This window comes from Pleurodeles waltl, chromosome 7, assembly GCF_031143425.1.
Source record: "Pleurodeles waltl isolate 20211129_DDA chromosome 7, aPleWal1.hap1.20221129, whole genome shotgun sequence".
Taxonomy (NCBI): Eukaryota; Metazoa; Chordata; class Amphibia; order Caudata; family Salamandridae; genus Pleurodeles; species Pleurodeles waltl.
The window spans coordinates 712,059,012-712,203,190 of record NC_090446.1 but is presented as its reverse complement, the minus strand read 5'-3'; positions in this window follow the sequence as shown (position 1 = coordinate 712,203,190).

Genomic DNA, 144,179 nt, shown 5'->3' with positions numbered 1-144,179 from the left:
GAGGGCCAAGGCGGTACCAAAACCTCCCCAAGGAGGGACAAACATAAACCATTTACCAATGTCACCAAAGGATTTTTGAAGGGCAAGCCCACAAACAAGTGGTAGTAATGGGCGTGAGGTGGGTGTTGTTAAAAGCCCAGATGCATACCAACACGTCAGAAAAGCAGCACTTGTGCGCTGATATGCTCAACCTAAAAACAAGCATAACAAGCATCATAGCATAATGGATACCCAATAGCGACTTGACAGATCTATGCTGTATGTTACATAAAGAGGGAGAGCACTGTAAGATCGTCTAGTCCTCTGATCCAACGTCTCTCGTTTGGAAGCCATATCCATATTTGCTAATAACATCACATTTCACCAACCAAAGAACCATGAGAAAGGATTCCTATGACGGTCCCATTTCGAAGATCGCATAAGTCTGTAAATACCCCAAATACAATATCCACAAAGCAAAAGCCAATAACTGGACTCCATCAATTCACAAAACAGTTCTAGCAAACCACGGTCAATATGGTTGTCAAAAATGTTTCGGGTAGGTACCCCAATACCGTTTATTATCAAAAATTCATTATCAGTATTGAAACCCATTTGATCCGACCTTAGTCGACATATCCATTTGCATTCTAATTGTCTCAGGTTCAGTGCTCGATCTCCACCCCATCACGTTTCGGTGAATAGCCAATTCCCTATTTAGCAGTGCCGGGGCATGTTCTTGAATGCATGTTTTAAGGCTGTGCACTGTATTACTAATATAAAACAAGCATTTGCAATGAAATAAGTCTCGCATTTCTTAGAGTTAGAGCTATTGGCGTTGCAAATGCATAACTGGACTTTTCTTGCCACATAAATTGGTCAACCCTGCCGCATATTTTCGTCCCATAGCACAAGTACTGTGCATCTAAGGTTACTACTGCCTGGTGGGTTTTCGGGCTAGCAGTTGTGTCGCATGAGTGATAGCCCCTAGCCACACAATACTAATAGCATACTACACTTTACGCCTCAAAATCGATACACATGAAGAAGGGGAAAATACAACTCAGGAAAACATATTCTTTAGTTCATGGGCACTATTAAACGAAGCCATGCATTTATCACTACAGCACAAAGCTGAAAGAGTGCTATTGAGCCATATTACAGCGAAAGTTGAGAATCTCCTGCTGCAATGTGCCACAGACTGCACGTCTCAATGTTTTTGCAACAAAATATTAGCATATTTAATGAGATGAATATCACTGTACATACTTTCACTGTTCTGTGGGTCTGATTAAAAATCTATTTTCACATCAATACAGAATCACTGCATAAACCACACATGCAAAGTAGAGTGACATTCAGTGGGCACAAACATTCACCCCTTGGGCCATCTTGACTCTAGAGACAATAAAACAAACTGAAATAAACATCAATTAGGGTAGGATTAACAAAGTGACTATATAACATATTAAGTAAATGTAAAGACATTCAGAAGGTGCTAATCCCCATGCAAGTACACGAGGAGTAATATGGTCCTCATTACCAAGTCAAGGAGTACTCCACACAATGGCAATTGCACATTATACTCAGAACATCTGTAATGACCCACCACTGTTCAATGCTTGACTATAAATACCTAAACCATGGCATGACTTCGGTCAGTGCGGTTATTAGATTTTTATAATAGTCAACACAACCGTTCTGCATCTATCACTCATACATGAAATCATTCAACAGACATCTCTAGCCCACCGATACAAAACTTGAAACAAGGGGTTGTTGCTTGGAAACAAAGCTAGAAGGGGGTCTGGCCAGTATAGACCAAGAAGAAAATGCTCATGGACAACGAAGAAAATGCAGGAAGTGAAAAGAGCCATGGATTCCTGGACAAAACATGCAGTGGAGTGCGTATTATTCCCCGATTCACCTTCACCTATTAAGCATCCGTGCAAATGACCCATTATCAAATAAAACTCCTAAAAGAAATGCGTTTTCATCTTTATTTGATAAATGCTAGAGTAACAGTTTCATAACTTCAGCCAAACCCTATGTAAGGGAGCTTCTCAAACCTAAAGATCTGTGAACAAGAGCACGAGTAAGCATGGCAAGAGCACTCTGTAAGGATGGCAGGGACTGGTCTGTGATATTATTTCCATCTCGAACACAAATGAAAATCTTCAGATGCGGCCCTTGACTGAAAGATAGAGGCCTTGCAGGCTAGTGCAATGGACTTTTCTCCATCAAAGTGTACCTACAATGTCTGCACCCTTTGCCCTGCAGTGAGGTTTGATAGACAACAATAGTTTGAAGAAAAAAGGACACTACAGAATCTTTTAGCAACCATTTATTTTAAATATATTCTAATCTGGAGGCCAGTGCTTTGTCTGCAGGTTAACCTGCCATGGGGAAAAACAATACGTGAAACTGCTAAACTTTAGGGCTGTGTGAAAAATGTGTCTAAAACATCTGAACCAGCGGCTATTTAATCTGGAATGGAGTAGTTTGAGCAAGCAAAAGAGGCAACTACTCTATTTTTCTTCTGCACCGTTTGCTGGGAACGAAGGTACCATGAGTAATAAATAGTGCATTCAACTAGTCATGACCTATGCCTAGCATATTGAGACTGTACTGGTGGTTAACGCACTTGTTGCAGAGACTAAGGTGTCCCATGTTTGACACCCAAAAGGAGTGGACGGCTAAGCATCTTTTTTGTTCTAAAGAATTATATTGTTTTTTTGTAGAATCAGATCATTCTTCCAATCAAGAATAAGTATATTTCTCTTGGTGAATCTGCTACTGCCCACCCAGAGATTTCAGCATGAAATGGAAACAAAGTTAAATTATGTAAATGTATGCTCTCCGCAAGCATTTAGAACTCAATATCCCAAGTAAACACTACAGAAAAAAGTTCTATAAAAGGAATTCAGTCGAAAAAGTGAAGTAGTAAGTTCACAAGATGAACGAGGAACGCATAATAACGCACGCGGAGAAAAGTGTATTACTTCGCATCGGCCATAGTTTCACGCCCATTCCTTAACCAGCGGTCAAGTCTCCGCTGTCTGGTAGATACACAACTCTTTAAAACATTTTAACAGCATGACTGCATAGAAGTTAGGCGAGGCACATTCCGCTTTCACTTCATTTCAGGCGAGTTCTCCTTAAATAAAGAATTCAAGAAACATCTGTCGATCGATTTTCTGGGCTGGATGATTAGTGCATCACCTCGTTACATACAGTGTCAAAAGGCAGCTGTTTTCATTCACTCGCTATTTTCACGGCGAATCTGAGTGACATTTACGGGTTTGTGCCAAAGAGCACATATAAGCCGGCCTGGAGGCATACAGTTGGGGCGTGCCATGGGGGTGTTTAATGTGCGACTTTCCAGGGACATAGAGGAGTCTCCCCTAAACACTGCAACTGATTGTTTAGAAGTGTTTAGAGAAGAGGATGTAGCATAATGGTCAGAGTTGCCGACCTTGGAGCTGGGGAACCAAGTTTGAGTCTCGCTTTGGCTCAACATGATGTGATTCTGGGCAAATCACTTAGGCACTCATTACAACAGAGGTGGTAAATGCCGCCTACCACCGTGCTGACGGCCGCCAACATACCGTGCCCATGGCGGTATTCCGCCACGATTATTATGACCCACACTGAGAATTCTACCACCATACTGACACCCACACAAGTCCACCAGCCCAAAGGCCAGTGATAAACTGGCGATAGCAAAACCCACACTGTTACGCCAACAGGAATACGCCCACAGTATCACAACCCACGACTCACCACGGCGGTCTTACAACCGCGGTAAACCATTGGCGGTACACACCGCCACACTCAAAATACACACACATTTACAAAACACCACCAGATTGGACAATTCAAACTACACACACCTGACACACATGCACACACCACACCCACACACTCACACCACTTTAAAACATACACCCACATTACCCACAACCCTTTCAACGAAAAAAAGATTGCCAACACAGAGAGACACAAGCCAGGAGCACCCACTCAATCAGAGGCACAGAACACCATCACCCATACACCAACCACGCACATCACAGCATACATCCCAACACATCACCCCACACATCACCCCACACATATCACTCGCACCATATCCATGGCACCCCAAAGACACCCCAGGTTTTCAGAGGAGGAGCTAAGGGTCATGGTGGAGGAAATAATCCGGGTAGAGCCACAGCTATTCGGATCACAGGTGCAGCAGACGTCCATTGCAAGGAAGATCGAGCAATGGTGGAGAATCATAGACCGGGTCAACGGCGTGAGAATCATGGACAGGGTCAACGCCGTGGGACAGCACCCAAGAACAAGGGATGACATCAGGAAGAGGTGGAACGACCTACGGGGGAAGGTGCGTTCCATGTTTGCAAGACACCAGGTAGCAGTAGAGAGGACTGCTAGTGGACCCCCACCTCCTCCGCTACAACTAACAACATGGGAGGAGCAAGTCTTGGCGATCATGCATCCTGAGGGCCTCGCAGGAGTAGCAGGAGGACTGGACTCTGGTAAGTCATAGCTTTACTACTTTAAGCCTCACACCCTACCTGCATGCCATCACAAACACGTACCCCTACCCTCACCCCATCACTCCACCACCTCACATATACCCCATTATCACAACACACCCATCCCAATACCAAGCCCTGCATGCAACACCAAAGAACGGACCCCCAGCACAGACCTGCATGGACACCCATCACCACAGTATGCCCAGTAGAGAGACTCACCCAGCCCACAAAATCACTACTCACAGGATGCCAAGCTGACAGGGAAATCACAATCATAGTAGGGAAGCACACCCATGCACAAGATGGCACACGCAGATACATTAACAGTGCATTTGCATCTCCACAGGACCCATACTCAACGTCACTGGAGAGGAGGTGCCAGCTACATCCAGTCCCCCACAGAAGAGGCCCACAGTGACAACAGCAGCTCTGCACACCTGGATCAGGATGACCAACCTGGCCCATCCGGGACCTCTGGATAGTTGGTTCCTCTGCCACAGTCCCAACTCACCACAGAGCCTCCCCCCTCAGGAAACACCAGCACAGCACCCACCCAGCGGGCAAATGCCACTGTACCCAGGAGACGTCAATCAGCAGTGTGTCCACCACTACAGGGACCCTAGGCAACCCCACAAACCCAAGACAATCAGGGACCTGGGGTCAGTGGCAGTGGGCACATGGTTCAGGGGACAGAGGCACAGGACAACAGGGAAGCTGGGAGGACTACTGTGTGACGGGGGGAGGACAGGCCCAGGGAACCCACTATCCACGAGGCATTCTCCAACATCCTGGGAGCATACCACCATTCCCAGGAGACAATGGGCCAGATACTGGCAAAGTTGCAGGAGACCCAGCGGCTGCAGGAGGGATAGTACCTGGGGATCAGGGATGACCTAACAAAAATCTACACCATCCTGGTCACCATTGCAGGGGTGCTGGCTGACATGGGCAAGACCATGAGGGAGGCAGTGCCACAACAATGGGTGCCTGACACTAGCCAAACCGATGAACAGCCTTCCACCTCCACCGGTGCTAGTGGACAGGAGGCCCCACCACAGGAACAACAGGAACCAGCACCCCACCCCCTGCAGAAGGAGAACCACCCCGCAAATGGTCCCTGCGATCCAGGCAGAAGCCAGAGAACATTGCCAAGACCTCACCAAGAAATAAGACTCTCCTGATTGTCACCCTTGTGTCCCACACTGTCACCCTGTCCACCTTGAACTGCCATTACTCCCCTTCCTATGCCCCATTGGACAATGCACCTGTGATACCAAGAGATTGCACACCCCCCTCTGCTTATGAGCACCTAAATAAACACCCTTGGAAAAAATATCAACCTGGAGTCTGTCAAATGATTCACAAATGTACAACATTATCAAAGCATTGCAACTCAAATGTACCGTGAAATATACTTTGGGATGACCTTTGTTGGGCAGCAGTACACATAGAAGGAGCCAGAGTGGGGCACAGAGATCTGAAAATAGAGATGCTAAAGGGTACAGTCAGTGTCCATAGACATAGGGAAAGAGGCTGCCTTGTACAATGTCCAACAGATAACTGAAATGTAAAGTGAAGTTACAGTGTCTTACCTGTGTGTCACTGGAAGTACTGCTGAATTATATTGCTTCTGTTGTCAACATCTTCTTCCTCTGCCTCCTCTTCCTCACTGTTCACAGGCTCCACCGCTGCCACAAGACCATCTCCAGGCACATCCTCCTGCAGAAAAGGCACCTGCCGTCTTAAGGCTAGGTTGTGTAACATGCAACATGCAACAATGATCTGGCACACCTTCTTGGGTGAGTAGTACAGGGATCCACCAGTCAGATGGAGGCACTGGAACCTGGCCTTCAGGTGGCCGAAGGTCCTTTCAATAATCCTCCTTGTGCCTCATTGTAACGATCCTCTGCCCTTGTCCTGACATTCCTCACTGGGGTCAGTAGCCATGAGAGGTTGGGGTAACCAGAGTCACCTGCAAATATCGAGGGACAACTGTTAGACACACACTAACCCTTAGGGACAACCCCATACCCAGACACCTACTCATAGTGTGTGGGGACCTTTGGCTCACCTATTAGCCACACCGGTGCCTCTGGAGTTGGCCCATCACATATGGGATGCTGCTATTCCTCAAGATAAAGGCGTCATGCACCGAGCCAGGATATTTGGCATTCACATGGGAGATGTACTGGTCCGCCAAGCACACCATGTGCACATTCATAGAGTGATAGCTTTTTCTATTTCTGTAAACTTGTTCATTTCTCCGTGGGGGGACAAATGCCACATGTGTTCCATCAATGGCACCAATGATGTTGGGGATATGTCCCAGGGCATAAAAGTCAGCTTTCACTGTGGCCAAATCCTCCACCTGAGGGAATACGATGTAGCTGCACATGTGTTTCAGCATGGTCAAGTCTGTAGGTAATGATAATGTGTCTGTCCTCCATTGTCGCAAGGTCCACCAGGGGTCTATACACCGGAGGATGCTGCCATCTCATACTCAGCCTCAGCGGTTGAAGCCTATGGAAGAGAATGGTGAGCAGAGGGTCATAGTCACACATCTATTGCACTAATGATGATTTGTTTACTTTACAGAAATAAAATGTGAATCAGACAATCAGTTGCCATGCCAATGTCTGCTGTGACGCAGTTAGGTGCCATGCCCTGTGCCCCCCTGAAATGGCGGATGCCTGACCTGTGAGGAGGGACAAGTGGAAATGAGGTAATTGCGCTGGCGTTGTGCGCCTTCGCGGTAGGCAGTCGATGAACGCCGCGCAAAATTGCATTGGTGATCATTGGGCCCTATGGGTTCCAGGAGCCAATGGCAATGTACGCTGGCGGTGATGGTACGTCACCGCCATTTTCTATCTATCCACTCAGTTGCTACCTGACCTTCAACAGGAAAGGACCTACACTTCAAGTGCTGCTGTAACCTGTGTCTGGAACCGACCATGGCTCATGTGTCCGGGGAAAGGGCCCCTGCCTTCACTGCGGAGGAGTTGGAGAAACTGGTGGATGGGGTCCTGTCCCAGTACATGTTACTCTGTGGTCTTCCAGACAAACAGGTGAGTTCACTGTGAGCATGATGCGTGGGCCATGAAGGTATGGAGTGCTGTGTATGTAAGCCACATGTGGAGGTGGGGGAGGTGCAGAGGCATCCTGGCCAGAGTGCAGCATGTAAGGTGGTCAATGTATGTGCGCCAGGGAATGGTAGGGAACTGGTGGGCAATGAGTCTGACGGTCTGGACGGTTGACTAATTCCCTTTTCTGCTGTCTTTTCTCTGCAGGTCAGCGCCCACCAGAAAAAGGGTATTTGGTGTGCCATCGCCAAGGTTGCCCACTGTTCAATCCTGGGGAGTGCAAAGCCACAGTCTCTCAAGTCTCTACATTGGGTGGGTTGACCACTGTTCCATCCTGGGGAGTGCAAAGCCACAGTCTCTCAAGTGGATAACAGTCTCCACTGGTTCTGGAGGGGGCCTTGTGCCCAGAGTGCTTCATCCTGCTAAGGACAGAGGTAGGGGATGTATCTCTCCACTGGTTCTGGAGGGGACATTGTGCCCAGAGTGCTTCATCCTGCTAAGGACAGAGGTAGTGGATGTATCTCTCCACTGGTTCTGGAGGGAGCCTTGTGCCCAGAGTGCTTCATTCTGTCCGTGACGGACTCAGTAGCGTCAGTGCTCTTGGCGCTCATGGGCCAGCGGAGCTTTGGGCGGCGGTGCCCTGTTCAGCGGTGCTTGAGACGGCGGTGCCCTGTTCAGCGGTGCTTGAGGCGGCGGTGCCCTGTTCAGCGGTGCCTGAGGCGGCGGTGCCCTGTTCAGCGGTGCCTGAGGCGGCGGTGCCCTGTTCAGCGGTGCTTGAGGCGGCGGTGCCCTGTTCAGCGGTGCTTGAGACGGCGATCTCCATTGCAGGGACTCAGCTGCTGGCGGTCCTTCATGGCCCAGCTGGGCTTGTGCTGGCGGTCCTTTATGGCCCAGCGTGGCTTTTGCTGGCGGTCCTTCATGGCCCAGCGGGGCTTTTGCTGGCGGTCATTCATGACCCAGCGGGGCTTGTGCTGGCGGTTCTTCATGGCCCAGCGAGGCTTGTGCTGGCGGTGGCCTCCTGGGTAGCTGGGCTGGTGCTGGCGGTGGCCTCCTGGGCAGCTGGGCTGGCGGTGGCCTCCTGGGCAGCTGGGCTGGTGCTGGCGGTGGGTACAGGGGACGTGTGAATGGTAGTGGAGGTGGTGACTGCACGTGAGCGGGGTGTGGTGGTGGGTGTGCTGGAGAGGGATGTAGTGGCTGTAGAGGTAGTGCATGCAGGTGTGAGTGTAGATGAGACAGGGAGGGAGGAGGGAGACGAGGAGGAGGGGGACACAGTGGAGGCAGTGGATGTTGGTGTGGCTGCATGTGTGTGATGCTTACGTGAGTGCCTGTGGGATGTGTGGTGCTTATGTTTGCCTGAGCTTCCCTTGTGTGTTGAGGTGTGTGCATGCTGGTCTGTAGGTGTGCTTGGGATAGGCTGAGGTACAGGGGATTGGGTCAGGGTGGAGGAAGTTGGAGGGGGGAGGCTAGACACAGGGACAATGGCTGCCATCAGTGCTGAGGCCAGAGTCTGAAAAGCTTGCTGAAGGACCACTTGACCAGAATGAATGTCCTCCAGGAATGCATTTGTTTGTTGCAACTGCCTTTCTACACCCTGGATGGTATTTAAAATGGTAGACTGCCCAACAGTGAGGGACATGAGGAGGTCAATGGCCTCCTCACTGAGGGCAGCAGGGGTGACTGGGGCAGGACCTGAGGTGCCTAGGGCGAAGGTGATGCCCACCCTCCCGGGTGAGCAGGCACGGGGTGAAGGCTGAGGGGCTGCTGGGAGGGAGGTGCTGGAAGGGGGGGTGGCGGCTGTACCTGTAGATGGGGGGGGCACAGATGTTGCCACCACTACAAGGGAGCTCCCATCAGAGGACGAGTCTGTGTCACTGGTCTCAGCTCCTGTCCCCGCGATGGAGCTCCCCTCGCCCTCCGTCCCACTGGTGAACTCTGAGTCCGTAGTGTGGCCCTCCATGGCCATGTGGGATGCAGCTCCCTTGTGCTTCGGTGCCACTGCTCCTCTGCCTGGTGATGCTAATGCACACAAGAACAGGGAGACCACAAAAAGGGGGGGACGACAGAAGAAAGACATGTTTAGTGCATGCATTACCGCTACCGTTGGCGGACATGACAGACACCGAAGCCCCCTGCACTACGCCATGCTCTTGGGCTCCACTGTTCAATTCGTGGCAAATGGCCTACAAGGCTATTGACGACATCTGCACACATAGATGACACAGGGGCATGACTAGGTGTACTTGGCACTCTACAGAGGTGGGCTGGGGTGCCACATGACCTGCCTTACGGAGAGACCTTGCCTATGGAACTCGCCCTGGCCTAGGGAAACCCACAGCCCACATCCCCCACCCAGACCCCTCCACTGCGCGCAAAGTCAGCAGAATGCGTGTGTACTCACCCCCTTGTGGCTGCTGTGATGCCCTCAAGCGCCCATCCAGCTCCGGGTACGCCACCGCCAGGATCCTGAACATCAGGGGGGTCATGGTGCGACGGGCACCCCTCCCACGTTGGGAGGCCATCCCCAGCTGAGCCTCCACCGTCTTCTTGCTCCAGCGGCGAATGTCCTCCCATCTTTTCCGGCAGTGGGTGCTTCGCCTGTGGTAGACCCCCAGGGTCCGGACGTCCTTGGCGATGGCACACCAAATATGTTTTTTGTGGTGGACACTGACCCACATGATTTGTACAGGGGGAAGAGAAAGTCATTACCAACTGCACCGTCAAAGTGATTGGCCCCCATGCCTGGCCTTGCCATGTGGCACATGCACTCACCATCATTTCATGCATGCCGCACTCTCCTCCCTTCCTTCTTACATCCACCCCTCTCCACACAGGCCCATACAGCATGCTCCCAGTGTACTTACCTGTTTGTCTGGGGGACCGTAGAGTAGCATGTACTGGGGGAGGACCCCATCCACGAGTTTCTCCAGCTCCTCCGATGTGAAGGCAGGGGCCCTTTCCCCAGACACTCGAGCCATTGTCCCTTCCAGACCGAGGTCACAGCAGCACTTGTAGTGTAGGTCCTCTCCTGTCGAAGATCAGGTATCGAGTGATTGAACAGATAGAAAATGGTGGTCACGTCTGTGGCGGTGCGTACCGTCACTGCCGGCGTACATTGTCATTGGCTCCTGGGACCCATAGGGTCCAATGTTAACCAATGCAGCATTGCGCCACGGTCTTCGACCACCTACCGCGACGGTGTACAACGCCAGCGTAGTTACCTCACATCCCATTGTCCCACTTTAGAGGTCAGGCAGCCGCCATTTCAGGGGCCCACATGGCTTCATTTTCAACTGTGTCACACATACCTAGGCCTAGACTCAACACACATACAGGCCACTTTTTGTGTATGAATGGTGTTCTGCGTAAGCTGTGTGTACGTACCTCTGAGTTGTTTGACTCTGTGCTCGCTGTTGTCCTTCATAGGCACCGTCTGCTGGGACATGTGAGGAGATGGCGGCATCCTCCGGTGTACCGACCATTGGTGGACCTGTCGACAATGGAGGAAAGACACGTGATAATCACATACAGGCTTGACCGTGCCACAATCCAGGAACTGTGTACCGAGCTGGAGCCAGACCTGATGTCAGCTATCCGCCATCCCACAGGAATCCCCCCTCAAGTGCAGGTGCTGTCAGTGCTCCATTTCCTTGCAAGTGGGTCATTTCAAACAACAGTGGCCATAGCATCAGGGATGTCCCAGCCTATGTTTTCCAACGTGTTGTCCAGAGTGTTGTCTGCCCTGCTGAAACACATGCGGAGCTACATCGTTTTCACTCAGGTTGAGGATTTGCCTACAGAGAAAGGTGATTTCTATGCCCTGGGACATATCCCCAACATCATAGGTGTCATTGATAGGACACATGTGGCATTAGTACCCCCACGCAGGAGTGAACAGGTGTACAGAAACCAGAAGAGTTATAATTCGATGAATGTACAGAAGGTATGTTTGGCAGACCAGTACATCTCCCATGTGAATGCCATGTTTCCTGGCTCAGTGCATGACTCTTACATCCTGCGGAATAGCAGCATCCCTTATGTGATGGGTCAACTCCAGAGGCACCGTGTGTGGCTATTAGGTGAGCACCTGGAAGCTAGTCAGTGGGAATGGTTGTCTGGGTCTGGGGACATCCCTCCAGGTTAGTGTGTGTCTAACAGTTGTCCCTCGCCATTTGCAGGTGACTCTGGTTACCCCAACCTGTCATGGCTACTGACCCCAGTGAGGAATCCCAGGACAAGGGCAGAGGAACGCTACAATGAGGCACATGGGCGAACTAGGAGGGTGATCGAACGCACCTTCGGCCTCCTGAAGGCGAGGTTCAGGTGCCTCCATATGACAGGTGGATCCCTATTCTACTCACCAAAGAAGGTGTGCCAGATCATCGTGGCCTGCGGTATGCTTCACAACTTGGCTTTGCGACGACAGGTACCCTTTCTGCAGGAGGATGGTCCAGATGGCGGTGTTGTTGCAGCTGTGGAGCCTGTGGACAGTGAAGACGAGGAAGCAGAGGAAGAAGACATGGACAACAGGGACTTAGTGATCCAGCAATATTTCCATTGAGACACAGGTAAGAATACAAACCTGCCTGCTACATGTACTTATACACTACTACCTCTCTACTGTCTATCTTTTTCAACCAGTGTATGGTCACTGAGTTGTCACTTTCCCTTACGATTTCACAGATCTGGGTCCCACAGTGTGACATCTGCTTTGATTCCTCATGGACTAGAGCTGTGTGATATAGGTATGTTGACATTACAAATGAAAGAGCTTTTTGCCACAGTTATTGCTAATACAGTATTCTGAAATCACAGACATACTCCAGATTGTTTTTTGCTTTAAGGGTGTTTATTTTAGTGCTCAAAATTGGAGGGGGTAGCAAAATGGTGAGGGGTGATGGCGGAGGAATGTCCATGGCAGAGTCCAGTCTATTAGTCTCACAGGTGCATTTCCCAAATGGGCATAGGAAGTGAAGCTGGGGCAGTTTAAGGATGGACAGGGTGACAAAGTGGGACGGTAGGATGACCATCAGGGTGGTCTCATTTCTTGGCGGGGATCTTGGCATCGTTCTCTGCCTTGTTCCTGTATCTCAGGGACCGTTTGCGAGGTGGTCATCCCTCTGCAGGGGGTGGGGTGCTGGTGTGGTGGTCCTGTGGTGGTGCCTCCTGTCCACTAGCGCCGGTGGAGGTGGTGGGCAGTTCATCGTCCAGGCTAGTGTCAGGGGCCCCTTGTAGTGCCACAGTGTCCCTCCTGGTGTTGAGTACTTCCTTCAGCACCCCTACGATGGTGCCCAGGGTGGAACTGATGGTTCTGAGTTCCTCCCTAAAGCCCATATACTGTTCCTCCTGCAGGCGTTGGGTCTCCTGAAACTTGGCCAGTACCGTTGCCATCGTCTCCTGGGAGTGGTGGTAGGCTCCCATGATGGGGGAGAGGGCCTAGTGGAGAGTGGGTTCCCTGGGCCTGTCCGCCCCCTGTCGCACAGCAGCCCTCCCAGTTCCCCTGTGTTCCTGGGCCTCCGTCCCCTGAACCATGTGCCCACTACCACAGCCCAGGTCCCTGTTGTTGTTGGGGTGGTGGGTTAGCCTGGGTTCCCTGTAGTGGTGGACACACTGCTGATTGACGTGTCCTGGGGACAGAGGTATGGGCCCGCTGGGTGGGTGCTGTGCTGATGTTTCCAGAGGGGGGAAGCTCTGTAGTGGCCTGTGACTGGGTGTGGGGAACCGACTGCCCCGAGGTCCCCGATGGGCCAGGCTGGTCATCTAGATCCAGTTGGACAGAGGTGCTGTCATCACTGTGGGCCTCTTCTGTTGGTGGTGTGGACATGTGTGGACACTCCTGTCCGGTGACGTTGGGTAGGGGTCCTGCAGGGGTATAAAGGCATGATTATTGCATTATGTGTGTCAAGGTGTGCAATGGGTGGGTGACCGTGTACCCCAGTGCTAGCATTCCTGTGTGGGACCTTGTGTGATGATGGTTTAGGGGGGTGTATAGGTATGTGCAGTGGGCCTGCTTTAGTGATGGGTGTCCATGCTTTGGTGTTGCATGCAGGGCCTGGTGTTGGGATGTGTGGTTTGTGATAGTGGGACATTTGTGAGGAGTAGAAGTGATGGGGGTGAGGGCGAGAGTGGGGGTAGGTGATAGAATGCAGGTGGGTGGGGGATGAAGTAGTTAAAGGTTTGACTTACCAGAGTCCATTCCTCCACCTACTCCTGCGAGGCCCTCAGGATGCAGAATCGCCAAGACCTGCTCCTCCCATGTTGTTAGTTGTGGGGGAGGAGGTGGGGGCCTGCCGCCAGTCCGCTGAACCGGCAGGTGGTGTCTGGAGACCACAGAACACACCTTCCCCCGTAGGTCGTTCCACCTCTTCCTGATGTCCTCCCGATTTCTTGGGTGCTGTCCCACTGCGTTGACCCTGTCCACTATTCTTCGCCATAGCTCCATCTTCCTTGCAATGGAGGTGTGCTGCACCTGTGATCCGAATAGCTGTGGTTCTACCCAGACGATTTCCTCCACCATGACCCTGAGCTCCTCCTCCGAGAACCTGGGGTGTCTTTGCCGTGCCATGGGGTGGTGTAGGTGATGTGTGGGGTGGTGTGTGGGGTGGTGTGTGGGGTAATAAGTGTGCTGATATGTAGTGTGTAGTGTGAGGTGCGTGGAAGTTATGTGGGTGATGGTGTTGTGTGCCTGTGGATGCTAGTGTTGTTGATGGTGGTGTCTCTCTCTGACTTTCGTTCGTGATTTGTTGTCGTAAGGGTTTGTGGGTGATGTGGGTGTGTGTTTTATAGTGTATTGGGTGTGTGGGAGTGGTGTGTGTATGTGTATCAGGTGTGTGTATTTGGAATTGTCCAATGTAGCTGTGTTTTGTGAGAGTGTGTGTATTTTGAGCGCAGCGGTGTGTACCGCCAATGGAATACCGCGGTTGAAAGACCACTGCGTGGATTCGTGTGTCGTGATAGTGTGGGCGTATTTCTGTTGGCGTGACGGTGGAGGTTTTGTTTTCGCCAGTTTATCACTGACCTTTGGTGCGGCGGACTTGTGTGGGTGTCTGAATTTTGGCGGATTCCGAACTGTGGGTCATAATAGCTGTGGCGGAATTCCGCGGCCGGGGCGGTGTGGTAGCGGTCTTATGCACGGCGGTAAGCGGCTTTTACCGCCAATGTCATAATGAGGGCCAATATCCTGGTATCATGATGTTGTACCTACACCCCTTCTGGAATCTTTACCACCACTACTTAGGAAAGTGACAGTCTTAGTGTCTAAAACTGATGTCACACCAACCTTATCTGAAATAACCAGTCTGTGGCATTCTGCCCTAATTTTGGAATCTCTGAGTCTATCAATCCAAACTCTGTTTCTCGATTTTACATACTAGTTCACAAAAAGTGCTGGACACCACCAGTTGAAATACCGATGCTGTACCAACCCCAGGTCAAACAAGGGGTTAACTTCCGCATCCAAAACCACTGTTTTCATTTTATCCAGCACTTGAGCTTTTCAGGGGAGGTGGCAGCACCTCAATATCAACATAGTATGTATAATTGTAATACAAATAAGCATGTATCATTATCATACAAATAATCTGTAAAATGATCATGCGCCTCCTTGCTAATCTTCCTCCTTGACTTGCCAATCACAGAGGGTTGCCTTGTCCTCCTGCATTGCCTCCGCTGAACAAACTCCTTCCATATAATATGACAACCACACCATTGGCGCTTTATCTCCATAAGGTCTCTTTTCATCTCCTTAAGTAAAGCTAGTCTTTTTCACAAAACTCATTTTCTCCCAGATGTAACACCAAGACATCAGGACATCTATGATGCTTGAGCAAGCCACTCAAACATCCTTACAGCTCACTCTATCACATCTCCCCTCTACCGTGCCCATCTTGACTCCATAAACTCTCTCAACTTCATGCCTCTCCTCCCATTTGAGAAAGGAATAGCCTACAATCCATATGGATAAACTGCAAACATCCTGCACCTGAAAAAAAGGTGATAGGAACAGGCGTAACAAACCCCTTTTCGATTAACAGTTCCCTTTCCCCAAGCGTCCGTACCCATGAGCACCCCCCCAGAATTATGATCCTTTCACTACTCCAGCCCTTGCGTGCTGCTTTGGTGGCCCCCCCAACCCTGAATGAGTGCTTGCTGAAGGCTCCTGGGTCCTCCCCCACTGTGACTAGGGCCTTGCGTAGCACAGATAGAAGCTGAAAAGCTGTCACTGGAGCACCTCTACTATGACAGAAAACTACCCCACAACAAGTCCCATGGAGCCCCTTCAGACAACTGCCCCAAGAGATGGGACATAGCCCACTGACTGGGAACTTTTGCAACATCACCATCTTGCCCGGGGACCTCTGATCTGTCTTCGACCTTTGAAAACACAGTTCCACACACTCTTTTGTGACAGAAAACTCTTCCCACTGGATCCCCTTGGCATCCTTGAACCCAAGTAATTCGAAACCTTAAAGGCCCCAAAAACATCAATGACATAAGTGTGGAAAACAAGATCATCTCCCCAACCCAAAGCAAAAAGCGGGCAATGCCTCATTTACTGTCCACAGCAAGTCCCTCGTCAGTGGCCGCCTCTTCCCATTACCCCTGCCCCGCTCCCTCATCTGACCCTTCAGCATCCTTCGGCCCAGTTTCCCTTCGGACGATGCATAACCCCAGAACATTTTTCCCATGAATGCAATCCCTGCCAGTTTCCCTGTAATCATCACTCTAGAAAGACCACATGCACAAATCCTCTAGAGTTTCCCGCGGAAAGCTCATCTGACCGTGAGGTAGAGACAAACCCACCATAGACAGGCGAGTTGTCGCAGTAAGTTCTACCCTCCCTGATAACTCTGTAGGGAAATTTCAGGTGTTCAAGCAAAACCTGTATTTCTTTCAGCGTTACCTTCGCCTTAGTCAACATCACATCCATCAATAGTTGCATATGTATCTTCTTGTCCATGGGTAACAGTGCTTCTATAGCCATGAAATCCAGTTCAATACCCAGAAATTATATGTTCATATTGGGGCCAACCGCATTTTCTGGAGCGAGCCCCCCATGAGCTCCTGGAACTGTCCCAGTTGCTGTTGGCAATCCGATGAACTGGATGGTCCCACAAAGGAGAAATTGTCAGGATAGTGTGCAACTGTGGTCTGACCAGTGTGCATTGGGAAGACCCATTGTAGAAATGAGCTGAAATGCTCAAAAAAAGGGCATGAAATTAAACATTCCATGGGTATATCGACATGCCCTCAAACTGTATGCCTAGGAGCTTGAAATCTGCAGGGTGAACAAGCAGTAAGCCAATAGCAGATTTGATGCAGCATTTTGCCATGTACACTACCTTACCCACCTGTTTTACCAGTGCCATTGCAACATCCACCAAAGAATAGGACACAGTGGCCACCTTGTCTGTGATAAAATCATTTACTGATTGGCATTCTGGCCATGAGAGGTGCTGTATGACCTTTCTCCTTCTTTGGAACCACCCCTATTGGAAACACTATCAGATCATGTAGCGGCCAGTCATCAAAAGGCCCCACCATCCATTCCTCACACGTTTCCCTTTGCAGTTTGTCTGCCACCACCTGTTCATGTGATTTGACAAACCGCAAACTCTCTGCCCAATGAGGTAAATGAGGACCTTCATAACCCACCCTGAATCCCCCTCAAAACTCCTCACTGAACAATTATGCAACCTTCGTGTCTGGATAGCAGGCCAGTCAGGAGTCTAATTGGTCTAGATCAATTTGTGTATGAGCCCTTCCCCATAGCAATTTGTGTACCTCTACTTCCCCGAAATCTCCCTTGAGCATTGTATTGTGTGCCTGACTGACCTAGAGTCGCATGCTATGTCCCTTTGTCCCTTGGTTTGTATTCCAGTGACTCCCTTGCTGACTTTGTGAGCTTCGTTCTTAAACTTGCAATACTCTTTTGTGCAAATGCCTTTGTTGAAATACCCAAGCCCCAATCGCTCCTCCTTTGGTCTTGCTCACTGTACCCACCCCTCCTCAAGTAGGACAGCCCTGAAAAGGGCGATACACAATCGGCAGGCAACTGGCCATAAAAATAGTTTTCCCAAACTTCGCCGGTCCCATCATCTGCTGCCACAGATCATTATCGATCTTCCCCCATTTGGCTTCTAGGTCCCAAGCTATACATGCCCGAAACTCGTTATCATATTGAGCCCATGAGTATCCCCCATATGTGATCTGAGCCTTCCAGATCAGATCCATATATTTAAACAATGCCACTTACCTCTCAGGGTATCTTTCACAGCAAACACTAGTGAAAATTTTCGATAGTCACTTTGGGCAGTTTTGAAAGCTCATATTCCTCTTCCTTCAACCCTTCCTCAGCTCTGAGCTCCCTATGAAAAAGCTTGAGCATTTCAATATATTCTCCTTTCCAAATTTTCTCCTTTGTGGACACCATCAAATGCACCCAGGGGGTTTAGTCACCCCCATATATAGTAGTTTGTTTAAGTTGGAGCACTTAATCTCCCATATGCTTCCCTCCTGCTCTTTTGCCCCTGATCCTGCCCCCTCCTTGTCCTTCCCACTGTTGTCTGTTTGAACTCTGATGGCCCTGGGCTTGGCATCCAGTGACTTGCCCTGTTCTGCCACCCCTGCCATGTTGACAGGGTCTCCCGGTATGACCCTCACCTGTCCCCACTCTTCAGTACCCACCCCAGGATCTCTGACATATAAACCTCTGTTCAGCTGCAATTCATTGGTTCCCTCGTCCTTCTTGGAGTCCACCCCAGTGGATATCCTTGTCATGCTGCCCCTGGAGCTCCTGCAAACCTCACCTGCCGTTAAGGTCGGCCTCTTCTCCAGATCCAACCACCTAACCAGTTGCGACGGTCCACCAGCATCAGCCTCCCAAACTCGCTTCTTCTGATTGGCGGTGTGTTCTGCAAAACTCTAGCAACAACCACATTATCCACCCCGCACTGCAGCCACATGCCCCATGGTTTCACATTCTTTCTACCACAAGTGGGGTATCATCATCCACCACCTTACCTTCCTCTAAGCTCTTCTCATCATAATCCAACTGCGTGTCCTCACTTAGTGGGAAGAAACCCAGAGCACCATCACCCATACTGACTCCTTTCACAGCAGAATCATACAAGGTCACCTGCTTCACCACACTATGCCATCTTGGGCTGTGATGTGCTCTCCCCTGCTCAAAATCCAGCCTTGCTTTGTGCCTGTGTGCATCAGTAACTGTACGGTACCATCTGCTTTGTTGCACTGCTGAGGTTGTTCAAGATCTTCGTGCAGCAGCGTTGTGTAAGTCCCATGCTGCAGGCCGACTGCCCATGCCATGTCCTGCCATCTCTTCTCCTCGGGACAAAACACTGTACTGAGCTCTCCTGAGTCTGCCCCTATTCACCCAGATGTTGGTCCTGTAAGTATCAGGGGGACTGGTGTGCTAGGGTTAGTCACCCACTCCTCTATGGGTGCGCCTGCCTAACGTACCCACAACCACTGGTCACTGCTGCTCCTCCACTCCCCTGTCCCATCCTGCTGCTCCCCTTAACCAGCTGGATCCCGCACCCCGGTCCCCAATATGTAAGCCCCGTCCTCATCCGTGGAGCCAAACGTAGAATGACCCCCCTCACCTGAGCAAGCCCCGCGCCTCTACCCAGCGTGGGCCCGGGTAGACCCGTACCAGAGTCCTCTGTTGCTCACTCACTTCCTCTACCCAGGGCGGGCCCGGGTAGACCCATACCAGAGTCCTCTGTTGTCGACTCACTTCCAACCCAGGAGCTCGCATGGCACCCCCTTCTCCCCTACATTCATCAACCTTATCCATACCTGTGCTCTGTTTGGGGCCCTATTTAGGCCTCTCTGCATAGCCTTTGACTTACTCCCAACATCTGCCTGAGGGTAGAAGCATTCAGTGAGCCAGAGGCACCGCTGCCCCCAGGCCAGATCCTCTGACCAAAATTCCATGGATGCCCTTGTCACGCAGGATCTCATTATTCTAATGAGACTATTGGATTTTGAGTGGTAAAATCGCCTGTGGTGTGGTAGAGTGAGTCTGACCCACTACAGGTGACACCTGTCACTCCAATCCGGGTTCCGCTCCGGCTAACTAGCAGTGCCTCATCTCTACCAAAGGGCAGGGATGACTGGGCACCCGAGCGCATGACATAACTGTTTTTTCAGGGAAGCCATGGTCACTCAGGTCTCATCAGTTTCTCTCAGTTACATTAGTCTCACATACACAATGACAAACAGAGGCAGTCTATATTTCAATGATGCTTTAATAAAGCGGCTGCATCTTAGCAAAGTGTGAACTGCAATAAACTGGACGATACAGCATGATAAGATTAAAACTGACAGGGAGAGTAAAACATAAAAATAATGCTACCATATTGTCACTAGAGTCAATAGACTAATTCCTACCTAGGCTATAATAGAGCACAGTGTGTTAAGCTCTAATTCTGCCCTTCAGGTTCCCCTGGGAAGACATCATCCCCTATACCTGAGCAAAGGCCTGAAGTCTGCAAAGGCAGCTGTAACAAAGCATTCGGTAATCAGCATACAGCTGATGTTCTGAGAAAATGTCCCTATGTAAGGATGTGTGTTTTCTATGAATGTCAGAGACTAAACTCATACCACGTTCACCGGCAACCTATCTTACTGCAGCCTTTGAAGAAACACAGAGTGAGCAAGAATGTCTTGTTTGAGAACAGAGTGCTGGCCTATGCAAAATCAGTTAGATAGAAAGAAATAAAGCAAGACCGTAAAAGTGGCTATTGTAACAATAATAAAGCAAAGCCGAATAAAATATATCTAGGTTAAAGTCCACAGCGGCAGGCCTAGTATGTCTAATAATGCAAATGGAGCTATAGCTAAAATGGCTACACAACACCCTCCCCTTGTCGGTTGAAGGTGGTTCAAAGCCTAAATAAATATATAAAAGCTGCTAAAACTAAACCCATATATATACTAAAAGTGTCAATAATGACAAGTTAAAAGGACATATGAGCATATAAAAGGTCAATATAAAACATTAACATGTGGCTTAAAAAGGACCAAATTTTAAGAGTCAGAATAAGTTTTAGTATTTCCAATTGAGCAATGGAGGAAAGATAATCTTCCACTTCGGCAGGTGTTTAAGTTGGAAAGGCATCGCTGAGAAGGACCAAGGATCAGTCATGTTCCATAGCCTGAGTCTCAGCCAAGGCGGCATTCCTGGTGTGCCCAATGATGAGTTAAGAGACACATCCTTCAGGAAGGGCAACTCGTAAGTAGCTTCCTGTAGCAAATGCACCCTCAACGTGCATATCTGGTAATTAGCCCTCAGCGAGAATATCAACAGATCAGCATCCAATGAAAGCAAGCACTGCGGAGAAAGACAAACTTCCAGTGCATGTTCGAAAGAGCACCAGAGGCACGGAAACACGGGCTGCACACAATGCAAAACCGGTAGGAATGACAGGGACCAGTCACACTCCAATTGCCTCAGGAGTGTTGCTCCAAAATACTGCATCATACGTTCACGACACAGCTGCGCTGATTGAAGCGCTTATGTTCCTCCTTGTTGCGGCGGGACAGCCATTGCGCATAAAAAAGAGCAACAGCAAAACGCCAACTATTATAGCCAAAGCTATTGGAAATCCCCCGAAAATACTGGAGAATATTGAGCAGATGGCTGATGGTTTAAAACCGAATATGGAGGAGAAGGTGTGAAAGAAAACCAGAACCAATAGCCTTAAAGAAATTTGCGATTCCAGTAGTACTGGATGCATTAAATATCCATCCCACGAGTTCACGAAAGTGTCTCGGAAAGTTAGTACTTAAAAGGGACTGTATCTCTGCTGCTGACCTTGCCACCTGAAGTGCGTAGGTCTCACTTGTAGATGTGAGAGCCACATGTTTTTGAAACAATAAAGCCTTGAGTCTGCTCAACTTGTCAAAATTCACATTAGAAGTAGCAATATGAGGCCAAATGTCCGCTACCTCTTTTATGTTAGTGGGAGGAAAGAGTACGTTCCAGCAGCATGTAAAAATCTTAGAGACTGAAACAACATAAACTATTCCGGCTTGCATCCCACAACAGCCTTCACCATTGAGGAGGACATAGCTGCTGTTTGAAAGCACCTCAAACGTAGGTCTAATCAAGGGGACTGGAACTCCCTTCAGAGAACAAGCCAAGTTTGCTGCAAACACGTTACACACCTCATGCAAGGACAGCTGTTTACAAACCATCAAATAGCTGACAGAAGTCTCGCATTCACTGCTGCTAAGAAAGACCTCTTTCATGCCACTAAGACTTTTGTTTGCGAAGGGTAGCTCCCACACCTCATGGATGCAACTATCTCCCAGCCTTTCATATCTGCCTACCGGAATGTGTTTTAAACAGGAGATTAATTGAAGTGTGGAAATAGGCAGATTAATGACCCCATGTATTAACCACTCAGCAGATGGTATTTCAGCCACAGTAAAATCAATTTTTTTAACTTTTCAATGTTTAGCATAACATAAGTTGCTTCTTTGTTAGCCATTAGTTGTTGTTGTTGCGTTAAATTAAAGGAAGAAAATATCTCCCTTGCGCTAACATGTTGCCAGGGAAGGCGACCCGCCTTCAATGTTTGAAGTGTCCAACCCAACTGCATAATGGATCTCAGCTGACTCTGTCCATGATGTAAAGAAGACATATCTGTTTGTATAATGTCTATAGCAGAAGAGACGATGTTATTTAAGGTGTATATCTGGTCAGACAGGGTATTAATCCCATTATCTACAACAGCTAATGCCTTTTTAAAATTTTCCTGGTCTATTTGCCTTAACCGGGCAGCAGCTTCTTGTTGTGAAAGCTTCCAGATTTCATAATATACTTCATATAGGAAGTGTTTTCTGAGTTGTTTTCTGAGGCCTAACAGGAAGTCCTGTAAGTCAGTGGTGTTAGAAAGGAGACTGAGGTGTTCTCTAACCGCGCCTAGTGAGGAAGTCTTTAACCATTGCTGGCATAGTTTCCCTACACTGTATGTTGTTACTATACCTGCATGATCAGACCATATGTAGCAAGGGTCTGGCATTCTAGTTCTAAAACCCCAGAGGAGTTGATAAAACGTTTGTGATACCCATTGGTATCTATTGGCCACAAGGACGTGTCAGTGAAACATTACATGTGCCATTCTGAACCCATTCATCGAGCTGATCTTCAGTTGCATTTATATATTTTTGCCATTTATCAAATTTTGTAGGGGCAGGTATACTGGGAGTCTTTAATGCCTTAATCTTTGCTAAGCCTAAACAACTTGTTTGTTGTATAGTTTCATTTAAAAATATCAGTTGAACAGATATCAGGCATGCTCCAAATAAAGCTTCCTTACCCCATATTTGCCAGTGTCTAGTTCCCCACACACTTTTTAAGTCAATCGACTTCAGCCAATGTTCATAGCCTTCTATAGTCAGCCGGGAAACAAAGGAATCCAAATATATAAGTTTTGTATTTGTCAATAGTATGAGTATGTTTTCTGTAGGTGACAATCTAAAATAATATGACTCAGCATTTTTAACATTGTGCCCAGAGAAATATGTAAACTTTTCAGAGTATGTTTTGGAACTCCCTTGTGGTGGAGTCGGGCAATGTTCCCATTGTGTATAATTAAAAACAGTCTTTAGACTGCTTGCTCTGTGGATGAAATGGTGCCCATAATAATTATGGCAAAACATGTCACCATTATTCTCTTTAGATTGATAAATATCTTCATTGTCAAATACAGTATAATACTGCAATTCACTCATATAGAATCAACTGTTTTCACATCCCAATCATTAGAAACAACTCCAGGTATTATTATATCGTTCATTGAAAGTTTAAACACATATGGTATTTGAACGACCTCCGTAGGGCCGTATATATCGAATGTTACTTTATCCCATACAATCCCATCAGGAATTGGTATAGCGGAAATGTTCACAAAAGACAAGTCTCTGCGGACCTTTTGAGAAGAAAAATTTGGTTTTAGGACCTCATCCACCAGTTTAACTGTTGATTTTTCAGGAAGAAAATGAACATGTATTAACAAAAAGAAAGTGATGACAAACCCAATCCAAAGCAGGAAAGCAAGTACTGTCAAGGAAAGCCACAGATGGAAGAATGAAATAAGTTACTTTAAGCCAATTTATCAGCTTACGTGTTTTTGACAGTTCAGGTGTCGAAGAGGCGAATGAGTCTGAGACGTCATCGTTGATGTCAGCAAAATATCCAGAAGCAGTTTGTGCAGAAACTAGAGCTGTGTTAGTTGGTGGAGATGGTGTTTCCCGCGGTGGCACCAAATAAATAGCACCATCCGTCTGTGCCGAAGTTGTGTCAAATCGATCAGTTGTTTCATTAATATTTGTTGTTAGTGGAACCAATGCAAGATCATTTTCCACCCTCCCCAAGCTCAGAGAGGTGTCAGTGTTGCTGCTTACAACTTGTAGAGGAACTTCATGAGCAGTAGTGAGAGGGATTCGGGAACTACTGGCTGTTCCTTTTGGTCAGCTGTGTAGGTTCGGCCACATGGTGGGGTTTGACATTGTCGATGGAGGCAAAACGATTTTCTTTGGCACCTGCCAAAGGAGGTAGAATGACAGTTCTGGTACCGTGTATTCCCAAGAGTGGGACTGGTGCACAATAAGAAGGACCACATTTCTTTTTCACAGCAACCTTTTCACGTACTAGATCCACCATTTTAGGGATCCAGCCTGTAGGCATTACAGGTACATCCTTCATTCCTATGGAGACAGCACTGGCAAAACAGTTGTCATCACGGAACTGCTGTAATTCCTGTAAGACATTGACACGTTCATTTATGTCAAAAGGTGTTTCTGCCGCCTCCACGCCAGGACCATCAAGATCTAGAACATACATTTGTGTTCCAAACAGGCACGCATATGAAGTTCGACCCCCCAAGGACCTTCTAGGCAGATTGTCAAGTGCTCTCTGGACTCCATACAGGAGATTGAGCCAACTACAACCCGTACCTATGACTCTGGCTGTTAAGGAATTGCTTTAAATCACAGTTTAATTGCTTCATGACACTATTTCCCTTGGGATGAAATGGAGACGAGTACTGGAGTTGGACCCCCAACGAAGCCCTGGCGTCCCTGAATGCCCTTGAGGTGAAAGCAGGGCCCTGGTCCGAGTGGAAAGCCGCAACTGCATATGTATCGATAAAGACTCGCTAATCTTTAATAACAGTCCGAGCGTCAGGTGAGCGTTGTGGCCACACCCATAAAAATCTGGAGCAAGAGTCAACAGCGACTAATACATATTTGTATGCACTGTCCAGTGTTAGGGGACCGCAATGGTCCAAGTACACACATTGTAAAGTTTTATTAGAAATTAGGAGGGGGTGTCTGCGGTGGGCGCTTAGCAGTGGAAACTTTGATTTGTTGGCAGACGTCATAACAAAGGACATACTGCTTGGCCTCTTTGTATAGGCCTGGTCACCAAAAACTGGCTTGTAGTAATGATATTGTTGCCGCCACACCAGCATGGGCAGATGCTGCCCCCTCATGCGCTGCTTTAATCAACTCTGGTCTTACATCTTTATTGGGAATTTCTCGAACCCCTACGCCTGGTATCTTAACTTTAGCGTTTAGGCAGCCTCCCATTCGGTAGTAATATTTAGCAGGAAATGCTTTCGCATATGGCGTACCATCAGCCGTAGCTTTCACGGCAGCCCATATGTCTGTGTTCGGTTTTGCTCCTGAGCGGGTTACTGCAGCAACAGTGGCCGTAACAACTGCTAACTTTGCAGCTTCATCAGCCAGTGTATTCCCAGCCACGTGTATTCCAACACGCTGGTGTCCAAGTGTATGCACAACATGACATTTGGTAGCATTTCCTTCAGATCCGCTACTTTCCCCCACAGAAGTCTGTGTTTAATGGTGTTGCCTTTAGAATCTCTGAACCTATTCTGGCAGCAGTAATGCAGGTATTTATTGAAGGACTGGACACAATAGTACGAATCACAATCAGCGTGTGCTGTGCAGGATCCATTTGTTCCAGTGCCATCACCAGAGCTTTCAGCTCTGCTAGTTGTGCAATCCCCTAGGGTTTGCGTGAATGTATGTTGGGGACAAAACGTATTATCCTCAATGTAGCCACTTACGACTGTGTAAACGGCGGGTATTTAGGCTTTGTGCCAATTGCAGGTTGTGCAGAGCCATCAGTGTACATGACTCTATGATATTGTTCAATAGGCAATGTATTTGCTGGAACTGGGTGCTCTAGTGCGTATTGCAAAAATTCTTTAGTTTGTAATTTTGGGTCACAAATGTAGTCTACATCAGTGGCTGTCAAAGACGTGGCCCATTGTATCCAACGTGGATGTAATGCTTTAGCGTTAGGAACGCTGGCTTTTGTGACAGCCTCAAGGGCTGGAATGGGAGAAACGACAATAATGCATTTACCCTGGGCTAGAGGTCTTTCTTTAATGATAGCCATCTGAATAGCAATGAGAATCTTCTCAGTGGGAGCAAAGTGTTGTTCTGCTCATGAGTATAAATGTGATTTGTATGAAATCGGGGCGGTCTCACCCTCACTAAAGGTTACATAGGTGAAACCAATGGCACCAGCAATTACTCTGATGACCAAGTGTGTTTTGTTGTCCCTTGTGTGTAAATGTTGTGCTGCAAGCATGTCTGTCTTCAGGTCTCTGAGAATACGTGTGTGTTCGACTGTCCAAAATTTACTTGAAAAGTCAGGATGTATTAAGTCATGTAAGGGTTTTATGCGTGACGCATAAAATCTGGAATGTAAGTTCTGCCAAAATTTAGAAAACCCAATAGAGATTTGAGTTTTTAATCGTATTTGAAGGTTGTAATTGTGCGCATTTTTCTAAGAATTGTGGCGCTAGGCTCTTTCCTTCACTCGATAGCTCATATCCCAGAAACAGGACGCTGAGGAAGGCTATTTTTGTTTTTCTTAAGTTGAATTTGTAGCCAAATTCTGCAAATCCCACAACAATGCGGGCTACCCGTCTTAAATGTTGTAGCAATTCATCATCCGCAAGATAGATATCATCTACATAGGACAATGCTTCAGGGTCATTGTCGTGCAAAATTGCAGTCACACGAGCTGCGAACAGTCCTGGGCTGTTCTTGTACCCCTGGGGTAAACAACAGAATTGTTTCTGGGAGCCTAGTGCGCTGAAACTTGTGAAGTCTCTACTCTCAGGCGCTATATTCTGGCAGAAGAAACCATTGGAAAAATCCAGTGTTGTTTTGTATTTTTTGCGTACTACATTGTTCATCAGTGCTGTCCTATGTGAGTTTTGTATAGCATACAGTATGTGCGTGTATGACTGTTTAGGTGTCTGTAGTCTAAGACTATTCTGTATGAATGGTCTGGTTTAGCTACTGGGAATAACAGATTATTCACTAGGGAGACACAGGGTTCAATTACGCCCTGGTACTCTAGTTGTGTGAGGATTTCTCTCACGGGTGCTTTTGCATCATGTTTCATTTTATTGATACTGAGTTTGTGGTTTGTTTTTAATAGGAATTACATTGTAGGGGGATTCTTTATCCCATCCTACATGGTTGCGATATAACATGGGTGCCTGCGCCAATGCCCAATCGATGGTGTAGGATTCAGCGAGTTCCTCTGGAACAAGGGGCGAGAATGAACGATTAATAACCCCTCCCCAAATGTGCAGGTACGGACAAATTCAGGTGGCCAATCTTGTTCGGCCAACAAGATATCATATAGATTTACCACGCGATCCCAAAAGATTGCATCTATTGTGCGTTGAATGTCTCCTTCTAACTGTAGCGTTACTTTATACACCCTATCAGGCATGGAGACACGCATGTCTGCAGTTTCTACTTGTCGAAATTCATCATTTGCTTTCACCTCCAGATCCTCTAGAAGACTCCGGCGAACTATTGTGATCTCTGCCGCGCTGTCTAGCAGCGCTAATGCCCACTTCCTGTTCTTTAAGAGGACCCTCATCTTGAGCAGCATGTCAGATTGCAACTGCTACCACTTTTTTCTTTTTAAATTTAGGTTTTTGTTGGGGAGGTTTCTCTTTCTTTTGAACAGAAACCTGTGATGAGCGTTGTGATTCCTGTCTCGGTTTCTCATACTCTGTTCTGCCCACCTCTCTCACTGCGTTTTTCCGATGAGTCCTGAAAGGAACGAGATTGGCGTGTATCAGTATATTGATATCTATCAGGCATTTTTCTCTATTTTCTCTATTTCGGAGATTATATCTATTCTGTGGGGTCTCCATACGCAGAGATTCTCCCCTTTCTTTTTTAGGAGTTTGTTGTTTTTTATCCAAGCATTTCTTGTTACCCTCAGGAGCTTGCTTGGAAAAACCTTTATTAGATTTGCCCTGGAATTGTGCTTTAGTTGGTCTGCCCCCTAAACTACCTCGACCAATACTAGAATAGATCTCTGCGATAATCTCTGGCAGCTCGCGTTCCTGATCCTGTTGAGGAACATCACGGAGCTGCATGCGCAATGCTAGTGCCACTGCTTCCCCTTTAAGGTTACTCAAAATAATTGAGGATACTGTGGCAAAATTGCCCATTAGTTGCATTAGTTGCTTCCCCAAATCCAGAGCCGGGGCAGCCCCGCATTCATCTTACAATTGCTTCAACACTTCCGGTAAATTGGCAAGTGCCGGTGTAACATGTGCGGTAATATGGAGCGCTGCAAATACCGTGCCCCAGGTATTACAGTTATCTACTGTGGAGACCATCCCAAATGGCAAGCACATCGTTAGAATTCTATGTTTATCCTGAGGTCCCGTATGGGGAAATACCGCTTCCAGTGCATTCATTTTTTGAGCTAACCAAAATGGAGTTTCCTCTTGTTTGGTGGGTACTTTACCCATGATCGAATGTACAGTTGCAGAGTTAATACCAGGCGTCACTGCATGTGGTTGTGCTTGAGCAGCACGTGCTGGGTTTGCATTACAAACTGTACTAATCGTCTGTATATCGCTGTCAATTCAATATATAAGCGACAAACCTCAGCTACTGCTACATTTGCTATTGCAGGGTGAGGCGTATAAGTGGCCAATAAAGGCCAGGTAGGACCATCATTACTAAGAGGACCTAACCTAACTGGTAAGATCGTGTGGGGCAGGGCGCCATCAAGAAAATTATTATGTTCTTGATAAGATAAGGGTATTTCAAAATATGCATATGCTCTGTATTGTCCAGGTACGTTTGCAAGTGTATAGTGATGAAATGTGTTTGTGTTCCCATCAACTGCTGGAAATGTGACCCAAGAATACAAAAGTTCTGTTCTATAAGCCGGATGGGCGTCCACCACAAATGTGACTGGATCCCCCTAGGCCGTTAGGCCATTTGCCAGTAAATGTGCAGTCAGGGGTTGTCTCATATTGACTGCAATTGCTACCTGTTGCGGATTCACCATAATAGATGGTAAATTTTTTCAGAGGAGGCACGCCAAATAGGGATTTTCCTTTTAGAGTTCAAGCTTGAACAACCTCCAGCGTCAGATAGGGTTTCCTACTTTAGCTGAGGAAATCCTCAGTACCATGGACGGCTCCGTATATAGAGTACTGAGGTGTCTTTGTATATAATGAGACAGAGATACTCAGGAGGACCCGAAAATTAGAGCCTGAACAAACGTTGGTGGTGCCATGTCACGTAGTCTCTCATTATTCTAATGAGACTACTCGATTTTGAGTGGCAGAATCGCCTGCGGTGTTGGAGACTGAGTCGGACCCACTACAGTTGACACCTATCACTCCAATCCGGGTTCCGCTCCGGCTAGCTAGCAGTGCCTCATCTCTACCCAAGGGCAGGGATGATTGGGCAACCGAGCGCATGACCTGCTGCTGCTGTCCACTCTCCTCGCCTTCTCTCCGCCGCCGCTGCCCCGGTCACTCTCCTTCCTGGTTTCCCGCCGCTGACCCCGCAGTCCCGCCTCTCCCCCCTGCCCATTGGCCACCCAGCCTCCCGCCTCCCAGCTGACCCTCCCTCCCGGCTCCTTACTTATGACGCCCACCCAGCGACCGCGCAGCGGACGCGCGTAGCGGGAGCACCGATTGAGCGCCGAAGGTGCGCCAAAGGTAAGCCCGTCTGCGCCCGTCCGCGCCTGGACCGCGCCCAGCGCCAGAACCCCTGGCCCCCGCGTCCGCCAACCCCCCCGCAGGACCTACGATGCCGCCACACTCATCGCACTCAACACCGCCTGAGCCCCCAGGTGCTACCGAGCATCCCCGCGACGCACCCATGGACCCTTCTCCTGCCTCCGAACCGGCACCGCACCCATCAAGACGGGCAACAGCAACCACCTCAAGTGCATCCTGATCAACACCCGCTCCGTCCACAGACACGCCGTGGAACTCTGGAACTTCCTCGACACCACATCTCCAGACGTCGCCTTCCTCACGGAAACCTGGATGAACGCCTCCTCAGCCCCCGACATCGCCATAGCCATCCCGGACGGCTACAAGATCATCAGGAAAGTTTGCGTCAACCAGACCGGAGGGGGCATCGCCATCGTTCACAAAAGCACCATTCGCATCTCGACTGACTCCATCGACGCTTTCAACGCCGCCGAATACCTGCACTTCCAGATCCACACCGACCCCAAGACCACCCTCAGAGGCACCCTCATCTACAGACCCCCGGGACCACGGGCACAGTTCTGCGAAGACATCACGGACTTCATCAGCCCCCACGCCCTCCCCTCCGCCGACTATATCCTCCTCGGGGACCTCAACTTCCACCTGGAGAACAACAACGACCGCAACACCACCGCCCTGCTGGACAACCTCGCCAACCTCGGACTAAAGCAACTGGTCAACACCCCCACCCACTACGCCGGCCACACGCTCGACCCCCTCTTCTCATCCAGCAAGCACGTCACCTTCAGCCACTCCACCGGACTTCACTGGACTGACCACAGCTGCGTCCACTTCAGCTTCAAAAAGAACACGGTCCACCACCACCCGAAGCAGGTTCCCCACAGAAACTGGAGCAAGATCACCGTCGACCAGCTCGCCACCTCCCTCAGCCAGAACCCACCTGTCAGGACAACGGACCCTAACACAGCAGCCCTCGACCTCACGCAGTGGCTGACCTCCTGTGCCGACGACCTCGCCCCATTGAAGAACCCACTCACCAGGCCCAGAAGCAATAAGGCCCCCTGGTTCACCGACGAACTCAAAAACTCCAAGAAGGCCTGCCGCACCCTCGAGAAGGCCTGGCTCCTTGACAAGACCGCCGACAACATGACCGCCCTCAAACTCGCCACCCGCAGACATCATCAGCTCATCCGCACAACCAAGAAGAAATCTCTGAAGGAACGACTGGACAAGAACGCCCATGACAGCAAGGAGCTCTTCAACATCGTCAAGGAGTTCTCCAACCCCAGCACCGGCAACAACGACATCACTCCCTCACAGGACCTCTGCGACTCCCTCGCCTCGTACTTCCACTGCAAGATCGCCAACATCCACAACAGCTTCGGCGTTCCACCCCCGCACCCATCGGTCGAACCCACGCACCTCGCCGCCATCCTCCAGACATGGACCGAGGTGACCCCCGAAGACACAACACGCATGATGAACACCATCCACTCCGGATCGCCGACAGACCCGTGCCCCCACCATGTCTTCAACAAGGCCACCTCTACCATCGCACCCCACCTCCGAGACATCATCAACACCTCCTTCGACACAGCCACCTTCCCGAAGAGCTGGAAGCACGCCGAGCTCAGCGCACTGCTGAAGAAACCAACAGCGGACCCGACCGACCTCAAGAACTTCCGCCCCATCTCGCTCCTTCCCTTCCCTGCCAAAGTCATCGAGAAGGTCGTCAACAAGCAACTGGCCGCCTTCCTCGAGACGAACAGATCCCTCGACCCATCGCAGTCCGGATTCAGAGCCAACCACAGCACCGAGACCGCCCTCATCGCAGCCACCGACGACATCCGAGCCCTGCTCGACAACGGTGAAACAGCGGCACTCATCCTCCTAGACCTCTCCGCAGCATTTGACACTGTCTGCCACCGCACTCTAGTCCAACGCCTAAACGACACCGGCATCCAAGGGAAGGCCCTGGAATGGATCATCTCATACCTCTCCGGCAGAACACAGAGAGTACGCCTCCCTCCATTCCTCTCGGAGGCCACCGAAGTCATCTGCGGCGTCCCGCAAGGATCATCGCTCAGCCCCACTCTCTTCAACATCTACATGAAACCCCTCGCTGCAATCGCACGCCAACACAACCTCAACATCATCTCCTATGCCGACGACACCCTGCTGATCCTCTCCCTCACCAGAGACCCCGACACCGCCAAAACCAGCCTACACGAAGGGATGAAAGACGTCGCCAAATGGATGGACATCAGCCGCCTGAAATTGAACATGGACAAGACAGAAGTTCTCATCCTGGGACCGTCGCCCTCCGCATGGGACGACTCTTGGTGGCCACCGGCCCTAGGCACCGCTCCCAAGCCAACGGACCACGCACGCAACTTGGGCGTCATCCTGGACTCCTCCCTCTCGATGACCAGACAAGTCAACGCCGTCTCCTCAGCTTGCTTCCACAACCTCCGCATGCTCCGTAAGATCTTCCGATGGATCCCGACCGAGACCAGGAAGACGGTCACCCAGGCCCTCGTCACCAGCAGACTAGACTACGGAAACACCCTCTACGCCGGTACAACAGCCAAGCTTCAGAAAAGACTTCAGCGTATCCAGAACGCCTCCGCCCGACTCGTCCTGGACGTCCCCCGACGCAGCCACATCTCAAGCCACCTGAGAGACCTGCACTGGCTCCCTGTCAACAAGAGGATCACGTTCAGACTCCTCACCCACGCACACAAATCCCTCCACGACCTGGGCCCAAGGTACCTCAACGACCGCCTGACCTTCTACTCTCCCACCCGCCAGCTACGTTCCGCGAACCTCGCCCTCGCCGTCGTCCCTCGCATCAAAAGAGCCACCGCCGGAGGAAGATCCTTCTCCTACCTGGCGGCTAAGACATGGAACTCCCTGCCCGCCCACCTACGGCTGACCCAGGACCACCTCGCCTTCAGGAAACAGCTCAAGACCTGGCTGTTCGAGCAGTAGCAGACCCCCTCCCCCAAGCGCCTTGAGACCCTTCCGGGTGAGCAGTGCGCGATATAAATTCCTTGATTGATTGATTGATTGACATAACTGGATTCTCAGGGAAGCCGTGGTCACTCAGGTCTCATCCGTTTCTCTTAGTTACATTAGTCTCACATTCACAATGACAAACAGTGGCAGTATATATTTCAATGATGCTTTAATAAAGCAACTGCATCTTAGATAGCAAAGCGTGAACTGCAATAACCAGGACGATACAGCATGATAGGATTAAAATTGTGACAAGGAGAGTAAAACATAAAAATAATGCTACCATATTGTCACTATAGTCAATAGACTAATTCCTACCTAGGCTATAATAGAGCACAGCATGTTAAGCTCTAATTCTGCCCTTCAGGTTCCCCTGTGAAGACATCATCCCCCATACCTGAGCAAAGGCCTGAAGTCTGCAAAGGCAGCTGTAGCGAAGCATTCAGCAACCAGCATACAGTCATGGTTCCCAGGCTGGAATCTCCCTCTAACGTGTAAGGGACAGGGAAGTTCACCAGCAACCTATCTTAATGCAGCCTTGGAAGAAGCACAGAGTGAGCAAGAATATCTTGTTTGAGAACAGAGTGCTGGCCTAGATGAAAACAGTTAGATAGAAAGAAAGAAAGAAAACAAGACTGTAAAAGTGGCTATTGTAACAATAATAAAGCAAAGCTGAATAAAATATATCTAGGTTAAAGTGCACAGCAGCAGGCCTAGTATGTCTAATAACATGCATGGAGCTATAACTAAAATGGCTACACAACACCATGTCTAGCCACCCTGCCTTGTCTAAAGATACAGGACTGAGGGGCAAAGGGTAGCACCCCCACTCTGTATCCCCCTATCCCCTCCTCATCTTGCTCATATACCCTTCCAGAGGCAGTAATGTGTCCAACCTCCCGCCGTCTACCCATCCCGTTTCCTCCTATATAAACCACTTGCAAGCCACAAACCTTCAGAGGGGGCCTGTGGCCCTCGTCTGCCCTCCGCTGCATCCAGGGGTGTCTTAAAGACTGCAGCATCTCCCCTTCTGACCCCCATGCCCTCCCTCTTCCAGACTCAAGTGCTACTTCTTTCAACTGCGCTGAATGTCAAGGTGCCAGGGCCAGCTTCCCCAAGGCCTTGCCAGGAGTCCCCACATCAGCAGCCTGCCCCTCCCCCTGGACCTCCAAGATATGGGACCTCACCCCTGCATTGGGAGAAATGTGCCCCACCTCCTCCTCCCTCCCTGCCACAGTTGTTATATTTGAGGCACGTATGGCCATGTGGTGGGTGGCAAGATCTCTCATTGTCTCAGGAGTGAGGCCTGCTCTTTTTTTATAGCCCTGCCCCCTTTCCCTGGCACGCAGGATGACGGGTCCTGTGTGAGCTGCGCCCTAATAAGGAGGCCACTCCTCAAGCATGGGCTCAGCCACTGAACCTTACCTGCTTAACTTGTGATGTCCGCAGGCTGCACAGTGGCGAAAGTGCCATAACCGCAGCAGCCACGCTGCTGACGCGCTGGACCGGCACTACATAGTGCAGGCTTCAGGCGCCACCAGGTCCATGTAATCCACCTCAGCTAAGAGGCGCACCGCCTGCAGCACGCGTTCATATGCCATATGGATGGATCGCTCTGGCCACACAATACAGGATAATACAATTGTAATAACCGACCACCATGTAATCACACATTTTTGGAAAGGGTAAAAAAAAACTAAAATGGTCACATTTATACTTGACTAGCCAGCCCAAAAAATAGCCCAAAATAGCCCACCTTACATAAGGGCTATACCATTCCCCCAATAAACCCAGGGGCAGACCTCCCTCCTGTCAGCTGCCCCCCAAAACCCATTGGGGTTCCCCAAGAGAATGCTAAACACCTGCTTTCTTACACAGAAAAGCAAATGCACACTCCAAACTGAAAGTAAATGGGCCTTCAAACCTGAGCTCCGAGCAGGAAATCAAAAAACTCTTCACATGTGTTAGCGCGTCTGAGCCTTGATAAGTAAACTTACAAGGAGACACGCCTAGGTTGACAAACCTTTGGACCACGTTCGTGGACTTCCCAGTACGAGATGTCTTTTTGGCATCACAAATCAATAGATCAATAACTCAATCAATATTCTTAGTAACCAATCAACGAGCTAGTCAATAACATTTATTAAGAATCAATAGTTGAACACACCATGACCTTTCAGTCGCGACTAACCACAACAAACTAGTTAAGTGTTAGGATGTTTATTTACCTATTGGTTACAATCTAACATCATCTCGGTTAATCTCAATAGCAATAAACCTCATTAGAACTCTTCTAATTAGCAATTTAGAACACAATTAATCAAAGCATAGAGAATATTCATTCAGTATTTAGACACGTCATTAATATGAAGCAACTTAGCAAAGTCTCAGTAATACATGATTCAACAAAGCATGAACACAGTCATTTGTCTATTTGCATAAGATATTTGTGAACGCCTTAACTAACCTCAAATTAGCATTAGCATGTTGGGCTTCATGCAAAACATTTAGAAACACAAATTTAGAAAACATCTAAACTATGGCCTCTATCAAAAATAGCAGTTGGTACCTAGAAAGAAAGGCAAACAGACAATTACAAATTTGCATCAGATAGTTACCAATCCAACAGATCAGCAAAGAGCGTCAGTCTTCGTCCTCAGGACATCAGTCGATTCACCATGAGCAGAGATAGGACGAGGCAAAGTCTCAATATAGCATAGCTGCGGAATGAACTCTCTTCCCTCATATGGAGGAGAAGTTAGCATCAAGCAAAGAATGGGTAGAGGATGGTTTAGAGTATCAGGACAAAGCAAAAGAGTGGAAAGTCTCTGTGAGTGAGTGAAGTTTCTCCTCTGAGCTCCTGTTTCTCCTTGGGTCACTCCATTAAATCAAAACTGTCTAATTAGCCCATAACTCCCTATTGGATAATAATTGGTGCATCATTATCTCTGTCCAATAATTCTTCACAAGTTGCCAGAATTTTCCACAAACCACAGTTCTCATGTCGCGGATTGGTCCATGTTATTGACGTCTTTATCGGTTGGAATGTCAGGTCGAAAAAGTTACAGTTTACGCTCCAGTCAGTGTCTCCATTGTTTTCTCTTACTGCAGCTAACCTTGCATCTTTTACAAATTACACTGTTGCATTCAGCAAGAACGTCTCCTTCAGCAAGTCGGTTCTCATGAGAAAGAATTTACTACGGCTACACACATAACTTCTGGAAAAGTACAGCTCATGTCCTTCAAGAAAACAGCACATTGCACGTTAGAAAATGCAGTTTAATACGAGACCAGGCAGCTAGGCCCAGACCCTCGCTAAGCTAAGTCCTATCAATTAATAAACTACATAACTCTAATTATGATATGCTAATACAGATTAAAAACAATATTGCATAAAATTCTGAATTAACAAGCTTTCATTAGTTTTCGTATACATTGGTGCCACTCCCCGTGGGCACATTTCAAACGTGTGCATTAATTTCTATGTTAACACATTTTCTATGCAGCTTCATCGCACAATATATTGCAAGCTTCTCATGTTAATATTGCTTTTAAAAGACGCACTCCAACAATCCCTCCTCTGATGACTCTTGTCATCATACAAAACTTTCCCCCAAAATTTTACATCCTAAAATTCTTTCAACTCTATCTCCTCTCTTATTGCCTTCCCCTTTGATTTTTCCCTATGCAATTTTTTACCTTTGTTTTTCTTCCCTCCTCTTATTATTTTCAATTTTATTCTTTTGCTACTTTTACATGCCACCCACAATCCAAATAGGCAAGCTATAACAATCAATATCCCCTGTACTATTTTAGACAATATCCCATGCCAAATGTTACTAAGCCAATTTCCCACTGAAGCAAATCCTTTCCCAACCTTCTCCCAGGCACCTGGTTCTTTCAACTCCTTTAAGTCTGTACCATCCCTAGTCAGGTTAGTAAGCATACATCTAATCTCATTACTATTATCTGGTATATATGCGCAACAATGACGCTCATTAAGCATTCTACAGACTCCAACATTTTTCTCTAAAAGAATGTCTAAAGCAAGCTTGTTTTGAAGAGTCATAGCCCTCTCCGCAGCAAGTTCAGTATCCATCAGGAGTATAGCCCCTGAAAAGTTTGTCAGCATGTTATCCACAATAGTAGACAACTTCCGAATCTTTCTGGAGTTCAAGATAACTCCTACTGAGGGAATTATCGACCCAAATATGTCTCTCACTACACCAGCAGCAGTTTCTCTCTTCTGTCTAGTACGATGTAGTTCAGACAATTTCAGAAACCTTTTCAAAACATCAAGTTGATATATCTTTGGGAAAACTATCCCCAAATAACATGTCCCATACCATCCCTTTGGAAGACGGTAATAAGCATTAAGTCCACATATGTAATAGATCCCTGGGATCGCTGGATCCTGTCCTTTTAACATGAACGTCTATTTACTCTGAAACAAAAACACATGCTTACATTCACTCATTCCCACAAACACATTGTCATAATATGATTTTAGCCTAAATATGCAAAGCTTCCCTACTTGTAATTCATCTAAAGCTAGCTTCCCTTGTTCCCTAATTGCACCATACCCTTCACTACTAGCAAAAACCCGCAGCTGCAATTCTTTTTCTAATCCGCCCTTTAATGCCATTCTTCTATCTTCCGTGTGATCTAGAAAGCTCTTCTGTACGGTGTAAGAAAGCATGTCAAATTATTACGGTGTGCATAAGATGTACTAATCGTCAATGTCGACTCAAAGAATCCTTTAACTAACTTTATACTATAGTATCTAGCTACCCCACTCAAATCCTCTATTATAGGCACATAAGAAACACAAGGTCATAATTCGAATAGAAATATTGAATCTCTTCCTGGTTATAGAATCTTGTTAGTAACATGCTACAACTTATCCCATAAGTTAGTGGCAGACTATGATAGGTAACCCCCTCTTGAAACAAAACAGGAATCTGTGTGCACACAAAGCAATCCTTTGCATCCATTGTGTCAACATACTCACTCAGCAAGCAATAGAAAACGTTAGTTGAGAGTTCCCCTTTTGCATTAGTTCCCTCATGCAAATATCTCGTATCCAGCTCAAACCTCTCCCAAGCTGTTAGTGCACTGGTAGTCTCAGGAATTGTAGCACTGTTAGCCCCACTAGTATCCATTAGTGTCATACCCACAACCACAACCATAATGAATATCACACACACCACCTAAACCAACACCCAAATATTTACAACACCTACTCCCTCTATTATCCTGCCTAGTGTTAGCCATGATCTGTAAAGAATCAGAAAGCGAAGAATGGTTAATTAAAAAAACAGAGGATAGTTAGAACACATTTTTCTCTTTTTTTTTTCTTGCAGCAAAGTCAAACAAGCAAAAGTCTTACTTAAGCAATTATTTACAGCTTTCAGTTTCACTCCCAGGATCCTTGTCAGTTCAGGTTAGCAGCTTGTCAAAATCAGGTTCAAAGTCAATTCAGGTTTTAAAGTCTCATCCGGTAAATTCTCAGTCTCTTTTCTCAATTTTTTTCTTTAATTCGATCTTTACACCAATTCAGTCTCTTCAGCCAGACTCAGGTGCCAAAGTACTGACCTGGACTTTCTCGATCAAAGCAAAACGCCAAGAACTCTTGTTGCCATTCAGCTGTTGTTGCATACACCCATTCAGGACCTGCGTACCTTCTGTTTGCTATTCTCTTTCTCTTCAACTTGCGATCACCTTGCGACTCTCCTTCACTTAGATCTTCTCTCCTTGTTGTATCAACTTCTTCCTCTATTACATCTTCGACAACCACATCTCCCTTTTTCACTTGCAATTCTGGCCACTTGTCTCCTTTCAATATCTCTCTGGTCTTTGATCTTTCCTGTGGCAACCCTTCCCCCCCTCTTGGCTCTATAGTGTTTTCTCTTGATGGACCTGCAATCTGCTCAGGAGGAGTTTGGACACTCTGACTCTCTTCCACCTCAACTCCTTCGCCTTCTGGGTCTGTCAAATGCTCTAGCTCATTCCCATAACTGTCTGCTTCTGGGAGAACCTCCCTCTGACTAGGCTCTCCTGCTGCCTCGGTTGAGATAGGCTCACCGTCACCCCTCTGGATCTCTTCTTCTTCGTCTCTTACTGGAGTGACCAAGCCGTCCTCAACGGGCTCTCCTTCTGTCTCAGTTCCCCTTCGATCATTCTCGGGCCTGAGACTTCCTTCTCTGTTGTTGGTACTTTCAACAACTCAACTTCCCCATCAGTCGGACACGTCACCTTTTTCGTATGACTGGCATGGATCCAGTTCGGAATTCCCGCACACTTCACAGCAGTAGTAGTCATTAGTATCACTTGATATGGCCCCTTCCAACGTGGCTCCAAACACGTCTTCCTTACATGTTTCTTGATGACAACCCAATCACCAGCTTTCAGGTTGTGTCTTGGATCATTTATCGGTGGCAGGGTGGTAGCTTCCATCTGGTGAGAAAAAGAGCGGACCACATCAGCCAGACCCTTGCAGTAGTCCAACACAATATCATCCGTGATATTCACAAGAGCATTCGCAGGCACTGGGGGGCAATCTCATAGCTCGACCCATGAGAATCTCATGAGGGGACAGTCCTGTTTTCTTGTTAGGTGTATTTCTCATTGACATTAATACCAAAGGTAATGCATCGGGACATTTCAAATTCGTGGCTGCACACATTTTCGCCATTCTCGACTTCAGGGTACCATTCATCTGTTCCACTAGTCCTGATGCTTCAGGGCGGTAACTACAATACAACTTCTGCTCAATGTTCAGTGCTGCACACTGCAACTTAACCACCTCGTTGTTGAAGTGACTTCCCCTATCTGATTCTAAAGAGATCGGAAACCCAAAACGTGGTGTCGATTCCCTAAGCAGCAGCTTCCCTACTGTGAGGCTGTCATTCCTGCGTGTAGGGTACGCTTCAATCCAGTGGCTAAAGATACATACAATCACCAGCACATATCTCAAACCTCAACACACGGACATGTCAATAAAATCCAATTGCATTCCGCTAAATGGACCTCCAGCTCGCCCAATGTGGCTCAAATTCACCACTATCCCCTTCTCGCATTCATCTGTTGGCAGATGACACACCTATGGCAAATTACTTCTGCAGCTTGTCTGAACACCGGGTTAAACCAATCAATTTTGAACAACCTGATCATGGCATCTCTCCCAATCTGTGCTTGACCATGGTAAAACCTTGCAAATTGTGACAAAAGACTGTTCGGCAATACCATTTTCCCTTCATCTGAGACCCACAAGCCATCCGGTCTTTGTACGCATTGCATCCTAACCTAAGAACGCTTCTCATCCTTGCTGGCATGGCCCTGCAACAATCTCAATTCTTCTATTATAACAATCACCCTTAAGGCGTAACCCGTGCATGTCTCATTTTCTTTTTCAGGCAACAATTCCCATTGATCCTTAAACAATATACAGTTCAATGCGCAAAACCTTGCGACTTGATCCGCATATCCATTTCCCATTGAAACAAAGTCTTGTGACTTCAGGTGTGCGCTGCATTTCACCACGGCAATTCCATGAGGTAACTGAATCGCTTGCAACAACTCCTTAATTCACTCACCATTTTTCACTGGCGAACCAGAGGAGGTCAAGAAACCCCTCTGTGACTACAATTGGCCAAAATCATGGACAATTCTGAATCCGTGCCGGCTATCAGTATAGATAGTCACTCTCAACTGGGCAGAGGCATGGCAAGCTCTAGTAAGAGCAACCAGTTCAGCTACTTGAGAAGAATACATTCCTTGAAGCCAAGACACTTCCAGGATACCAGAAATCGTACATTCAGCATATCCAGCTCTCAGCACTCCTACTGAGTCTCTCAAACATAAGCCATCAACAAAATTAATTTGGTCATTTTCTTCCAATTGCGTATTTTTAATATCAGGCCTCGTTTTGGTGCACATTTCGGTTACCTCAAGACAATCATGTTCTACATCTTCGACATTTTCAACCTCTGTATTTTCACTTGGAAGCAAAGTTGTGGGTTCAATACTATACATCTTTTCAACGTTACATTTGGTGACCCCAATATAATCGTTTCATATTTAGTCAGTCTTGCATTTGACATGTGCTGCGTCTTAGTACGGGTCAACAGGATTTCAACTGAGTGAGGGACCATGACCGTTATTGAATGTCCCTTCACTATACCTTCACACTCTGTGAGGCTTTGTCCAACTGCTGCTACTGCATGCAGACAACCCGGTAAGGCTGCTGCAACTGGGTCCAAAGTAGCTGAAAAATATGCAACTGGTCGGTTTACACCCCCATGGATCTGTGTCAAGACAGACAAGGAACATGCATCAAGTTCATGACAAAACAGAACAAAAGGATTTGTGTAATCAGGCATGCCTAAAGCTGGAACCCTGCACATGCTTTCTCTTAACTCGGTAAACGCTTTCATTTCCTTCTCTCCCAACACTATGACATCCGGCCCCTCTTTGACCGTCAGTCTCACCAATGGCTTGGAGATGACTGAGAAATTCGGGATACACTGACGACAGTAACCCACCATTCCTAAAAACATCCTAACATCTCTCAGTGTTGTTGGGGGATTCATCTGTAATAGTGCAGTTACTCTTTCCCGGGATAACTTCCTCGACCCTTTCTCAATTTGATGACCCAAGTACTTCACTTCTTTCTGGCAATATTGCAACTTCTTTGGGGACCCTTTGTGTCCGTTCTTTCCCAGGTGATTCAGTAAGACAATCAAATCATACTTGCACTCATCCTTTGTCTTGGATGCGATCAACAAATCATCAATGTACTGCACTACAGTCGATTGGAAAGGCAGCTCCAATGACTCCAAATCTTTCTTCAGTATCTGATTGAATATGGAAGGCGATTCCAAAAACCCTTGAGGAATTTGACACCAACTATAGACCTTGTCCAGGAATTTAAAACTGAAGAGAAATTGGCTGTCCTCATGAAGAGGCACAGAAAAGAACGCTTGGGACAGATCAATTTCTGTGAACCATTCTGCATCGTATGGAATCTGAAACATAATCACAGCTGGATTTGGCACCACTGGGCAGCATTTCACCACTATGTCATTGATTTTTCTCAAATCTTGGACAATCCAAACCTTCCCACAAGGCTGTCTCTGTCCCATTATCGGAGAATTACATGGACTGCTCATCACTTCTTTTAATACTCCCTGTTTTAAAAAGTCTGCAATTAATTGCGCAACCTTTATAAGGACATCTTGTGCCATATGATACTGCGGTACCTGGGGGAACGCAGCATTTGGCTTTACACTGACTTTAACTGGCTCTACTCCTTTTATCAGTCCTACTTCTTTCCCTGTTAAGTCCCACACCTTCTCTTGGACTGTTCCCTGCAAGTCTGTCGGGAGATCAGCCACAGTAAACATCGGAAAGAGATTAATCAGGGGATACTCCTTGTCTGTGGTCTCCGTTTCAGGCTCTGAAGCCTGTTCCTCCCCTTCATCATCGATGTTCGTCTGAACCTCGGTCCCTCCGTTGGAACAGGTGATGGAACACCTTGTCTTGCCCAGTAAGTCTCTTCCCAGTACGGATATGGGACTTGAATCGCAAACCACAAATCTGTGCAATCCTTGGAAAGTGCCAAGCTCAACCTGAACCGGATCTGTAATCGGGTTAGTCAGGAGTTGGTTTGGTACTCCCACTACCTTGACTGTCCATCCCGAAAGGGGCAGTTTCCGAACCTCTGCACTTCTGACTGTAGAGCGTGTAGCTCCTGTGTCAACCAAGAATGAAACCTTATGACCCATTACCTTCCCCTGAACATAGGGCCTTTTCTGATCCACCTCTAAGGACGCTGCAAGCCTACACTCTTCACTATCTGAACTCTCATCCGACCATTCATTGTTTATTCCATTCTCACCACGCAATGGTACTGTTGCACTGTGTTATTTTGGCTCATTCTTTGACATGTGACCTGTTAAGGAAGCATCAACTGTTGCTGTTCCATTGGCGCTAAAGGTACTTGCATTTGCTGTCTAAGTACCATGGGAACCTGCTGTTGCATCTGCTGTAACTGCATCGGCTGTATACGTGGCATCTGCACCTGCTGCATGGATTGAAACCCTTGAGTTTGATTTACATTATTCTGGAAATTCGGATTTGGACCCCTCAGTCTCGGTCCTCTCACCTTTTGAAATGAACTGATCTGATTGCTTTGTTGAACAACACCCTCCTGTGCCATCATCGGGCACTCCCGTTTCCAATGTCCAACGACCTCGCAAGCATGACAAGGTAACATTTTTTTCATTCCCTGTACATCGTTATGAACCACTACAGTGTTCAAATCTGGACTTCGGTTCACAAAACCTTCTCGACCTCTACCTCTCACTTGCGCCTGAAACATCCTGTTGCCTTGCGGCTGTTTCACCATCTGCTGTAGGCAACCTACCTGCATCCCTGACTGTGCTGCCTTAATTTGCATCACCATCGCTTTCTCTTTCAACTTTCTCTGCTTCAACTCAATTTCGTCACTACAGTACTTTGCATACTGCAACACCTCGTCAATCGGCTTTGCTCTCCAGCAAATCAAGTGACTCTTAATCATCTGGCTAATCTCAGGTCTCAACCCTTCAACAAATCTAAACACAAGGTGATTCATATCCTTCGCCTCAACAACCTCTGTACCACTGTAGTGCTTGAGCACCTTCAACAACCTCTCATAGTAGGCATGTATCGACTCCTTGGCTTCCTGAGCCGTTCGATCAATCTTTTGCCAATCAATATTCTTTGGCGAAACTCTTGATTTCAGAAACGGAATCACCTTATAGAGGTACTTCATCACCTCAGTAGACGGTGCTCCTTTGATCCTGTCCCTTGCCGGTTCCTCGGTCGGCCAATCCACGCTCCTCTTGCACTCAAGCCACAAATCAGCTGGAACTATGATCTCAAAGAGAAAATTCAGGTCTTCCCAAAGGCATTTCGCAAGCGTCACAAATCTGTATGTCTGCTGATACCACTCTATCGGCTTCTCCATCAGCCTGAGAAAGTCATTTGTAAATGATAGAATATCACCTCTAGTCCACGGTACATGGACGAGAACCCCTCCAGCAGTCTATGACATTGGTAACATCTTTACCGTACCGGTATTCGGTAACGTTCTTGCTGGCTGCTCTATGCAGTCACCTTTCCTCTCGTCTCTTTTCTTCGCCCATCTGCCTTCCCACTTTTCTAAAGCTCCCCAAACTTGTGCACTCTGCAGTATCTCCTTGAGGAGTGCCTTCATCCCAGTAGACCTCATGTGTTCAAACTCCTTAGGCTCAAAATCTAACCTATAGCTTCTGTTCAGATGTTTGGTATTTTCTAAATCTATGCCGTACTTATCTGCCAAATTTGCCAACCTCTGGTGCACCCTGCTCACTTCTCTAGTTATCTTTTGACACAAGTATCTCAGTTCTGCTTCCGTGTATGACTCTAACCTGTTCACTCCTGTGCTCCCTTCAACAAGTTCATTTGCCTCCATGTCCAACCTCACAAAATTCAGGTGTTCTTCTCCTTCCGTTCTCCCTGCGGCTACAGGAGCATTCTGTGGAGTATTAAGCTTGTCTAGCCAGTCAGTCAGCTGCTGTGCTGTTAAACCTGTAATGAGATATTTCCTGCCTGCACTAAAGGTGTCTGTGGCATATTTACATTTAAGATCTGCGGAGTTAACAGGCTTGAACCTGTATGTCTCATTGCCTCTGGAGGAGCCCCAATCGGACTGAAGTCTAACAGGAACCTAGGTCCTTCAAATGTCAGTTGCACTGGAGTTGTTCCTTGGGAACTTCCTACGAACCCTCCTCTTGTCATCTCTTGAGTCATTACCCCTTGATCGCATACACTAGGCTTTGCCTGCGCATACAATGGTACTGGTGGGCCAACTGTAATAGGCAAAGATATGGCGGCTGGCGTCTGCCCGTTCCCCAAAACCTGTGAAGGACTAACTCCCATATTCTGGATCATCACTGGTGCCATGTTTGATTGCGACCCCGTGACCGAAGTATAATTCGGAACCATATGCTGCTGTACCTGTGGCAGTAAAGGTGGAGTTGGCTCAGTCTGAATCAACTTGGGTCTTCCATATATTGGCTCTGTCAGCATCATCAGATCTGTGGTAGTCTCTAAAATTGGGACATCGGGGTAAAGTTTCTGAACCTGTGGTGGTTGCAACTGAGATTGCATACCGTGGGCAGTGGACACGCCAAAACTACTCTGCACCAGGACTGGTGTCGAGACAGGACTAACCTGTATCGGATTCGTTGTCACCTTCTCTTGGGTCGAACCTGCAGGACATGTACTAGTACTCGGTCTATTGTCATCTATTGCATATGGCGGCGGTCGATCATTCAGTAATTGATTAAGGAACTCATCAGCATCTGAGTCATCTATTTCTGACCAGGGCTTCCTAGTCTCTTTGTCTTTGGAAGGACTTTTGTCAGTCTTACAAGTGGCTTTTCCCCCTTTGTCTTCACCTTCTTGAGCTATTGCTGGAAACAGCCTGACTCCATCTATTGTTTCTCTTCTCCAAACTCTTTTTGCGCAATCCCACCTAGCCTCCGCTAGTGCCTTTTCTGCTTTCCTCATTCTTCTCTCAAATTTCTGTTGCTGCTGTCGTATTGCCATCAGCTCCCAAATTGCTAATGCCTCAAAATGTGCTGGCCTCGGAGATGGCTTTAACTCATTTAGCACCCTTTGCAAATTTTCCAAAATCCTCAAATTGAATGTTCTGTGCTCCGGAAATGCTAAGCACCCTTGTTTCTCTGTAGCTTTGCACCATTGCTTTAGCCAAAGACATGGCACGACCCCCTTTTCCTCCATTACAGCATAAGCCGGTGTATCCTCTGGCAGTGTAACCTCCCCTACACTTGCGGTAATATATACGTCTCCCCTCAAGGCGCTCTTTAAAGCCTTGAAAAACTTTATTTTCACGTCTTTTATTTTGTTCACAATCAAATCAGGAAGTGACTTTAATTCCCAGAACTCTCTTCGCCTACCTTCTCAACCAATTGCCTCTCTCGGACGGCTGCCAATCCGTTCGCGACCCTTCTCACTAACCAACCTATCCCAGCGCGGCTTTGATGACGTCACACTCACACACACTGCGGCTGACAAAGTCTTGCGGCTTGTCTTCCCACTCTCGATTCACACAAACTAATGCAATATATTGCGAGCACCAACCAAATAAAACCCAAGGTTTGCCGGTTTACTACAGGAAAGGGTAACACAATTGCTTCAGAACTTTACAGAGATTTCGCTGAGCCTCGGCCGCTACTCTCTCCTTCTCAGATCCCACACTCGCAAGCAAAATTTGACCCGCAAATTTTACTCTCAACTTGTCAATGGATTATTGTTCTAGTGCACTTTAGAACTCACCAAATCTCCATTGAAGTTTTCATTCACTCACCTTGACTCATACTCGACTTGTCGACTTCACCATAGACCTATTAAATCGCACAAATTACAACATAAACCAAGTGTCTCATACACTTATCAATATACTCCGGAGTCTTAGACCACGCATGGTCCGTATATCATCAACAACCACGTGGGCAATTCTTGAGCACAAAGCGCCACACTCACATAAAGTTTGCCGACTTCCCTACTCTCATACTGCGGAGTACGCACACTCCTACTAAAACATCATCATCTGGCCTAGAATCCTCACAAACTTCACAATTCACCTGCGATATGCATAGGCTGTGCAAGCGCAAAATCTACTTCATTCACACTATCACATGCAACGCGGAGAACATACTCAAACTTCCTTCAGCAAGCTCCGAGATTCCGGGAAGGTCATTTGGGGTTTAGGGGCACATCATCTCTCCAATTTGCATCTTTGAAAAAGACTAATTTTTCCAACTACATTTTTTCTGATACACCTTGCTTACTTCCAAACCACGCCTATCAATTTCTACCAAAACCCCACACCTTTTCTAGCAACAGTCTGTCCAACCGTAGTCCCTTGTACTGGGCCTCCAAAGGGCCAAACCATCCGCACTACTGCTAAAACTGTTATCAAACCGTGATCTTTCAAAGTGAGGCCCCAAAGGGCCAAACCATCACCTCTGCTACCAAAAACTGTTAGCGCGTCTGAGCCTTGAAAAGTAAACTTACAAGGAGACAAGCCTAGGTCGACGAACCTTTGGACCACGTTCGGGGACTTCCCAGTACGAGATGCCTTTTGGCAACACAAACCAATAGATCAATAACCCAATCGATGTTCTTAGTAACTAATCAATGAGCTAATCAATAACATTTAATAAGAATCAATAGTTGAACACACCATGACCTTTCAGTCACGAATAACCGCAACAAACTAGTTAAGTGTTAGGATGTTTATTTACCTATTGGTTACAATCTAATATCATCTCGGATAATCTCATTAGCAATAAACCTCATTAGAACTCTTCTAATTAGCAATTTAGAACACAATTAATCAAAGCATATTCATTCAGTATTTAGACACGTCATTAATATGAAGCAACTTAAAGGCGAAGTCTCAGTAATACATGATTCAACAAAGCATGAACATAGTCATTTGTCTATTTGCATAAGATATTTGTGAACGCCTTAACTAACCTCAAATTAGCATTAGCATGTTGGGCTTCATGCAAAACATTTAGAAACACAAATTTAGAAAACATCTGAACTATGGCCTCTATCAAAAATAGCAGTTGGTACCTAGAAAGAAAGGCAAACAGACAATTACAAATTTGCATCAGATAGTTACCAATCCAACAGATCAGCAAACAGCGTCAGTCTCCGTCCTCAGGACATCAGTTGATTCACCATTAGAAGAGATAGGACGAGGCAAAGTCTCAAGATAGCATAGCTATGGAATGAACTCTCTTCCCTCATATGGAGGAGAAGTTAGCATCAAGCAAAGAATGGGTAGAGGATGGTTTAGAGTATCAGGACAAAGCAAAAGAGTGGAAAGTCTCTGTGAGTGAGTGAAGTATCTCCTCTGAGCTCCTGTTTCTCCTTGGGTCACTCTGTTAAATCAATACTGTCTAATTAGCCCATAACTCCCTACTGGAAAATAATTGGTGCATCATTATCTCTGTCCAATAATTCTTCACAACTTGCCAGAATTTTCCACAAACCACAGTTCTCATGTCGCGGATTGGTCCATGTTATTGACGTCTTCATCGGTTGGAATGTCAGGTAGAAAAAGTTACAGTTTACGCTCCAGTCAGTGTCTCCATTGTTTTCTCTTACTACAGCTAACCTTGCATCAGTTACAAATTCCACTGTTGCATTCAGCAAGAACGTCTCCTTGAGCAAGTCGGTTCTCATGAGAAAGAATTTACTACGGCTACACACAAAACTTCTGGAAAAGTACAGCTTCATGTCCTTTAAGAAAACAGCACATTGCATGTTAGAAAATTCAGTTTAATACGAGACCAGGCAGCTAGGCCCAGACCCTTGCTAAACTAAGGCCTATCAATTAATAAGCAACTTCTTACTACATAACTCTAATTATGATATGCTAATACAGATTCAAAACAATATTGCATAAAATTCAGAATTAACAAGCTTTCATTAGTTTTCGTATACATTGGTAGCCACTCCCCGTAGCATATTTCAAACGTGTGCATTAATTTCTACGTTAACATATTTTCTATGCAGCTTCATCGCACAATATATTGCAAGCTCCTCATGTTAATGTTGCTTTTAAAAGACACACTCCAGCACATGCTGCCTCTAGGGTCTCGGGAAATAATGTTTCAAGCAATGAATACGCCCTGCTTCTGGGCTCTAACAAAACAGAAGTGATTGCTTTCAACAATGCAACTCACAGGCAACATGCATGAGAGCCAAAGTGTACTATTAAATCAAACCCTGAAACAGCCTTAAAGCATTTTGAAACATTTAACACATTGATCACAGTATGCCTAGCATTTACAAAATCTAGTGTACATGTGAAGCGTTTATTTAACTCAAGAAGCAAGAAAAGAGGACAGGTTGAGTGGACTGCACCTATTTCTAGTGGATAGATGTATTTCTTTTAATGTTGTTACTTCCTGCACAGTGGGACAGGATCATGCGAAATGTAATGCTTTGAATGTGCTATTCAATAAACAGCAAGGAGTGAGATTGTATAATATGACCATCCTGTCTTGTAATAAATTATGTGTGATAAATGTTTTTTTTCTGACATAGCAAATTATAGAGCGGAACCCAATTATTGTTCAAATAACTTACTCAAGTAAATGTATTGTTCCCTTTCATACGCTCGTTTGATTACTTTCTTTTCTTTTGCTTTTCATCTCATATTGCATTGCATGTGTTTATATGATCACTCAGAAAACATGTGTTTAACACACACTGGACTTGCAAGACAAAGGCTTTTCCAAGGCTGGAAACATTATGGGAATAAGACCATTAACATCCATAGTGTTAAAAAAATTAAGAGATGATGACATTTTTTTTTTTTACTGCTTGTGATTGTCACACTAGTGAATTATATCAAAAGTGAAGCACTTGTGGGCAGTGGAAAAATAGTTTGGTGCAAGTGTGACAATTTTGTAGTTATTGCTAGTTATTGCTAGAAACTGCGTTTGCTTATAATCTCATTATTCATATAGCTATAGAAGGTACATTGCTTCAAAACTGGGTAACGAGTGACCTTTATAGTAGATCAGTATACTACAGTATGAAGTGACAGCAAGGGAGAAGTTAATAGTAAATTCTAAGCATACTTAAATAAAAAAGTAAGGGCCGCGACAAAAAAATAAAAAGTAATCGTAGGTAAAGGTGTCTCTGTAGGTCAGAAGAGAAAGAATGGGTTTAAGATCATCGACCTCGGTGGTAAAACCATGGAAGGTATGTGGGAGAAAGGTGGAAACATGACCTCGATTTATCAAAAACAGAAGGTAGAGTTACAAAGTTTAGGATAGGTCAGGAAACACTAGGGTCATCAAAATTGGGTATGTCCCACAAAAACTATGCCAGAGAAAAGGGATAAGGAAAATATGAACATTATGCATTATAGAATGGTCAGGAATAATGGTGTTTATTGTAGCCAGGGCTTACTGATGCCTGGAAGTAAGGTCTGCATTCTGGAAATAATAGTCTGCTCGGTCATGCAGCCTTTTACACAAATCTGCAATTTACATGTTTTTAACCTCACAAAGGGGACTGCTTATGTGACAGTAGCATGTGAGACAGGTTATCCCTATTTAAAATGTAGTACATCTATGAGGGAGTATGAAATAAGGTTTATTGTGCCAAAGGAAAGTTAGTCAGCGGTCCTGCAAAGCTCATGACGTACCCACTTCTGGTGTGTGGATTTGCAGGTATCAAGGTATCTGAGCTGGCAGTTTTCTCTCATGCAGAGTAAATGGATATCCAAGTTCCTTCCACCACATTGGTGTTAAGCAAACTACATTTTGTCTTTGGCTGATTCAAGAATGGGCCAGGGGACATTCTTCATGTTCATTTGTTCTGTTCTTAAATGTTCTGATCGGTTTGGGTGTCATTAGCTCTACAGCCTAACTCTGTATGAGCCTATAAACAAGTTTTACAAATTAACTCAATGAACACTTTGATGTTTTTCTTAATTAATGACTCATACACGTTTAAGTGTTTTGGAAGAGATGTGGAACATACACTGTGTATTCCATCATCACTACACCTTTGTTGTTTAAAGCAAAACATTTTCTTTTCAGTAACAAAAATCTAACAAAGCAAAGTTGAACTAAAAGGCCAAGTTGCCAATCTGCACAAACCTACAAAGAACACAGCTTCTTACACCCATGACACAGTCGCACCTCTGTTATTCTAACTTCGGTCCAGTGGAGGTAGCCCAACTCTTGCCACCACTTAGGCGATGGCCTATTTCAAACCAGGATAGGCAGCCACCAATGTACCTAAGGGGCTTAGTTACAGTCTGGCAAGTGAAATGCTCCATAGGAAATGTAGTGGATAGCCCGTCTGATATATAGCCTATGACACTTGTAGTACGGCTGCAGGAATATTCATCACATTTTGACAGAGTATGTACTTCTCCAGACATTGGCGAAATGACTGCCACCTGAACAAATACATCAGAACAGCTCACCTAAACATCTCATGCATGAAGTTACTTCCTTTCCAGAGAAGAGTAATTGGGATAGAAAAGAAGCAAAACTAAAATTATATTTTAACAGACAAACCGGCACCTGACAAAGAAACCTTTCAACACCCTAAATATGGACGTCTGCGCACCAGTGCTTCAGAAATTTACGGAAACCATACTACATAAAACTGAAAATCCTCAAAAGTTGACATAATACTGGTTAAAACGCCCAGGCAGCATACTATGCCCGAAAACCCGCTCAAAGATAAATACAAAATCTTCTCAAAGACCGCCTCCTCGACTGATGAATTGGAAATGCACATCTTCTGACAAGGCCATGCTTGGAAACCTAGTCTGGGCAGTTGAGAGTAAGAAGAGCGAGCAAACAGTGAGTAGTGGGTATCATTTCCAGGATCATTTTTAAAGCGTCTGAGAAAACTCTGATCAAGGGAAGCCAACACCTCTCCATCCAATAAAAAACACTTTCTCTCTCCTGATCTTCTCCAGAACTCGTGGGATCAGACAAAATTGTGGAATGGACATAGAAGCGCAGTGGGCAATGCAGAGTTACCATCCCTGTGCTTCACGAGCTGGAGACGGCAGTGTAATATATTTACTACCAACAACTCAGCTGGATCAAAGTATTAGATCTCAGGCGGACGGAAGCACGATCAGTCTAACAAGATTTCAGCCCTCCCACTGGCCTGGCACAAACGTGCAGTCAATACCCAAAGACAGCAGTTGGAGATGAGTTTACCTAAATGTATTTGAGTACCACTATTAGTTTTTGGAGCCCTGCTTTACTTATGAGATCATAACTCATTGTGCATTGCCTTAGGGTTGACAGGAACCTCCTGAACGGTCACTTTGCCCAAAGCGCATATTTGCAATTATTTAAAACGTTCTTTGTAGTTACTCCTCGAACCCTATAATTCTCAGTTTAACTGTAGGAATGTCACTATGTTAGAAAGGGAGTGTATGGCCGCACCCCTGCTTGCCAGAAAGGAAAGACGATAACCAGCAATTAAGTCAGTCGTTGTCTCCCCTGACAAGATATGCAGCCAGGAAAGTACATTTGAAAGAATGAAGTTACTTAGTAGTGTACATTCACTAATAAAATAGAGAATGTTTCAGAAACTTTAAAATCTAGCAGCTCTTTTGCCTAAACGTTTGACAGTATCAAAGCAGCTTTGGGAATTGGGCCTGCAAATTTTGTAAACTTCAAAAGACTTTGCAGATGAAAATTCTAGTAGAAATATCTGCTGTACAATTTGTACTCAATTACCTTTTTTAATGCAAAATAACTTGACTCTATAAATCCACTGATATTTTGATTGCTTTTCCTGCAGTTCGAATTTTGCGATCCTCACGCAGGTTGTGAGCTTGTAAAGCTTTCGAGGAAACTGTTTTTTTCATAATCAGATCATTTCTTATCAGCCTGTTTTGTGCATTTTACCTAAATCTGATTGTGTCCGATTAAAAGTTTCAGTTCCTGCTATTTAAGCAGCTGATTTGATTATCCTGCAAGTCAAACCTGAAGAGTTGTTGCAGCCTGTCATTTGTTTAAGGGCCATAAACATATGGGGCATATGTGTCAGTGTTACGTTGCTCTTGCCTCACACAAGGTAACGCAAGGACAGTGCAACTCTAAAGTCAGATTTAACAAGCAATACAAGGCCACCTTACATGGCCTTGCAATGCTTGGTAAATCTGGAGTAACACAAGGGAGCACAAATTGCTGCCTTGCGTAACTGCCTCAGGGAGGCGTCCACAGAGTGAATGTAGGGTTACCCATGCATCTGCCCATGAATTTTTGTGCTTCCCCAGATTTACCATTAGTGGCACACGTGGGAATGCATCAAAATGCTACGCCTTCCCAGGGTCGGCTTAACAAGGAGACATTTGTTTATTTCTTCTCGTATATTCCTCTTTCTACTTGTGCTGCATTTTGCAGCACATGTAGAAAGAGGAAAAAGCCACAGAGGACTGTTTTTGTGCAGGAAGATCCATCAAACACCCACACATACACATCACGCACACTGCAGCGCACACACCCACCACACGTCAATACCACACATTTACACAAGCCAACACAGCACAGGTTCAGCCTCACAGATTCCCATTCAACATACAAACTCGTAACAACAACACAACAACTGCACAAATACAAACACGTCACATTCTCACAACCAACACTGGCCAGGGACACACATACAACACAACGTACAAGCATGTGTGATGGAATACACAACAACACCATCATATAACCTAGCAAGCCACACACACATGACACACACAGTACATCTAACCTATCATGCTGTGCACAATACACACAGGCTCAGTAGACACACAAAGTGACACAGCACAACAACAAACACATATCATGACAAACACAACACAGTAGCATGACACCAACATTTCAGCTACCTAAACATACCTGTCACAAAACACACACCCTATCCCTGGGGGACAACACCACTGCACACAGCTTCACATATTGCTTAAATGATACATGAAGCGGAAAGCAGCACTCACAACAAAATAATGGCACACAACCAATGTCAGCCAGGAACAACTGAAACCTAGAGAAGGAAATGCAGGACAAAGATGTAACCAGAAAACCAACAACTGGTTGATTATAATCTATTATTTTCTTTAAAAAAAACAGAAGTCCAAGGCCATTGGCCAATCCATATTTACATTATTTGCACCAATGACACAAAATGGTGCCCCAACTTGAATCCTGACTGTCGGTTAACCCCCACAGGTAGGGGCACCAAGGGGGCAGCCAAGTACCTCATGGACTCTTGGGGGTTGGTAAGGGAGGGGGGGGTTTGTCTTTGGTTTGGGAGGGGTGGGGACCTTCCTGCAAGGGGTGGACCGCTTCTTGGTGGTGGAGGGGCATGGGTGCTGGCAGGAGAGTATGGGAGGCCTTGGGGGTGGAAGGGATGGCCTTAGGAAGGGAAACAGTTCGTTTGGGTTGTCATGGGGGAGAGTAGGGAAAAAGCCAAGGTTAGAAAGGAACACATTTTTTGACACATTGGACGGTCATCAAAAGGGGGGTTAGGTATGGAGGGTAAGGGAGTGGTTTATGACATTTAAGAGTGGATGTCTTGGGTGAGTGTTTGTGGGAGGTAGTCTTGTGTGTGGTGGATGTCTGTTGGGTGGGTCGGGGGGTGGTAATTTATGTGTCTTGGGCTGAGGGGGTGGAGGTGCTAGGAGATGCCATGGTGGGTGGGTGGCTGTCTGTTGGGGTGGTGACTGCAGGTATGGTGGATGTCCTGCATGTAGGCGTGTCAGTGGTTGTGGTGTCTGTGGGTGTGGTGACTGAGGTAGATGTCGGAGGGTTTGCTGGGGTGCTGTCTGCAGGTAGAATAGGTTTGGTGTCTGGATCAGTGAATGTTGGTGTGGTGTCTGCAGTTGTGTGTGCCTGGTGTTGTATCTGTGATGGATGGTGGGGGTGTCAGGGCAAGTTGTGACTGTTGCTCTGTCTGCAGGTGGATGTTGTTTGTGTGCGTGCCGGTGGTGTGTGTCTTGTTGTGCTTATGTTTGTCTGCGCTACCCTTGGATGTTGAGGTGGATGCATACCTGTATGTTTGTGTGCTTTGGCTGGATCGGGGAAGTGGGGGTTTGGACTGGGAAGAGGAAGATGGAGGGGGGACGGTAGACAAGGGGTAACTGTCTGCCGTCAGTTTGGAGGCCAGAGCCTGAAATGATCTCTGTAGGCCAGAAATTGCACTATGAATGCTCTCAAGAAATGCATTGCTCGGTTGGATCTGGCTGCTGTCTGACCACAGAGATAAACCTCAGGAGGTCAATAGCCTCCTCATTGATGGCAACAGGGAAAATAAGGGCTGGGGCAGAGGTGCCTGCTGCAAAGGAGACCCTCACCCTCTTGGATGAGTGGGTTCGGCCAACTGGGTGGGGGGCTACAGAGAAGACAGTGATTGAATTGGGGGTGGTGAACAGAGATGGTACAGGAGTGGTTCCCAACGGGTCCATGGGTTCTCTACCACTAGGAAGTGGCCACTGGAGGAGGACTCAGATTAAAATGTTGCAGATCCCGTTTCCCCATGGCACTTTCCTCACCCTCCTGCCCACTGGGTCTCTCAGTGTGGTGACCGGAGGTCTCGTGGTCAGAAGCTCTCCACTCGGCTGTGGCCCATCTCCTTCGCCTGCAGGTGCTGATGCTGAAAATAGAATGTGAAGTAGGTTCATCACATACACATAACATTTCCATTAAAAATGAGACAGAAATTACATACCATCATGTCCACTTCCCACCGCAGGAAGTTCCAGTAAAGTGCCAACATCATGTAACACAATACTATGCATGTCCCTCAATTTCTCAACGGTCACGCACCGGCAAAGCAAGGTAACTGATACCCTCAATACCATGAATGAAGTAGACAAATCACACTGACCATACCATGGCGAGGTGAGTCAACCAGTAGACAAGCAATGAATTCCCAATGTAGGGTTAGCATAACAATTACGCAGTCCCAATCCTTACTACAGAAATACATCACCCAGATGTCATGTACCAGGCAATAACATATGTTGCCAAGTAAAGGTATGCAGGCCTGGTCCAAACAAACCATACCTACATGAAGTGACATAGACTCAACCAAATCACAATGGACACATACCATCATATGACATATCAACATGTCACACCTGCCAAATGTTGGTCAAAGAGGTAGTCCACATGTCACACACACGTACACCAACTGTGATGTAGCAAGGAGTGACAATGGTCCCAGGTCCTATGTATGAAACTGTCTCCAGAAGACAAACAATAATGGTCATGTAAAAACCAAGTAAGCTCACACCAATGCCCCACAAACAATTAGCAATTTAATATATTGTGTATATATAAGATAGACTACTGTGCTGTACAGGAAGGAGGAAAACAGACCTTGTTAGCACCAACACGAGTAAACCATTTTGTCATAGAATGAGAAGCAACATCACTACCCACATATCAGACATAGCAGGCCTAGCATCTGTCTGTGGTGGATTCCCAGAGGAAAGGCATAAGTGCTGCTAACCTAACTGGTACAACAACCATGATGCAAGCCAACAGTCAGGTCACACTTACCAACCTAAAGCAGGTGTTTAAGAACTACCACAACTGCACCACATTTGTTTCTTCTCAAACAGGAAGTCCCCAAACACCATGGCCTAATTTGTCATATCCACATAGCTACAGCAAGTACACATGATAATATCCAACAGTGAGGCATGAAATCTGTCTTCAAAATTACACATGATGTTGATACAGTACTCTCTGGGCCATTGCTGCAAGTGGCCAATCATTGGGAATGTATCATATCTACACAAGTATTCCATTGACAAACTATGTGTCAAATGTCTGCCATAAGGATATCAGCATGGTAATCACATTCTTACATCTGATACCAACATATGTGTCCCTGTGGAAATGTAGCATATGCACACTGGTGACCAACATGCATATTGTCAACTCTGATGGGACATCACACGTCATAGTACATTCTCACTTACCAAGAGAAAGTACCTTGTTACAGGTCTGAAGATATTAGCTATGTATGTCATGTGACATGTTTGATGGACACCACTGAATAACATAATGCTGCAACACATTCAAAACCATTAAACACTGGAGATGACCTAACTCTATCTGACTTCAAATCACACATAGACATACCCCCTGGTACATAGCAGGGGTTAGAAAGCAAGAACCAACCCACCTTTCTTCCATGGCATTAGGGAGAAGTGATCTGTTGGTGGGAACTAACACCCAACAGATTAGTCAAAACAGATCACTGGAACCCAAAACACACTGTCATATGTGCTCCATTCTGTGCTATAGGACTGAGAGGCCCCAATGGTTGAGTACCATGTCTCAAAACAAAATGACTGTGCACACCTGTTGCCAATACATGACTTGTGTACATCAATGTGATCACAGAATATCTATGACACCTTACACTTACTACATTGTCAGAGCTAACATTCTGTCCCTCACTCAATCACCTGTTAAAGGGGCAAACATGTATTTGGCATGTACTTACCCCCATTGTGGCTGCTGTGCTGCCCTCAAACGCACATCCAACTCATGGTAGGCCACCACCAAAATGCGGGCCATTGGGGGGGTTATGGTCCGACGGGCACTCCGTTCTCGTTGGGAGAAGAGCCCCAGCTGGGCCTCTGCAATCTTCCAGGCCCAGTGTCTCAGGTCCTCCCACCTCTTCCAACAGTGGGTGCTCCACTGGCTGTGGCCTCCCTGGCTCCATACCTTATTGGTGATGGCATGCCAAATCCCCTTCTTCTACAAGATTGTATATCATGTACACAAGTGCCACACAAGAACAGGCAGATTTAACTACAAGTCGGTCCAACAAGCCAATGACAAGCTGTCTTGCCCATCCTGTCCACCTATGGCACATAGCAGACATTGGATAGGGAACCTTACTACTAACACTCCCCACAAGGGGGACCCATCACAACCACCAGCTCAGTCCCTGCACTGACCAGGCATGAGAGCAGTGTGTTTTGTGTTACATGAGCAGTTCACATGACAATGACGAGTACCGCGATATACCATGTGATAGACAATGGCAGGTGACAGCTACACAAAACAGCAAACATTGCACAGATTCATCCATAAACCCTGATAATCTCAAGCTGCAAATGGTCCCCACAGCACTCAGCCAGGCTACATAAAGGCCGATATTGCCAGCACAACATACAAGGGAGTCACACGTTGTGCACACAAAAATGCAAGCCTCTACATGTGTGCACCTATGCACATACACATGCACCCACATGCTACTTCAGTAAGTGGGGATCTTTGTGTAATTTCATACAATTTGCACAATACTTCCAAAATGTGAGCACATAAAAATATGTCTAAGAAAGATACACCTAGCCCTGCATTTGATTTGTCCCACATAATGTCTAAATAAAGGGTCAAATGTCATGAAACATCAGTTCACAACACACTGTTTGCAGGAGTTCAATGCCTGATAAACTAGGAGCATGCACAGTACACATCAGAGCTGGATTAAGGAGCTATCAGGGCAGTGTGATCATGGGACCTGCCAAGGCCATGTTATACAAATGGTCTGGTCTGGGTTGTTATGAGCACATCTGTCACATCTCTCCACCATGCCCCCAATGCCATAACAATGGAAAACATTGGGCATAGGCTGAAGTCCTCAGTAGTGAGGCATGATTTTTAACCATCACAGGCTGGCAATAATATCAGAAAGAAGCAATTGAAAGCCAATTTTCTCTGCAGGCAGATCACACAAATCAACACAAACTACCATGTCCCAAGTGGTTAGATGCTTCAGAAAACTTCATGTATCCTTAGAAAATTGGAAAAGGCTGTCATTGTGCAGAGCTTAGGACTATAGAGTGCCATCAATTGGCTTTAGTACAGCAAAACTACAATGCCAGATGTGGCCACAGATGTATGTGCAGATAAAGTGAAGGCACAAATATGCTGTGAAACCAGCAACCAACATGTATCAACATCTCCTGCTGTCATTTTAGAACATATGTCCACACTTCAAGCACATCTCATGATGGGATTTATCCGATGATGGCTGGCATTAATCCTTAGCTATCCATGTGCAACAGTCATAAGGTGGGTCAGGGAATACTCATTGCACACTCTCCCCAGTGTCTCAGAACTCAACTTCTGTCACCTCACATAGGGACATGTCCAGGAACTCAATCTTTTAAGGTCAATGATAGTACCTACAGGGACACATTCTCACATATTGCCCATAAGCATAGGCTAAACATGTTCAGGAACTCAGTCTTTTAAGCACAATGATGGTACCTACAGGGACACATTCTCACATATTGCCCAGAAGCATAGGCTAAACAAATCTAAGCTTAGTCGAGCTACAGAAACATTTGTGCACATGGTACTCTTAAATGCTCCTCTGGTGCACCATAGAGCTGTTCATATAGAGGTAGGACCTGGTCCACAAGCTTCTCCACATCTTCTGGTGAGAAGGCAGAGGCCCTATAACTGCAGGATGTGGCATGATTGCTCCCAGAAGCAGTAAACAGCAGTTCAAGTTGTGGAGGTGTTGCTGGGAGCAGTGTCAGGAGTCAATTGAGAGATTCATCAGTAGATGGTGGTCACGTCCGCCACATACACGACCGTCACTGCCGGTTGAGACTGCCATTGGGCAAAGACCGCCATAGGCAGCAATGTGTTCCAATGGCATTTTCTGCTGCTGCAGCATCCGCCTACCGCCATGGTGACTTCTGCCGGCAGTCACAAGTCGTTTCCTATTGTCCAGTTTGGTAGGTCGGCCAGTCACCATTTTAAAGCCCTTAGATGGTCAGAAAAGTTAATTTTATGATGCATCACATGTCGGAAAACATATCTACTGCATTATATCCATTGCTGGCATTGACCAAACATGTATGATGGTCCAGAATGAAGGGACATGTTGTTATGTTATTTTGCCAAAATTCAGGAATCTTTGGTGGCAGTCAGCACCCCCCTGGCAATGGACAAGATAGTTTTTGTGGCTTTTTAGTGAAATGCATCGTTAGATTTCAGTATCACAAAGACTTGCTGAGGCATCCGTGTACATTTCCATGTCATATTTGAGGCAAGGGGATGACATATCACTGATATGCAATTATTACCATTGGTATGTGCTGAGTGCCATGTTTCAACTGTATCATATGACGTGTCACATCATTATATGAGACATATGTATTGACACTTACAAGGGACACAATGAGTGATAGACATACGTCCTTATTTTCTCTCACATAGTTACCCTGGAATGAGAAGTGTCATAGAACCTCCAGTGTACCGTCCACTAGCAGACCTGCGAACCATGGAGTATCGACATGTGATTCAGATCTAGCGCCTGGATATACAGACAATCACGGATCTCCGTCGTCAGTTGGAGCCAGATCTGATGCCTGCCATTCATCATCCTAATGGCATACCACCAATTGTACACGTCATGTCAGTGCTGCACTTCTTGGCCACAGGCTCCTACCAAAATACAGTGGCCCTAACTGTAGGGATTTCCCAGTGTATGTTCAGTCTATTCTTGAAGGCTGCACTGTCTGCATTGTTAAAATACCTGGACAGCTACATCTGATTTCCACAACGTGAGGACTTGGCCAATGTAGAGGCTAATTGTTATGGTTTGGCACACATCCCACATATAGTGGGAGCCATTGATGGCATCAATGTAGCCTTGGTTCACCCACAATACAATAAACTGGTCTATTGGAACCGGAAGAACTTCCACTCCATAAATGTCCAAGTAGACTTTTTATTGGACCTCTACATTTCCCAAGGATGTGCACGGTATCCAAGTTCAGTCCATGGTGCCTTAATCATGCAGAACAGTGCTATCCTACAGCTGATGACACAACTGTACCCACAGAGGGTCTGGATGGTGGGTACATCACAAATGTCATTTCTGTTAGTATGCTATGTCTGCTGCCAAATGTAATGATGCCCTAGACTAATGTTTGCACACATGTAACGATTACTTACAGGGGATTCTGACTACCCAAATAGTCTGTGGTTGTTGACACCATTTAGGTATCCAACCACCCAAGGGGAAGCCTGCTTCAACGAGGGCCATGGAAGGACACAGGGCGTTGTGGAGCGGACATTTGGGCTACTGAAGGCAAGATTCCGTAGCATTGATAAGTTTGGTGGAGCTCTCCTCTTCTCACCCTCCAAAGTATGTCAAATCATTGTGGCCTGCTGCATGCTCCACAACCTCATCCTGAGGCATCAGATCCTGTACATACCAGATGAGGGGGAGCCAGCAGTTCCACAGGATGGGAATGCAGAAATGCCAGGTGAATATGACAATGATGAGGATGAAGGTGTAGACATGCGGACAGATCTCATCAATCAGTACTTCATCTGAGTGTGTGTGATGGTCTGCAATGTGACTGAATCAGACAGGTTATTTTTAGCTTAGCAGTATACAGCTCTGGTTTTCAGGCAAATTAGGACATGGAGTTGTGACTCGCGTGATAATCTCTATGTTAGGGGAGTCAAAATGCACATTCTGTGAAACCACTGGATTTGAAACATGTATTTCTAGGTCACGTTTGCCTTTACCTGCCTGAACTCCTTGTTCACCACTATTTCCTTCCAGATCTCTTCACAATGGCATCCTCATGTGGACATTTCCACATTGTGTTACTGGCAGGCGGGTTTAGCTGGTCTGACATGTGAAGTGGACATGGATTGTTCCAGGTACTTTTTGGTGATGTATGAAACCCATGCCAAGGCTGTCAGGACAGTGGGATGGCAGTGTTGTGTTCTACAGAACGGACCATTTTGCCATGTTATCTGGATTCATTGGTGTCATGTGTGTGGTCATGTGTCTTTGAAACATGCATTCCTGTGCAATCCATTTACTGTATGAGTCACAGGCCCGGATTGTCAGGACAGTGGGATGGCAGTAGTGTGTTGTACACAATAGACCTGCTTGCTATGTTATCTGGGTCCAATGGTGTCATGTGTGTAATCATGTGTCTTTGAAACATATCTTCCTGTGCAATCCATTCACTCAACCTTCTCATTGTTTTTGTAATGTTACTATTTGACTTCTATGTAGCTGCCACTGTGTTTCCTCATTGCAGGACACTGTGCATGTGTATCAGGATTGACATGGATTAGTAGCACGCCTACAGATACCTGAGCATGGCAAGAAGAAGGTTCCCTGACTAGGGACAGTTGCACTGACCCCTGCCTCTATTATGGGGTATGTTAATTTGGCACGCATGGTATATGTATGTGTGTACATGTATGTGATTAGGATTTAGCTGATGAGAATTTCCACCATTCTGCTTGCCTATTCGGATGGACAAAGTCTGACATGAACCCTTACTTCAGTGGTCTATGGGATTTTAATTACTGACAACTATGCAGAAGGAAAAAGGTTTAAAGACTTACTTTACTATGAGATCCCTTATATTTGGTCAGCCTATGTGCAGCACTGTACAATAAATCGGGATTGATGATACTTCACTTGTGTCATTTTGTTTGAATTTAACCCAGGCATGACAGTACCTGTGACATGTCCATCTCACATTTCCATCATATGAGTCGTTCATATGCATGCAAAATATTTAAGAGTTGACTGTTTCACATAGATGACAAACGACTCTCAAACATAATTTGTGTTTTAGTTGTGTTTATTTGCCTGTGTACAGGACATTAGGATGAATGTGTGCAAAGAAATAAGGTTCAAACAGTGATGGTTTTAGTTATGGTGGTTGTTCTCATTAGGGCAGCTGCCACAACATTTGAATCCTCAAGTCCAGTGTCCTACTATCCCTGTAAATTGGACAGTGGTTATAGAAGAGTCAAAAGGGTGAGTCTGTGGCAAAAAAGGGAACCAATCATTTGAGGATCACTTCCTGGCAGAGGTTTTAGTCTTGAAATCTGCACCTCCTGGTTGTCTGGGTGGACATCCACGCTTGCAGGGAGTTCTTGAGCTCCTGAAGCAGGGGTGACTGAGGCATGTCCTTCTCCTGGCAGAGGTTCCATTCCACTGGCTGCCACAGATGTTGAAGGGGCTGGTATTACTTGGCCAATGGAAGGGGTCTGGTGTTGTGGACATACCCTGCTCAGGGTGGTGTTGATGTCTCTCATCAGCCCTGTTAGGGAGACCATGTTGGCGTTGAGGGCCTCCCACTGTTGCTTGACTTCCTGGTGGTTGTCACTTGGCAGCTGCTTGATCTCCCCCATGATGGAAAGTACCTGGCCCATCACTCCTTGGGTAGGTAGGGTTGGTAGGCTCCCAAGACTTGGGAGATGGTGTCCTAGCCATAAGTATCCCTAGCAGCCTCAAGCCACTAGCCCACACCATCACTCCCACTCACCATACCCCCACCTACCTTTGTCCTTGGCACAGTTTGCCCACTGCCACTGGTACCAGGTCCTTTATTGTCAGGATTTTAGAGTTGTGACTCTGGTACCTGTACTGTGGGGCACATAATGGTTGTAAATGTTCTTGGGACTCAGGATTGGGGGCGACTGGTTGCCTGGGATGTAGAAGCAACAGGGCTGGGAGGAGTTGATGTGGGCAGGGTGGTCTGTCAAGGCAGCCCAGATAGGCCAGGGGCGTCCTCATTGTCCACACATCCTGGAGTGCTCTCCTCACTGAGGGATTCATCCAGGAGTGAAATGGCTGACTCAGGTGTGCTCTCCAGAGTCCCAGTAGCAAGCAGACCTGTTGATGTGCAACAGGCACAGATTGTCATGTAACATGTGGTACCAAACTTGACAGGTAGCTATGTTGGCCATGTACAGATCGGCTTTGCTTGATCCCCTCACATGACAGTGTCACCTGCTTTCAATAATGGAGATCTGATATATGGAGTACAGACAATTCCTATTTAAGTCACCTTGCCACAGGAAATCAGAGTATCTTGACAGTTGGATATCTGCTAATTGACTCAAAACTTGTCATCTGTGTAGCTTTATTAGTTTAATCGTACCTCCCAGTTGGAAGTACTTCATTACTGAGTCAAGAGACAGCTGCACAATGTCATGTGGACACTGCCCTGGCCACCAGATTAGGAGTAACCATTCAACCTGTCCATATGTGTCTGGTTACACCAAGTACAGCACATTATATATATGTGAGATCACCCCAGGTGAGTACAGTTCAAAAGTTAATGGGAGGTAGAAGGGACAGTTTAGCAGAGGACAGAGTTGTACCTGTGTATAAGTGGTACTGTACTGGCAGATGTCCACAGCATTGCTGTCATTGCCACAGACTGTACAATTGTAGCACATTCAGGTGGGTTTACTCCATTGTTTAGTTGACATGCAAGCCAATTGTCATTGTGGTACACAGTTTTGGTTTCCTTAATGATGAAACAGTGCCTGCTGGGAGTTGTAGTGCTGACAGTCCCTGTACTACCCACACCATACACAGATACTGTGCCCCCAGTGGAGTTAAGTTCACATATGAGATGCTGAACAGGGGTAGTCGGACAGTTGAACACAGGGTAGGTGAGTGGTTTAGCAAAAGGTGATCAGTGAGCAAGCATGCCAATACATTTGGGTGACAATATTTTGTGCTGTGACTTACCCGACTTGACTCCCCTAAGTATTTCTGTCAAGCCCTCAGGATGCAGGATGTCCAAGACCTTCACTCCCATGATGTGAACATTTGGGGTGGAGGTGGGGGATCATCGCCAGTATTGGTGACTGCCAGCTGGTGCCTGGTGGCCATGGAATGCACCATCTCCCTGAGATCATTCCAACTCTTCCTGATATCCTCCCTTTGTGCATGGATAGCTGCATAAAGAATTCACCCTGTCGACTATTCTTTGCCACATTTCCATTTACCAAGCAACAGACGTTTGCTGGACTTGGGCTCCAAATAAGTGTGGCTCTACTCTTACAATTTCATGCACCATGACTCTTAACATGTCATCAGTGAAACTGGTGTATTTCTGTTGTGACATGGTGGTGGTCGACAACACGTAAAAGTAAAAAAATGGATGATGAGGTGTGGGTCCTGTGTTGTGAGAGGGTGATGGTTGGTGTGTGATGTGTAGAAGTACTATTTAGTGTGGTGTGTGTGTTGTGCAGGTGTGGGATAAGTGCTATGGGAAGTGTGGAGGGGGTCCTAATCTATGGTAGTGTGTCTTTCTGCTTCCTTTCGGGTCTGGCTTCTGTGTCAATGTAAAGGATTGTGGTGTGGGAAGGGATATGTTTTATAGTACAGTTTGTAGGTGTGTCAGGTGTGTGGATGTCTGTCAGCTGCGTGAATTTTGAATCCATCCAATGTGGTGTTGTGTTATACTGAGGTGACCGCCGCGGTTCACACTGCCATTGGTTGTCCGCCATGGAAGAACTGCTATTGTGATTTGTGAGTTGTGATAGGTTCGGTGGTTGTTTGACGGGTTGGCATTGCTGATGGTGGGACCGCCTCTTTCCCGCCTTCCCGAGTCCTGGCGGTGTCGTTTTTTTGGCTGGTTTTGGCAGTCCTGCCTGTGTAACTTGTAATACAGCGGTCTCTATGACTGCCAACATGGCGATCTTTTGACAGCCACCACCATGGCCATCTGGAAGTCAGATCGCCAAACTCATAATGAGGCCCAAAGTGTCAAACAATATAGATCCCAAAAATATTGTTTTTATATACATGCAAAGGTAAGTACAAAACAAAACTATTGTTTTTTTATATCTATAGCTAAAAATAGTAAATACGAAATATTTTGACTTCTAACGTTAGTAAAGTTATTTAACTGTGTTTAAATAATATTTAAAAATATATAAACGTATACTTATTTAAAAACACACACATATACATATGTATGTGTGTGTGCGTATGTTCACATATATAATGTAAAACTATGATTAAAAATGTTTATTTTAATTTACATTTTTTTTTTAACCAATATGACAAGTATATATGTACATACACACAGACATATAAAACAAAACTATTACATTTTAGAAATAATAAATAAACTATCCCCACTTCCGTCGGTGCAACAGTAGGGAAAACGTTAGACTGTGGAGGGGTAAAATGTATTATTCCCACTCCAGTCAGTGCAACAGTAAGGAAAGCGTTGTATTCAAGAGGGGCAAAATGTACTATTTCCACTCTAGTCGGTGCAACAATAGGGAAAGCATTAGACTCAGGAGGGGTAAAATTTACTATTGCCACTCCATTCGGTGCAGCAGTAGGGAAAGCATTGGACTGCAGAAGGGTAGAATTTACTATTCCCACTCCAGTCTGTGCAATAATAGGGAAAGTGTTGGACTCAGGAGGGGTAAAAATTTACTGTCCCCACTCCAGTCGGTGCAACAGTAGGAAAGCGTTGGATTCAGGAGGGGTAAAATTTACTATTCCCATTCCAGTCTTGTGGAACAGTTGGGAAAGTGTTGAACTCAGGAGAGGTAAAATTTACTTTTTCAACTCCAGTCAATGCAACAGTAAGGAAAGCGTTAGACTGTGGAGGGGTAAAATGTACTATTCCCACTCCAATCAGTGTAACAATATGAAAGCGTTGGACTAAAGAGAGGTAAAAGTTACTATTCGCACTCCAGTCTATGTAGCAGTAGTGAAAGTACTTCACTTACCACATTTTAATGCATGTATTAATTGCTGAAAAATATATGAACTATTCATATAATAATTATGAATATACATTTTAAAAACAATTACACAATTTTCATAATTATATTTTTACATATTTAATGTCAAATAAAAAAATGCAATTCATTAATTATTTAATTAAATTCATACATTATGCTCCCACATACGTGGCAGCCCAAATTTGATAATTATAATTACAATAAAAAAATTATAACACAATTAGCATATTAAGCAATAAATAAAATAATTAATAATTGAATAATCCATTGTTAATCAAGTATAACTTAAAAAGCTTCCCACCCTATCCTCCTGAAAAGACAACATGCACCTAAGATATACAATACAATATAGATTTATTAAATAACTTATATAATTATAAATACATTATTATATAAGTTAATCAAAACTAATAATTAAAATGTAATATTTACTTAATTAACTTCCTGCCCTATACCCCTACAAGCCCAACAACCCATACCTAAAATATAACTTACAAAATATAATGATAACACAATTTACTTAATTATTTATCAATTAGTTAATAATTAATAAATCGTAATTAGTCAATTGTTACTTAAATTCCCACCCTATACCCCTACAAACACAACAACCCGCACCTAAAATATAACTTAAAACATTTAGGGCCTCATTATGACATTGGCGGTATATCCCTATTACCGCCAGGCAGACGGCCGACAACTTACCGTCGCTGTGGCGGATATCCTTTCACCATATTATGGCACACACACACCAGTTCGTCAGTATTCAGCCACATACACAAATCAGCCACACCAAAGGTCAGTGATAAACTGGCGGAATCAAAACCCACACCTTTACGCCAACAGAACTACGCACACCACATTATGTCCCACGAATCACAACTGCAGACATTCAACGGCGGTAAACCATTGGCGGTACAATGGACACCCATATACAAAACAACACCACATTGGACAGTTCAAACAACACACATCTGGCACGCAGCACAGGATGTGCTGGTGCCAAACATTTTGGGAGCCCTGAAACCTGACATGGGGTGGGACTACGTCCCCCCAGCTATACTTGCTGCAGAACTCGCGCTCTTAAGTGCTTCTCCCTTCACGCATCGCAGGTCGCTGAGAGTCTTTGCCCTTCATCGCCTGACAGAGGCTAGGCAGGGGGCGCCATTATCATCCAAGAAGTAAGTTAGGAACCTATCATTTTGAGACTGATTAACTTGGTTACATATTTTACTGTTGGTTATCGTGCAACGCTGAGATGGGGAAACGGAAGGATGTGGATATGCCTATATATGCCAGTGGGAAAAAGAAAGCTAGGAAATGGTTTAAAAATAAAACAAGTATTATATCCAACCAAGGAAGTAATTCCCTAGAAAATATAGATATCCTAATAGAAGAAGTAGAGGCCATTTTAAGAGATAACTCGAACTCTTTGCCTTTACAACAGGGCCCCCCTGTTGCAAAAATACCAGATATATTTAAGAGAAAACAACGGCAACCTAATTCCTTTAAGGATATTGTACTAAAAAAGGACTACTGAAACCATTGGGATGGAATCACCCCGAATACCCTGTAGTGGGTCGGACACAGTGGTGAATATTACAGGTGACCCTCTAGTAGGGGACAAGGCCCCTTGCCAACCCCTGAGCCCTGAGGTTGTAGTAATGCCTATGATTCCATGTTCTAATCGATTTGTGCCCCTGGGGAATGACGAAGGACCCTGTAATATTACCACACATAAACATACCGGGTCATGTACGGAAGGTTGTGTTGACATCAATCCACCCCTGGCCTCTGATAGTTCGCTGACACCTCATGACAACCTTGACCTGTCTTCTGTCCACCATAAATTAGATGAAGTGAAGAATCTGGTTCAGTCACTGACTAAATTATTGATGAGGGATCCTAGGTTGGCATGTGGTTGTAGCTGTCCTCGATCAAGATTGGATGCACCCCATTCTGTTACGAGGGGTACATCCACTATTGCAGTTGAATGTAACCCTCGGTGTCAAGCAGACAATCAATACCTACAACCCAGTTTTATTCCCACATCCATTCCACCAGCTCCACATATCGTAGGACGACAGGCTCCCCTCGAGGTCATTCTGCACAAACGTGTGACCAATGCTAAAGATCAGAGTTTTAGAAGACTCGGTAGATCTGGCAAAAGTACATCCACTGATCACAATAAGGACCAATTAGGGGGAAATGGCCAACAGGTTTTGAGTGGAGCAGCCACTTCAACAACTTATTGCTCTGGGTCACCGGATGATGCTTTACAGTCGGTTGGAATGAGTTGGGTTGCACCTAAGAAGCAGGTCCAAGCTTTTAGAAACCAAGGAGACACATTATGTTTGGTTGAAGTACCCAAAATGTCTCAAGGGGTTGTGGAAACCTGGGATTCCCTGTTAAACAAGGTCATATACTGGCTGAGAGTCCAGCGGAAATGCCTTTCTGTTATCCGTGCAGATATTGTGGAGGTGGACCGATACTGTCAGCCTGGATCCAAATTTGATTTTATTTCTATTTGTTTGGTGGATAGGTTGTTATTGAACTATCTTATTGATTTTGAACTGCGTACTTGCCATCTCAGAGAGTCTAGTGAAGTTGGTATTGGACTCAAATCCTCTCCACCCTCTGCCGGTCCACTCACAAATCATGAAGATGCAAATGGCAGGAAGCCCAACATTAGCCGTAGATGTGATCTGTCTCTGCCAGGAAACAACTTGAATTTAATTCAGGGTATTGATTGACTATCCACTGATCCCAAGTTAATAACATCTACTTGGAGCTCGGCGGGTGGGTCAGGGGTTTCCAATAAGTTTGTCGGCCACAGGGAAACCCAGTGTCTTGTCCCCAACTTGGTAACTTCTAGTAGGGGTTTGGTGGGCTGGTCTGGAGTGTCTACTGAGTTTCACGGCTATGGGGAAGTTCAGGGCCTTGAGCCTATTGATATGGGAACCAAAGCTGAACTTTTCATCATGTCTTGGAATCTGGCTGGGCTGGGTAGGAAATTGTTGGATCCTGATTGGGCCAATTATATAAATAAACAGGATATATGTTTATTCCACGAAACATGGGCTACGGACCCTGGTTACTTGGATGGGTTCCTATCTTATGAAGTGATGGCCCTACCTGCAGATGTAAACAGTGGTGGTGCCAAAGGAGATATATTGGTACTTCTTAATAAGAGGTTACAGTGCAGTCACTCGCTATTAAAAAACGATTCCCCAGAATTATCAGGTGCACAGCTTGTATTTAACAGAGGTTTTAAGATTGTGATAATTAATGTTTATGCAAGGTCTGTGCTGCGGGTACAGGAGTCTCAGACTATAACCCATTTATTTGAATACCTAGATACCCTGCCACATAATATTAAGGTAGTAGTTGCAGGGGATATGAACTGCACATTTGAACCCTCCTACTTAAGTAGTGACCTAGTTGATTAAGAGTATGAGCAATGGGGTATTCCTCGTTTGGTTAATGAGCAACTTTGTAGCTGCTCTTGTGTGGCCCTACAGTTGACCTCATTGTGTCTTAAGTATGGTCTAAGGGCCTGTAATGTTCGAACACTTTCTGATGAATCGTCCAGTGTTATTGATTATTTTCTACTGGATGTCAGGCTATGGCCAATGCTGGAGGATATGAAGGTGGAATTCCCCCATGATAGTGATCATAATCCTCTGCTTCTTACCCTATATAGGAGGTCATTACAACATTGGCGGTAAAAGCCGCTTACCGCCGAGCAGAAGACCGCCAAAACACCGCAGCGGAATTCCGCCACAGCTATTATGACACACATTCCGGAAACTGCCGAAGTTCAGACACCCACACAAGTCCGTCACACCAAAGGTCAGTGTTAAACTGGCGAAAACAAAACCTCCACCGTCACGCCAACAGAAACATGCCCATGCTATCACGACCCACGAATCCACGCAGCGGTCTTTCAACCGCGGTATTCCATTGGCGGTACACACCACCGCGCTCAAAATACATACACATCTCCAAAACACCGCCACATTGGACAATTCAAAATACACACACCTGATACACATACAAACACCACTCCCACACAATTAATACTATATAAAACACACACCCACATCACCCACAAACCCCTACAACCCAAAATCAGAGACGAAGGCGACAGACAGAAAGCATAGCAATAGAGAACCACACCGCACAGAGGAACGCAACACCATCACCCATACAACATTCCATGCACAAAACACCACACACCACTACACATCACCACACTCATCAACACATACACCACCACACACATCACCCACACCACCCCATGTCACGCCAAAGACACCCCAGGTTTTCCGAGGAGGAGCTCAGGGTTATGGTGGAGGAAATCATCTGGGTAGAGCCACAGCTATTTGGAGCACAGGTGCAGCACACCTCCATAGCCAGGAAGATGGAGCTATGGAGCATAATCGTGGACAGGGTCAACGCTGTGGGACAGCATCCAAGAAATCGGGAGGACATCAGGAAGAGGTGGAACAACCTACGGGGGAAGGTGCGTTCTGTGGTCTCCAGGCACAACATCGCGATTCAGCGGGCTGGCGGCGGACCCCCACAACTAACAACATGGGAGGAGCAAGTCTTGACCATCATGCATCGGAGGAGTCGGTGGAGGAATGGACACTGGTAAGTCAAATTTTAACTATCATATCCCCCACCCTACCAGCATGCTATCACAGACCCCCACCCTCGCCCCCTCCCCTATCACTCCAACTCCTCACTAATGTACTAATAACACAAACCACCCATCCCAACACCAAGCCCTGCATGACACAACTAAGCATGGTTACCCCTCACCAAAGCATGCTCACTGCACATACCCAGAACAACCCCCTAACCATCATCATACAAACCCACACACAGGAATGCTTGCACTGGGGTACACGCACAACCACCCATTGCACACCATTACACACACACATGCAATAATCATGCTCTCATATCCCTGCAGGACCACTAAGGAACGTCACCACACCGGAGGGTCCAGACATCTCCACTCCACCAACAGAAGAGGCCACAGCGATGACAGCAGCTCTGGCCAACTGGATCCAGATGACCAGCCCGGACCATCGTGGGCCTCGGGACAGTAGATTCCCCTTGCACAGGCACAGGCCAATACTGACCTTCCACCCTCTGGTAACACCAGCACAGCACCCACCCTGCGGGCCCATACCTCTGTACCCAGGACACGTCAATCAGCGGTGTGTCCACCACTACAGGGAACCCAGGGTAACCCACCACCCCAACAACAACAGGGACCTAGGGGCAGTGGTAGTAGGCACACGGTCCAGGGGACGGAGGCCCAGGAACACAGGGGAACTGGGAGGGCTGCTGTGCAACAGGGGGCGGACAGGCCAAGGGAACCCACCCTCCACGAGGCCCTCTCCTCCATCATGGGAGCATACTACCTCTCCCAGGAGACGATGGCTATGGTCCTGGCCAAGTTTCAGGAGACCCAGCACCTGCAGGACGAACATTTGGGGTTCAGGGAGGAGCTCAGAACCATCAGCTCCGCCCTGGGCACCATCGTAGGGGTGCTGAAGGACATACAAAAGACTATCAGGCACACCGTGGCACTCCAAGGGGCCCCTGACACTAGCATGGACGATGAACTGCCCACCAGCTCCGCCGGCGCTAGTGGACAGGACGCCCCGCCACAGGACCACCACACCCGCACCCCACCCCCTGCAGAGGGAGAACCACCATGCAAGCGGTCCCTGAGATCCAGGAACAGGACAGAGCAAGATGGCAAGACCCCCACCAGGAAATTAGACCACCCTGATTGTCCTCCCACTGTCCCACTTTGTTACCCTGTCCACATTGGAACTGCCCCAGCTCCACTTCCTATGCCCATATGGGCAGTGCACCTGTGTGACCAATAGACTGGACTCTGCCATGGACATTCCTCCACCATCACCCATCACCATTTTGCCACCCCCTCCAATAATTAGCACTTCAATAAACACCCTTGAACCACAAAACAATCTGGAGTCAGTCTGTGATTTTGAAAAAGTGTATTAGCTATGACAATGACAAAATGCGTTTTCAAATGTAATGCCAACATACCTATGTCACACATCACAAGTCCATGAAGGATGCAAGCAGAAGACACACGTTGGTAACCACACCTGTGAAACCGTAATGGAAAGGTACAACTCAGTTACCAAATACAGCTACTAATTGACAGACAGGATAGAGGTAGAAGTGTGAAAGTGAATGTAATAGTTAAAAAAGAATTCTCACCTGTGTGTCACTGGAAAGATTGCTGTATGACTGACTCCCTGCTGTCTATGTCTTCTTCCTCAGCTTCGTCCTCATCACTGTCCACAGGCTCCACAGGTTCCACAGCTGCCACAACACCGTCATCTGGACCATCCTCCTGCAGAAAATGTACCTGGCGTCGCAAAGCAAGATTGTGAAGCATCAAGCAGGCGATGATGATGTGGCACACCTTCCTTGGTGAGTAGAATAGGGAACCACCTGTCATATGCAGGCACCTGAACCTGGCCTTCAGGAGGCCGAAGGTGCGTTCGATCACCCTCCTAGTCTGCCCATGGGCCTCATTGTAGCATTCCTCTGCCCTGGTCCTGGGATTCCTCACTGGGGTCAATAGCCATGACATGTTGGGGTAACCAGAGTCCCCTAATAGCCACACCCTCTGCCTCTGGAGTTGACCCATCACATACGGGATGCTGCTATTCCGCAGGATGTAGGCGTTATGCTCAGAGCCAGGGAACATAGCATGTACCTGGGAGATGTACTGGTCTGCCAAACATACCATCTGTACATTCATGGAATGATAACTCTTCCGGTTCCTTTACACCTGTTCACTCCTGTGGGGGGGGACCAGAGCTACATGGGTGCCATCAATAGCACCTATGATGTTGGGGATATGTCCAAGAGCATAGAAGTCACCTTTCACTGTAGCCAAATCCTCCACCTGAGGGAAAACGATGTAGCTCCTTACGTGTTTCAGCAGGGCAGACAACACTCTGGACAACACGTTGGAAAACATAGGCTGGGACATCCCTGATGCCATGGCCACAGTTGTTTGAAATGATCCACTTGCACGGAAATGGAGCACTGATAGCACCTGCACTTCAGGCGGTATTCCTGTGGGATGGCGGATTGGTGAGATCAGGTCTGGCTCCAACTGGGTACACAGTTCCTGGATTGTGGCACGGTCAAACCTGTAGGTGATGATCAAATGTCGCTCCTCCATTGTTAACAGGTCCACCAGCGGTCGGTACACGGAGGGTTACGCCATCTCCTCAAATTTCCCAGCTGACGGTGCCTAAGAAGGACAACAGCGATCACAGTCAACAAAATCTCAGGTATGTACCCACAGCTACACAGAACATGACACCAATTACAAAACTCTTCCTGTATGTGTGTTGAGTGTAGGCCTAGGTATGTGTGACGCAGTAGTCAATGAAGCCATGTGGGCCCCTGAAATGGCGGCTGCCTGACCTCTAAAGTGGGACAATGGGATGTGAGGTATCTGCGCTGGCGTTGTACACCGTCGCGGTAGGCGATCGTAGACCGCGGCGCAATGCTGCATTGGTTAACATTGGACCCTATGGGTCCCAGGAGCCAATGATGAAGTGCGCCAGCGGTGATGATACGCACCGCCGCGGACCTCACCGCCGCGGACGTCACTGCCATTTTCTATCTGTTCAACCACTCGATACCTGATCTTCGACAGGAGAGGACCTACACTGCAAGTGCTGCTGTGACCTCAGTCTGGAAGAGACAATGGCTGCTGCATCTGGGGAAAGGGCCCCTGCCTTCACTGCTCAGGAGTTAGAGAAGCTAGTCGACGGGGTCCTCCCCCAGTACACGCTACTCTAAGGTCCTCCAGACCAACAGGTAAGTACACAGGGAGCACGTTGTATGGGCTATGCTGGGTGGAGAGGGCTGGATGTCAGTAGGAAGGGGGAGGATTGTGAATGCATGTGCCACATGGCAAGGGTAGGGATGGGGGCCACTCACTTCGACGGTGCAGTTGGTAATGACTTCTCTTCTTCCCCTGTACATGTCATGTAGGTCAGCGCCCACCAGAAGAAGGACATTTGGTGTGCCATCGCCAAGGACGTCCGGACTCTAGGGGTCCACCAGAGACGGGGCACCCACTGCCGTAAAAGATGGGCGGACATTCGCTGCTGGAGCAAGAAGATGGCGGAGGCTCAGCTGGGGATGGCCTACCAACGTGGGAGGGGTGCCCGTCGCACCATGACCCCCCTGATGTTCCGTATCCTGGCGGTGACCCTGAGTTGGATGGGTGCTTGAGGGCATCACAGCAGACACAAGGGGGTGAGTACACTCTCATTCTGCTGACTTTGCGCGCAGTGGAGGGGTCTGGGTGGGGGAGGAGGGCTGTGGGTTTCCCTAGGCCAGGGCGAATTCCGTAGGCTAGGCCCCTCCGGAATGCAGGCCATGTGGCACTCCACCCCACCTCTGTAGAGTGGCAAGTACAGGTATACATGCCCCTGTGTCATCTATGTGTGCAGATGTCCACCATAGCCATGTAGGCCAGATCCCAGGAATTGCATCTGTAGAGGCCAAGAGCACGGCGTAGTGCAGGGGGCTGCTGTGTCTGTATTGTCCGCCAACAGTAGCGGTAAGCCATGCACTCAACCTGTCTTTCTTCTGTCGTTCCCCCCCCCTTTTTATGCTCTCCCTGTTCTTGTGTGCATCAGCATCATCAGGCGGAGGTACAGTGGCACCGGAGCATGAGGGAGCTGCATCCCACATGGCCATGGAGGGCCACACCACAGACTCTGAATACACCAGTGGGACGGAGGGCGAGGGGAGCTTCACGTCGGTCACCGGATCACCAAACAGCGACACGTACTTGCTCGCTGATAGGAGCTGTGGTGGCGGCACCATCTGTGCCCCCTACTTCTACAGGTACAGCTGCCACCTCCCCTACCAGCACCGCCCTCCCAGCAGCCCCTCAGCCTTCGCTCCGTGCCCGCTCACCCAGGAGGGTGGGCATCACCTTCGCCCCAGGCACCTCAGCCCCTGCCCCAGTCACCCCTGCTGCCCTCAGTGAGGAGGCCATTGACCTCCTCAGGTCACTCACTGTTGGGCAGTCTACCATTGTGAATGCCATCCAGGGTGTAGAAAGGGAGTTGCAACACGGTAATGCATTCCTGGAGGGCATTCATTCTGGTCAGGCTGCCCTTCATCGAACCCTGCAATCTCTGGCCTCAGCACTGATGGCAGCCATTGTCCCTGTGTCTAGCCTCCCCCCTCCAACTTCCTCCACCCAGACCCAGTCCCCTGTACCCCACCATCAGACAAGCATGCACACACCTCAACACACAAAAGTAGCTCAGGAAAACATAAGCACCACACAACCCACAGGCACTCAAACAAGCATCACCCACATACAAACACAACAACATCCACTGCCTCCACTGTGTCCCCCTCCTCGTCGTCTCCCTCCTCCTTCCCAGTGTCGTCTACACTCTCACCTGCATGCACTACATCTACAGGCACTATGACTTGCACCAGAACACCCAGCACCACATCCTGCTCACCTGCACTCACCACCCCCACTACCATTTACACGTCCCTGTGCCCACTCCCAGTGTGTCTGTGACGCCCCCGACCAAAGTACACAAACGCGGGGCACCCACACAACCAACATCCATCCACCTCACGACAGCCTCCAGTACCTGCACCCAAATCACCTAAAGTTACACCTCCTACAACCACCTCATCTTCCTCCACTCCCAGACCCCCTCCAGCTACCCATCCCAGTCTTCGTCAGAAACTCTTCCTCAGCAACGTTGACCTCTTTGCCACCCCCCCACCCCTCCAATTCATAGGTCCCGTAGTAGCACCTCAGCCAAAAAAAGTCCAGTAGCAGTGGTGCGTGTTAAAGGTGTGTGGAGTGCACCGGCCACCAGGGCAGCCAGTGTGACACGGAGCCAAAGCACTGCCAGTCCACCCCCTGTAAAGCACCTTAAGTTGAAAAGTGGCCGACGGGAGAGGGTGAAGACTCCTGCCGGCAAAACTGCTCACAAGGGTCCCGGGGGGAGTGCCGAGTCAGCTGTGACTCCTCCCAAGATGGTGAAGGGGCAGAAGAAGTCTCCAAAGTCTGGTAAGAGCAACACGGCGGAGAAGGGCGCCATCCTCCCCGGCGACCGGGACGCCACCGCCAGCACTGTCGTCACTCGTCCGGAGACCACCGCCAGAGTCAGTGCCCTGGAGGTCAGCAGTATCGTCACTGGTCAGGAGACCACCGCCAGAGTCAGTGCCCTGGAGGGCAGCAGTATCGTCACTGGTCAGGAGACCACCGCCAGAGTCAGTGCCCTGGAGGGCAGCACAGTTGTCACTGGTCCGGAGACCACCGCCAGCGCCAGTGACCTGGAGGGCCCCGGCAGCCACAGCCCCGCTAGGCACTGAGGGACCGTCATGCCACACACCAGTGCACAGGTCAGAGGCAGCAAAGGCAAGCACCGCTGAACAGGGCAAAGACCGCCATTGCAAAGCACCGCTGAACAGGCCAAAGACCGCCATGGTGAAGACCGCTGAACAGGGCAAAGCACTGCTGAACAGGCCAAAGACCGCCATGGCAAAGCACCGCTGAACAGGCCAAAGACCACCATGGTGAAGACCGCTGAACAGGGCAAAGCACCGCTGAACAGGGCAAAGACCGCCATGGCAAAGCACCGCAGAACAGGTCAGAGACAGCAAAGGCAAGCACCGCTGAACACTCCAAAGACCGCCATGGTGAAGACCGCTGAACAGGGCAAAGCACCGGTGAAAAGGGCAAAGACCGCCATGGCAAAGCACCGCTGAACAGGTCAGAGACAGCAAAGGCAAGCACCGCTGAACAGGCCAAAGACTGCCATGGTGAAGACCGCTGAACAGGGCAAAGCACCGCTGAACAGGGCAAAGACCGCCAAATCAAGCATCGTTAGCTCATGTGCAGCTGGGACAGTGACGGAACTGGGACCGTCACAGGGAGCGTGATGCACTCTGGGCACCATTCCCCCTCGAGAACCAGTGGAGACATGCATCCACTTGAGAGACTGTGGCTTTGCACTCCCCAGGATGGTACAGTGGGCAAACCACCCACTGTAGAGACTTGAGAGACTGTGGCTTTGCACTCCCCAGGATGGAACAGTGGGCACCCCACCCACTGTAGAGACTTGAGAGACTGTGGCTTTGCACTCCCCAGGATTGAACAGTGAGCAACCCACCCACTGTAGAGACTTGACAGACTGTGGCTTTGCACTCCCCAGGATGGAACAGTGGGCAAACCGCCCACTGTAGAGACTTGAGAGACTGTGGCTTTGCACTCCCCAGGATGGTACAGTGGGCAACCCACCCACTGTAGAGACTTGAGAGACTGTGGCTTTGCACTCCCCAGGATACATCAATGGGCATGGAGCCCCATCGTGGATCTGGCGTGGTGCTGTAATCCGGCTGAGGTGCCCCCCCTTCCCTTCCTCCTGAGGTGCCTGTTGTATTTCTATCTGATGCCCCTGCAGTGATCTCTCCGTTTGTGGACAGGTATCTAGTGTGGGCCTCGCCCATGCATTTTGGGCCCAGTGATCCACGGACATTGATATGTGCATACCTGCAGTACTACTCGTGATGTATGATTTTTGGACTGTTTATATATATCTGTATATAGTTGGTTACTCTATTTTGATACATTACAATGTTTGAACTGATTTCCTTTTGTCTTTGCATTCTTCCGGGGGGGTTGTGGGTTGTTACTGTGCTGTTTCGAAATGCATTGGTGTGTGTGTTGTAGTGGGTGAGGGTCAGGTTGAGGGTGGGGATGTTGCATGTGTGTCCCCCTGATTTTTGCCTCCCCCCTCCCCTATGTCGTAGGTGCAGTACTCACCGTTGTCTTCGGCGCCCACGTTGCTGGTGATCGTAGAGGAGCAGGAAGACAAGCGCAGGGAGTATTTGTAGTTCGGGCTCCATGGTGGCCTCCTTCCTCGTGGAGTGTATTAAGGTGACTGTTTTCCCATTGCAAAAGCTGTTTCCGTCGTGTTTTTATCCACGGTGAATCCGCCCCGGAAAAGGTGGCGGATTGGCCGGTTGTGATACTGTGGGCGGTACATTGTCTCCCGCCTATCTGTTGCCGGTGACCGCCGTGCTGCTTGTCTGTACCGCCGTGGCGGTCGGAGTGTTAAAGTGGCTGTCTATGTTGGCGGTTTCCGCCACGGTCATAATTCCCTTTTTTTTTCCGCCGGCCTGTTTGCGGTCTGACCGCAGCTTTAACACCGTCTGCCAGGGTTTTAATGACCCCCATAGTGTTGATTTCAGGAGGTTTCTGAACACCCATCATACTGTTGTCCCTGAGCCACAACTGAACAATAGTCTCACCCGTGTCAGTTGGCCAAATGTTCTGTCCAACCCATATACGATCAGGGAGATCTATAAATTGTTCATTGGTGTTATGGCAGATTATGAGGGACATAAGGTTGCCGACATTCCAATCCTTACTATCAATGAAGTATTGATACAAAAGCTACAAAATTTTCTTTTTACAAAAGAACTCCCACTAAGTCATGTGGGCACACACCAAAGACTAAAGAATGGTTTAAAAAAGATTGTTTAAAGGCCAAACATCTACTGAAACAAGCTATTGTGTCCCGCTCCCAGGGGGCGATTAGAACAGCCAGATTAGCCTATCATAAAGTTATAGCACAGGCCAAGAAAACGCAGGACGATCTAACATGGCAGAACTTTTTGAATGCAGCCAGATGAAATAATATTGTCCTTTTGGAAAGCACTATCTGATAAGCAGAGAGGGGGCAAGAATATAATTTGTACCCATATTCAACCCGAGAGCTGGGTTGACCATTTTGCTAAACTCTATGCTATGCCATGCGATTCTTCCCCTTGTAACTTCTACTCCCAAAAGCTTGCTGTAGTGAGTTCACCATTTGGTGACCTGGGAACAGACGCATGTAAACAAGAAGACTACATAGTTTTTACATTAGAGGAAACGTTAGCCGCAATTACCTCCTTGAAATCCTCCAAAGCCCCAGGCCCAGATAACATACCAGGTGATCTATGTAAGTCTGAGCCAGTGATTTGGTCTAGTTATTTAAATATGATATGTAATGCAATAGCAGCGGGGGGCTTAATACCTAGTATGTGGAAAGAGGCTGAAATAGTTCCAATTTATAAAAAGGGAGTGGTGAGTTCCCCTGGCAATTATAGACCTATTAGCCTTATTGATAATCTTCCAAAACATTTTGGGAAACAACTTTTGGGAAGGCTTTTAGATTGGGTTGATTCCTGCTCTGAGATGTCCCCACTTCAGGCAGGTTTCCGCCCCAAAACTAGCACTATGGATCAGGTTTTTAGGTTGCCACTTTTGTAATGGAAATATGTAACGCTTGCCAAACAAAAACTGTATGTTGCCTTTGTGGACCTACGGTCTGCGTTTGATATGGTCCCCAGAAGGAAATTATGGGATGTTTTATATAAAATTGGCACCCCAACAAACATAATTCATCTCTTACAGAGATTACATGAGGGCACATACGCTCAGGTGAGGTGGGGTAATCGGGGTGAATTGACAGACTATATTGCTGTACAACGGGGGGTTTGTCAAGGGTGTGTTTTGGCACCCACCTTATTCACCTTATATATAAATGAGGTGGTACAAGCTGTGTCCTTTTGGCAAAATGATGCTCCATCCTTGAACAAGCAGAAGATTCCTATACTGCTTTTTGCAGATGACTCCCTTCTTATTTCCAAGACCCCAATGGGTCTCCAGATCCTTGTGGATAAGTTTACGACCTTTTGTACTGATTATGGGGTGGAATTAAATGCCAGTAAGACCAAATTAATGGTATTTAGATCTCGTTCAGCCAAGAGATGTACTATTACTCTAGATGGGGCTCCCTTGGGGGAAGTAAATTCAATAGACTACCTGGGCGTGAGGATCTCTAACAAACTGCTTAGGGAAGATCAGATTAACAAGAGTGTGTCCCTTCTTCAACATACATCTGGGGCCATTCTGCATTTTTACAGGAGCGTAACTACCAAAGCGGTTTCCCCGGTCATAAAGATTTATATAGCCAAAGCACACAACGCCGCTACTTATGGCACTGAAGTGTGGGGCTCTTGTAAGACTTCTGAATTAGCAATGGGTGAGAATAATTTTGCTAGAGCATTACTTGCGTGCCCAGTACCCCCTTGATAGCCATTTTTTTAGATCTTGGTTTCAATCGCATCTCTAATGTGATAGCTCTAAAACCATTACTCTTTTGGGTAAGAATTTGGATGACTCCCCAGCTTGTTAGTTGTAGGGATTCTCTTCTTGATCTTTTAAAAAGACCCAATGTGACATCAATTCCATGGTTCAGGCATGTTTTTAAGTAGTTTTGTATCCTGGGCCTTGGGAATTATTGGGAGAACCCACAGGATTTAGAGAAGACCCATAAACTGCCCTTGAAAAAAGCATATTGGTCTTATGTTAGAAACAATTACCTTCTTGGTTCATCACACGGATGATTGACTAATACTTTTCCTTGGTTTTAAATGGTACCCTTAGTTTGAGCCCTTTTTAGATCTCATCCCTAACATTTTAGGGAAAAGTTTGTATGTTCGCTTTCGTTATGGGTGTTTACCACCATTGGCCTTTGTTAACAGCCGGAGGCCATCGCTGGAAACTAGATTGTGCCCATGTTGTAAAACTGACTTGGAAACAGTTGAACATTTGATGTTCTTCTGTACAGCGTACACCCTTCCCCGTCATAAGTGGATTCGCCTAGCTTGTCAGATGTTGGCCTTCAGGCAATTCGCTACAGCTCTTAGGATTTTAAAGAGCGATACTTCTGTTACTCTGATCCATATAGTTAGCAAGTTTCTTGAGGCCGCATGGTACATACAAACTAATTTCTTAAAAACTGTTGTAGTCTATAGATTTTTTTGTTTTTTATTGTTAATAATGAATTATGTGTTTATTGCTGTTAGTTATTATTATGTTTTTGGATTTTATTTTATATGTATTTATATGAATCATGTATTTTTTCCTTTTTGCTTGGATGGTTTATGACTGAATAAAGCTTGTGTTAAACCGAAAAATAACACCACATTGGACAGTCCAAACAACACACACCTGACACCCATACACACACCACACCACTATAAAACACACACCCACATTACCCACAACTCTTTACAAACAACAATTACTGCTAGGAGGTTGACACCAAGACCACTGACACAACTAGAGCCACACACTATGCAGACCTATACACCAGTCACGCACTACATATCACACACCCCAACACATTACCCAACACACCTCACAGAACACCCATGGCACCACAAAGACACCCCGTTTCACAGAGGAGGAGCTAAGGGCCATGGTGGAGAAAATTGTCACGGTAGAGCCACAGCTGTTTGGAGCACAGGTGCAGTAGATATCTATAGCTAGGAAGATGGAGCTATGCCGGAGAATCGTGGACAGGGTCAACCTCGTGGGACAGCACCCAAGAACTAGGGATGACATCAGGAAGAGGTGGAACGACCTACGGGGAAGGTATGTTCCATTGCAGCAAGACACCAGCTCGCGATCCAGAGGACTGGCGGTGGACCCCCACCTCCTCCCCCACAACTCACAGCATGGGAGGAGCAAGTCTTGGCAATACTGTATCCTGAGGGCCTGGCCAGGGTTCGAGGAGGACTGGACTCTTGTAAGTCAACTCTCTACTACTATCACCCCCCTACCTGCATGCGATCACATACACTCCCTGTCCCCCTCCCCCACACTCCTGTCACTCCACTACTTCCCACACACCCCACCATCACAGCTCACTCATCCCAATGCAAAGCTCTGCATGCTGTACTGATGAATGGACACCCCTCACAGCCCTGCATGGACACTCATCACTAAAGCATGCACACCATAGAGAACTAACAATCCCTCCATACACTAACATACACAAGTGAAAGCTGCCAGGGCAAATCCAACCAAAGAGGGGAAGCCACGGATGTACAATATGTCAGACACAGAAACCATAACACATCATTTACATCCCCACAGGTACCCCAGCCAATGTCAGCGGAGAGGAGGTGCCAGCAATAGCCAGTCCCCCAACTTAAGAGGCCCCCAATGATGACAGCAATTCTGGTCTTCAGGATCTGGATGACCTACCTGGCCCATCAGGGAGCACTGGACAGCCGGTCACCCAGGCCCAGTCACACACCACCACAGAGCCTCCCCAATAAGGAAACACCGCCGCAGCAGCCACCCAGCGTACCCATAGTTCTGTCCCCAGGACACGTCAATCAGCAGTGTGTTCACCTCTACAGGGACCCCAGGGCACACCTCGCCTACAAGACAATCAGAGACCTAGGGTCAGTGGCAGTGGGCACATGGTTTAGGGGACAGAGGCACAGGCCAACAGGAACACTGGGAGGACTGCTGTGCGCAAGGGGGAGGACAGGCCCAGGGAACCGACTCTCCAGGAGAGTCTTGCAGAGATCCTGGGAGCTTATCAACATTCCTAGGACACGATTGACCAGATCCTGGACAATGTGCAGGAGAACAGGTGGCTGCAGAAGGGACAGTACCAAGGGATCAGTGAGGACTTGCAGGTCATCAACAACACCCTGATCTCCATTGACAGGGTGCTGGCAGACATGGACAACATTATGAGGGAGGCAGTCTCACACCAGCGGGTCCCTGCCACTAGCCAGACATCTGAACAGCCTTCGACTTCCACTGCTGCTAGTGGCCAGGGGGCCCCACCACAGGACTCACAGGCCACTAGCACCTCTCCCCCTGCATAAGGTGAACCATCCCACAAACATTCCCTGCGATCCAGACAGAAGCCAGAGACACTTGACAAGACCCCCACCAGGAAATGAGACTCTCCTGATTGTCACCCTTGTGTCCCACTCTGTCACCCTGTCCACCTTGAACTGCCATTGCTCCCCTTCCTATGTCCCCATAGACAATGCACCTGTGCTACAAACAGACTGGAACAATACTCTGGACTTTCCTCCATCATCACATCATACAATTGCACTTGCCCCTCCCATATATTATCACTTCAATAAACACCCTTTGAAAAAAAACAATTTTGGAGTACGTCATGTATATCAAATATGCGTTCATTGTAACAGGTACAAACATTGCAAATCAACTGAACAGAGAATGAGCATAGATTAATGACCTGGAGCTGGCTGTAGTGATCACACCAGGAGTATATGTCAGGTCACCAACATCTGCAAAATGAATTGCCAGATGGAACAGTAAGTGAGTATAGAAGTTGAAAATATCAGCATGCCATTGCCATACAATTTAAAACAAACGTCATTGAAATGTGAAGTACCACTGTCCTACCGGTGTATCATTGGAAGAACTATCGGGTTACATATGTTCTGTTGTCTTCATCCTCATCCTCTGCCTCCTCATCCTCACTGTCCACAGGGTCTATTGCTGCCACACGGGCATCTCCAGCCTCCTCCTCCTGCAGGAATGGGACATGGCGCCTGAGGGCCAGGTTATGTAACATGCAGTATGCCACCACTATCTGGCAGACCTTCTTTGGCGAGTAGCACCGGGATCCACCTGTTAGATGGAGGCACCAGAACCTGGCATTCAGGAGGCCAAAGGTCCTTTCAATTATCCTTCAGGTTCTCCCATGTGCCTCATTATAACGTTCTTCTGTCCTTGTCCTGGCATTCCTCACATTGGGTCAGCAGCCATGATAGGTTTGGGTAACCAAAGTCACCTGCACATATTGAGGGACAATATTTAGCCACACACTATCCTGTATGGCCCACACCATAGCCATACACCAACATATACTGGGTGGGAACCAGGGCTCACCTATTAGCCACATCCTGTGTCTCTGTAGTTGGCCCATCATATTTGGGGTGCTGCTATTCCTTAGGACAAAGGCATCATGCACTGACCCAGGATACTTAGCATTGACGTGGGAGATGTACTGGTCCGCGAAGCACACCATCTGAACATTCGTAGATTGGAAACTCTTACGATTCCTGAACACCTGTTCATTCTGGCGGTGTGCGGAACAAATCCAATATGCGTTCCATCAATCGCCCCAATTATGTTGGGGATATGTCCCATTGCATAAAACTCTGCCTTCACTGTGGCCAAATCCTCAACCTGGGGGAAAACAGTGTAGCTGCACATCTGTTTTATCAGGGCAGACAACTCTCTTGTCAGCACTATTGAGAACATTGGCTGTGACATTCCTGCTGCCAAGCCCACTGCCACTTGGAAAGAACCAGTTGCCAGAAAATGGAGTACAGATAGCACTTGCACAAGAGGGGGGATACCAGTGGGGTGACGGATAGCAGACATCAGGTCAGGCTCCAATTAGTCACACAGCTCTGTGATTGTGGCACTGTCAAGTCTATAGGTGAGGATAATGTTCCTGTCCTCCAGTGTTGCCAAGTCCACCTGGGGTCTGTACACGGGTGTAAGTCTCTATCTCCTTTTCATCTGCAGCGGTAGGAATCTAGGGACAAAAGAGTGAGGATCCGGTCACAAACTGAACAATGGAACTACAATAGAACTTTGCATTCTGTAAACATGAAATGGGTCATTGTGATTTGTCCAGTATGTGCTAATATCTCCTGTGATACAGCGTTATTCCAGGGCCTGCCCCCCCCACCCTGAAATGGTGTCCGCCTCTCCTGTGTGGAGGGACAGGTGGAAGTGAGGTAATTCTGCTGACGTTGTTCGCGTTACAGGAGGCGGTCAGGAACCGCAGTGCAACTCCTCATTGGCTAACATTGGGCCCTATGGGTTACAGTGGTAAATGGTGATCTACACCGGCGGTTCACGGTATGCACCGACGTGGAAGTGACCACCATTTTCTATCTGATTCCTCACTTGATAGCTGACCTTCCATAGGAGAGGACCTACACTGCATGTGCTTCTGTGGCCTGTGTCTGGAACCTACCATGGCCTGTGTGACTGGGGAAAGGGCCCCAGCCCTCACTTTGGAGGAGTTGGAGCGACTGGTGGATGGGGTCCTACCCCAGTACGGACTGCTGTATGGGCCTCTAGACCAACAGATGAGTACACTGTGAGCATGATGCATGTGGCATGAATGCATGGAGTTGTGTGTGTGAAGGCCTTGTGTAAGGGGGGTGGGTGGATGTCCTCTTGGCGGCGTATAGGTTGTGTGCTGTTGCATGTGTGTGCAAATGGTGCTGTCAAGGGGTATGGTGGGCCATATGTGTAACAGGCAGGATTGTTTGTCTAATTCTGTTTTCCTGTGTGTGTATTGCCTCTGCAGGTCAGCGCCCATCAAAAGAAGGGTATATGGCATGCCATCGCCAAGGAGGTGCGGACCATAGAGGTCTATGGCATGCAGAGCACCTACTGTCGCAAACTGTGGGAGGACCTGAGATGCTGGGCACGGAAGACGGCGGAGGCCCAACTGGGAATGGCCTCCCAACGAGGAAGGGAAACCCGTCGAACCCTGACCCCCCTGATGGCCCGCATTGGTGGCCTATCCTGAGCTGGATGGGTGCTTGAGGGCATCACAGCAGCCACAAGGGGGTGAGAAGAGTGCCCATCATTACAACGTATGCATGGTAGGGTGGTATCAGGGTGGGGGATATGTGTCAGTGTGTGCCCCTAGGCCATGCCTGACATTGCAGCGTAGGTTCCCTGGTGGCTAGGGTTCAGAAGGGAAAATCTTGCTACCTAGCTCGTAGGCCACTATAGGTCAGGGCTGCGTGGGTCCCAGGTGTGCTGCATTTGACAGTGTTGTGCCCCTCCACCATGCCTTGGTGGCTAACTATTTCTCTGGTAGTGCAATGCATATTGCGTAGACCTGTTCCCTGTGTGTGAGGGTGGTGTGTATGCCAATAGTGGTGTTGGTTCAGCCATTGACCCAGTGTATCCTATGTCTCTTCCCCCCCCTTTCTTGTTTTATCATCCTGTCCTTATGTGCATTAGCATCATCTGGTGGAGGAGCAGAGGCACCGGCGACGGAGAGAGCTGCATCCCACAGGACCCAGGAGGCAGAGTCCACTGGTATGGGGGTGGCGGCTGTACCTGTACCTGGGGTGGTCACACAAGTGTCCGCCACCACCAGGGAGTTTCCATTGGAGGAGGTATCTGTGTCAGAACTGTCCCCTCCAGTCTCCGCTGTGGGGGCACCAGTGGGACAGAGGGCGAGGGGAGCCCCACAGCGGAGACTGGAGGGGACAGTTCTGACACAGATACCTCCTCCAATGGAAACTCCCTGGTGGTGGCGGACACTTGTGTGACCACCCCAGGTACAGGTACAGCCGCCACCCCCATACCAGCACCGCCCTCCCAGCAGCCCCTCAGCAAATTGCCCGTGCCGGCTCACCGAGGAGGGTGGGCATCTCCTTCACCCCAGGCACCTCAGGCCCAGCCCCAGTTAACCCTGCTGCCCTGAGTGAGGAGGCTATTGAGCTTCTGAGATCCATCTCTGTAGGGCAGTCAACCATTGTGAATGCCATCCAGGGGCTGGCAGCCCAGATGCAACAACCTAATGCATTCCTGGAGGGCATTCACACTGGATTGGCGGCCCAACAGAGATCGATTCAGGCTCTGGCCTCCTCTCTGATGGCAGCCATTGTCCCTGTTTCTACCATCCCCCCTCCAACTTCCACTGCCCAGTCCCATTCCCCTCAACCCCAACCTATCCCAAGCACACATACAGACGGGCATGCACACAAGACACCACCCAAGAATGTCATAGGCAAACAGAAGCACCACACTTCATCCCACAGGCACTCACAAAAACACCATCCAGTTGCAGGCACAAAAACATCCACTATTTCCACCGTCTTCCTCTCCATCCCCTCCCTCCCAGCCACGTCTACACTCACACCTGCATGCACTACATCATCATTCACTACCAGCATCATCCCCACACCAAGCAGAACGCACACCTCACTGGCAGACACCTCCACAACAGCCATGCACATGTCCCCTGTGTCCTCTCCCACTGTGTCCGTCCCCCCTCTCCTAAAGTACACAAACTCAAGCACTCAGACACCCAACAGCCGTCCATCTCACAACAGCATACAGGCCTGCACCCAAAAGCAGCAGCCAGACACCTCCAACAACTACTCTCTCATCCTCCACTCCCATTCCTTCTCCCTCTTCCCACCCCAATGTCCCTAAAAAACTGTTCCTATCCACCATTGACCTCTTCCCTACCCCTCCCCCGGTCCTGCACGTATGGGCAGGGTATCACAAACCTAGCCAAGCACCTCAGCCACACAGTCCATGGGCCCAGTCCTAACCGCACCCCCTCGTGGTGGAAAGGGATCCAGGCCACATGTACTGAAGGGGAACTGGCAGTGTTGGAAAATGGGTTATTGGTAGGGCAGGTAGGTACCTACACCTAGCAACAAGCCACAAACCTCCACAAAAGTACAGTTAGGTCTCAGTAAATTAATCCCAGCTCTACCCTTGGTAGCTTGGCATCGAGCGTCAAGGCTTAACTTAGGAGACAAAGTGTAAAGCATTCAAATATCACACAACAGTAATTAAATAAAACACAGGAAACAGTTTAAAAATCCAAAACCAATTTATAAAAATAGCTTATATTTTTATCTTTAAAATGACACAAAAACGATTAAAATCGGTTCAGGGGAACCGGAGATATGAATTTTTAAAGTATTATTATTTTCTAGCTCTCAGAAACGAAAAGCGCCAATCGGGTCATCTGGTTGCACCAGGACCGGGGCAAAGTCAAACTTTCAGGCCGACCGCGATGGAGCCCTGCTCGGCTACAAGTCGCGGGAGGCCTCGGTCAAAAAGTTACCTTCTGACTTAGTCTCTTTTTCGATGTTTTTCTTCCCCGGGACGAACCTGCCAGTTGGATCCGACCTCCTGGAGCCCTTGTCCGGATACGCGAAGTCGGTTTCCTCGGTGGTGATTTTTACCTTCGGACTTAGTCGTTTTTTCGAGATGAAAATCCTTCGACCGGGGTAAACCTGGATCTTGATCCGACGTCCGTGGAGCCCTTCTCGGATACGATGGCTGGAAGGTCCCGGTCAACTTTTTACGTTCGGACTTAGTCTTTTTTTCTGATGTTTTTCTTGACCGGGACGAACCACGAAGTCAGGCCGGGTCGCGGTTGAGGCAAGCCGGCTAGAATTTCCGCGTCGAGTCGGTCACTTTATGGAGCTTTTTTCTAAAATTTCTCCAATCTTTTCCAAACTTCTGGGGCTTCACCCAGATGTTCTTTTAAGGTTCTTTTGGGGTCCACAGCTCACCCCAAGGGTCCAGAAGTTCTGTGATGGTCCTTGGGAAGTGCGGTCTTCAACTCCCAGAGTGCACCTGGCGCAAACTCCTTTTTGGCCACTGGGCCGTGGTCAGCTGGTCACTTTTTCAGGAGTTGGTGCAGGGGACTCTGGTTAGCAATTTTTCACCTGTAGCAAACAGGGAGTCCCTCCTTGAACCAGTGGAAGCCAGGCAAAGTCCTTCTTGTGGTGAAGCCCAAGTGTGCAGCTGGTGTAGTCTTTCTGAGTGCAGGGTCCAGGTGCAGGCCAGGGGTCCAGCAGGGCAGTCCTTCTTCTCCTTGTAGTTCTTTCTTCTTGAAATTTGGTGGGGATCTGAGGCGTGGGTGCAGGTCTGCCAGTTTTATCCTTGCTCCTGGGTGAAAAGCAGGGGGGCCCTGGTTCTCCAATCAGGGACAGGGTCGTCCCCCTGTGATGACCACTTCCTGGGAAGTGTGGCAAAAATCCATCCCAGAAGGCAACAGTCTCTAAAAATCCAAAATGGATGAATCTGATTTTTGGAGGAGAGATCTGGCTGAGCCCACCCACTGGTGTGGCTAAAAATCATAAACACACCCCTCTCTTGCCCTCTCCTAATCTAATCAAGGGGGCACCTAGCTGTCTGGGGTTGCAGGATGTGGGGGTGTTGCTGGGTGCTCCAGATGTCCTTCTCTGCCTTTGAAGACCAGTTTGGCAGCCCTCCCCCTTCCTGCCTCACCATCTGCTGAGGGGAGATTCTCTCCCCCAAGCACATTCCTTTGTGTGAAGTCAGGCCACTTCACACCTCATTAAAGTAGCCTGGCAGAAGCTGCTGCAGGCTGGCCAATCAGAGCACAGCAGCAAAAACAATGCAGAGCTGAAATTGGCAACTTTTTAGGTAAAGTCTAAACTTTTTACCTGCACTAGTTATATTAAATCCAACAACTGGAAGTTGTGGGATTTATTATAACAATCAATTTGATACCAAATTCTTGGTATGTAACATTTAAGGAGACTTTAAAATTTAAAATAAAGTCTGCCCATTCTAGCCTATGAAGGCCATTTACTTCAATGAGGGAAAAACGAATTTGGCTGTTTTTACCTCACCAGGGCTTATAAATCTATTTTTATAAAGTCCCTGCTTATAGTTACATGGCACCCAGCCCTAGGGGCACATAGGGCACACCTTAGGGGTGACTTATATGTAAAAATAAGGTAGTTTAAGACTTTGGAAGTACCTTTAATTCCAAAGTCGAATTTGCATATAACTTTAATTTAAAAGCAGCCAGCAAGGCAGGCTTGCTTTTAAAATGACACTGGGCACCTCAGCAATGCACCTAGGTGTGCACCACCTATGCTGTGGTCCCTAAACCTACATGCCCTACCATATACTAGGGACTTATAGGTAGGTTAACTTAGCCAATTATAATTAGCCTAATTTGCATATCCATTTTACACAGAGCACAGGCCCTGGGACTGGTTAGCAGTACCCAGGGCACCATCAGAGTCAGGAAAACACCAGTATAAAGTGGAAAATGGGGGCAAAAAGTTAGGGGGCCTCTGCAATCAGCCCCAGTTTCTCACACAACCCCCCCCCCCAGCCCACACGCCCAGGAGACTCAGCCCAACCCTGGGAGAGTCTTCCTGGCTTGTTAGGCGAGGAAGACAGTGAAGAAAACTGGCTGTCCCTTTGCAGGGCCTACTCTGCCTTATATCCTCCTGTCAGGGTCACTCCCTCTGGGTAGTGAAGCCATCCCAACAGTAAAAGGACCCAACCCAAACTGAAACTTCCCTCTAGGGGGGTCTTCCTCCTCTCTCTCTGCCAACTTGGGTAGTGAGGTGCCCACCTCCCCTACTCCTAACTTTGCTAGGGCAAGACCTAGCTTACCCAAAGAGGTCACCCAACACTTGAGCAACCCCACCATGACCAACAGGGTCAGGGGGCCTACTTTGCTATTGGCCTTGGGGTCTGCCTCCCAGGCCAAGTACAGTGCTGCCAGGAAGGCTAGCACCCAGCAGAGGCTACTGACAGCTGTCAGTACCCAGAACCACACCCTAAGCTCTCCACTAACAGGTGGCTGAGCTGCTTTAGGGGCATCTTTGGGGTCCTGGCACCCCTCTTGCTGTCTAGAGTGGGGGGCTACCACTTCCTGTGGCAGACACCCTCCTTCCACTCTCCCTTCTGTCAGTGCAGGGGCAACACCTTGCATCTGTACAGCTGCCTGACTACTCAGGACTTCCTTCGGGTCAGGTGAGGCCTCACCAGTGCCAACTCTGGGCTCCCCCCCTACTGGGGCAGAGGGCCCTTGGCTCCCTGGAACTCTCTTTAAGAGTGGCCTACCCTTCCTTTTCTTCTTTCCTTTTCTTGGGGACCCCTGTCTCCTAACTGTAGGGACTGACTCCCCAGGACTTTGGGTTGGGGGGGCGCCCTGGGCGACCACCCCATCTGTGACCAGACTCACCTCTGGGAGGTCATTGCCCAGGATACAATCTAGGGGAAGGTCAGCACTGACTACCACCCTAATCCAGTCAAGGATACCCTCCCTCTCTAGGGGCACTATGGCTACAGGTTTGGAGGTGACCTCCCCTGTGGCTATCCTGACTTTCTTTGTCTTTCCTGGGACATACATGTCTGGGGTCACTAACCGGTCACTCACTACAGTGTGACTGGCACAGGTGTCTCTCAGGCCAGTGGTAGGGATCCCATTTACTTGAATGTGGTGGAAGTGCCTACTCCCACCCTCAGGGATCACCAGCTTACCATCTGGTCCTGTCTCCCAGCACAATGCTAGGAGGACTTCATCATCTGAGGAATCCTCCTCTATGGCTACACTGGACAGCCCAGTGCTAACCACTTTCTTTGGACAGGCTGCATCTCCTCTGAAGTGACCTGTCTGCTGACAGTCAAAGCAAGCCCTACTGTCCAAGAGCTTTTTTAACCCTGGGTCTCCCTGTCTCTGCTTGTCAGAGTGGGAGTGGGATTTACTCTCCTCCTTCTTAGGGTTCTGGGGTACAGAGGGAGTCTCTGTGGTGGGCTTACCACCTCCCTCCTTAGGTTTTTGGGGACCTATCCCCCCCTTCTTGGAGTCTCCCCCCTGGGACTTGACAACCACCCTGGTTCTCAACCACTCATCAGCTGCCTCCCCTAGCTCTCTAGGGTGGGTCAGCTTAGAGTCCACTAGATGCTGGCGTAACCTTTCTTGGATACAATTGGTCAAGATGTGCTCTCTCATGATCAGATTGTATAACCCCTCATAAGTATTAACTTTGTTGCCAATAATCCAGCCCTCCAGTGCTTTTACTGAAATGTCCACAAAGTCCACCCAGGACTGGGTGCTTGTCTTTTGGGTGTCCCTAAACTTAAGCCTATACTGCTCTGGGGTTAGACCAAACTTTTTAGTCAAGCAACTCTTCATACTGGGGTATGAGTCTGCATCCTCCCCACTCATGGTTAGGAGCCTATCCCTCCCAGAGTTGGGAACTAACTCCCAAAGGAGTGAACCCCAGTACTGAGGCTTGACTTTCCTCATCTGGAGGGCCCTCTCAAAGGCCCCCAGCCACTTATCGATGTCATCCCCCTCTACATAGGCAGGAACCACCCCTTTGGGTAATCTGGGGGCAAAACCCCCACCCAGGGACACCTCAGTTTCTTTCTCGCTGCTTCCATCTTTTTTTTCTTTGCTTGCCCACTTCTTTTTTTCTAGGGCAAGCTTATCTGCCTCCAAAGCTATGTAGGCTAGCTGGGCTTCCAGCTCTCTCTCCCTGATGGATGGGTTCTCTCCTCCTGAAAGGACCCCCTTCCTACCACTAGCTTTGGGTCTGCCCCTAGTGACTGTGTCCAGTGAGGACCGTTCCTCCTCTTCCTCACTTGGGGTCTGATGCCTTTCCTCCCCTGAGTGGTTAGAGTTAGCATCATCTTCTTTTGGTTCCTCCTCTGGAGCTTCCTCTGTCTCTACCTCTTGGGCCTCAGCCCATGCTGTCAGGGATTTAATCAGGATTTCCTTCCTGAGATTAGTGGTTGCAGGCAACCCCCTCTCAATACACAACCCCCTAAGCTGGACTACTGTCAGTGTGGGTAGGCTAGCCAGATCAAGCTCCATGGTTCCCTAGTTTTGTGTCAACAAAAGCTTTTTGCAAAAATTGGAAACAAGAATTTAGAAAAATTACAAAAATTCAATAATTGAAATTAATCCAAATTAATTTAAAAAAAAAATTAAAATTAAAAATTAAAAACAATTTTTGCACTAGGACAATTTAAAGGATTTTTAATTTGTTTTATCTAAAACTGTAACGTGATATTGAACACAAGTACAGGATCCCGTCGCTGCTTCCAATTATGTTGGAAAATGGGTTATTGGTAGGGCAGGTAGGTACCTACACCTAGCAACAAGCCACAAACCTCCACAAAAGTACAGTTAGGTCTCAGTAAATTAATCCCAGCTCTACCCTTGGTAGCTTGGCATCGAGCGTCAAGGCTTAACTTAGGAGACAAAGTGTAAAGCATTCAAATATCACACAACAGTAATTAAATAAAACACAGGAAACAGTTTAAAAATCCAAAACCAATTTATAAAAATAGCTTATATTTTTATCTTTAAAATGACACAAAAACGATTAAAATCGGTTCAGGGGAACCGGAGATATGAATTTTTAAAGTATTATTATTTTCTAGCACTCAGAAACGAAAAGCGCCAATCGGGTCATCTGGTTGCACCAGGACCGGGGCAAAGTCAAACTTTCAGGCCGACCGCGATGGAGCCCTGCTCGGCTACAAGTCGCGGGAGGCCTCGGTCAAAAAGTTACCTTCTGACTTAGTCTCTTTTTCGATGTTTTTCTTCCCCGGGACAAACCTGCCAGTTGGATCCGACCTCCTGGAGCCCTTGTCCGGATACGCGAAGTCGGTTTCCTCGGTGGTGATTTTTACCTTCGGACTTAGTCGTTTTTTCGAGATGAAAATCCTTCGACCGGGGTAAACCTGGATCTTGATCCGACGTCCGTGGAGCCCTTCTCGGATACGATGGCTGGAAGGTCCCGGTCAACTTTTTACGTTCGGACTTAGTCTTTTTTTCGGATGTTTTTCTTGACCGGGACGAACCACGAAGTCAGGCCGGGTCGCGGTTGAGGCAAGCCGGCTAGAATTTCCGCGTCGAGTCGGTCACTTTATGGAGCTTTTTTCTAAAATTTCTCCAATCTTTTCCAAACTTCTGGGGCTTCACCCAGATGTTCTTTTAAGGTTCTTTTGGGGTCCACAGCTCACCCCAAGGGTCCAGAAGTTCTGTGATGGTCCTTGGGAAGTGCGGTCTTCAACTCCCAGAGTGCACCTGGCGCAAACTCCTTTTTGGCCACTGGGCAGTGGTCAGCTGGTCACTTTTTCAGGAGTTGGTGCAGGGGACTCTGGTTAGCAATTTTTCACCTGTAGCAAACAGGGAGTCCCTCCTTGAACCAGTGGAAGCCAGGCAAAGTCCTTCTTGTGGTGAAGCCCAAGTGTGCAGCTGGTGCAGTCTTTCTGAGTGCAGGGTCCAGGTGCAGGCCAGGGGTCCAGCAGGGCAGTCCTTCTTCTCCTTGTAGTTCTTTCTTCTTGAAATTTGGTGGGGATCTGAGGCGTGGGTGCAGGTCTGCCAGTTTTATCCTTGCTCCTGGGTGAAAAGCAGGGGGACCCTGGTTCTCCAATCAGGGACAGGGTCGTCCCCCTGTGATGACCACTTCCTGGGAAGTGTGGCAAAAATCCATCCCAGAAGGCAACAGTCTCTAAAAATCCAAAATGGATGAATCTGATTTTTGGAGGAGAGATCTGGCTGAGCCCACCCACTGGTGTGGCTAAAAATCATAAACACACCCCTCTCTTGCCCTCTCCTAATCTAATCAAGGGGGCACCTAGCTGTCTGGGGTTGCAGGATGTGGGGGTGTTGCTGGGTGCTCCAGATGTCCTTCTCTGCCTTTGAAGACCAGTTTGGCAGCCCTCCCCCTTCCTGCCTCACCATCTGCTGAGGGGAGATTCTCTCCCCCAAGCACATTCCTTTGTGTGAAGTCAGGCCACTTCACACCTCATTAAAGTAGCCTGGCAGAAGCTGCTGCAGGCTGGCCAATCAGAGCACAGCAGCAAAAACAATGCAGAGCTGAAATTGGCAACTTTTTAGGTAAAGTCTAAACTTTTTACCTGCACTAGTTATATTAAATCCAACAACTGGAAGTTGTGGGATTTATTATAACAATCAATTTGATACCAAATTCTTGGTATGTAACATTTAAGGAGACTTTAAAATTTAAAATAAAGTCTGCCCATTCTAGCCTATGAAGGCCATTTACTTCAATGAGGGAAAAACGAATTTGGCTGTTTTTACCTCACCAGGGCTTATAAATCTATTTTTATAAAGTCCCTGCTTATAGTTACATGGCACCCAGCCCTAGGGGCACATAGGGCACACCTTAGGGGTGACTTATATGTAAAAATAAGGTAGTTTAAGACTTTGGAAGTACCTTTAATTCCAAAGTCGAATTTGCATATAACTTTAATTTAAAAGCAGCCAGCAAGGCAGGCTTGCTTTTAAAATGACACTGGGCACCTCAGCAATGCACCTAGGTGTGCACCACCTATGCTGTGGTCCCTAAACCTACATGCCCTACCATATACTAGGGACTTATAGGTAGGTTAACTTAGCCAATTATAATTAGCCTAATTTGCATATCCATTTTACACAGAGCACAGGCCCTGGGACTGGTTAGCAGTACCCAGGGCACCATCAGAGTCAGGAAAACACCAGTATAAAGTGGAAAATGGGGGCAAAAAGTTAGGGGGCCTCTGCAATCAGCCCCAGTTTCTCACAGGCAGGAACAGCAAGGAGCCTGCACTAGCAGGCAGGAAAAGCAAGGAGCCTGGACCAGGAACTGTGACAGAGCCCCCACCACCAAACATGGTTGTGCATCCATCCGAGGGAGCAGGGGATGGGCAGGAGCCTCCCCTCACCAGCAGTACCATCACTGTGCAGCCGTCTGAGGTTGCAGGGGATGGGCAGGAGCCTCCCCCCACCAGCAGCACCGCCACTGTGCAGCCATCCAAGGTTGCAGGGGATAAGAAGGAGCCTCCCCCCACCAGCAGGACCACCACTGTGAAGCTGTCTGAGGTTGCAGGGGATGGGCAGGAGCCTCCCCCACCAGCGGCACCACCATTGTGCAGCCGTCACTGCCGGTGGATGGTATGTAATCCTGCCTCCATGGGCTCCTGTGCGGCCTGTCCACTCCAGAATCAGTGGAGAAGACACCCACTCAGAAGACTGTGAACTTGCACCCCCAGAATCAAGCACAGGGCAAGTTGCCCCCTCCAGAGCCAGTGGGTAAGACACCCACTCGAGAGACTGTGGCCCATTACTCCCCAGGATCAAGCACAGGGCACGTTGCCTCCTCCAGAACTAGTGGGTAAGACACCCACTCGAGAGACTGTGTCCCATCACTTCCCAGGATCAAGCACAGGGCACGTTGCCCCCTCCAGAGCCAGTGGGTAAAACACCCACTCAAGAGACTGTTGCCCATCACTCCTCAGGATCAAGCACAGGGCACATTGCCCCCTTCAGAACAAGTGGGTAAGACACCCACTTGTGAGACTGTGGCCCATCACTCCCCAGGATCAAGCACAGGGCACATTGCCTCCTCCAGAACCAGTGGGTAAGACACCCACCTGAGAGACTGTGGCCTATCACTCCCCAGGACCAAGTCCAGGGCATATTGCCGCCTCCAGAACCAGTGGTCTTCTTACATCTCCTGGCTGAGGTGCCCCCCCGGTCCTCTGTCCCCCTGAGGTGCTTGCCTATTTACCAACTGATGCCCCTGCAGTGTTCTCTCCATATTGAAGCAAGTGACGTGTGGCTTTGGACTTTGGCATGTGGCCCCCGCAAATTGAGGATTGGGCTGTGTCCCTTTTTCTGTAAATATGTATATATCTATTATCTTGCCTAACATTATTTCTATTGTGTTGATCTTATTTTGTTAAGTTATTTTGTCCTTGCATTATTCAGCTGAGTTACGGGGTCATATTGTTTTTTTAATGCATATGGTTGTTTGTATGGTGTGAGTGTAGGGTGTGTGTTGTGCGTGTGTGTGTTTGTGTCACTCCCTTTTTCCTCCCCCCTCCCTTGTGTGCTAGGCAGCTGTACTCACCGTCGTCGTCTTCGCCGGCATTGGCATTTGTGGTGGAGCATAGATTATTATTGGAAAAACATGCAGTTCTGGTTCATGGCAGCTTGATTCTTCCCTGTGTCTCCAGTGGTGAGTCCTTTCACTTCTGAGCTCAGTTCCCGCCAGGCTTTTTATGTCATTGGTACTGTCCCAGAAAAGGTGGCGGTGTGCAGGGTCTTAATATGGTGGGCGGAACATTGACATCCTCCTGGCAGTAGGCAGCTACAGCTGTGGTGGCTGTTGTTTCCGCCCTGACGGTCGATGTGGTGCATTGGCTGTCTTTCGGAGATTCTTCCGCCATGGTCATAATTTGACAGTAGTTGCCGCCATCCTGTTGGTGGTATTACCACCACTTTATCACCGACTGCCAGGGTCGTAATGTGGGCCATAATAATTACACAGTTTACGTAATTATCAATTAACTAATTAATCAAAATAATCATTATTCATTAATTAATTATTACGTAATTAACTTCCCACCTTGTACCTACAATACTACTTAAAACATAATATTTGCATAATTATCAATTAAATAATTAATAGTAATTAACAATTACTTATTAATTAATTAATTATATTTAATTACCTTCCCACCCTGTACCCCTACAAACCTCACAACCCACTACCACAGTGGTTCCCAACCTTTTGACCTCTGTGGACCCCCAATTTATCATCACTGGAACCTGGGGACCCCCACAGAATCATGATTAGAATCAAGGTACCCCCTGAGTCATTACTGAAAGCTGGGGACCTAATCCATTAATATTGTTTCATTTTCTAAGCAGTCACGGAGCCCCTGAGGAGCTTCACAGACCCACAGGGGTACCCGGACCACAGGTTGGGAACCACTGTACTACAAAACTACAAATTACATTTAAATTAAATTTAGAAATAACTTAAATTACCATCTATATTTACCAACTATATTTAAAAACATTAACAACAATTATGCAAACAATATATAACATATACAATTAAAATATTATTTAAACACATAATGATAATTAAAAATAATATTTTTTTACAACTAAATTATTGTAAATGATATTAACAACGCCATTCTTGAAACAATATTACTTACTGTATAAAATCGATATTCTTGTCAATGATATTCCTGCATCACAATATTTTCTGTGACACAATATTAAAACCTCGACATTAGTAGAAATTTGTCCAAATGACAACTGAGGAGATCCCACATTCTATGGAGTATACTACATGAGACTTTGGGGCACAGGTGATGGTAAAAAAGAAAGAAACATTCCCTCAATACTAGGACCAGCGAAAAACAACCGCTCAACCAAACCAAGAAAAACTGTAAAACCATTATAGCAAAGTAAAAGCCCATGCAACCGCTTTGGGGGAGGCCAACAACACTGCAAGGTGAGATAAAAGCGAACAGGTCAGAAAGGAAGTGGGTACCTCACTCGGGTGCCTACAAGAGAACTATGTAAGAGAACTGCATGTAAGACAATCATGTCACTGAGCAATAGATAAAAGATGCCTGTGAGGGGAAAGGAAGTAATTATCAATAATTCCACCCCAGTTAAGTGTGTTCAATGTAAATAGCAAAAATAAGTGGGGAAGAGGGTGGAGGAAGGGAATGTGGAGAGTGGGAGAGATGGCATGCTCCATTCACCATAGTTTTAGATTGAAAGGGAGCACAGGCAGAGCAGGAACCAACTGACACTTAGCAAGGTGAATAGAAGAGGTCTTAAAGCCAATGAGGATGTTGTGGGGTGAAGGTGGGCCTTCACAGCCCGTGAAGTGCACTCGCAAGGGGCCCACCTAGTCAGATCAGTATAAACAGCTTCTGGAGCCCACCAACCGACAGAGAAATACCAACCCCCTTTAACGTGTAAACGTGGGAAGGAGGGGAAAAGACAGCCACGGAGCATGCGCTCCATTTGTGGTTCTACATCAGGGTCGGTAGGGCCTCTGCGAAGGACACGTAGTACCCCAGGGCCAGAGCCTCTCACCTTCTGTAGTCGGGGTTCACAACGCCCCTTCCTCAGGCCACTCCATGCCAGTGTGTATTGGCATCAAGGGACCCCTCTGGCATTCAGATAGACCAGGGCGGTTCAGGAGGGAGTCACGGAGGGTCCCCATTAATCTGCAGCTGCTCTGGACATTTAACGGGGTCTCTAAAGGCAGAGTGACGGAGTGAGAGAACTCAGTCTCCCCATGTCGCTGTGAATAGCCTCTAGGCTACCCTCTACACGGCTCGCACAGAGTAGGTCCCCTCGCTGGGTGTTACTGTAGCCAAAATTATCAGAATTGTCCCCAGGGATGGAGAGTGAGTTTCCCCACACAAGGGAAGTATTGCAGTCTCATGTGGAGCACAAATAATTCAGGATGGTGCAATTATTCTCAGGCAACTGGTGGGAGCTCTAAGGAGATTCATCCGCCATCTTCGGCGCTTAGCCATGCCCCCTGCCAAATGTCCCTATAACAGGTGTCTCAATTTACGTCAGTCCTAATCTTTTAACAGACATCACATTGGATTTTGGAACTTGTAATTTTGTTGTTAACATTGTAAGTATGGGCTCCAAATCCCCAGCAATCAAAATAAAGTTGGGTAAAAAGCCAGTATTAGCTGAAGTTATCACACATAACAATGGTACAGCTTGCAGCTTTGAATTTGTTGCCATTTCTTGTGTCATGTTTTCACGTTTATCCCATGTGGATGGTGACAGCACTCTTTAGGTAAGTATCTCCCTAATCCTTGCATTGAATGTTTAAAGCCTGGGTTGTTTGGCAGTTGACATGCTATCAATACTGACTTCTTAGAAAAGGGAGGTGATGTATCAAAAGGTTTTACCCATTCTGAGTCTGTGAGTAAATGTGCCACTACATATTGGCCAAGATTATTATGAGTCTACCATTTCACCAATCAGTGAAAGGTCTAAGCACTGTCAAAAGTTCAAATATGATGTCAATATTTCCAGATTCCCTACAATGTATAAAATTAATAGATTAGACCTAAAACATACTTCTAAACATTGCACCTTTATTCCAAGCCCACAAAAACTGAAGTGAACAAAAGAAAGAAGAATCAATATTTTGGCAATATACCAGCCCACAAAACTTAAGTGGAATAATTCTAGACCAGTCTTTCTTGCTGCTAGCTTGTATAACAAAGTTACATTGTGTTTCCCTTCAGGAAGATATAAAAATAAAAATGACTCATTCTCTCTCACTTTTCTTTCTTCAAATGTTATATTAGTTTGTGGTTGTGCAGGTGTTTGTCAGTGTTTATTTATGTACACTGATGAGGGCTGTTTCTCTTTCAGTGGAATTTCCTCAATTATTATAGATTCAAATGCAAACAGGATAGCCTACGAAAAAGCTATTTTCACTGTAATAGGGTTGGCAGGTCTATAGAGAAACACTGTAAAGTACTATTAAAAATAGTAATGCTATCTATGGCTAGTAAATAGCTAGAAACATAATAACCTGGATGTTTTGTAATATTTATTAAAAGTCCAATTTAGTGGTAAAGCAACCCTCTGAGTGCCCAAGCCCCGAATGAGGGTGAGTAATGCTCCCAGAACAGAGACATAGGCCTGAGTGTGTAGAGGTGATTCTGTATCTCTGTCTTGGGCACTGCCAGGAACATAATGTACTTCAAATAGACCTCTCCTGTTGCAGGCAGATGCCAGGTGACTCCTGGACAGGCCCCTTCTTTTATTCCCCCGGTTAGGCATTCACCAATCCCAATGAGGAGGGAGCTGTCCCCAGAACTGGTATGAAGTGACCACAGAGGAGGTGGTTGATCATTTCCCTGGCCACACCTGTGGGGTGGGCACACAGGCTCTGCACAAGGGAAGAAGGGGATCACAATCTTATATTTAGGCAGAGGGGCTACTGATAGAATGTTTAGACTAAGAAAGGTACATAGGAAGTGTTGCTAATGTGGGTAGGGTAACTCCTGGGAGCTTTTACTGCATTGGTTAGGGAGGAGCCAGGTGTCATCTGTACCCACAGGTGGGGACCAGGAATAAATGTGATACTCCCAGTGTCCTTCTCAGAACATTACTGAGCACAAGGAACATCAGACGAGGACTAAAACTGATGTCTGAGACCCAAGAAGTAATAGACCTGCTCTTTCTTTAACCCAGGACCAAGAATTGGTTTCCAAGGGTCACAAGGTTGACCTCTTGTTAGAGATCTTTCCTAAAGGTTTCCAGCTGACCAGTTTCAACTGAACCTGAGCTGGACCTTGGTGATGGCCTCAGCAGACTCAGAGGTCCTCTGACGGGGTACCCATAGAACAGTTCAAAGGAGCTGAAACCCACTCCTCTCCGTGGTGCCTCACAATAAGCAAACAACAGGCAGGTAAAAGGGTATCCCACTTTTTATTCAGGGCCTCAGGCAGCCTCTGATCATGCCTTTCAGAGTCTTGTTGAACCTTTCATTACACCCATTGGTCTGTGGATGGTAAAAGGTGGAGAACCTGTATGTTACTCCTTCCACATGGACTGCATATAAGCAGACATGAAGTTTGTGTTCCTGTCAGACACACCTCCTTGGGGAAACCGACTTGGGTAAAAATCCCTATGATTATCAATGTTTTCTTCTTTTCTCTTGATCTGATGTAAACAGGCATGCTGATGTCTTACAATGTTTTGTCTTTCTCCTGTGAAAATCAATAAAGAGTGCACAGCAAAAAAAGCCTGAGTTGTACAGAGATTGCCTTAGTTTTCTCCTTACCACCCTAGGAAGCAGACTACACAGGGACTTAAAAAAACAAGCTTTTGCAATGCAATAGGTTTCACATTTGTTGAGTTAGAGCTATTGGCGTTGTGAATGCATAACTGGACTTTTCTTGCCACATAAATTGGTCAACCCTGCTGTATAATTTGGTCCTCTCTGCCACATAATTCCAGTGGTCTTGCATAAAACTAAAGCACTTCCATTTACCTTCTTCTTCTATCTGCAGCAAAAAATTGAAAATTTGCCATTGTTTATCATATTTCTTTCATATTATTATTATTGTGGGGAACCAGAGATGACCTAAACTGAAAGAGCACATCGTGCGGTGAGTTATGGGCAAAAAAGTATTTGTAAAAGGGATGCCCCGCAAAGCATTATGGGGCGAGTAATGCTCAGAATAGCCCCTAGATGGCACCACTATAACATTTGATAGAATCGTGTTCATTTAACCATATAACCATATAATCAGCCCCTAGACAGCATAACCACATGAACAGAATGACAGAACATAATGCAGTCTACTAGCAGGCCCTTAAAACACAAACTACTCCCAGCTGTAAAACAAAAGTTCCAGCCAGGAGAGAACTTAAAAAGACACTGACTGGTGGGAGGGGTTATTATTTTTGCAGTCCCCCCACCCTAGTGTTGTAAAAGGAATTCCATGCAAAGCATTATGGGACAAGATTCTGAGTGCAGCAAAATTGCAGTATCTTGATTGTAATGCTCAGAACAGCCCCTAGAGGACACCATAAGCAAAATAGCATTTGTAGGAAAAATGGTCTTGTCACCATATAGTCAGTCCCTAGATGGCATAACAACATGAAAACAGAATGGAAGAAAGTAATGCAGTGCATTTACAAGAAAACACAATGGCAGAAAGTAATGCAGTGGAACAATATATGTAGCCCCTAGAGGGCATAGCACCTTACACATTTTCAAGCCTCGCAGGTCTACTGCAACACTACTGCAAACAAGGCCCTTAAAACACAAAGGCCCATATCTATACTTTTTGACGCAAAACTGCGCTGGCGCAGTTTTGCGTCAAAAAAATTACCGCCGGCTAATGCCATTTTGGTGCGCCGTGCGGGCGTCATATTTATACTTTGACGCACGGCGGCGCAAACAACAGGTGGGAGTCATTATTTTTGACGCACACCACAAGTCGTAAAGGAAAATGACGTTAACGCGGCGGAAATGACTGTGGGTCGATTTACGACACCGCAAACCGGATATGCGCCGTTTTTTGATGCAATAGCGTCAAAAAAAAAAAAGGAACACTGCCAGTTCACCAGAGGAGAGCCAAAATGGATCCCAGATGCCACTACAGACCCCAGGAAGATGACAGCAGACCAGGAACCAGCCAGGAGGATCCACACAAGAACCAGGACACTTTTAAGAAGAAAAGAAAGTGTCGCTTCAGTGCAGAGGAGCAGGAAATCCTGGTTAAAGAGGTGACGGAACACCAGCACCAACTGTTTGTCACCTCAAAGTTGCCAATCAGTAGGAGAGAGGCTATATGGCAACAAATTGTTGACAAGATTAACAGTGTGGCAGAAGTACGCAGAACAGTCATCGAGTGCAAGAAACGCTGGAATGACTGCAAATGCAGGACCAAGGAAAAGATGGCCAGGAACAGGAAGGCAGCACTGCAGACTGGAGGGGGGAGTCCAGCACACCAGGAGGCCCTGGACCACATGGAGGAGATGGTTGCAGCCGTCATCCCTGAGGAGATCGTCACAGGGATTCACGGACAGGACAGCGCAGACTACCACGAGACAACGCACATGCAGGGTAAGTAGCATGGGGAATTATAATGCAATAATGTCAACTGCAACCGGGGGGGGGTGGAATACCTACTACACATTGCATGTAAGCCATCATATACATGGAGTGGCATGGGTAAAGGGGCACGGCGGGGGGTATGGCCTGCACAAACATAAGCTGGGGCACACCATTATACTACACAACAACAGTCCCATGGGGGCATGCTGTCATGCCAACGATGGAGCAAAGGGAAAGCCACGACAGGAGGGAAGGCCACTACGTCGAACTGACATCCTGGCACTCATCAGCCAACATACTTTCTACATTAACTAGGGCCCCATTAGCAATCCTCTAGCCAAACCGACAACTGCAATGTAACTGCAACAACAGTTGCCACTTCCACCTAGGATCTGTGTGCAGCTCAAGTAGCCAATGGCAGTAACCTCCCCATGGAACATACATACCTAAATTAGGGGGTGAGGATGACAACTTCAACAATCTCCAGAAACAAGACAAAGGCCCCAGAACACTCAAATGTCAATGCCCATATTTGCCGCAAACATCAGCCAATGTAAACAACAATAGGAGCCACACAGCACTAAGGACACACCCATGCTGCATATGTCAGGGTCCATCCTGTGCCTGGGTAACAAGGCAACATCACAAATGTCATACTGCTCAGACAACAGCATTGAGGAGGGGACACATGTAACTGGTCACTGAAATACACCTGCACAGTCAGAGGGGGAAATAGGACACTGATACGATTATCAGGGCAATCCAATGTACCACACATTACCCAACATCAGCAGGACACATTAACAATGTCAACATCCATATCACATCATAACATTGCCATGCATAGGATATGCTACATGTCAATTACAATTAAGTCGATGTGAAAGATCAGGGATTGGGGCAGGTCCTGATAGTTAAGTGTGCTGCCAGGGCAATCAGAACACCCACAGCCAGTGAAAGGTCTCACCATGAGAATGGATATACACAGAGGGTCGAGTAGGACAAAAAGGTGGCAATTCTCTATTTGGCATAAAGCAATACCTAGAGGCAAATAGGCTGACAAGTCTGATAACTCAATAACATACATGTAACACACAGGTGGGCCATAGGCCTGAAACAGTGCCCATCTGAAGGACTGCAGATATTAATACAAAACAAGATCACAAAGTGAATTCATCAAAAGGCAGGCACGTCACATCAAAATTGTCACAACACAGACACACTAATCGTACCCTGTTTCATTGCAGAGGAAGATGGATCTCCTGCCGATATGCCTGTCCCAGATTTCCCTGATGACATGGATGAAGAGCCGATAAACATTCCCCAGGAGACCATCCAAAAGGTCCTTGAAACCCTCCAGACCCCACCTTCAGTCACAAGGAGGAGCACAGAACAAGCAGCCATCACAGAGGATCCACCCACCTCCCCAATTGTAAGACCTGCCAGCTCCAATACAGCTGAGGACTCAGACGACACTGGCACCAGCTTTGAGAGAACTGTAGTTGGAGTACAGCGGGAGCTGGCCAAGGAGGTGCGGGTGGGGATACAAAATATGTCAGCCAGCCTTGAGGGGGTGCGTTCGTGCATGATGTCATCTGCAGATCAGGCAGCAGCTATGCAAGCCCTAACATCCATACTGCAAGGACTACAAGAAACTGTCAAGGAATTCACCACTGCAGTAAGGGAGTTGCCACAACACCTCGCACCACAAACCTTCCACTGCATGCACAAATGCAATCATGACTCCATCAGGGCCGACCTGGCTGCCTACCATCGTGATGTGGCTGCTATTCTCAGGAACCAGCAGATCATCCTTGCTGCAGTACTGCCCTTAAGACCTTCACAGGGAGCAGCGACCGGGATGTCTGACTCCACGTCTTCTAACACTGAGGTGTGTGTTGCCCCTTCACAACCAACAACAACAAGGACAAAGCAGGCAACACACACATCAGAAGAAGAAGACATGGAACAGATCACATTCACAAGAAAAAGTACCCGGAAGCACTAGTCCCTGCCACATGGCCGACATTTACCAAGGTCCTGCGCTTTGTAACTTGCCAGTCTTGCAACATTTGTACTCAAGCACTGTTCTGCAAACCACTGTATATCTTGTCACCCAGCCCAGTGATTGTCTCTCATTGCCAAATCCTGTCCCTCTGCACTGTCTGAAGCAGCAACCCCAGCATGACAAAAGCATTTTGGTAAACCCTTGTGTTGGATCCCAATTTAAAATGTCACTATAATGGACTCACAGAAATGGACAATGTACATATAGCACTACAGCACTTTTCAATAAATAGCACTTACACCACAAATCTGTCTCTGGGTAATGTGACATATCAACTGCGCAGTAGATAATTGGAATGTCCCTACTGTCAAATAACGTAGCTTCTCAATACAACTGTCCAGATATTATGTAGTTAGAGAAATCTGCACAGTGACCATGATTGCATCATACTCTGCCCATCCTGAGGGAATAATCTGATGAAGTGAGAAACCATAGACCACCATGCTGTGTTAGACCTTGCTTTCAACATGTATGTGTGAAATAGTTGTGGTCCTCTGCTATAGGCCTTCAAATGAGATATGTACATGATATATGTCATTAAGAGTGTGTGTGTATGTGACCATTGTATGTTAGGCATCACATAAGCTCTGGGATGTTCCGTGTCCTACTCACTATCTCAGCAATGCTCCATGAGGCAACACTCTTATTCTGATAAGTAGAGATAAAGCTGTGTAAAAAAGGAATAGCCAGACCATGATATGGTGATTATAATAGGTGTTTATTTAAAATAGTTAACTAAAGTGGTGAAGGTGATCATATTCAGAAGAAATTATTTACAATCTGTTGCCGCCTGCGTATACCAGCAGCTGTGTTCTGTAGTTCCCCCTCCTGTTGCAGGCCATCATCCTCCTCTTCCTCCTCTTCAGGCATGTGTGGCTCTGGTTCCAGGAGGGGAATGTTTCTTCTGACACAAATGTTGTGCAATATTGCACATGTGAGGATGATCCTACAGACCATCTCGGGGGAATATAGAAGGCTACCACCAGTGATGTCGAGGCAGCGGAACCTTGACTTGAGGATGCCGAAGGTCCGCTCGACAATGTTGCGTGTCCTCCTATGGGCCTTGTTGTATGGACGCTCTGCAGCTGTACTCGGGTTGCCAAATGGTGTCATAATCCATGGCTGGATGCCATACCCCTGATCAGCTGCAATAGAAAATGAATGGGATCATGTTGATGTAGCTGGCACTATTGAAAAGACCTTTAATGGCAGTAGTTGTCTTGTGTTGTCTGTGTCTCTTTTGTGTACTAATGTAACATCCTATGCTTGTAGGCTATACCATCTGCATTGTGTTGTTTCCTTGGCTGAACAAGTGTTTGTCTGCTAACCGTTTGTCAGCAATATGTTTGGGGATTTTCAGTACAGTGTGCCCTCCCTAGCATTGTGACTTGTGATACAGGTGTCCGTGTGTCTTCACTGGGGGTGAGATGATAGTTCCATGCAGAGTTAAAATTGAAAGTGTTGTTAGCACGTTCATATGAAAGTACCCTGGACATCCCATACCTTTAGACTTAGGCAATGTATTAATGTAAAGGTCATTGGGACACTTACAGTTTGCAAGGTGACATTTAGGCAACCACACTCATTGACGTCTTCACATTAGGCTGTACAGTAATTTCCGATGTGTGACAGGTTCAATGGTGACTTCAGAAACATGGCTAGTGATGTCACGACCTCAGTGTGTTCCTGTTGACATGTTGCTGTTGTGGTGTATGTGTTGTGTGTCCTAGTGGGTTGCTTTGCAGTGTATATATAAGTAGGTTTTTGTACTTACCAACAAGTAGTCCATTGCCATACCGTCCATCCTGGAAGTGTTGATTGATGGTGCAGTGACGGAAGATGAATGAGTCATGGACACTCCCAGGATATTTAGCCACGATGTTGGTGATCAATCCCTGGTGATCGACAATGGCCTGCACGTTGATGGAATGTGTGTGCTTCCTGTTGCGGTAGAGGTGTTCAGTTGCAGCAGGTGGCACAAGGCGTACATGTGTGCAGTCGATTGCACCAAGGACGTGTGGGAAGCCACTGATTGCGTAGAACCCCTGTTTAGTTTCCTGCTGCTTCTGCAGTGTGTTAGGGAAGCAGTTGTGGCGGGGTGTCAGTCGAATGAGGGCATCCAGTACTTTGGGCAAAAAGGCGGAGAATGATGGTTGTGATATTCCGCCTACCAGGGCACCAGTTGTTTGAAAAGAGCCACTTGCCAGCATATGAAGTACGGCAAGCAGCTTTGTTTCTGTTGGGATGGTGTGGGGTGTCACCAAAGTGGGGGCCAACTGCAGTTCAATGTTTCGCAGCAGCTGCTGAATGGCCTGCCAGTTCAACCGGTACCTCTGTATGATGTCGTGTTCCTTGAGGCCCTGAAGGGTTGTTCTTGGGCGGAATATCCTCTCCTGCCTTCTGCGCTGCCTTAGGGTTCCCTGCTGGTGTTGTTGTAGCTGCTGTTGTTGTTGTTGGGCTCTGCGTCTGCGTGCTTGCTGGATTAGAATGACCTCCATGGCTCCCTGTTGCTGCTCTGCTGTTTGTTCTGTGTGTTCTGATTAAATACAGGTGTATTTGCCCCATTTTAACGCCTGCCCTGCCCCAGGCGTTAATTTTTGACGCAAATCGGGCTGTGCGTCATTTTCTGGCTCCGCCTCCCGGCCGTGCGTCATTTTTGCTCGAAAGCATAAATACGACGCACGGGCCTTTAAGCCATTTTTTGGACGGGAACGCCTACCTTGCATATAATTAACGCAAGGCGGGTTGCCGCATCCAAAAAATGACGCACACAGCGGAAATTTGTCGTCCGCGGGCTCAGGCGTCAAAGTTTAAATATGGGGCAACATTTGCGCTGATTGTGCGTCAAAAATCGGCGCAGACGGAGTATAAATATGCCCCAAACTACTTTCAGCTATAAAACAAAAGTTCCAGCCAAGCTTAAAAAAACATTGAATGGTGGAAGAGGTTACTATTTTGTGGTCCCCCAAGCTAGTAGATGAACTAGAGATGGCCTAGCCAGAAAGAGTGTGCAGTGGTGAACGGTTTGGTGGTGGTCCCATTGTTGTAGGACCACCACAGGCTGAGTTATGGGCAAAAATATTTTAAAAAAGAAACGCTTCACAAAGCATTATGGGGACAGTTTCCCGAGTGCAGTGAATATTGAAATATTGGCTCTCCCAGGAGCCACTTTGAGTATTTCTGTGTTTTTTTCTGTGTTAAATGCTCCAGTTTGCATATATTTCAACTGCTAACTTGTTAAGTGGTACTCATGTAAAGCGCTCCTCAGATCAAGGTTGCGCTATATGAAACTTCAGGTAGTCATGTAAAGCGCTCCTCCAATTGAGTTTGTGCTAAATGAAGCTTCATCTCCTTGTGTAAAGAGCTCCTTCAATTGAGTTTGCAATATATGTATACACACCGTTTTGAAACATTAAAAAGAACCCTCCCTCCAGCTTGCAGCCTTTATGCGCAGACACCACAAAGAAATAGCAGCATGCCCAAAACAAGGAAGAGGTAAAAACAACATGCGGCCATGCAGCGCAAAGTGTTGAGGCAAAAGAAAAAAGTAGTGCGTGTCAGTATGGTATATGACCGACATGCAATAATCCATGTAACAGGGTCAGTCTTCAAGGCGGTAATAAAGCAGCCTCAAGGCGGGACAAATGTGAAGCATTTACGTACGAAATCAAAGGAATTTTTAAAGGCAGGCCAAGGAGCGAATGAAAGTGATGGGCATGAGATGGGCGTGTTACAAGCCCACAGATTTTGATTACAACATGTAAAAATGAAGCTGCAACTCTTCAGCTATGAGAATGTCCACTTTCTCTAGATTCCTTAAGTGGGTGGCAGGATCAAGTCATAGATGTGCATAGTAGTGTAGCTTTCATGTGTAGGTGATGCTAACCACAAGGTTTTAATTGATGGTATGGGATTCCATTTCTTTAAAAGAAAATGTTTACTCTGAGATGTCAGTCATGACTTAGTAAAAATCTGCTATCTTTCATTTCTGAGTACTTTAGTCACTGTTTGTATCCTGTTGCCAGACCAAGCAGCAATGAGGTCCAGTTGCATGTCAGCAGTCCATGGGTTTGCTTTGACCTGAGTTTGCTCAGAGCCTGTTCGAATACGCTATTACTGAGAATTGAGCATATTTTGCCAATTCAAATAGAAATATTTAAAGATTAACATAAAAATGTATTCATTAGAGTTATAATGAAATCTATATTACCTTGCGTCATAGTCCTCTTTATTCCAGTCCTGATGGTGCAAGGTGTTCTGTCTCTCAGGCAGTATTTATCTTGCGTCAAAAGTAAAAGCAGCCCAGCACAAAGTGCTTTGTTTAATATCTATTAAAGTGACGCTATAGAAATTCCCTCCCCCCTCTTAATCCCCTACATGTAAACAGCAAAATAAAAACTATTGGCGACGCATCTAAGGATGGAGGGAGTTATTGAAGTGACTCGAGGAGGGCTATGACTCAGAGTAATGAAGATTAGAGGCACTCTTTCATCCGTCTTCCCACAACCAGTGCTTACAATATGAGGATAAACCAAGCATTTAAAACTTTGTAGACAGAAAAGGGTGATGCAGAACATAAATATTTATTAGAGGAACCGAAAATTACTGCATTGCAGACTTAGGGCCTCATCACTAGTGTGGCTGTCCGATGACCGGCACACTCGCGTTGATGGTCGGACCGCCTCACTCATTACAACTTTGGCAGGCAGAACCACCTAAAGTTCGCTTCCCCGCCAGGATCATAGATCCAGATGGAGTGATGGCCGCCGGGCTTGTAACCAGCCATGGTGGCACTGAACTGGCTGATTACAAACCCACTCTCCATCAGCCTTTTCATGGCAGAGACCCCACCATGAAAATGGCAGAGACCCCACCATGAAAAGGCTGGTGGAAAGCCAATGCCAGGGGCCACAGGGGGCCACACAGGGCCGAGGGTGCTGGTTGACCCTCTCTGTGCTATGGTATAGGACTCGGCTCCCTTAAAAAAGCCGAGTCCCATACCGTAGCACTGTTCCCGCTGAACTTACCAGTGGGAACGCTCTATCACAATGTTCCTGACGGTCAGTCCGTCTAGACCATTGTAATAGTTTGGTGGGATGCCACCAGTATGACAGTGGGGTCTCCCAAGGGGCATTGGCGGTCAGCTGGTCCAACTGCCTATGTCGTAATCAGGCCCTTAATAATTTTGGAATGAAAACTGTTAGAATGAGACTCACTCAGATCTAATCCATAATATTTTAGGTAGGTGTGTGGCATCAACCAAGTAGTCATTCTGCTGAAAATGCTCTAACCAAGGAAACCTGAATATTTTCTGGCAACACCTTCCCAACCCATCCATAAACTTGGGAAATTGCTTGATGTACCCATTTGCTTAATGTTGAGGTAGGGATCTTCTGACTTTGTTGGCTGTCTTATACAATATAAAAAGGTATTTTTGGACTTCAAATCTCTCTTGTTTGTTCTAGGCACTTGAAGAAGCCCTCTTAACATACACAGAAGAAGGATTTCCTTACCTGGACTTTCATAAAAATCAGGGAAGACAATCTCTTGTGAAAGATGACATTTTACAAGCCCCTTGCACCACCATAGCGTCATTTTTTTAGGCTTTTTTTAGGCTATGTCAACACAAATAGTCCCCCACACAAGTGCCACATTTACGAACTGGCTCAATGTGACCACTGTGCCAGTTTGTAAACCCTTGCGCCAGATTATACCTGCACCAGATCTAATGTATGCAAGGGAGGCGTTCCCTCACAAGGAGGCCCACAGGAATGAGGCAGTGAAAGCTACAAGATTTCACTGTGTCATTTTAGTGTCATTTTAAACGCCTGCTCAAGGGCAGGTGGTAAAGTGATGCTAGTCTAGCAAAGCGCCACAACTGCATCAGAAATTCTGACGCAGTTGTGCTAACGCGCGCACTGTATTATAAATACAGTGCTACCATTGTGTTGTTAGGGGGGCGCAGGATGGCGCAAGCAATCTGGCGCATTTTGATCTATGCGCCAGTTTGTTGTAAATGAGTCCCCTAGAGTGGACTTCAGAAATGTATTTGGGATCTTGTCTTAAAACTACTCTTATTTGGAAAAAAACTCAGATAAGGATAATGGATTAACAGAGCTCCTACTTTTCTTAATTTTCTGTCTGACATAATCGCAATTAGATATGCCACTTTAACTGATAACCAGGTGAACTTTATTGATTATAACCGCTCAAAAAGTTTTTCCTGTTAACCTCTCAAGAAAATTTAACGGTCCCACTTTGGGATAGGATTGAGCACCACTGGCTTTCTAAGTCTATAACATTTTAAAAACCTAACATATACAATAGAGACATCATTTACCTACTCTTTTAAAATCTTTATCGGTGCCCAATCTGATAATAATATTGTAGGAGCTAATCCCAAGAGAAGCCCATACATCTAAAATTCTAAAACCGAAATGCAGTGTAGTTTTTGGATGAATACCAGTTCTGAAAAGAATTCCAGTGCTTTGTGTAAGATGAGAAGGTGGAAAGATTTCTTGATGATTGCATGTTTAAAGCTACTTCTTTGAAACAGTGGTTCTTAACCTGTGGTCCGAGGACCTGGGGATCCTCAACTCCTACTTCTTAGAAAATTAAATAATATTAATAGGTTAACCCGTTAAGCATGGGCGTTGGCCACTGGCTGACGCCCACACTACCTCCCCGGTGTGGGTCACAACCAGTGGCTGACACCAGGGAAGGGGTTAAAAAAATCCTCTGGCGAGGATTTAATTTATTTTTTGTTTAGGAGAAGCGGAACAACTTCTGTGTCTCCCCCCCACCCTCCCTCCCGCCCCTTTGTGACGTCAGTGCACCGCGAGGCACGCTGATGTCACATTTTTCCCCACCGAAGCAGCAAAGGAGCAGGTGAGCGTCAAAGCGGCCTCCCCAGATGCCAGGGAGGCATCGATGGAAAGGGGAGACTCTCCACGTTAGGGGTCACAGGTAAGATCGTACAGGAGTAGATCTGTTCAGTGAGCTCTACAAAGCTGGCACTGTGGCCTGAGGTACAGTTTGTTGTAACCGCAAAGGATTCCCGCAGGAGCTTGTTTGCAAGAAGCTCCAGAAATCAGAGAGTACTGCATTGCATTCTAACAAACTGCTCGCAGTCAAGTTCTTGGATAGGCGTGATGTATACGTGCTCACTACAATTCATGATGAGAACACTTCCCCTATCACGGTTTGGGGTCAGATGGCCGAAGTCCACAAGCTCATCTGTATGCTTGATTACAATAAGTACATGGGGGAGTGGACAAGAACGACCAGGTTCTTCAACCATACAACGCGTGTCGTTAAACTCGCACTTGGTACAAGAAACTGTTTACCCACCTGATTCAGATGGCAACATATAATGCGGATGTTGTTTACCGTCAGACAACCACAGGAAGACTCATGACTTTCCTTGACTTCCAGTTGTTTGTAATTGAAAGCCTCACTGCTGTTACAGAAGCAGCAGCAGCCTCCTCCTCATATGTTCTGGATGATGTGGCAAGGCTGCAGGAGCAACACTTTGCTGATCGCATTCCTAAAACACCCAAAAAGGATCATCCAGGTTGTCACTGTAAAGTGTGCTCGAAGCATGGAAAGCGGCAGGAGAGTTGGTAATATTGTCCTCAGTGTCCATCACAACCAGGCCTCTTATCCCTAATTGCTTTACGTTGTATCATACTAAAGCAAAGTTCTGGGAAATCGACTGAGGTTGAGCTGCCGTTGGGTAATCCTTTCAGTGGCAGTGCATGGATTCAGTTTGCTGTATAAGTGTATTACTGTCACATAATGTTGGCTGGGACATATGCTACATTCTCATGGACTCCCCTGTGTGCCAAACCCTACCCTTTTTCATAGCCTATGACCTTCTCTTTAGGGAACATCATGAGAAATCCCCAGCATGTCTCCCTTAGATTCAAAGGTAGATATGCTCACTAAGTTCGAGGAGTCGCTTTCAACGGCATACTCGGACACCCCCAACTTGTATCCACAAACTGGAAGGAGTTGGATTTAGCACAGTGAGTGCGTTATAGGCACATGAAAAACATGTCTTCCTGAGCCTCAGGTGGCTGTCACAGGATTCATTAGTAAAGTTTCATTACGCATGCATTTGGTAATTTTAACGAAGAAGGAGGCAGTTACTTGATAGGTGGTAAAATGTAGTCAAACTTATTCCATTCTGTGGCGTGTGAATGTGATGGGCTCTTGTCTGGCAGCGGTAAGTTAATGTGAGTGCAGTGATTGGTTGGATTGGGCCCGTGGCCGGCCGTAGGAAAGGGTTGTTTGTTGTGCGTGAATGACGTGTGAATGGACCATAAACAGGTTGGTTTCTGGACGCGGCTTTATGGCCCACCTTCAGAAGGCTTTGTTTCAATATTCATATACTTTGATAAGTGTTCATGCTTTAAACCATAATTTCTGGAGGTGCTAAAACCAACCGGTGTGAGTGGTGGGTTAACTTTAACAAACGAATACCAGGGGAGTCCAAGGGTGCAGGACTTGCGTGTCTCTCGCCAGTTTTCCTTCACCCAGAATCCCCTTGAAATCCCAAAATGTGCTTAGAAAACACATTTGCCTTGCATTCCAATGAGCAGAAGTCCAGAGATCTGCAGGGAGCCACACATTTTCTACCACTAGGCGTTCCACTAAGTCTCCAGTAAAAAACTGCCTCACTTTAGTGAGTGGGCAAGTGACCACAGCAGGGAAGTACCCAAAACGGATTATGGAGACATTAAAAATACCTACCACAAAACAGCCTTGCTTTCTTAAGACAGTCACCTAAGTATTTGGTCCTGGGCTTGGCAGCCATATAGGGAAACCTACCAAACTCAGACATTTCTGAAAACTAGTCACCCAAGGCAGCCCATGTAAGTGTGGCGTGTTTGGATTTCACAAAGTTTTCTTATCCAGAATAACCTGCAAAAGTGAAACGTTGATTAAAACCACTATTTTTCCTTTCTTTTTTATCACAGAAACTACAGGAATGTGCAGGGATCCTCAAAATTCCTACCACCCAGTGTTTCTCCACTTGTCCCAATAAAAACACAACCCCGCTTGTGTGCCTGTGCCTAGTGCCTGCGTCAGGAATGTATCACTCCAGGGTTAACAGTGGCCCTCATGCAAGGACCACCATTGACCCTTGTGTGATCCATTCCTGTCGCGGGCACTAGGCCTACCCACACAAGTAAGGTACCGTTTTTTTCGGAAGACTTGGGGGAACGCTGGGTAGGAGGAAATTTGTGGCTCCTCTCAGATTCCAGAAGTTTCTGTCACCGAAATGTGAGAAAAAAGTGGGTTTTTTGGCCAACTTTTGAGGTTTGCAAAGGATTCTGGGTAACAGAACCTGGTGAGAGCCCCACAAGTCACCCCATCTTGGATTCCCCTAGGTGTCTTGTTTTAAAAAATGTACATGTTTGGAAGGTTTCCCTACGTGGTGGCTGAGCTACAGGCCAAAATCCACAGCTAGGCACTTTTTAAAAAACAGCACTGATTTATTTTGGAAAATGTGATGTGTCCACGTTGTGTTTTGGGGCATTTCCTGTTGCAGGCACTAGGCCTACCTACACAAGTGAGGTACCATGTTTATCGGGAGACCTGGGGGAACGCAGGATAGGAGGAAATTTGTGGCTTCTCTCAGATTCCAGAAGTGTCTGTCACCGAAACGTGAGAAAAAAGTGTTTTTTTGCCAACTTTTGAGGTTTGCAGAGGATTCTGGGTAACAGAACCTGGTCAGAGCCCCACAAGTCACCCCATCCTGGATTCCCCTAGTTGTCTAGTTTTTTAAAATGCACAGGTTTGGTAGGTTTGCCTAGGTGGCGGCTGAGCTACAGGCCAAAATCCACAGCTAGGCACTTTGTAAAAGGCAGTTCTGATTTCTTTTGGAAAATGTGATGTGTCCATGTTGTGTTTTGGGGCATTGCATGTCGCGGGCACTAGGCCTACCCACACAAGTGAGGTACCATTTTTTCGGGAGACTTGGGGAACGCTGGGTATGAGGAAATTTGTGGCTCCTCTCAGATTCCAGAAGTTTCTGTCACCGAAATGTGAGAAAAAAGTGTTTTTGCCAACTTTTGAGGTTTGCAAAGGATTCTGGGTAACAGAACCTGGTGAGAGCCCCACAAGTCAGCCCATCCTGGATTCCCCTAGGTGGCTAGTTTTAAAAAATGCACAGGTTTGGTTGGTTTCCCTAGGTGGTGGCTGAGCTACAGGCCAAAAATCCACAGCTAAGCACTTTGTAAAAAACAGCCCTGATTTCTTCTGGAAAATGTGATGTGTCCACGTTGTGTTTTGGGGCATTTCCTGTCGCGAGCACTAGGCCTACCCACACAAGTGAGGTTCCATTTTTATTGGGAGACTTGGGGGAATGCAGGGTAGGAAGACATTTGTGGCTCCTCTCAGATTCCAGAAGTCTCTGTCACCGAAATGTGAGAAAAAAGTGTTTCTTTTGCCAACTTTTGAGCTTTGCAAAGGATTCTGGGTAAAAGAACCTGGTGAGAGCCCCACAAGTCACCCCATCTTGGATTCCCCTAGGTGTCTAGTTTCAAAACTGCACAGGTTTGGTAGGTTTCCCTAGGTGGCGGCTGAGCTACAGGCCAAATTCCACAGCTAGGCAGTTTGTAAAAAACAGCTCTGATTTCTTTTGGAAAATGTGATGTGTCCACAATGTGTTTTGGGGCATATCCTGTCGTGGGCACTAAGCCTACCCACACAAGTGAGGTACCATTTTTATCAGAAATCTTGGGGGAACACAGAATAGTAAAACAAGTGTTATTGCCCCTTGTCTTTCTCTACCTTTTTTACTTCCAAATGTAAAACAGTGTGTAAAAAAAGACGTCTATTTGAGAAGTGTCCTGTTATTCACATGCTTATATGGGCACTCCGGAATTCAGAGATGTGCAAATAACCACTGCTTCTCAACACCTTATCTTGGGCCCATTTTGGAAATACAAAGGTTTTCTTGATACCTATTTTTCACTCTTTATATTCCAGCAAATGAATTGCTGCATACCCGGTATAGAATGAAAACCTATTGCAAGGTGCAGCTCATTTATTGGCTCTGGGTACCTAGGGTTCTTGATGAACCTACAAGCCCTATATATCCCCGCAACCAGAAGAGTCCAGCAGACGTAAAGGTATATTGCTTTCAAAAATCTGACATCGCAGGAAAAAGTTACAGGGTAAAATATAAAGAAAAATGGCTGTTGTTTTCAGCTCAATTTCAATATTTTTTTATTTCAGCTATTTTCTGCAGGAAAACCTTGTAGGATCTACACAAATGAACCCTTGCTGAATCAGAATTTTGTTTATTTTTAAAAAATATTTAGCCTTCCGGGATCCAGCACTGGTTTCACACCCATTTCTGTCACTAACTGGAAGGAGGCTGAAAGCACAAAAAATAGTAAAAATGGGGTATGTCTCCGAAAAATGCCAAAATTGTGTTGAAAAATTTGTTTTTCTGATTCAAGTCTGCCTTTTCCTGAAAGCTGGGAAGCTCTATTTTGGCTAATTTCTTGGTCTCCTCCAGGGGATACCACAAACTATGGGTACCTTTAGAATCCCTAGGATGTTGGAAAAAGGGACGCAAATTTGGTATGGATAGCTTATGTGGACACAAAGTTAGAAAGGCCTAAGCACAAAGTACCCCAGAGACACAAAAAAGGGCTCAGCACTGGTGGGGGGGGGGGGGGGGGGGGGGGGTGGCAGCTACGAGGTTAATAAAATGCATATAAACAAAGCTGCAAAATGGAACAGTGCCATTTTTTAAAATGTACTGTAAATATGATGAAATTTGAAATCAGAGGGAAACAATTAAGTTGGTATTCCTCAGAATAATTAATGGGAGCAGTGCAAGTACATCAGACAGAATATAACGTGGACGGTGAGAGACCTCAATTGAATTCAGAATCGTTCCAACCTACTTACTTTTTTGCCTTTTTTATATTTTTTTCTGAATTCAATAAAATATTTACTATTTTTTGCATTTGGTGAATTCTTGTGTCTGTATTTTTGTATATTATTTTGTGGTCAAATCATCGAAATAACTTAGGCCAGGATCCACACCTTTCAGTAAAAACTTAGGGGGTTATTACAACTTTGGAGGAGGTGTTAATCCGTCCCAAAAGTGACGGATATACCACCAGCCGTATTACAAGTTCCATAGGATATAATGGACTCGTAATACGGCTGGTGGTAAATCCATCACTTTACCGTCACTTTTGGGACGGATTAACACCTCCTCCAAAGTTGTAATAACCCCCATAGTGAGGACCCTAGATTCCAATTACGAGTCAGTGGGGGACCTCAGATTCCAGTAATGATTAAGTGGGGTCCACAGATGTAAAAAGGTTAAGAACCACTGCCTTAGACCCTCCCCTCTGCTCTAAACCAATCCTCTTAGTTTCAAGTCATACATTTTTAGATGCATGTACTTGGAGTGGATCAGGATTGAGTACTGAAGAGGATATTAGGAGAAAATACCATGGTCAACTGGTCCAAATGGTGCAAACAATGTTACTTACTGTTCATTTCTTACTTTCAATGTTCAGTAGCACTTTCAGGGGAAGGGAAACTGGAGGGAAAACGAAATATTCCCAGCACCTATGGAATTGACAAGATCCTTAAAATGAAAATAGATGTCCTCCATTGCAAAACTCATAAAATTCGGACTTTCTAGATGCAGTGGGACATGAAAATAAGCATTTTATAAATCTGATGTTGCTAGTTAACCCCAATGGTGCAGGCCACCATCAGGGGGATTTTTTTTTCCCCTGGAGATGCGGAAGGACTTCCAAGTCTACCCTCCGAATCCCCTCCCGCTCATCTGTGACTTCAGCACGCCTCACAAGCTGTGTCCTCTCCCTTCTCCAGTGGGGGAAAAAGGCCGAAAAGGCCTTCCCAGATGCCATGGAGGCATTGATGGAAAGGGGAGAGTCTCCTCTTTCCATCAATGCTTTCCTGGCACTGCGATTCATGGCCAGGAAACAGCCCCAGGCACCAAGGATCGTGTTTGGTGGGGTCAGCCCAGTGTAAGTGGGCCGGCACCCCCTCACTCCAATGGAGGCATTATTTATAAATAAAATAAGATTGAGTTTACCCTGGGTGGGTGATGGCACCCCCCCCCGGGAATGGGTCGGCCCCCCTTACATGGACCAACCCCCTAGGTGGGCAATATATAATAACAAAATATATTTTTTCCTATGGGGGTGATTGCAACCCCCAGGGGATATAAAAAAAAAATATAATAATTGAAAATGTTGGCCCTCCTGACACAGGCTGACCCCCTATGTGATAATTTTTTTTATACATGTGTGGTTTGCCTTGGGGTAGCGATCGACCCCAGGGAAAGCGCACATGTATAAAAAAAGTGATGTAGAGCAAGACTCTCTCTCTCTCTATGCCCCTGAGTGCGCTGTTGGCGCATGAAAGACATGTTTTCTTGAGCTTCAAGTAGCTAATGGCGGAAGGCATTAGTATAGGTTCATTTGGCAAATAATCAGGATTAGTCTGGACGTTGATGAGGACAGAGACATGTGCAGGTAAGAAAAGCTTATGGTAGGTGTTCTTTTACAGGGATATTGCACAGGTAGAAGGCAGATAGTAACGGTAGTACAGATGCACATCATCTACAACTATGGATTCAAACCCATTGGTGCCACGCTGGCACTGAAGGACAATGACACGGATGGGTCAGTGTTTGACCTGCTTGCCATATTCATCCTCCATCAGAACCCAGGAGATGCTCAATTTGCTGTATGATAAGTGCATTACAGTCACAGCACTGCATATAATGGTGGCTGGGACATATGTCACGTTCTCACAGACTACCCTGTCTGCTAAACATTACCCTTTTTCATAGTTTATGACCTTCTCTTTAGGAAACTTTGTGAAAATTCCCCAACATGTCTGCCTTCGTTTCAAAGGTAGATATGCTTGGTCAGTTTGAAAAATAGACCTCCCAACGCATACTCGGACATCCCCAACTTGCATCCACAAACTGGAAGGAGTTGGAGTGAGCACAGTGAGGGCCAGATTTATACTTTTTGATGCAAAACTGCGCTAACACAGTTTTGCATCAAAAAGGTTAGTGCTGCCTATCACCATTTTTAAAATTTTAACACCACCCGGGCGTCATATTTATACTATGATGCTGGGTGGCGCTCAAAATAGGTTAAAGTAATGTTTTCTGATGTTAACCATTGCACCTTGTCGTAAGGCAATATGCCGTTAACGGAGGAAAAATTACTATAATCCGGTTCACGACCTGCAAACACGTTGCAAAACGGAAATGCACCATTTTTTTACTGCAATGGCTAACGGAGAAAACAGTGCAAAGGAGCGGCAAAATGAAGCCTAGAGAGAACCCAGGGAGACCCCATTCAACCAGGAACCAGGCAGGAGGACACAGACAAGAACCAGGGGAGGGAGAAGAAAAAGAGAAGTGTAGTTTCAGTACAAAGAAGCATGAAATACTGATGAGAGGTGACGGAGCATCAGAATCAACTCTTTGTCACCTCTAAATTGCCAATTGGAAGGGAGAGGCAATCTGGCAGCAGCTAGTGGATAAGATCAACAGTGTGGCAGAGGTCAGGAGGACTAACTGGGTGCAGAAACGCTGGCATGACTGCAAGTGAAGGACAAAGGAAAAACGGCACGGAACAGGAAGGCAGCATTGCAAACTGGAGGTGGGAGTCCAGCACGACAAGAGGACATGGACGAGATGGAGGAGATGGTTGCAGCACTCATCCTGGAGGAAGTCATCACAGGAATTGCATGACAGAACAGTGCAGGCTACCAGGAAACACCACAAATGCAGGGTAAGTTGGATGTGGGAAATTAATGCTAAAATTTCAAGTGCAAGAAGGGGGAGGCACATAGGACTCACACAATGCATGTCAAAGGAGCACAGAGGAATACGATGCACATTAAGCATGTTGCACCATACCAACGTAATCTACAGATGTACCTACGCCTTGGTAGTGCCATGCACCATGACATCATGACACATACGTTAAAATACACACTGGCAGTCAGGTGCCCATAGGACTGACACACTTGAAAGGAGGGACCAGTATGACTATCTGCAGAATCACCTCTAACTTGCTTCAGGCCCTGACCTAAGTACAACTCCTGTTAACTGGCTATGTCCATAGACTCATTTACCATCAGGCACTGTCACATACAGAATGATGTAAGCAGCAGAAATTTCATACTCATGCTGCCTATCCCTGGGTCTAACCCTGTGCTTGTGTCAAATGAGCTGTACTATCACCATGCTGCACTCATGTATCATAGTGCAAGGAGGGCTGCATTGAGGGGGAGGACATAGGTGTTTAGTAAGGCAAACACACCTACACAGACAGAAGATGAAACAGAACTCTGCCAGGTCCATAAGTGCCATGCAATGTAGCACACAAACACAAACATGAGGAGCAATCAATGGTAACAAGAGCATAGTGTCAAGGCAGTGCCATTCCTGGGGTGGTGCAAGGTCTCAGCACAGCATGGGTGTATGTGAAACATGTAAGACTGTGACAGGTGAAAATTGACATGTGTGGTGCAGTGGCATGAGCACAGCAACATACATTGCAAGGCCTCACCATGCAAATGGATGCATAGGGAGGGTAGATAACGAAAAGATGATGTCAAGCCACAAAAAGGATAAGCATCACACTTAGATATGACACAGCCAATTGTGCCAACTGGGCTTCCCTTCATTTTTTTTTTTTTTGTGGCTGAACTTCACCTTGTAAATAGGCCCCTTCCCATGCATTACTGTGCGTGGAAGCGGCGTGCAATGGGTGGTGCAATGGGCGTGCCACAGCAACACCCATTGCATTTTGATGCTGCCTCAGATTAATGTAATTTAGTAAACCTGAGGCAGCGCCAAAATCTTATGCCACCCACAGGTATGGCGTTGGCAGGCTGCAACGAGGAGGAATACATTTATAACTCCTTGTTTTTTTGCTTTTCCAATGTGTGCTGCATTCTACAGCATGCATAGGAAGAGCAAAATGCCAGAAATTATTGTTTATGTGCGTGAAGGTGTCTCTTCCTGCACATAAACAATTGAATCATTTGAATCACTTTGGCACTTCTATGTGCGCTGCATTCTGCAGCACACACAGAAGTGCCAAAGTGCCATTAGTGATTGTCAATGTGCAGGAAGGGAAACCTTCACGCACATAAACAAAACCTTCACGCACATAAACAATCACACCCCTCAATGCATACATCCTTGCGCAATGGTGCAAGGATGCCTGTGTTTGCGATGGCAGCTGAATTTTGCACCAGCGCGGGGGACAACACAAGGTTGCACCAATTTTAGCGCAGCACCAGGCTGCACCACTTTTCCATAAATCTGGCCCTAAGATGACGATGAGTCTCAAATATAAAGTCAGTGACGTCACATATCAACAGCCCCAACACAGATAGACTGATTTGACACCATCTCATTGCAGAGGATGATGGCTCTCCTACGGATCTGCCTGTCCTGGAGTACCCTGATGACCTGGATGACCAGCTGCCAACTATCAGCCAAGAGACCCTCCAAGAAGTCCTTGTAAACCTCCAGACACCACCTCCAGTTGCAAGGAGAAGTATTGATGTAGCAGACATCCCACAGGCCCCACTTAGCACCCCAATAGAACGACCTACCAGCACTGATACAGCTGAGGACTCTGAGGACCCAGGGACCAGCTTTGAGAGGACAGTGGCAGGAGTCCAGTGGGAGCTGGCCAAGGAGGTGCAGGTGGGGATACAAACTATGGCAACCAGACTGGAGGGGATGCAGACATGCATGATTACGGCTACTGAACAAACTGTAGCCAACCGATGCACATATGGCCCAGTGCATGGAGTCCAGGAGTGTCTGAGGGACATAGCTGCTGCCATGACGGTGAGGTCACAACAACTGCCCTCCCAAACTGGCATCAGCATGCTTGAGGACAAGATGTACTCCATGCACCGGGCAATGGTCTCCCTCAGGGCAGACATGGCTGCCTATTACAGGGATGTTGTTGCTATACTCAAAAAGCAGCTGCTCCCCCTTTCTGCAGTGATGCCATAAGTAGTACCACAAATGGCAGCTGCCCAGGATTGGGAGTCCCCATCTCCAACCACTGAAGTGTGTGTCGCCCCCTCTATCTCCCCACCACCACCATCAAGGGTATAGGAGACACCACACACATCGGAGGATGAAGATGTGGAACAGATCATCTTCACCCGTAGGAGTTCCCGGTAGCACCAGCTCCATGCTACATGGGCAGTGTTTTTCTGTGTCCTGTGTTTGACATCATGTCAGTGTTAGCACTGTTGCATATATGCACTCTTCATCAACACATTGTTGACCTTTCTGCTATGGATTGCAATTGTCTTGAACTTTTCAACTGGCAAATTATGTTTCCCTGCACTGAAAGACACTTTACCCAAGCATGTCCCATGACATGTCCCTCAACCTAGGATTTGTTTTGTGTCACAATTGGATAGATTCCTCTAATGGGGTCACAGACCTGGAAACTGTAAGTATTGCACTTCGACAATTGTTATTGAACACCACCTACACAACCAGCATGTCTGTGTGTTGTGACACATCTACTACGCTTAGGAATTGTGATGTGTTTAACATGTCTTTAGTCACAGAGTGTCAGTACAAGAGTGCATGAATTTGCGGGGACATGTATATGCACATGGTACCTACATGATGGACATTGATGCTAGTCTCATCCCCTACACCCAATTCACTGAGTATGTCAAAGATGATGAGCACATGTACCCTACACCCACTACATACGGAAACAGTTATCTGGCAATATCGTTAGCTGGGAGTACCAGTAAAACACGTTGGTGTGAAACAGAGGGACTCAAGCCCATCTGTAATTGCCACTGGTCAGTTCAGCAGGATAGAAATGAAATGTAGGCTGTTGTCAGATGTCCCACAGTGCCCAACATTCTGACACAGGGCCCATACAATGACAGCTGCATTACCACACATGATCAACATAGTCACCTTGAGTGGTGGGTACACTGGATGGCAGATGCACTGACAAGTAGAGGTGTTGTAGCTGCCAATGTGACAGCTCAGTTGTAAGAAGGTGCTGAACATGTGAAGAGAGGGATCCGGAGGCAGGACGGAAACCCTAGGACAACACACAATTTTCACTGTGCAAACAAGGGAAGACCCTGAGACCCAAGCATAAGACACATGAAGTAAGGGAGTACCCAAACTATTTTAATTAAAATTTAAATAAACTAAAAAGAATGAAGATCACCTATCCTAACCTAACCTATCCTAGCTATACATAACCAACAACAGACTCTAACTACTTTATGCTATACTTACCTAACACATTTAACAACACACTCTAAACATTGGTCCCCCACCCCCCTTATATCACGAGACACATGCAGGACAACATATACTAAACTACACATATTACACCTATTACCAAACAAATACCATTTTTTATTTATACATATATTTTTTTACATGACACATAAAAGCCCAAACATCACCATCCACCCCCCACCCACATCGTAAAATGTAAAATGTAGAAAATCCAACCCTCAAACCTACTTATCCTAACTAAACTACTAACCTAATCTAACCTGACACTAACCCCTAAAACTCACTGAGGAGGGAGGGGACTGACCTGGGGGTGAGAGTCATTATGCCATTCAAAGATTGTCTCTCTTCAGTTTCGTCTTCATGAATTTGAGTCTTTTTGAGTTTTTCTCCACCTCCTTCTCAAGAGTGTCCAACTTTTGAAGGACCAGTGTGACATCCCTCTTTAGGTCCCTAATAGCACTAATGTCCATGGCAGCAGATGTGGACAGCTGTGGCACAGACGTTGAGGGTGCAGCAGCTGGGTCTTGTGTGATGGTGGCAGCTGTGGCCCCCTGCACAGCTGTGGTGCTTAGTCCTTCCTGCGTGGGAAGTGTGGGTCCCCCTTGGGTGAATGCCCACCACTCACCGGTGGATCGCTACGTGCGATACCGGCGTGCCATCCTCCGGAACCCAGATTCTACTGCGAGTATGTGCCGATAGTTGACTGCCCTCTTCTGAAAAGCACGTAGTTCATCGTTATTCAAGTTGGCAGCTGTTAAAATGAGACGGGCAACCATCAGTGTCAGCATTGTGTTGAGTATGTACAGATTATTAGCTTACACTCTACATCGAATTGCACATGCACTCCAACTCATATTCCGGATAATACAATGGCCCTGATGAATGAAACGACAAAGCTGCCTTAGCATCATTTAATTGACACCATAGCCGCCCACAACAGGATTAGGAAACAAAAAAAATTGGATGTGCATTGATTTTGTGCCATGTGTAGCAAATGAAAAGGTAGCGTCAACTTCACAAGGATCAGGGCCACTTTTCCTCATCATCTGTGTCAATTTTCGACCATATATCAGCAGTAACTGAATCTGTTATTGGGAGTTTGGGATGCAGTTGGTAACCACAAGGGGTCAGTGTTGATATGTACACATTCACGCCTGATCAAAATGGCTGTCACCTACACTGTGAGCATCACATCTACCTACAAATTTATTGTTCCTCACCTCTTGCGCCTCAGGGGGGATGGCCATTCAATTTATCATCTCAACTGTCCAGGTCATTCACCAAGGCATGCCCACTCATACATGGAGTCAGGGAGTGGACCATATGATAGGAGGGCTGACAACTGGGAAGCTAGTATCCATAGGTCTTTCATATCTACATTCATGTGTCCAGGTGTAGACACCCATCAATACCTGATCAGCCAATACCATTCCTTACACACCCACATTCATGCCAGCAAACGTTTGGACCTGAATGCATGCCTATTACATTCCATATAAGTAACACATAAGTGGAGTACAATATATGTGGCACCATGCTGAGGGACAATTGCCCACCCAGTCCTACATGTACATCACAATGTACAGTGCACAGGGGTGCACCAATTTGTGTATAAAGTGGTGCATCACTGTGTTGTGAGAATGACGGTGTGTCCCAGTGCCAATATTTTCACAACGGTGCACATCTCAGTTACATATGGGCCTACATGTGGCCTATCATCACCTTGTTTACACAATGCTGCCTATTGAGTGCCACAAGCCTCACAAGATATGACTCTCTGCTCATGCATGGGGAACCCTTAAATGAGACACAGTGTCACCACCTAGCCTACTTTGATATCTGATCATTAGACACTCAACACTTCTAGCATTGCGTGCAACATACATGACTCAATCACACAAACACCTTAATCACTACACAGGACAGACATATCACACTTACCGGATACATCTAGGTCCTCAAATCTTTCCACTTTGCCTATGGTGCAGGGAGTAGGTCCACCTGTATGATATGGATGGAAAAAAATGGTTACTATCATATCACTGTCATTACTAGTGGACAACATATTACAGTGTGTACTATTTTAGAGGGGTGAGCTAACTATCCAGGTTGAGGACAGTGCAACAGACACCCCTCTGCAAACTCACGATGACACTGACACTGAGGTGAGTGAGAGCCACATATCTTCATACTTACACTGGGCCTGAGACTAGTGTAGTGCTACAACCTGCAGCAACCATATGTGGGCAATCTAAAGAAGACAGAATTCCATGGTGTGAGGGGGAGTTGGGTGACAGATCCATGACACTATCATGGTGCTCTGCAAGACAACTGACTCAGGTATTTTGGCTTGTCCTGCAAGGCACAGAGAGGCACTCTGTGAAGGGCAAGCGGCTCAATTTTTAGTCTGCAATGTTCATGCATTGAGTAATCCATGACTGATGTGCCAAAGTTGTCTGATGGTATCAAATGCCCCATTGCCAGTGCCCCCTAAGGCGGATATGCCCCCTTTGCTAGCATAATGGCAGGGATGATGTATGTGAAATTATGACAATGCAGCGCCATATATGGATTGCCCTACTTTGTCATCACAATCCAGTTACATATGTTATGTTGGCGGTGTCTTGGCTTATCATACATGACACAATGCTGGAGCACAGAGGTTGGCATGGCCCCTGAAATGTGTGACTTAGTGATGGTTGTGCATGACTCTCCAAACATCTGACTTGTATTGGTAAAATGGTAGGATATGTGAACTCTCTGTCGATACTGGCGCTGTTGCACTTCATTCTGGTTGCATGCAAGCTGTCCACAAGCATTGCATGCAGCACGCCAACACATCTGCTACTGTCATTCAAGTGCTGTGAACAGTAAATAGTTTGCCAATGGGAGGCTCACAAACAGGGCCACCAATCACCACACCAAGATGGTCTAGTAGATCCTTCTCCCTGGCTACCAGAACTGCCTAGCAATGCTTCAGATGGTGCTCGGTGCGGCTGCTGCGGTACACCCTCTTCAGGTGGTGGAGCACTTTGCCCCACCGCAGCCACCTCGCCTCTGTCCGGTAGCCCTGTATTACATGGCCCGTCATCTCAACATTATTGGGAGATAGTGGGCTACAAGCCACACAAAGCCTCCTGGCTACTCCTCCCCCATCCTAGTCAGCCTCCCCCTACCAGACATGTCTCTGGGGTACAGGTTGACATAAAATTATGATTGTAACCAAAAATTAAGTAAAGGAAACTTAACGCCCAAAACACGTACAAGGAAAAATACAAAAAATACACAAATTCACTAACACTGGGACAAAGTACAGTCAAATACTACAGAAAACCCAACAGGAGGGACACCACAAGATACAATACATTGCAATAACACACAACCAACTCCAAGACACAACCACACAGTCAAAAGAGGCACAGACTGTAAAGAGAAAGTGAAAGTACACCCCCTGTACCATGCCTGTAAACAGGATTTCCTATTACATCACTTCCTGTCCCTGTGCATCACGTTTTCTGTAATGCGTGTATTTTTTTGACACACCTCATATTTGTGTGAGTTTTTCTGACACATGACCTATGAGCAATTTTTTTTATTGACTCATTACCTTTATGCATCGATTTAACAGTAAATCTGCATTGAGATTAGTGCAAAGGTGGAAATCACGCTAATAGCCCATGGGTCATATACTTAGCATTTGCGGATATTTTCGATGCATTTGCATCATTTTTTTTTTACTCTATTCCTGGTTGTGTGATTTTGTCCATTGTCAATAGATGCACCCTGTATCAACATACAAATTGTATGGGCTGGGCTGCAGTGTGGCATTTTGTGAATGGACAGCATGCAAATGTATTTACGTCATGCATATGTATGTTTGTGTGACAACAGTGTATCCACATATGTATGGCAGTCAGTACTATGCAAGAGTAATGAAATGTGATTGTGAATTGTATTTACTTATGTGACGTGTGTAGTTGTCTTGCAGAGCATCACATTTCAGACAACATACACAGCTCGGGCATTGTTGAAGAAGGCTGATGAATGCTATTTAGCAAATGTTACCCAACAACTGTCTCCATATGTTGATATTGAGCATAATGTGACTTGTGTGTGGACTACTCATATGTCTGACATGTGTACTAATTTGGTATATACTGTGATTGACCCGCTCTGCCTACATTCCAACTATATCATGTTTTGAACACAATAGTCAGATCAAAGTCATTACATTTAGCATTGTTATATTATTTTTTGTGTGGTGGACCTGCAGACCTAGCTGCATATGTTCTCACCCATTCTGATGTGCATTCCACAGACGTGTCCATCCAAAATGTGAGGTTATGTGTACCTTGTGACTGGATTGAGCCCCATGGCACCGGCAGGACTGATTTCCATGGATGAACTGTGCAGGCTCAATTTCTCCCATTGCTTGTTATACCTGGGTTAATCATGATGACCATTGTCACCAATGATGCCCCCCCTTGTCACACATGCTCCATGCAGCCATTGCAACTGTCACACTGAGTTGTGTCAGTGGTCTGTTCTAACAATACAGTCTCACCATGATTTGACATCCACTGCCTCTTGTGTGGGCCCCTTGTTTACATCCTATTTGGACATGTTGTAGTTGTGTGTGATGAGCTATTGCTGTACAAGTTGTCAACATGGATGTAAATAATATGTTGTGGTCCATAGATTATTTCCTTCAGTTGTCACATTCAAATGATGAGGCTATTTGTGAAATGAGTGATGGTAACAGTTCAATCTTACGCATCACATGTGATGTTGCTACTGTACTCATCAGATTAGTGTTTGTGACATGCTCCCTGAGGTTTGACTCACAATCCCACTGTATATATTGTGTAGATTGAAGAGTCCAAAGCCAGATTTTGTGAATAAGTGAGGTGTTTAATGACAAAATGTACAAGGTGAGTTATGTAAATATTAAGTGAAGACGTTTTCAACGCTGTGCAGTCTGTGGCGTATCCGAGCAGCTGTGTTGTGCTCCTCCCCCACATTTTCTTCTCCTTCATCCTCCTCCACCTCCTCCTCAGGCAGGTCATCAACCTGCTCATATAAGGGGACGTTCATCTGCACACATGTCATGATTGTCTTGCAGACGATGTGTGGAGCAATTAGGAGGCTGCCTCCTGTGATGTCCAGGCACCTGAATATGGACTTCAGGATGCCAAATGTTCTCTCCACAATAGCCTGTGTCCTCCGATGTTCCTCATTGTATGCACACTGAGCTATTGTGCTTGGTTTGGGAAAAGGGGTCATTATCCATGGCTGTATGCCATAACCCTGATCCGCTGCAAAAGATTAAAGGAGTAAGATGTTGTCAGGGCTTGCAACAGGTATGTCATGTTGCATGGCAGTTGATATTTTGAGCTGATTGTGACTCATATGTATTGGCGGTATGGTATGAGTTCCTATCGTTGTGTAATGTCTCCTTAGCACTAGGTTGTTGGACACGACAATCTTGTGTTTCTCTCAAGGACCTGGGACATATGATTTGGATTCCAAACTGATAGTCATTACGTATGCACCATGCATTGTGTAGTGCACTTGTGTCTGTGTGCTATCACTAGTGGGGACATGACATCCTCAAAACACAAAGGGGTGAGATCTGGTGACAACATGGTAGCACTACAGAACCTGGACATCCTATCCCTTTTGACAAGAGTCATTACAGATGATGTGTGACACCTAGGGCCTTTAAAATTGGTAAGTGAGAATGCACAACATGTCTCCAAAATTGGCTGCACTGTCCTGCAACACTTCGACTATGCATGAATGCCTCATGTGTGACATGTTACTTGGCAAGCCTTTGTTGTACCTTGTGCCAATTGCTCATATGCGGCCATGCACTGACACTACCTACCCTGCACCAGGGTACTTGGCTAGCTGCCCTGTGGAGGTGGATGTATCTGTGCAGGACGGCACACTACCCTAAACATATGCTGTTTTGATGGCCAAATGGCTCTTTTTAGTGTGTGCAGCAGTATGCAGCATGCATTGGTGGCACAATCATCTGAGTTCAAAGCACAGTCTACTTCCTTGTTGCAACCTGCATACTACACACCTGGGGTGGTGTTTGTTGTTGGCACTTCCTCAGGTTTTAGATGACAGCTACATGTGAGTCAGCATCATCATGCCATGTATCTTGTGGTGAAAGACCTGCAGCGACACACATTACACACCCCTTCCACACTACATACAGCATGGGAGGGTGGCCAATTTACAATATGGCTTCAAGTCATTATGAAATGGTCATCTGCCAAGTTGTACATATGTTGCAGGTCATGACAATGGAACTGTGGGCTATTACATAGGTCTTTTTGTGATCCAGAGTGGCAGCTAATGTTTGTGGCAGCCATGAGGTGTCCAAGGGTGTATATCACATTGTCACTGGAGGATCAACATAACTACTAGTGTCTCTCCTATCTTTCAAAACATTAATGTGCATTTATACAGTCAACACATGTGCAATGCAGGCTACGGGATGGAGCTCAGCTACTCAGTAAATGTGCTCCTTGGCACAGTGCATGTGAGATCAGCGATGTCCTGTTTCCTCATACTGGGGTCCACTGTGACATCTATGATCTGCACTGTATGACAGTGACTAAGTCCCATGTTGAGCCATTTATTGGTTATGGCACAGACATGATGGTGTTGTGAGTCATTGAGTGTTGCATGTGCGGTGGCACTACAGTAGGTGTGGTACCACTTATCACACATCTGGCACATGGTAAGTGATGGGCATTGATCTTGTATTCCTATGTGTGTGAGCCAATGCATCGGGCAGATGTCTCTGCACACTACAGGTAAGTCAGGTATGTGTTGATGAGATGTAGCTGATATAGGCACAAGTTGTCTGGTATTTGATATTTGTTCTGGCAGTGATTTGCACAGCATGACTTGAGGGATCTGTGCCTGTATGGAACTCACATGACATGGGCATGGTGTATGCCATTGACATGTCTGTGCTACTCTTTGTTTGGTGAACTGTGGGTGAAGTGTATGTAGTAGGCAACCTGTGGGCACTTCTAGTGTTATGTGTGGTTCTACTGTTACTAAAGGGTACGTCTGAACCTGTCCTTCACGTGGTGTTCCTGTCAAGTTTTTGGTGTGTTACATACATGTGGGTGTATGTATTTCTGGTGTGCACCGATTGTGCTGTATTGCAGCATGGTGCATATGTGTTGTTACCTATACATGTGTTTTACCCTGGCAATGTGTTACTGTAGTGGTGTATGTCTTGTGTGTCCGACAGGCTTGGTGTGTTGTGTATACATTGCTAGATTGGTTGACCTACCCACAAGTAGGCCATTTCCAAATTGAACATCCTGGAATTGTTCATTGATCCTGCTGTGCTGGAATATGTAGGCATCATGGGCACTAACAGGATACTTGGCCAAAATGTTTCTGAAGAGTCCCCAGTGGTCCACATTACTGGAATGTGTTTGCTTGCGATTCTGGTATAAGTGCTCTGTTGGTGCAGGTGGTAGGAGCCGGACATGGGGGCGGTCAATTGCACCGAGCACATGCGGGAAGCCATGGATTTGATAGAACCCGTTTGTTCTCCTGCTGCTTTTGCTGGGTGTTGGGGAAGCTGATGTGGCATGGTGTCAGGGAGATGACAGCGTCTAACACCTTTAGCAGGAATGCAGAGAATGATGGCTGTGAGACACCAGCAACCAGTGCACCCGTTGTTTGGAAGGAACCACTTGCCAGCATGCTCAGGACAGCTAGCGTCTTTGTCATAGGTGGTATGTTGTGTGGGGTCTGCAGGCTGGCTGTAATTTATGGCTCAATGTGGTGCAGCAGGTATAGTGAGACTTGCCGGTTCAGTCAGTAGGTTCTAATAATGTCCAGGTCCCTAAGGCCAAGTATTGTTGTCCTTGTTCTGAAGACCCTCTCCTGCCTTCTGCGTTGCCTTTGTGGGCCACGTTGTCGTGATGGTGATTGCTGGAATTGTTGCTGTCCTCTGCACCATTTTGCAATCTGGATCCTTATCACCTCCATCCTCTCCAGTGGGGTGGTTAAGTTGATTCTGTGTGTTCTCCTTACGTAGTGGTGTGTTTGCCTCATTTTAACACCAGCCCTGACCCAGGCGTTACATTTTGACGTAAATCAGTGTTAACGTAATTTTTTGGGTCCGCCTTCCATCCGTGCATATTTTTTGCCGAGGTGGATAAATACGGCGCTAGTGAGTTTGAGTAATTTTTTGGATGGGAAAGCCGACCTTGTGTCTCATTGACGGAGGTTTCACGCATCTGAAAAATTATGTTAACACCAATATTTGACGCAAGACGGGTCTATAATCAAAATATAAATATGGCGTTGAGTTTGTGCTGAATTAGCGTAAACAAATGATGCTAATTCAGGGCAATGAAGTATAAATCTGGGAATGAGAGCACTTAGGGTACATGTAAAACATGTCTTCTTGAGCCTCAGGTGGCTGTCATAGGAGTCATTAGTAAAGGTTCCATACGCATGCCTTTGGTAATGTTCATGATGCGGGAGGTGGTCAGTTGACAGGTGGTAAAATGTAGTCAAACGTATTCCGACCTGTGGCGTGTGAATGTGATGGGCCCTTGACTGGCAGCGGGTAAGTGCAGTGATTGATTGGATTGGGCCCATGGTCAGCGGTATGAAAGTGTTGTTTGTTGTGTGTGAATGGACCATGAAGGGGTTGGTGCCTTGAAGTGGCTTTATGGCTACCTTTAGAAGCTTGGTTTCAATATTGAGATACTTTGATAAGTATTCATGCTTTGAAACCATAATTTCTGGAGGTGCTAAAACAACCACTCTGAGTGGTGGATTAACTTTAACCTACTAGTACCAGGGGAGTCCAAGGGTGCAGGACTTGTTCTCACCAGTCTTCCTTTGCCCAGAATCCCTTGAAATCACAAACTTTGCTTAAAAACCCATTTGCCTTGCATTTCAGTGAGGGAAGTACTGAAATCTGCAGGCAACCACAAATGTTCTACCACCCAGCATTCCACTAAGTCTCCAAAGAAAAATGTTGCCTTACTTGTGTGGGTGGGCAAGTAACCGCGACAGGGAAGTGCCCAAAACGGATTGTGGAGACATCAAAATTACCTACAACAAAACAGCTTGTTTTTGTAAGACAATCACCTTTGTATTTGGTCCTGGGCTCGGCGGCGATATAGGGAAACCTACCAAACCCAGACATTTCTGAAAACTAGACACCCGGGGCAGTACACGGAAGTGTGGCGTGTTCGGATTCCACAAAGTTTTCTTACCCAGAATACCCTGCAAAGGTCAAACATTGATTAAAAACACTATTTTTCCTTGCTTTTTCGTCACGTAAACTACATTAATGTGCAGGGATCCACATAATGTCTACCACCTAGTGTTTCCCCACATTTCCTGATGAAAACACAACCCCACTTGAGTGCTGAAAACACAACCCCACTTGAGTGCTGTGCTTAGTGCCTGTGTCAGGAATGGATCACTTCAGGGTCAACAGTAGCCCTCATGCAAGGACTACCATTGACCTTTGTGTAATCCATTCCTATCACGGGCACTAGGCCCAGGCACACCAGTAGGGTAGTGTTTTTATTGGGACTAGTTGGGGAATGCTAGGTGGTAAGACTTTTGTGGTTTGATGCATATTACTGTAGTTTACTTCATCTAAATGCAAGGGAAAATACAGTTTTTATTCAAAGTTCACCTTTTCAGGGTATTCTGGGTAAAAAAACTTTGGAGAGTTCATACAAGCCACACCTTCGTGGACTCCCCTGGGTGTCTATTTTTTAGAAATGTCTGGGTTTGGTAGGTTTACCTAAATGGTTCCAGATCCCAAAACTAATTAGTACACTCACCTCAGTTTTCATTATCGCCACAGTACGTTTTGGGCATTTCCTGTCGCAGGCACTAGGCCCACCAACACAAGTGAGGTACCATTTATATCGGGAGATATGAGGGAATGCTGAGTGGAAGGAAGTTTGTGGCTCCCTGCAGATTCCAGAACTTTGCAGCACTAAAATGTGAGAGAAAAGTGTTTTTTTAGCCAAAGTTCGAGGTTTGCAAAGGATTCTGGATGACAGAACCCAGGGAGAGCCCCACAAGTCATCCCATACTGTATTACCCTAGATGTCTAATTTTCAAAAATGGAAAGGCATGGTAGGTTTCCCTAGGTGCTGGCTGAGCAAGAGGCCAAAATCCACAGCATGCATGTTGTAAGAACACATCTGTTTTCATTGGAAAAATGTGCTGTGTCTACATTGTGTTTCGGGGCATTTTGTGTCGCGGGCGCTAGGCCTACCCATACAAGCAAGGTTACATTTTTATTGGGAGACTTGGGGAAATGCTGGGTGGAAGGAAGTTTGTGGCTCCCTTCAGGTTCCAGAACTTTTCAGCACCGAAATGTGAGGAAAAAGTATTTCTTTAGACAAATGTGGTTTTCAAAGGATTCTGGGTGACAGAACCCAATCAGTGACCCCATCCTGGATTCCCCTATATGTCGAATTTTCCGAAAAGTACAGGCTTGGTAGGTTTCCCTAGGTGCCAGCTGAGCTAGAGGCCACAATCCATAGCTAAGCACTTTGCAAAAAACACATCAGTTTTCACTGGTAAAATGTGATGTGTCCATGTTGTGTTTGGGGCATTCCTGATGCGGGTACTAGGCCTATCCACACAAGTGAGGTACCATTTTTATGGGGAGACTTTGTGAAACACATAATAGAACAATTGTTATTGCCAATTGCCTTTCTCTACATTTTTGCCTTCCAAATGAATGACAGTGTTTAGGAAAGAAGTCATTTTGAGAAATGCCCTGTGATTCACATCCTAGTATGGAGACCCCCGTATTCAGAGACGTGAAAATAACCACTGCTCTTAAACACCTTATCTTGTGCCCATTTTGGAAATACATAGGTCTCCTGATACCTATTTTTCACGCTTTATATTTTACCAAATGAATTGCTGTATACCCACTATACAATGAAAACCAATTGCAAGGTGCAGCTCATTTATTGGCTCTGTGTACCGTGGGTTCTTGATGAACCTACAAAAACCTATATATCCCCGCAACCAGAAGGGTCCAGCGGATATAACATGTTTTTAAAAATTACCATAGCTGGAAAAAGTTACGGAAGAAAACGTACACAGAAATGGCTTTTTTTTTCAGCTCAATTTCAATATTTGTAAATTTCAACTGTTACTTTCCGCCGGAAAAGCTGGGAAGATGGTAATTTTAGTACTGCAAACCCTTTGTTGGTGCCATTTGCAGGGAGAAAAACAGATGCTTTCTTCTGCAGCACTTTTTTCCCATCTTTTGAAAAACAAGAACAGATTTTAGCTGTATTTAGGCTAGATTCTGTCACGATTTACCTTTGGCTTATCGCCCAGATCGAATCTGCAGATTAACTTCCCATTCTGATGAACAGTCAGTCACACAGAGTGTTGAAAACTTCAGGGGAGTAGTAGATGTGTAGTCCCCACCTTTAGGTGCGCTACCTGCCCTTTGTAGAATGCAAGCCAGATGGGCACCTGATCTCTTGGCCTAATGTATTGTAGCACCTCATCAGGGGTAATAAGCGCTGGATGAACACCCATACTACAGTGGGCTGTTATGCCCAGATAGATGCTAGTTCGTAAATTCTGTATGACATAGGAACTGCATGAGAGGAGCCCTAAGGGGAGACTGTGCGCAGGAACTCATGCTAGCTCCTTCCAATTGGGAAAAGCCACTCCACATTGTCACTACCTTCCACGAGGATGTCTGAAGTATGACTGAGGCTCTGTAGAAAGTGGAGAGGGACATTAACCATTCAAGTGTTAATTATTTTCCTGGGGCTCTGGGAGTGGCACTTCGCTGCAGGTGAGGAGATGATTCCAATGATGAACTTTATAAGAAAAGCCCTGAACACCAGATGGTTTAAGGCAGTTGGGCCATCCCCAATATAAAAGTAAGTCAGTGGTGTGGAGGCTTTGACTTTGGAGTCTTAAACCGCTCACTAAATTATTCACCAAAAAGCAGATCAAAAACATCCACAGATCCACCTCAATGGATGGGAGAAAACAGCAGCTCCTACCAGAGGGAAACACTTGACTTCAAACAGCTGGATAAATCACATTGAGAAGACTTGCCAGAAATCCTCAACCAACATGGCTGCGCTGAACCCACTGAGGACTAAGTCAGTGCTTATGTGGCGCAAGGTGTGTGCAATCTATGAATTTGCTCGACCAACAATGACATATGCTTCACCGGAGTGGAGCACTTGCCACCTGAAGTATTGGAGGCCCCTGCAGACACTACAGAACAAGGCCTTCTGGATAGCTGCAGGTGCTCCTTACTTCACAAGAACAGCAGACCTCCACAGAGATATAGGCATTGACATGTTGAACAACCATCTCCGCTAACTCAATGAGAAATTCTACAAAGGACTAGATCGAAAGTAAAACCCACTGATAAAAAAACTTGCTGACATTTCTGCAAACCCCTTTGACCACTACCTGTGGCCCATCACACAGATGACCCTGTGAACCAGTTCACCTGGAACAATGTGTCACAGATCAACAAGAAATCAGGAGTGTGACTTAAAAACTCAAAGTGATTATGGAGTATTGAGGCTGCAGCCTTGGTATCCAAAAACACGACTGTCAGGTTAAATCTGACAGCCATAGAAGAATAGAGTTGGGGCAATGCTGAGGACTCTGTGATGTGAAATAATTTGGTTGTTTTGGTCATAGGATGACAAGGTGGTGATAGCTTCAGCCGCTGAGGATAGCAGTTGGCAAATAATGGACAGAATCTTACATTCCATGTACTGACTTTTCAGAGCAAACGGGCATCACAAAATCATATATTCAAACAATGTGTGTCTCCTACGTGTCATTTCTGAATGGACTCAAACTTGTCGGTAAATTTAAAGGGAAAATTAAACAAAGGGGTCAGTGCTTTGGATTTGTATTACTCTGTTTACATTCTCATCCTCCCTTTGCAGGGTCAGGCAGGCCACAGATTGAGGGAACGTTAATAATCAACAGTAAGCGGGGGAAAAGGCTGTAAAAGTGCAGAGTTATCACCTGAGCGCTAGAGCCCAACCCCTGTTGTTTGTGCAATTCCATACCACCATAATGTCATCAGAACACAAGCATGCAATCTAGCCATCAGGCGGGCCGGGGCTGCATGTGTCGTGTTCCTTGAGCCCTCAAGATGTCTCCAGCCTTTCATAGCTGTTCTCACATAATGTGATACAGTAGGATCTGAGCCCATCCAAAGCTTTGCAAAGTGGGTGACTGCTGAGTCCAAAATTTGGACTTTCTTTATGCATGATATGGGTAACCGGCATAATTCTCTCGTAATCACCTCAAAATTACTTGTAATTAGGCATAATTGTGTGAGAAGCATAATCCAACATTTAGTGCTACTTTCCTGGTGCAAAATGCATCCTCAGACCCATTTTGGACATGAAGGTGCATTTTGCGCTAATAAAATAGCACAACATGCTACAAGACATGAACAGCAGTAGCCAGCAGCCACTCACGCTCTCTTAGTTCATTGTTCCTTTGCTCCAAATGAATCGTTTTGCCCCAGATTACTCTTAATTACTCAAGCTGGTGTAATTGCATATTTTTGGTAATTTCACATAACAACTGTAATACATAATTACAGAAAATATTCTGATTACTCTGACGTAATTACAATTTATGCCAGGCCTATACATAAGCCCATTTGAATAACTGTCCTACCCCTGAACTGTTGCTTCATGGGTCTTTACTGTATCGCAGGCCTGTCAATTGCTTGAAGTTTGCAGTATAGCTGCCATATTTTCAGCTACTCCTGTTGCCAGTGAGCTCTCTATAAAAAAACACAAGTCTGGTTTGCTAAGCTAGACTTCCGAAGTGTCTATCTGGAAGCGAGAAAGCGCACTGGCCTCTGAGCTTACTTGGCCCCGACTTTTAGGTTATATTCCAGCTACACTTTAATTACATAGCACATTAGTCTCAGTATCAAAGGACACTTTGTGGAGATGCAATTAATAACCTAGACCACTGCTCTATTAACAGACTGCAGAGTGAACTTCAGGTTGCTCAACCAGCATGACCATATGCACATTGTCAATACATTGGGTAACAACTCTAGAAATGTAATGTTTCCATGCAGTTCCCTAGTCAACCACTTTGATGGCCAGCTCATAGCACACCAGGCATCCACCAATACAGATCCAAAGCTCTGGCTACAGACCAGCTCATTTTGCCTTGATGTCACCGAGCTTTCCCACCATACCAGCGTACCATTGAATTGAGCTAGAACAACTGCAATGTACTTAAATCATGCTTTACTTTCATTGTCAGCCTCATATAGTGATGTTTTGTTTTTGTTTGTGGCCACTGTCAGCCTGACAGTCTCCTTTTTACGCTCTACCAGCTGGCATCACATTGGTTACAAAGTTTAATTTTGCCCAGAAGTACCTGTACTCCCCCAAGTGCAGCTTTCTCCATGCCCAACATAATTTTTATATCATTCCACGTATGTGGTATCCTAGACGTTCCATTTACCGAATCTAGACATGTACAACAGTGGTTCTTCAAGGACTCAACGAATACACAACTGTCCTTTTCGGTCAATTCAGTTACTTGAAAACAATAAATGAAAGAGAAAGTATTTCGTGTAGATTTGCACATTCAGTAATAAGCAATGTAGCATCCATAAACACCAACGAACAGATGTGTTAAAAGTTAGTTTTGAGATTGGTACAGATAGTGAAACAGATGTTTAAAAGTGTTTAATGTCAAAAGAGATCACACAAGAAAAAATGGGGATATGACATAGACCATATAGAATGTGTACATACATGAAGTACACAGCTAAGAACTAATAATTTTAGAAAGGCCTGCATTGAATTATAGTTCAGTTCAAAATATCCTAAACGTGTGTGTAGTATTTATCCACAGCGTTTCGAGCCAATGCAGTTTGAAATGTTAAGGTTTAAATCAGGCCAGCAAGGTGGGGGACACCGCGATGAAAATATAAATCCAAAACTGGATTATTTAGGGATATGTTCATTGTGAACTAGTGTGGTACTTATAGTAGATCAGGTGACCACAGCCTCTTGGCTCTAGCCACAATGCATGTATGAAAATCGTACACAACTCAGCAGTAAGGGATTAGCCATGAATCCTGGGATTACATTAGGACTAAAAAGATTATAGATCTTGAGCTCACCCGCACTGTATGGCTAAAGTAGGTTTTAAAGAATAACACCAAGGTGAGAACAGATTGTAAACTTAATCCAGTAGTAAGATCATACGTCCAAAATATACATCATCTATAATAGTGCATGACATCATTTTTCATTATATGTTTCATAACATCATTTTTGTTAGTGGATGGCTTACACTAAAAGCAATGGATTAGTGGGTGAACTGGGGCCTGATGTGGCGACCCCTTTTGGGAGTGTCCTCTCTTGTGTGAAGCCGAAACAGGGCAAAGAACATTAGGAGCGTTTCAACCACTTCTTTGTTTGGAAATGGGGCCAAGATGTGGCAACTCACTTCCCAAGTACGTGTGACTGATCCTGCAGGTGCGGCAAATACCACACTGAGGACCCGTGCAGCCTATTGCTGGCACACGTCTAAACAGTGCAAACCGTCACTGTCTAGTAACAGAGAATCCATCATTGTGCAAACATGGGAAAAGGATGGCCGGGTGGCAGAGGGGGGCTTGGATGGTGTGTCCAAGATCCACTATTAACAATTGAAAGGAGTGACTAATAATCTCCTGCAGAGGAGTTAGTCCTAGGAAATGCTACATTTATATATGAGGAAAAGTGGAAATTAAAAGAATTAAAAAACAATTTAGAAAAATAAAACATACAAGAAAGATGATGTGGCATATGAGAAGGGCATTTATGAAGGATAGACTGCACAGGGTGATATTACAAACCATGTACATATCAACATATCAGATGAAGGGCAAATTGTATAAAGTGCAGAGACTGTGATGTGTCTGTCAATCTAAAAAGCAAAACTGTATAAGTCTGTGAGTGGGTGCACATAGATTGGACCTATTCACCAGCTGTGATGTGTAAACTTTCAGTAAAAGCATTTTATACGAATGGCAAACCATAGGTGTCAACGTACAGCATTACTTAAAAACTCATAAACATCGGAATAACATAGTTGTGGGCTAGCCACAAAGAAAAATCAAATGATATGAAATACAAACCATGTGTGTCCATGAATCCCATTACTTAAAAAGGCGTAAATACAAGAATAACGTAGTTGTAGGTTGTCCGCAATGAGGGTGTTTCGCAAAAAGTACAAAGTCTAAGGGCTCATGATAGGGTACCCCACAGGTTGAAACTATTCACCAACAGCAAGATTGTGACTATTCACTAACCGCAATGTGTAATCCTGGAGAGAAAGCAAGAACTACACACCATATCTATCAACATGCAACACTACTTGAAAAGGAATAAATTCAAGAGTAACGTAGCTGTTAGCTAGCAGCAATTACTATGTTTTGCAAAACATACAGAGTTTAAAAGGTTATGGTAGCTCTTAATCTCAAGTATTTTAAGAGCTTGAATTTATTGTACTTCCTTATTGCAGGTTCTTATCTCAAGTCATTTGCATACTGTTATCACGATCACACTGTGGGTAAGTGCTTGACTCAGACACAGTTTGTAATGAAGCTTCTCCGTTCCTACATTAGTGTTCAAACTGTTTCCAGTGGAGTTACAGCTCTGAATCCACTTACACTCCGGTCTTTGCAGGAGTGCCCCAAGGTCTCCTTCTCTTTCTGGTGTACATGCCAGGTCGATGATTTGCCATTTCAAATGGTGTGCTGTGTGATGCATTTGAAGAGACTGCGCAATAAGAGGTGGGAGGGAGGCTGGTACTTTGCAAATTATCCAGCTCCCATGTTGCCCTATTCTCAGTTCAGGTGCGGCCAGTCCTTCGGGGCGAGAGGCCACCCCCCCCCACCTTTTGCCCCTCATGAAGAGTGTCTGTCATGCTGAACAAAGGTCAGCCTAACAGACACTCTTCATGTTCAGGTCAGGCAGCCAGGAGCAGACATGCGCGATTTGCGCAGACTCCTGGCTGCCTGAGCCGAACTTCGCTGGGCTGAGGAGGTCACAGCTCCTGTGGGCATGACCTCCTCAGCTCAGCAAAGGTGCCTCGAGGCCCTCCCCCAGGTGACGAGGGAAGCGTCACCCATTGACTTCGACCTGGGCGCTTCAGGTGAAGCCCTGAAGTGCCCAGGGCGAGTGTCAATCAGTGACACCTCATCACAGAGTGGGGTGGGGTCAGCAGTTTCACTGACCTCTTCCCATTCTGTGACGACCTAAGGTCAGCCAGTGAGGGAAGGCAGCAGTCCGAACCCTCCTGGGACCTCTGAGGGTGAAGGGAAGTGTGTGTGTTTGAGATCTTTTTAAATTAATGTTTGGTGTGTGCATGCGTGCATGTTTGAATGTTGATGAGTGTTGTTAATGGATGTGCGTGCGTGTGTGTGTGAAAGTGTGAGTGCGCTTCCCGCCCGCCCCCCTCCCAACCTAAAACTGCTGGCCACCACTGTCTCAGTTTAACTTGTTGTGTGGTTTGCTCTACATAGGTCATATTACATGGGCACCATTTGTGGAGTTACAGTTGAAGAATCTGGTAGGAAAAGAACTCTCTGCCAATCTCCATCCTTTAAGCCCTTTAACATTAATTACCAGGAAAGATAGCACTGAACAGCCTCGGAGATAACATCAATATAACATTGAAACCCACTGAAAACGGCAGAGGGGTAGCCATGCAAGACACTAATAAATCTAAACAAGAAACTTATAGACAGTTGAAGAATCACAACCACTTGATAATCAGATACAATCAAATACTGGAGACCAAACAGTGATTCTGGAAGTCACTACAAAAGGGAAAAGGAAAAAAAGATGGATTTCGTATCTCAAATGAGTTCAATTATCTGAAATTGGCCCTAGAACATTGTTTTTTTAAACACTCCCAAACGTTCATAAATATATCAACGATCCCCCAGGCAGACCAAAACTGTTGAATGCGGTTCAGTACTAGAGGCACTTGGACATTACAGAAACTTTACATAGACTTCATCATTAAAGACTATGAGGCATATTTACAAGCCCCTTGCGCCTCCTTACATCATTTTTTTCAGGCAAAGGCGGCGTTAAGGACGCCCCCACAGTGCACCATATTTACAAAGTGGTGCAGTGCATGCATTGAGACACTTTGTAACCCCCTGCTCCACATTATACCTGTGCCAGGTATAATGTATTCAAGGGGAGCATTCCCACGCAGGGAGGCCCAAAAAAATGGCGAAGTTCAATTTACAAGATATCACTGTGCCATTTTTTCTGCCATTTCCAACACCTGTTCAGGGCAGGTGTTAAAGTGGCGCTCCCATAATAACGTATGGGCCTCTCTGTGCTTTGCTGGACTAGTGCCATAATTTATGGTGCTAATCCAGCAAAGCGCCACAATAGCATCATAATTATGACGCTATTGTGTTAACATGCGCCATGGTGCACTGTATAGTAAATACAGTGCTACCACGGTGACGCTAGGGGAACGCAGGGCAACGCAAGAAAAAGTGGTGAATCAGAGCTGATGCGCCACTTTCTTGTTAATATGCCCCTTAATGCCTAAAATATATACTTATGAGAGAGACAGCACCTCCATGGTCAATCTAATCAAAAATAGAGAATATGCCACTTTTACAGGAACACTGGTTACTCTAGATATAGAGTCATTATATACAAACATACCTCAAATGGAAAGTATCCCGGTGAAAGAAGAGGTGCCCAATACCAGACAATCCCTAACACAACTTTCAACTGAATTCATAATAAAACTATTGACAATTGCCCTTACTATTTTTTATTTAAGGACCAATACAATAAAAACATGGCTAAGATATATGTAAACTCATTGGAGCACACCCACGTGTTTTCCAGTGCCAAACCTCATAGATCATTAATCAAATTGTGGGAAACACTACATTAATATCAGTGGATTTTAATTTTAAGCTACATTTCAACAATCCCCCAGACAGACCAGCACTGTTGAATACAGTTTAGTACTAGAGCTGCTTGAACATTATATCGACTTTACATAGACATCTTCATTAAAAACCGTGGGGCATATTTTCATTCCTTCACACAGTGCAATGCAGCAAGTCTCTGTGCTGTGCTGAGTGAAAGGGCAAACACACAATACTTACCATTATATGGCACATGCCTGTCCTTTCCGAATGCTGTTGCACTTTTGGTTGCCAAACACCAATGCAGGCACTCTTGCGTCATGTTGCAAGGGAGCCTGTATTGTATGCAGGTTTGTTTTTGTGCAACAAGGGATACCTTCCTGCACAAAATCCTGAGAGTCATTTTCCTTTTTCGATGTGTGCTGCAGAATGCAGCATACTTAGAAAGAGAAAAAAATGCAGGAGAAATAAAGATACTTCTCCTTGTGATGCCACACTTGAAGAGACGTAGCATTTTGACACATTGCCCTGTCTACCACTAATGGAAAATTTTGGAATATGCCAGAATCCATAGGTGGATGCATGTGAACATTCACGCTCCACCCATGAAATGTCTCCCTGCCAAAAATTAACGCAAGGCAGCAATTTGCTATGCCTTGCCTTACTCTAGATTTATCAAACCATGCAGGGCAACGCAGGGTGGCCTTCCATGGCTTGATAAATCTCACTTAAGTTTTTTGTCACCTTTGTGTGGTGTAAGAGCGATGTAAAACCTTGATAAATATGGGCTTTTGTGCTTGAAATAAATACCTATGTGGGAGAGAGCATCTACACAATCAACCTGATGGAAAACAGAGAAAATGATCCTCTCACAGACACCGTGGTTACTCTGGATATAGAGTCACTATATACAAACATACCTCAGATGGAAAGTATCTCTGTGATAGAAGAGGTGCCCCATACCAGACTATCCCCAACACAAGTTCCAACCGTATTCATAATAAAACAATTACAAATTGCAGTAACTATGATGTATATTTTTATTTGATGGACATTATACTGAAAAGTACATGGGCACCTCGATGGAAGCCATTTTGTTGTAAATGTTACTAATCTATATGTAGACTCATTAGAGCACACTCAGGGGGTTTTCAATGTCAAACCGAGTAGATCAGAAATTAAATGTTGGAAACAATACAATAATGATATATTCATTATTTGGACAGACACAAATCAGACATTAAATGATTTTGTATTTGATGTAAACACAACACAAAATTATAGTAACATTAATACCAGAAAGATACCTATCCTAGATCTCATCATTGAACATGACTCACCGGGTCCATCAGGTCTCCATATACAGGAAAAACCCTGACAAAAATACCTTAGTACAATGCCAGAGTTTGCACCCTACAGTTCTTAAAGATGACCTTCCTTTTGGTCTGCTTTTAGGATTAAGACACAATTCTACTTGCAAAACAGATTATTTGTAGAGACTAAAGTGACATATAGACCGAGGATATCCTCATTAACTGGTAAAAAGAGCTATAAAAAGAGCATGGTTATTGCCCCAAGAGCATTTACTAGAAACACACCAAAGGAAAAACAATGACAAACTAGTGTCTGCTGCCATGTTTTGCAGCTGCTGCTCTTGTCCGCCTGAATGAGGTTTATGAAATTCCCAATATCCTCCGTTTGCCGTGGCACGTTTGCTATGGTTGCTTGAAAAGGTTGTTTGTAGAGAGCAGGTTGTACTCTAACCGGCTCCTTAAGGCGGTTTGTTGTCACTGCTATCCGACGGAAGCTTCAAGGCGGACACCGGTCTGCCCTTGCCACAATTTATGATGGACTCCTAAGGATGAATGCACAAAAGGTTTTGCAGGTGCCCTAGATTGATTTAGCCATCCCTCTGTGTGTCGGATGCAAACATCCAGTGAGTGGGCAGGT